Source organism: Pleurodeles waltl, chromosome 1_1 (genome assembly GCF_031143425.1).
Source record: "Pleurodeles waltl isolate 20211129_DDA chromosome 1_1, aPleWal1.hap1.20221129, whole genome shotgun sequence".
Taxonomy (NCBI): domain Eukaryota; kingdom Metazoa; phylum Chordata; class Amphibia; order Caudata; family Salamandridae; genus Pleurodeles; species Pleurodeles waltl.
Window position 1 is genome coordinate 94,679,739 of NC_090436.1, and position 144,179 is coordinate 94,823,917.

The window sequence follows — 144,179 nt, forward strand, 5'->3', positions numbered from 1 at the left end:
CAGACCTCCATAACTCAACCACTGCCTTGCCTTCCACTTGCCCACCACACAACTCCGTCCTGCTCACCTGGCTGCCATCCCACAGATCTGCAAGGCCACGGCTGGAGGAAGATCCTTCTCCTACCTCACAGCAAAGCCCTGCAACTCTCGTCCTCTGCGTCTCAGGCAATATGCCTCAGTTCAGAAGTACCTCAAGACCTGGCTCTTTGACCGAACTGGCCAACCAGCGCTTTGACTGAGCTGCAGAATCCCACCCACCCCAGCGACTTGAGACCGGAACAGGTGATAAGCTGCACTTTACAAGAAACTTGATTGATTGATTGAGGTCAATGAGAACATCAACATGTGTTGAGTATATCTATGTAAGCCAGTAGTGTACTCACCTTTTTTACAGGGGTTTACTCCAGTTGAATATGTTAAGCTTCCAAATTTGTGTATGGAGCCTAAACCTCTATGAAAAAAAAGATAACAGAAAGGTACTTCTGAGCTCCTACTTTGGGTTATAGGTTTAGGAACACTGGAGATGTTAGGAAAATTATGGACTAGCCAGAGAAGCTCTTGCAGAGCATAATAAGGTGACATTCCCTCTCTGACTCAAGGCAGAACATTCATTTATAACTATAAGAAATTGTTATTTTCCACATGGTAACCCTGGTTTTTCACCTTTTTCTGTTGTCTATAGTCTTGCTGGCTTTATAGATCAGTGCACTTGAATCCTGTTAAGCAGTGGTAAAGGTCTTGTGCTCCCCCATCAAACAATGAAAAGGGCCTGGGTTATGATACAAAGTAAACACTGGGCCTAGAAGTTTAATACCACTAAGTAGACCATAGGACCTCTTGAGCCTTCCACAACATTAGCAGTGCGCACATAGCCTAGTCTGATTTTAGATCACAATTCTGAAAATGTCACTTCTAGAAAGTTGGCATTTCTTGTCTCATCCATTTGATGCCTGGGATCTGTTTCCTGGGTCACATGAGTAGGTGTAACCAATGCTTGGTCTTTGCATATTGCTCACAGACAGTGAACAATGCAGCGTATGTGTTGGCAGGATGGGCCACCTCTTACTTGCTGGGGGGGAGGAGCTATCACCGAACACACTTGCAAACCACAAAGGTTCATCCTGAACATACTCACAAAGGGTTTGATACTAGTCTATTATGTCGCAGACAAGCTGGAGCTAGATCAAGGAGGCAGAAATTCCAAACAAATGTGGGGGAGGAAACCTCTAGAACCTTCTCCTACTTCAAAGTGGGCACCAAGTATAAATATTGGACCCTCAATTCCAAATCTTCAGTATACCTTTGGACCTGTGAAAGACTCAGAAGGACTACTCTGCTGCTCTGCCAGAAGGACTGCAGCTCTGTTGCCCTGCTGCACTGCTGCCTTGCTGCCTAAATGAGAAGGAGTGGACCTGTATCTTGATTCCAGGAACACAACAGTAACTCCAAGAGCTAGTAGACTGGCCTCTTGATCAAAGGCTCAGTTACAGAAAAGGCTCCAACCATCTTGAACCCAGCACTTGGACTCTACTTGCTGTGCATCTTGACTCCTAGGCATGTTCTAACAAATTGGGTAAAAGTCCCTGGGCTAACCCTACCCACTTTGTGAATTTTCCAGATCGCTGAAGTCTTCAGCCACACTAAACTTGGGCTCCGAGGGCTTGGTGTGTGTGTGTGTGTGAGGAGTGTATTTTGGTAATTCCATTGTGCTCCCATAGGACAAAGATGAGCTTTCAGCAACCAGACAAAGGATACACAGTGATTGTTCTGGTATTCTATTTCCCCTCTTTAAAGTGTGCCCCAAATGTCATATTAAAAACACCAGCAGATTTTTCAGCAGTATCTGACACTTTGATGTCAACAAGACGCCCATTGTAATGGAAACTGCTCTGGCTGGGGGGACAACAGAAGGATGCAGGCCTGAGTGTTAGCTTCATCTGCTTGTAACAGGGTCTCCCTCTTTGAAGTTAATCAAGTCTTTGTCCCCAGCCCACAGGCTATCCTTTCAAGGGCACAACAACACCTTCTCACACCCAATGCCTTTTGGCCCTGTTCTGGAAGACAGTTCACATGTCATTCACACTTACTGAAATGCTAATTACTGGTTGGTAACAGCCGGAGAGCAAAATGCAGATCTAGCTTCTAGGGGCTTCAGACAGGGCAAAGGTAACTTTCTAATAGTAACTTTCTGTTAGATATTTTGTCTCTAGTTGGCAGAGGTATGGGACCACATTTCTATTCATGGTAAGTCACAACACTACCTAAATTATCCTGTGCTCACCCTCAGGTAGCTTGGCACATAGCAGGCAGGATTTGTGCAATCACTCATACAGTGACACCATAAAAAGTACTCCACACCAGTTTAGAAAAAGAGATAATATTTATCTGAATAAAGTAATACCAAAATGGTAAAAATCCAACATTCACAAGAGAAGATATGAACTTTTAGATATTAATGGCCAGATGTAGCAAACAGTTTTGGGCCATTTGCAATTGCAAAAACTGCATTTTGGGATGTATCAAATCCAAATTGGATTTGCGACTACATACCAATTCGGTATTAGGAAAGGGCGTGTCAAGGGCGCCCCTTCCTAATACCGAATTGCAGAGGTATGTATGATTGTTTTGTGACCGTAAATGCGGTCGCAAAATAATTGCAGTTACCACCAATTTCAAATTGGTGGTAACCCATTCGCAAAGGAGAGTCCTTTTTGTTTTTTCAAACAGGAAGGAAGTGTGTCAGAGACTCCAAATTCCTGTCCAGCAGGCTCCTCCCAATGCTTTGCCCATCTCTTAGTCACTTTTTGCTTGGATTTCAAAGTGAAAGGATCACTCTCTTTGTCTCCTGGTTGTACCTTTGGATAAGGTCTTGTTGAATCACATAAGTATGTTCAAATCTATTGTATGAGGGTGTTGTGTTTGTCTGTTTGGGCATGCACCAGCATTTCCTTTTATGTTAATTTGATATTTGATTTAAACATGTTATAGTTTTAGGGTGGCTAGAGTTTAAGTACAGGTCTAGTTATTATTTATTTTCCATTTCAGTGATTTTGTACCTCTTGTAAAGGTAAATTGTTGCACAACTCAGTACCCTTTCTACATGTTTGCAAAATTTGTAATATTATTTTAGTATGTGGCCTAGATTTCTAAAAAGCCATTTAGCGAGTCCTGCAAGTAATAATAGTCATCAGTGCATGAAATAAATGTTTCAGTAGTACATGTTTTTAAAACTTCATTTAGGGCAGGAATGGCATTAGATTAAATTTAAAATGTTGGATATTGTTTTCATTTCATTGTTTTTGCAAAAAGTACATTTATTGTGGGGTAATAATATTTAATGGCATAGTGGGATGTTGTTGGACCATGCGACTGGCAGCAATTTTGTCCATCCAGCCAGTGTCCTATGCCATAGGTTTGCATGTGTTCTTTGTTTGCCATGCCTCCTTGTTCCTTGTTGTTTGACCATGTGGGTGGCTGGCAGCCATTTTGTGCATGCACCAGTGTCCATTTGCTATATGCTTGCATTTGTTCTTTGTTTGCCATGCCTCCTTGCTCCTTGTTGTTTCTGTTTGATCATTTAACTGTCAGCCATTTTGTGCATGCAGCCAGTTTCCCTCCCTTTACCATAGGCCTGCATGTGTTATTTGTTTGTCATGCCTCCTTGCTCCATATTGTTGTTGTTTGACCATGTGGCTGGCTGGCAACCATTTTGCCCATCCAACCAGTGTCCCTTACCATAGGCTTGCATGTATTCTTTGCTTGCCATACCTCCTTGATCCTTATTGTTGTTGTTTAACCATGTGCCTGGCTGGCAGTCATGTTGTCCACCCAGCTAGTGCCTCTTGCCATAGGCTTGCATGTGTTCTTTGTTCTCCATGCCTCCTCCTTGCTCCTTGCTGTTGTAACTTGTTATGTGACTATGTGGCTAGTTGGCAGTCATTGTGTGCATTCAGCCAGTGTGTCTTTGATATAGGCTTACATAGAAACATTGCAATTAATGATCATTTGTTTTTTAAGTATTTTATTTTTTTCTATTTTGTTTTTTTCTATTTTTATTTTAAATTTTAAATTTTTATTATATTTTTTATTTTATTTTTTAGTTTTATATTTTAGCTTTTTTTTATATTTTAAATTGTTTAATCTTTTTTATTTTTTTATTTTATTTTTTTATTTATTCTTTATTTTAATTGTACTATTTTTTTTAATTTATTTTATAATGTTTTATTTTAATTTTTATTTGATTCTCCATTTTGCCTTGCTCCATCCATCCACATCCATCCAATTAATTTCTCCATTCATCCATCCATCCACCACAGAGGTTTTCGTGTTGGGGAAACAGCCGACCAACATGGTCTATAGCCTGGTGGCCAGATATCTTAGGATCAGTCCCTACTCCTAAACCAGCTGTGAAGAACCTGGGTATGTGGTTCGATTCAAACCTCACGTTGGACAAACAAATCTCTGGTCTGGCCGGCTCTTTGCTTCAACATTCTGAAAACGCTCAGGAGGATCATTGGTTTCCTTCCCAAAGAGATGAGGAAAACAGTGGTTCGAGTCCTCATCCAATCTAGGATAGACTACAGATTAATTCTGTATCTAGGTGCCACCAGTGGCAGGCTGCAAAAACTTCAGAGGATATAGAGAATGTAACCGCCCACCTACTGCTCAACCTCCAAAGGTTCTCCTCTGTAGGTCGGACTTTAGCGAAGCTTCAATGGCTTCCAATGATGAAAAGAGTGGCTTTTAAAGCCCAGTATTTATGCTTTAAAATTTAACAGAGAAAAACTCCTCAATATCTTCTCTCGATGCTTCAGGAATATCGTCCAAAAAGAAATCTTAGATCAATTGATGAGGCCCTGATGACAGTGCCCAGAATTAAGAAGGCATGGCTAGGAGGTCGGTTGTTCAAATTCTTGGCCCCCAAATTATGGAAGTCCATGCCACTTACCTTGAGACACGAGGAACAGAAAGCCACATTTCGGAAGATGATAAAAACTTGGCGCTTCCATGCAAAGGATTTGTAGTGTCATGAGCCGATGGTCTTTGTTGAGGAGCCTCTTAGTGCGGGACACTCCGATTTGATGGAACAAGGTGCTTTACAAACTCGTAACATAACAGAACACCAAAGATGCAAAGCTGCACTACAGCAGTCAGGGGCTGATTTAAGAGGCCATAGCGCCTCCTTGCGCCATATTAGCATAACTTCTTTTTATGCTAATGTGGTCCAACAACGCCAAAATTGCCATGCCAAATTTACAGTGGCGCAATGCATGCATTGCACGATTTTGTACCCATTTGCACTACATTATGCCTGCACCAGGCATAATGTATGCAAAGGGGGTGTTCCCCCAAAATATCACAAAGAAATTTAAAAGATTTCTTTGCATTATTTATTTCGTCACTTTCAGCGCCTGCTCGGAGCAGGCGTTAACATGAGGTATGCCATTGTCTTCAATGGGCCTCAATGGGCTTTGCAGGATTAGTGTCAAACATTTTTGATGCTAGTTCCCCTAACTGCTGCCATTAGTAGCCACATGGTGGCATTAGATGGGTGCTAAGGGGTGCAAGAAAAAGGGTGCTCCCCTGGGTGCAGCGCCACTTTTCTTAAATCAGGGCCAGAACTTCTTAGGTGTTATTCCTTTTCCTCCAGGACACACTGGCTGTGGAGCACGGCAAACAAATCAACAGCATAATTAATTTTGTTAATGATTATTCCATTCCCCTGGACCACATTGCCGGCATTGGTTATTTAAAGGATTATTCCATTTACCCATGCACCTCTGTCTGACCAAGGTGTCACCTTAAATACAGATAAAGCAAAGACTTAATTCTGCCTGTTGTGCTGTCTGATGTAAAATGTAATTTTTATATTTGTGGTGGTGTAGTTTGTCTTCACAATGTTATCTGGGAATAAAAAGGTATATTACATAAGTGACCAACTGCACTAAGGTTGCATTTCTCTGTACTATTTTCAAACTGCAGCAATTCCATGTTTCACTAATAACATGTGGTTGTTTTTAGGTGCACAAGAGAAAAGAACCCACATCACCCTCAGTACTGTCCAAAAGAAGGCCTTACAGTTACCTCAGTCCACAGGCACCAAACTCTTTTGCTTGTGCATCTTAGTACCACTGCCATCCTAGAGATTATGATGGCTCCAAAGAAAGCTGCTTTCAAGAAAGTGGTGTGACAACTGCAACCTTTTTGGGGAGACATGTGCCTGACACACCAGCTTCCGGGGAAGAACATGGGAGCATCACTCCCAAATCAGCAGCACTACCCCAACCCAAGACCATTTCTGTCAGTGATGTTAAATTGGATTTGTCCCTTTTGCAAAGAAGTACCAGTCATTTCAGGAAACAGAGCAAAGTGGACAGCAGCCGCAGCCAAATCTTCCCAATTTTGAAGCAGAACTGGAGGTCAAGTTTTCTGCTGAGCAAGAACCTCTTTTTTAGAATCAATGGCTCCCAGATCTCCAGCAAGAATAAGGAAGGATACTACTCCACCATCTTTTTGAAGCTCTACTGCTGATGACGATGATAGGGGCATGGAGTGGAGCCCGGCAGAGTCTGGGAGATGCCAGGAAAGGCAAGGAAAAAGGAAAGTTCCAGAAAGCCTTAGAATCGTGGAAGAGGATGATGATGAGGAGAAGGTTGACGAGAAGCAAGTCATTGTGGAAGCTAGCTCAGAGGAGACAGATATTTCTATCCAACCTTCTCCGAGGGATGTGGCACAGGCCGCACCACCAGCTCCCATATTTGTAAAGCCCCAGCTGAGACCTCCACAAAGCCCTACCTCCGTAGAAGTATTGACTGCAGAGAGGCAATCGACACACCCACCTACATCCAGTTCTTCTACAGGCATTAACAACTGCCAAATAAGAAAGTTCTCCTACCCAGTTTGGGACTGTCGTACAATTAGCACAATTAGCACAAGTGTTTGTCGAGGTAAGCCTGGATCACATTATGGTACTGGAGGCCAGACGACCCATATGAGAAAACATCGCACCATATGGTGGGAGGAGCACCTTAAAAAAATGTCTCAATGTGGTCACGGTGGTGAAGGTGGGGAGAGCCAGGAAACATCAGCTACAACTGGTCAAATCACGGTGGAAGGTGAGGAAGAAGAGGGTGACTTCCTCAAGCAAAGCAGCCCTGTCCCCAGCAGTGCACCAGAATCACCAACCTCAGTGATTTCACAATGGCACAGTAAGACTCCCAATCAGATGGAGACACCACAGCATATGTGACTGCATCACCACAACTTCCATTGAGTCTACCACCACCTGCATCTCAAAAGTCACTGGTGTCAGTGGCTCCACAAAACAAGAAAATCCAGGCTACAATTAAGGCCATGTTTAGGCGGGAGGATCCCCACAACCACAATGACCCAATGGCGCGTTTGTACAATGGGAAGCTTGCAAAAATGTTAGTGCTGGACCACCTCCCTTTTTTTTTTGGGGAAGTAGTGGGATTCTTAGAGTTTGTGGCAGCCCTTTGCCTGAAATGTAAGGTTCCAAGCTGGACATATTTTGCCAGAATTGCTGCAATTGGTTGGACAAGCTTTGCAGCAAAGTGTTGTCCACACTGTCCACCTGACCACAGACATGTGACCATTTGTCAGGCGACTGATTACATGTGCATCCCTGCATCCTGGATCTCTTTTCTGGGGATGAAGCAAAAGCTATCTACAGGTCTTGGCCCTGAAGAAATATTTAAGAGAGTTCTGCGGCTTACAACAGTAGTCATGTTCACCATGGAGAAATCACACACAGCTGCAAACATCTAGGAGGAATTTAACAGCAAGGTGTCTGAATGTCTGCAACCCAGAGGTCTTTAAGTTAGATTTTTTGCACAGATAATGGCAGTAACATAGTCAAGGCTTTGGCAGACAGTGGCTATTTCAGTGTCCTGTGTTTGGTGCAGTGCATCAACCTGGTTGTGCAAGACCTTCCTAAAAAAGAAGACATAATCAGCAACATACTGGCTACCTGCAGATGCATCTGCATTCATTTCAGCCATTATTTTAAAGCAGATTATTCAGCATGATAACAGAGTACCAGTTAAAGTCCTGATACAGGTGGTACCAACACGTTGGAACTCAGCCTATTATATGTTGCAACATCTGTTCGAGCAGTACAAACAGATCATTGACTATGTCATTCAAAGAGGAGAGTTTGCAATTGGGAAAGCTGTGACCATGGATGCAGACAAATGGAGCCTAGCCAAATGCCTCACACAGATGCTGCTTCCTTTTGAGGTTTTCACGCAGGGTGTTAGCAAGGAGGACAGTACCATAGGCCAAGCTATCCATGTACAGAAGCAGCTAAAGAAGGTGTCTGAAAGGTTCACATTCGGGGTGCGAATGAAAACCCAGAAGCGCATACCTTGGCTAATAACCTAAGCTATTGCTTGACTTGTAACGCAAGACTGCAGAATGGCATTATCTTGTCCAAAGAGTACATCAGTGCCAGCCTACTTGATCCATGCTACAAAAAAACTTTCTGCTATCATTCCCTTTTCTGAAGGGGATGTTTCACAATACATGTGGTGGATTGTTGAGCAAGAAGGAGAACTGGAAGAAGAGCAGCTTGAACTTAGAGTCCCACTCTGCAGTTCTGGGGTGCCACCTTCAACTTCAAGAGAGGGCAGTCTTGTCTCATATCTGCCAACCCCACTAACAAGAAAACTGGTGACAACAGAAACAGAAGAACCAACCTCTGCATTGGCTTGGTTTAAAGTGGCAGGTCTTAAGTCCAGAGGTGAAGGAAAAAGCGGTAGCCAGTGGCAGCACCAATGACCGTACAGAGGATGTTCCAGGAGTATCTGGATGACCCAAAAGAGGTGTATGTGGAACAAATCCTATTGGTGTATTCGTGTGGGGAGATGTGCCAATGGCCAGAGCCCAGCAGGCTGGCAATCAGGTTTCTGGCTTGTCATGTATCAAGCGTGTCTGCTGAACGTGTGTTCAGTGCAGCTGTTGCAGCTGGTGAGAATGACCAGTATTCTGCCTCAAAACGTGGAGAGATTGGACATGATCAAAATGAACCAGCATTTTGTACCACCTGATTACACCATTCCCGAAGCACCAAAAGAGGAGGAAGAGGATGGTTGGTCAGATTCAAGCATGTAAGTTGACCAACTTCTGGGGACGAACCACCAGAGGTTGAGGACAAACTCTACTTCCCCAACTGAGTATGCCAGTGCTACCATAGAACTTTTAAATTATTTCTCGTCTGTCTTCTTTTTCGTTATAGTCACATATAAGCCCGAAATGGAGTTGGACTCATGCGGTGAAGAAACCTCCACATACCCTTCAGGACATTGCAGATGATTCCTGCCTCCCTCACATGACATTGCCTGGCCTTTTTTACATCACCTAGCAGGGCTGCCCTAATAGACTATTGATCAAAAGACTGCCAATGCCAATGCCCAATTCATTGTGTGGATACCATCAAAGAGGAGGTATTTTGTTCAACTACTGTGCTTGGATTGGAAGAGGTAATTAAGGAACTATTGTATCAATGAGTGGTGATGTATTGATTGATTGTGTTTGTGAATTTGTGAGTGATGACTGATGTATGTAGTGGCTGACAGTGAGAGAGGGAGTTCAACAAACTTGTAACTTGTAACTTGTTTACTTGTTTGTGGGCTGATGGGTGATAATGTTTTCCTGAAAGTGAATGGCCTTTCAAAAGTAGTGACATTTACCTGCAGGGTGTACTACTTTTTTCTGGCTCCTCATAACACACCAGCCACTTTAGCTATCAAACACAAATCTACACAAAAGAAACTTTGGTTCTGTTTCACTATTTGATCTTCAACAGCAGGGTACTTCATGGGTCTACCTTGCTCGATTTGGGACTGGGACGGAGTTAGTCTGACTCTGGAGGAGGAAGATGGAAGGACTCAGCGTGGGACTACCTCAGCAGCTAGAAAGGAGATATGTTTTCGACTTCAAAGAGAGCCTAGTACTCACTCAGCTCTGTGAACTGGAGAGAGGTGCTTTGATTTGGAAATGCTGCTGAATATGTGTTAACTACATTGCTAGCTCAATCGTAAAACTCCTTTTATGTTCTTGCTCTGAGTCTTCTTGGTACACTCCTGACTCCTCTTGAAGCTTACCTTGCTTTCTTTGGTCCTTTTCCTTTACTCTATAATACAGCTACTGTTTCTTTCAATACACATGTCTTCTCCTAGTCCTCCCCTGCATAAACAAAACTTGGAAAGCTCAAGACTCCAGCTTACCTACCGGACAGGTTGAGACAGGCACCAGAGTTATGGACATTCCAAGAATAATGGAGATGAATCACCCAATTTGGCAATATAGTATCATTTTCCTTTTAAAAATCAGAAGTTTTAGAACTGGGTGGGTTACATTCAATCTTCCGTATTTCAAAACTAGAAGACATGACATTAAGGATATACTATCTGACGCCTCTCTGGGGCAGAACAACTGTTTGCAATTAATTTAACTGAACTGTGTGATAGCTATCCCTTTGTTTCATTGTACAACAGATTGATGATGGTGTGCTGCTCAGCACCCCAATGAATATTGCTGCATTTTTTTGTGTGTGTAGTAGTTGTCTTTGTCAAATGATCCCCCAAATCCCCTTCCTCATCCATCCTCGAGCCCCTAACCTTCTTCCCCCAGGCTATGTGATTTACTGAGGTGTGACTTAATTTTACACCATAAATCAATCACACACTTGCTGGGGTGGATGTGGTCAAAGCGACACCAACTCACTGCATGACCTTCTTACCCTCTACTACTTGAGCAATATTCCACACCGGTCTAATCAAATCTTCATTCATGCCTTGTATGTGTGTTCCAAAAAACGCTTAACCCGGTCCAACAACTCGAGTCTGAGCCCACTTCTTCTGACTCCATGATTTAATTTCCTAAATTCAGTTTTATAGCTCCCCACCATTGCTAGGAAGAAATTGATATTGATAGATTTTATCATCATATCAAGTCTTCTTTGCTGTGTGTCAAATACTGCCATTGTGGTAGTGTGGTCTCAGTCTTTCTAGAGTTAAGATAATATGATGACCTACTAACCCTCTGTTTTGCTTTTCTTTTAATCAAGTTGACAGTGATGAATAACCTTTTGATTAATCCTGCGGTTGAAGTTTGCATAGGAGGGAGTAGCACCTTCTGTGATCTTCCCTGCTAGTGCACTAGCCTGCTACTACTACTACCTACCACCCCCTTAAGATGCCAGGAAAACCCTGCAGGAAGAAGAAGACTGCCTGGCTTTATCTATTCAGGTAAGAGAAGAATTATGGATTGAAGTTAACTTGTTTAGTTAGCAATTAACTCCTACTAAAAAGATGCTGTCTTTTCTGTGTATCTAGGTTTTTGTAGGGAAAATCATCTACTAGTGGTCAATAAAGTTCAGTTGCAGAGGGCAATAGAGGAAGGGTAACCGTACAAGTAAGTAACATACACTTTTTTAGCAGATTTAAAAAACAGGCTACACTAAAAGACAGCAGTGCAAACTAAAGCACCAAATTAAACATTTGAGGCATGAATCAATTAAAATAAATGACCCCCTTTTATTTTTACAAATAGAACACTTTCCACCCACAACAGGCCTACCCCTCTCCCCAAACATAACCCCATCCCCCAAAAGTCTAATGAAAAGTCCAATTAACTTTTAAACCCAATCCAAACTCCCTCCCCACTCTCTCCACCCACAACAAGTATCCCTCCCACCAAAACACAAAATTAAAAAATGAGTCCAAAGAGGTCATTTTGGTCACAGTCGGGTCCAGATATCATTGAGGGTTGCCTGAATATGTGCCACCCAGTTGTCCAATTGGGCAAGCTATTGCAGGATACTGCATTGAAATAAGTGGTCCTGGCATCATGCAGCAGTAGTGGAACTGTATGGGGTGATTCCAACTGCCGACTGCGATGGTGGTGCTACTGGTAGGCTGGGGGCACTAGCGGCTGGCTGGAGGAGCTAGGGCCGGCAGCCATGAGTGCTGCCACGGCCTCCTCCTTCTCCTCCAGGGGGATTGCCAGCCGCCGATATTCATTTCGGATCCCCTCCAACCTTTGCTGCCAGACCCGGGCGGATATCTCCTGGCAAGTTGAATGATATTCACGAGGAGAAGCTATAGTAGGAAATAAAAAGAAAAATCACACATTTTAAACCATGCTCTGTTCAAACAATTTTTCAAAAAAGTACATTGGCACAGTAGCAGTAAATTGCTGGTCCCTTAGGGCCATTGACATTTGATGTGGCAGATTACGATGAGTCACAGGCAATTTTCTACCCACACATGCCTCACTGTAGTTGACAAATGCAAAAGGGGTAAAATTTGAACTGCCATGAATCCATTATGAAAGCGATAAAACATTAAATTATAAAATTATACATAAATGTGGCACATGCCAAAAGGGATTTTAAAATGTTTTTGGTGACTGGGACAGAACTTTGGAAAGAATAAAGGACTGAGGTACTAGAAGGTGGCAGATTGGGCACTGGGGTGGAAGGCAAACATATTTTTTAAGTTTGCAATGCTTTGACAACTTTGCACATGCTGCATTAACTGAAGCAGCTGCACACATTGCACAGAAAACACTACTGTACACTGCCATTTTGCAGTTAAGTCATAGTAGCATTGGTGACTAATAGGGAGGGAAGTATAATGATGGGTGGGAGGATACATATCTGCCTTGCTTCAACTACAGGGAGTTAAGGGAGAAGATAGAAAAATATAATATCCCAACTTTGAACCAAAGCTTTGATGAGCATGCAAACTAGTGAATTAGAACAGCAGACACATCCCTATTCGCAACAGCTCCCTTATTTCTTCTTGATCAAAGCAATTATACATTCATTTTTTTCATTTATCTATTTCATTCACAAATTGATACCCACAATTTGAATTAAACTTACGCTCTCTCACCCAGTCTTTCACTATTCCATTCCAGCCATCCATATTTATCCACCCGTCCATCCATAGTCTCACCTATCCAGTAACCTCCCTTTCAAACACCCCACTTTCACCTATCCATCCATTTACCCATGTATCATTCATTAACATCCACCCATTCCTCACCTGAGCATCGGCTTTTATCCATCCACCCTTCACTCACAGGGGCATCCCTTCACCCCTTTCATCTATCTTTTCACCCACGCATGCATCTCCTATCACCCACCTATGCATATTTTCCTTTCATCCACACATCCTTTCACTCATATACCATTTCACACATTCTTTCTTTTAGTCGTCCGTCCTATGCTTTTCCATCAAACCTTCATTTGAAGAATCCTTTCAATAATTATGAGCTTTTGTCTGTTGATTTTCATAGAGAAGAGACCATTATTATTAAGAACCCAATCCCCACTGCAGCTGCTAAACCAGGGGCTTCACAAGTAATGCCCTTGCAGTGAGTATACTAGTAATTGTCAATGAGTAAGAGCAGTATGACTTACCAGCTGCCGCTGGTTCTCCCCCTCTGACTGCTAATGTGTCCGGTCCACTGGTGCTGCCACTGGCCCTGGCACTGGTGGTCAGTGCGGCCGGAAAAAATGTTACACAATTTAGTTCCATTAAAATAAATACAACCATAATAGATCATTACAGTTCTATCTCCTTCTATCATTCACTTTAGGAATTTTGTTAGTTGTTAGAAAAGCAAGGTACACAAATCAACCGCAAACATTTTGCAATGGAGGGGCAGAGCTCAGCTAAGTCACTGAAGTGTAATAAAGGGGTGGGATATTTTGGTCAATCCAGAAGAACCTATGGTGAGGTCTTGGGGCATGAACAAGACAAAGGAAACTTCCACAAAAGGTAAAAAGCTGACTTGGGCATGCAATCCTGTTGTAGAGTACCTGTCCTAAAAATCTGTCCTCTTAATATTAAGTACCAGTCCACAAGATATATGAGGGCTAGGGGGAAGCTAAGCTTACTAACAAAACAGAAGAAAGCTAGTACAGACAGGAGGAAGTCAGGAACAGAAGTAACATGCAAAATAGATAAATGTAGGGAGAACAAGAATTTAACAAAGCTTAAATAGAATGAAAATAAGTACAGGAAAAGGTAGACAGGCACAGTAAAATTAAAATAAATATTATTTGAAATGAGGAAAGGCAAAAAATAAAAACAAAAGTTGTTAAAAGAAGATAATATAACAGCAAGACTTACTGGGGCCAGCAGGTCCACCAGCATCTGCACTGGTGGCTTAATTATTGGCATCATCTCCTACTGGACCCACCAAAGATGTTGGCTTCTCCTAGCCCTTGGGTGCTGAGGTAAGAAATAAAGAAGAAGATTAAAAAAAAGATTAGTGGTGCAGTTAATCTCCCCCAAAACAACTTTGGACAAGCAGAGGCTAACACAGTAATGTTGTACTTTTCTTAATCAGATTGCCTAGTATGATGGACTCAACTCGAGTTGACCTATTAATTTTACTTTCCTAATTCCTACACCTAAGGCCTACTCCAAGTTTCCTAAAGGCCTGCTGCCAGCATGGAGGGGAGATGGCGCTGCCCAAAAAAACTAGTACTGCCACCTCCTCTTTGCCGAAGATGGGTCAAAGCTGTACCCCTTGGCGGCACCACTGCCTACAGGGTAGGTAGCTGCTGCTACCCTGTCCCTGATCTGCCATGGTGCTGCGTGGAGTGGGGGTGAAGAAGAGGAGAAAAAGAGAATGAAGAAGGAAGAAATAAGGGAAAAATAAACAAAAATAGAACAAGTCACCAAAAACAGCATTTGTCTAATGATAGTAAAAATAAAAGATTCAGTAGTGGCGAAGCTAATAACGTAAATAAAAATGAGGGGTACCTTAATTCTAAGGGTGGATGATTACAAGGACTACAGTGGATGGCAAAAACAGGCCTAGCACCATAAACAGAGTGAAAAACAAGATGTCCGGTCCCTTCAAAACCGGCTGGTGCTGTTTGCACTTGATTTTCAATGCAAGTATGTACTTTGAGTTACATTTGACATCAAACGCAATGTGAACAGGCGCCACAGAGATCTTCGCCTGCACGCATAACTTCGCCTAGTGTGGCAATGTTTTTTTACAATTTCACAGAGTTTCACTTAGTGCAACTTTGTGCACTCTGCCCACCCCAACTGGTGTGGCATTGGTTCCATATTGCTACACAAGAGGTGAGGCATTGATTTCTTACTGGAAGGAAGGTGAGTTGTAGGAGTTGATGCAACATTGGATGTGAGGCGTCAGTTCCTTACAACATAGCAAGGTTATTGGATCCAGCAGATCAAGACATGAGGTGCCACCTTTGCAGGGTCACAATTTCACCACTGGGCCACAGGTGCTGCAGCTGAGTTGGAATCAGGTGCCATGGATGTCAGTGGCACGGTGCTCTGGACTCACACTGTGGCGGGACTTTGGAGGTGCTACAGTGGTGTCGGGCCTGCAGTGGAGGGCACAGTCTGCGAGGAATAAGGCTCCGGTGCAGGTGCCAGCACAACATCAGAGTGCAGTGGTGCTCCTGAAGTCGTTCTGGGTATCGGTACACTGGTTTCTTCTTTGTTTTACCAGAACTCAGTCCCAAGGTCCCAGGGATTGAGTTTGGCACCGCTTGGCAAGCCAGGACTCTCAGCAAGAGAGTCCAGGTACTGACAGATGAAGTCTTTGGTGTCCCTGAGACTTTTCAACAGGAGACAAGTTTAGTCCAAGCCCTTGGAGATCACTTGTGGGGGAAGGAAAAGTCCTTCCAGCAGAGTCAAAGAGCAGCGAGCAGCAGAGCAACAAGCAGAAGAGCATTCCTTTCAGAAAAGCAGTCCAGTTGAGTCCTTAGGGAATCACTGCAGTCCTTCTGACAGAGTCCAGTTGCAGGTACAGAAGTGTCTGATTTTAGGAGGTCACAGACTGGGTATATATATATATACACACACCCAAATGTGTCTTTGAAGTGAGGGAAACTACAAAGAGTGGTTTTGAAGTGCACAAGGTCCCCTTTCATACCAGCTCTGTCTGCCAGGAACCCTGTAGGGGATTACCTGTCATTTATGTGGGGTCAGGCCACTGGCCTTTAAAGTATAAGTGAGAGCTCCTCCACCCTTTCTGCCCAGGAAGACCCATTCAGTATGCAGATGAATGCAGATGTGGCTGAGTGTCCTGTGTTAATGGCTGTCTAGGTGGAATGCACAAGGGAACCTGTCAACAGCACAGCCCAGACGTGGATTGGAGACAGGCTGTAAGGCACAGAAGGCAGTGAGTGCATAGAAATGACCACTTTCTAAAAGTGGCATTTCTAAAACAGTAATGTGAAATCCGACTTCAGCAGTGAGCAGGATTTCTTACTACCATTCCAACCATACCAAACATGGCAATGCCACTCATTTCAGATCAGAAATTACCACTTAAAACTACATAATGGAATTTTCAATGCTGCCCCTGAAAGGAGCAGGCCTCACAATAGTGTAGATCAACTTTGGGAGTTATTCACTACAAGGACATGTACAAATTATAAGTACATGTCCTGCCTTTTACTTCCATAGCACCTTGCCCTATGGGCTACCTAGGGCATACCTTAGGGGTGACTTATATGTGATAAAAAGGGGGTTTAAGGCTTGGCAAGTAGTTCTAAACGCCAAATCAAAGTGGCAGTGAAACTCCACACACTGGCCTTGCAATGGCAGGCCTGAGACATGGTTAAGGGGTTACAAATTTGGGTGGCACAATCAGTGCTGCAGGCCCACTAGCGGCATTTGTTTTACAGGCCCTGGGCACATATAGTGTACTTTATTAGGGCCTTATAGGTAAATTTAAAAATGCCAATTGGGTAGAAGCCAATGTTACCATGTTTAGGGGCGAGAGCACAAGCACTTTAGCACTGGTTAGCAGTGGTAAAGTGTGTAGAGTCCTAAAACCAGCAAGAATGAGTTCAGAAAAAAGTAGAGAGGTAGGCAAAAGTTGGGGGAAGACCACTGTAAGGCTGTCAGGTCTAACAGTTCCCATAATATCAAGAAAAAATCCCATGTCACCATTGATTTAAAATTCTAATAATTATTGAACTAGCGGTTTAATTATTTTTCTAGCTTACCCCTTTATTAAGATGCAGTAGTAGGATTTACTATTGGATCCCAGTGCTTTGCTTTTAAACAGTCAACCCTGCTACAGTGAAAATAGCTGTGAGGAGTCACTCAAAGAACATGTTTAACATAAACCTTTACATCTCCTACTTTTACATACTATGCACCATGCACCAGAAAGGTTTATTACGGAAAATATTTAAAAGGAGCATTTAATGCCTGTCAAATCGGGTCATTTTTACATGTTGAATTTGCAGTATATACCTGGACAGCCAGGCTACTGGTGGCAGGTCTGTAGTCATGTTTACATTGTCACGTCACTGCACTGGATGGGCCAATGAATGCTGTAGCCAACTGATGACATTTACATTACTAGCCATAGGTACATTTTGGGCACCATTTACTTGGGTGTTTAGGGTAAGTTAAACACGCTAGTGAGGAGTATGCCAATTTTACCATGTTGAACGAAGGAGCTCAATCACTGCACTACTGGTTATGAGAGTTCTTTAGCCAGCAAAAATGGGGTTAAGCGAAAAGGAAAACAATTTGGGGTGATCCTGCAGAAAAGGCATATTCCACCTGTGTACTTAATTGCATGTTTCCGTGTATAGCTTTCTGGACATGGTTAATGGTTGAGAGTGTTTTAGTGATGAGAGCTTAGTAAAGCAATCTACTAACTACGTATGAAATTGGTACATGTAAAGCGCAAACCTAGCTGGAAGGCAGCAGAATGCTGTTCATAGTCAGGGGGAAAGACCAAGTCAGCCTGTGACTGGAGTGGTAACTGCTGTCAAGGAGAGAAAGTGGAGGTTTACTGTCGTGGAGTAACTGTGAAAGTGTGTGAGAGAGGCATGTCCGTTGCAGATGTTTTCCCTAAAATTAGTATTCAAGTGAGTATGGCATGTGTCAGTGTGTGCCTTCACAGGTAAGGATGAAGGGTGATGTGTGCAGTGGTGTCAGAAAAGATATTGGAAGGTGTGCTTTTTTGTGTGTGTGTTTGTGTGCATGCATCTGGCAAAGTGTGTGGGTAAGTGATATGACCATCTGCAAAGAAAGAGGGGTTTAACAATGCAATGGTTGTGATGGTGTGCCTGAGAACTTTCTGAGGTGGTGTCTTTGGTTTGTGTGAGATGTGTATTGTGCTGTGTACATGCGTGTGATTTGGGTGTTTAGTCAAGACCTCTATATGTAACTTCTTGTGGGGTTTGAGTGAGTAAAAATGTGCAAGGGTTGTGTGTGTAGGGTGTGTCTGTGTTGGGGGGTAAAAAACAATCATTATGCCAGGTGGACCATTGTAGTTAAGAAAACATTCTCTTCTCTTCTTCCTTACTCTCACGCTCCCTCTCCCTCTCTGTGTTTAGAAAACACTCTGCCTGCCTGTCCCTACCACAAACAATTCAAGCCCCCTCCTTTTCCCTCATGCAATCTATTTCTTTCTTTTTTAGTAAATCTGTACCTTTCCAGCTAAGATCTGTACTTTGATATTGCTATGTTTTTGCTCTCACTACAAGTATTTGAGAACCAGACTCACAGGAATCGGTGTACAGCTGTCTCCCCAGTACTTGTGAGGCAGTACATACATATTCTGTTTGGCCGTTAAAGGTGTAAAAGAGTATTCCAATCATTTTACCCTGTCTGAATTATTTATTCATGTCTTTCTGTTTGTGGTATGAGAGGCACAAGAATCCCCAACTGTACCTTGTGAATCTTTCACTGAAATAGGAATCATTTGCTGCCAGCAGCAAATCTCTATGTCTGTCATCCAGGTGGAACATGTATATGTGGCTGAATACATCGTGCTAGAAAGTGAGCTGAACTTAAACCTATACTCTTAAGTCCTAGCATCAATTACACATATCTTGATTGCCCTGAAATTGAGATGCTGAAGTCGCTTAACTGTTGCAAAATAGCTTCTGTTGCTTTCATTGCAACAAAAGTGAACGGCTCTGTAAAAAACGAAGGGGCTCATTTACAAGCTCCTCGCGCCACTGTTGCTTAATTTTTGTGATGCCACAGTGGTGCAAAACAGTCCCCAACCCTGCGGCCTATTTACAAACTGGCGCAATATCACCATTGTGCCTGTGTTGAAACGGTTGCCCCACATTATTTCTGCATCAGGTATTATGTATGCAGAGAGGCCCATCACTGCACCATTCTAGCGTCATTTTTTTATGCCTGCCCAGGGCAGGCGTGAAACTGATGCTAGGCTCTTTTCAAGGGGCCTCCCTGACCTTTGCTGTACTAGCAATAACATTTTGGATGCTAGCCTAGCAAAGCGCCACACTTGAGTAAAAAAAGTTTTCAAGTAAAATTTGCCCTCTTTTTGCATAGTGATGATTTATGACAAAAACTACTGATACAGGGCAGCAGACCCTGCAAGGATGCTGCATCAGTGTAAAGTTTATTACAGTGAGCGGAAAGGAAGGGAGAGATTTCTGACCTCAGATATTGTAGCTGAGAAAACTCATTGCCATTTTTATATCTGACCTCGACGAGAAGGTGTCTCACACTGGAAGGATTTGTGGCTGACACTCAAGTGAAGCTGCCTGCGAATTCTGACAAATCCCATCTTGAGCTAAAGAGAGAAACAGATATTGATCCAAAGTGTACCTAATTCATCTCTGCTGTTGTAATCCCTTAGGAAAAGGCCTTCTTTGGCCAGAAGGTGTTCAATATTTTCCATCTCGTAGAGTAAACAGCAGTTATTTTGGTGTGTCTTCATGCGTCAGGTTCAAGGTGGCGCGTCTGCATGTGCAACACATATCCCAACATCACAGTGAGGTTATATCCACCAGACCATAGATGAGTAATTAAAAAACTCTCTTTGCAAGAGAACCTAGGGGCATATTTAAGAGCCCCTAGCACCATTCCAATGCCACATTAGCATCATTTTTTTTACACTAATGTGGAGTTAGAAGGCCAAAAACTTGCATATTTAGAAAAATGCGCCAGGCGTAATGTATGCAAAGGGGGTGTTCCACCGTTTTCATCACATTTAACGCCTGCTCAGAGCAGGTGTCAAGAGGAGGCTTCCATTGTTTACAATGAACCACCAGGTGCTTTGCAGAATTGGCATCAGAATTGTTTACACTAATCCTGCAAAGCGCTGAACTGGTGTCAAAAACTCAGACTCTTGTCCCCTAAATATTTGCATATGGTGGCGTTAGGGGGGTGCTGAGGGGCACAAGAAAAGTGGCGCTGCACTGTCTGCAGCACCACTTTTCTTAAATATGCCCCTTATTTTCTTCTGCTTTTAGAGTGTTATCTGTGAGAAGAGAATCATTAACAGAAATCTCACATCCAGATTATTTTCTTCTACGAGAACATCATTAAATGTGCAATAGGCATTGAATGACCTGGAATGAGAAATCTGACCCTTAAAAAAATCCTCTCTCAGCCCATATCAGGGGGAGGGTGGAAGTGGTTTAGAGGAGGTGGTAGTTCAGCTATGAAAACACTCTGCGGGTTTGACTAGAAGATATCAAGTCTTTTTTAACGCACCACTGAAGCACCTGGGCAGACACACTCACTCCCCCATCCTCTCTAGTGTTCTATGCTTCACTTAAATGCGTTTCTCTAGCTTTGCATTTCCTTTTGCTGACCTGTATTTGCTTCTTCTGAGAGTGCTGATCTTAATTAAAATGGCTGTACATTTATTTTCAGTTATATTTAATTGATCGCTAACCAGTGGAAAAACTGCTTTACAAGATTTAACGAATAAAGTACAAGTCGGAGCTCTCTTTTCTTCCTATCTCACTATTGATTTAGTTTGACTTTCTATGTTGGCTCATGGATCTCATGGAAAAGGTTGTGCCTCAGTAATCTCCCGGGACCTCTGGCTTTTTAAGCAGGCAAAAAAACCTGCAAAATGTTCTTTCGCTATTTTTAGTGGAACTTATGTGGAACAGAAATCCCAGTGTGAGCTGTGTGACTCGTGAACCGTATGAAAGGGAGATCTACAGACCATCCTCTCAGGTAGATGATGGAAACTGACGCTTATTTATCTGCAAAAGCAAGGACTATGTAGAGGCTTGCACTTTGATTCAGGAACCTTAGGGCCATATTTATACTCCGTTTGCGCCGAAATTGCGTCGTTTTTTTTGACGCAATTTCGACGCAAAACTAACGCCAACTAACGCCATATTTATACTATGGCGTTAGAGGCGAATAGCGCCAAAGTTCCCGGAATGTGCGTCATTTTTTAGCGTGAACCCCTTCCTTGCGTTAATGATATGCAAGGGAGGCGTTCCCGTCTAAAAAATGACTCCCAGGCCTTTACGTGGTATTTATACTCCCGGGCAAAAGCGACGCCCGGGAGTGGGCGTGGCTAAAAACGGCGCATTTGCGCCGCTTTTTAACGCCTGGGTCAGGCATGGCGTTAAGGGACAAGTGGGCTCAAAATGAGCCCAGAGTGCCCTCCCCTGCCCCCAGGGACCCCCCCTGCCACCCTTGCCCACCCCAGGAGGACACCCAAGGCTGGAGGGACCCACCCCAGGGACATTCAGGTAAGTTCAGGTAAGTTTTTTTTTTTTTTTTTTAATAATATTTTGTGGCATAGGGGGGCCTGATTTGTGCCCCCCTACATGCCACTATGCCCAATGACCATGCCCAGGGGACAGAAGTCCCCTGGGCATGGCCATTGGGCAAGGGGGCATGACTCCTATCTTTACAATGATAGGAGTCATGTTGATGGGGGATGGGCGTCGTTAAAAAATGGCGCAAGTCGGGTTAAGACGATTTTTTCGACGTAACCTGACTTGCCCCATTTTAAGACGCCCATGCGCCATTTTCCCCCTACGCCGGCGCTGTCTGGTCTACGTGGTTTTTTCCCACGCAAACCAGGCAGCGCCGGTCTGATTGCGCCGTCTAACGCCATTCCATAAATACGGCGCCCGCATGGCGCTTCAGAATGGCGTTAGACGGCGCAAAACTTTTTGACGCTAAACTGCGTTAGCGCAGTTTAGCGTCAAAAAGTATAAATATGGGCCTTAATATTTTTGGGAAATTGTGTCTGGAAAATGTAATGAAACATAGATCTACGCGTGTGGGTTAACACCTACATTAATGGGAGATAGCGGGGGCATATTTATCAACAAATCACGCAGGGCAGCAAGTCGCCTTGCTGCGCTGTATGATAGGGAAAGGGCAGGTATCCGCAGTACTGAAAAGTCTACAAAATGTGGCAGTGTCACTAATTTTTGACTCCACTAGTTGGACCTTCTCTACTATTTGTGGAAAGCCATAGATTGGTTGCATGCAATAGCCAGAGCTAACTAGGGTCTAGAGCATGGTTTATAAATGTGTTCAATGACCTGCCCACTTAACAAATCAATCTGAGCCAGGTAACCACAGGAGCGTCCTCTTTTATGGCTGTACTTTTATCTGCATAATAATCTTGCGTAACAGAGGCTTTCTAAGGCCAGACTGGCCATACCGGGCATCAGGCGTTACCCCAGGAGGCTGTAAGGGCTGGGGAGCACTTTTGTTACTAGGGAGGCTTGTTTTGTAGCAGTGCAGCAGTTTTAAAAACACTGCATGTTCCTCGTATATCCAAAAGCTTTCAGGCAACTATAAAAGTGCCCAGATAACTCTGGTGATTAATTTGTCTAGTGGCAGTTTTGATTCATCAAAGGTAGTACAGTGGGTTAATATGCCTGCTGCAAAGAACGTGTACTGTGCAGATGACAGAACAGTATTTTCTGTGCAATGCTCAATGGAATACTGCTTTTGTCACAGAGATCCTTTTGCTGCTGTGCAGTTCTTAAGCTAGAATCATAATCTAGCACAGTGAGCTATGAACTGCCATCAAAGAGCTACATACAAACTGCATGGTACAGGTTAGAAACATATGTTTCTTTCCCAGTCTTTGATTATCCTAATTTTGCGAAAAAGGACTTGTTTGGGTAGAAATAAATTGCAATTAGTAAAGTCAACCCTAAATACTGTGTTACGTTCTGACTCCCAAATGTATGCTTCCTGAGACCAACCACTCTTAAAAAATGCATACCAGTATGGATGACGTGAATCCTACACCTTGTAGTGACCTTTCTCTCATGTAACATTTTCTATACACTGATTTACAAATGTGTAATTCATTACCTCTGTATTTTTTTGTGTGGTCAAGTGCTAAAGCACCCTAAGCTGGTAAGAGAGGCACTATAAAACAAATGAAATACATGTGACAGAGGTGCTATGGAGTGATGCGAGGCACTGTTAAAGGGTGATGGTGAGGGAATCATTGAAGAGACCCAATAAAGATTTACCTATCCTGGTGCACTGCAAGTTCATCATTTACTATGCTTTAAGAAACAAATACAATTGAATATATTATGAAAAATGTGTGGTAGAATGCACCGTTTTGCCATTTTTCCCCCATTTTTTTGTCGAGACAATCCGGCAAGCCCCATTGTAGTGGTCATGTTAATTCGCTATGCATCCTATGGGGGCTGGTCGACAAAATCTGCCAGGGTTCCTTTGGGATCCCGGGCCGGCCAGAGGGTTTCTGTGACTTGACCATCACAATGGCCCGGGATCCCAGAGGAACTCTGGCAGATTTTGTCAGACCAGCCCCCATAGGGATCCCGGGTCGGCCAGAGGGTTTCTGTGACTGGACCATCACAAAGGCATAAACTCCCACCTCATGTTCACAGAGTGCAACATTTTGTAGCTTTTTGTAAAACTCTTTCCTTTAGTTTCTTCAAGATTGATATTTGCTCTCTTTGACTTCCTTAATGTACCAATATATCTACATATGTTTAGCATTCGATCAATGCACTCTATTAGTAAGTACATTCACACAATAAATCATGGCTTTTGTGACATATGCTACATTTAGGTACATAAAGGTTTTGTGAATAGGGCCTGCATTTGGAAGTGGGATATGACAAGTATACATGAAGAGATGAGGGCTATGTATGGAGGACCCCATAATGGGCTATTATTCACTATTAGTGTAATAAAAAATGCTGACCTTTGATACTAAAGGCAGAGACATCTGTGTAATGTCTAACACAGGTGACAGTGTGTCTGTGTGTGAACGAAAGAAACCAAGTGGTATGTACCTGTGGATGTGTGAACCTGTGTGAGCATGTGTGAGTGAAAGTGGGTGATATTAAGTGACAGATGGAGTGAAGGACAACGAGTTAGAGTGGATGAATACAATTGAGTTAGAGAGAATGTGAGGGGGTTAAGATGAATGACAACGTGTGAATGTGGGTATGAATGCGTACAAGTGACTGAATGAGTGAGAATAATTGTGAGGGTGAGTGAGTGATAGTGAATGACTGTGAGTGTAACAAGAGTGAGAGTGAATGTCAGTATGAGAATGAGTGATATTGTGTGAGAATCAGTGAGTGAGAGTGATAGTGAGTTCAAGTTAGTGTGAGTGCACCTGAATGAATAAGTGTAACTAAGAATGAGGGAGTGAGTGGGACTGAATGAGAGTGAATGAGAATGAGTGAAGGGAAAACAGCCTAAGAATGAATGACAATAAGTAAGAGTGAGTATTTGAGAGTGAGTGTGAGTTATTGTGTGAAAGTAAGTGAGCATGAGTGAGAGAGAATGTGCATGTGTGTGGAGTAAGTGCATGTGTGTGTGTTTTGCCTGTAAATCTACAGTTGGCCCTAAAGGAGGTAATTCTTGATTTACAGAGGCACCCGTGGCAAAATGCTGGCACTGGTATATTGAAGGTAATTCTCAGCAAATGAGGCACTTGTGGCAAAAAAAGGCTCTGGCATGCTATAAGTAATACTTGGGCACGTAGGGCTCTTATGGGACAATCCTGGAGCAGACATTCTAGAGATAATTATTGCCTCAGTCAGAATTCTGTCACATACTAGATATCAATCTTGCCATATGGAACACCTGTGAGAACATGTTGGCAGTGTCATATTATATATAGTACTTGGCATATGCAATGCCTATGTCATAATACTGGCACTGGTATACCAGAGGTAATATTGGCATTTGTGGCACCCATGACAGAAGCACTGACACGCTAGGACAGGTCAGCTAGCGCAATTGGAAAAAAGCAATGAAAAAAAGCTGACCCTGCTATAACAGAGATAGTTTTTGATAACAAGAGTCACAAATGGTACATAGATGGCTGCAATAACATAATTCTGAGATTGACATGTTGATGGTATTTCTTAGTCTTAAGGGCATCTTTGGCATGTAGGGCATCCACAAGACAGTTTGAAGAAAATGGAGTCAACAAAAAGAAGAGCAATAGATTTCCTTGGCTTATCACATCGGGCAGGTACAAAGATATTCAATGGTAATGGTGGCTGTAAGGAAATGCCTCCTTGGCATGGTTACCCCCTGACTTTTTGCCTTTGCTGATGCTATGTTTTGATTTGAAAGTGTGCTGAGGCCTGCTAACCAGGCCCCAGCACCAGTGTTCTTTCCCTAACCTGTACTTTTGTTTTCACAATTGGCACACCCTGGCATCCAGGTAAGTCCCTTGTAACTGGTACCCCTGGTACCAAGGGCCCTGATGCCAGGGAAGGTCTCTAAGGGCTGCAGCATATCTTATGCCACCCTGGGGACCCCTCACTCAGCACAGACACACTGCTTGCCAGCTTGTGTGTGCTGGTGAGGACAAAACAAGTAAGTCGACATGGCACTCCCCTCAGGGTGCCATGCCAACCTCACAATGCCTATGCAGTATAGATAAGTCACCCCTCTAGCAGGCCTTACAGCCCTAAGGCAGGGTGCACTATACCATAGGTGAGGGCACCAGTGCATGAGCACTGTGCCCCTACAGTGTCTAAGCAAAACCTTAGACATTGTAAGTGCAGGGTAGCCATAAGAGTATATGGTCTGGGAGTCTGTCAAACACGAACTCCACAGCACCATAATGGCTACACTGAAAACTGGGAAGTTTGGTATCAAACTTCTCAGCACAATAAATGCACACTGATGCCAGTGTACATTTTATTGTAAAATACACCCTAGAGGGCACCTTAGAGGTGCCCCCTGAAACCTTAAACAACTACCCGTGTAGGCTGACTGGTTCTAGCAGCCTGCCACACTCGAGACATGTTCCTGGCCACATGGGGAGAGTGCCTTTGTCACTCTGTGGCTAGTAACAAAGCCTGCACTGGGTGGAGATGCTTATCACCTCCCCCTTGCAGGAGCTGTAACACCTGGCCGTGAGCCTCAAAGGCTCACCCCCTTTGTTACAGCACCACAGGGCATTCCAGCTAGTGGAGTTGCCCGCCCCCTCCGGCCACGGCCCCACTTTTGGCGGCAAGGCCGGAGGAGATAATGAGAAAAACAAGGAGGAGTCACTGACCAGTCAGATCAGCCCCTAAGGCAACCTGAGCTGAAGTGACTCTGACTTTTAGGAATCCTCCATCTTGCAGATGGAGGATCCCCCCAATAGGGATAGGAATGTGACCCCCTCCCCTTGGGAGGAGGCACAAAGAGGGTGTAGCCACCCTCAGGGTTAGTAGCCATTGGCTACTGCCCTCCCTGACCTAAACACACCCCTAAATTCTGTATTTAGGGGCTCCCCTGAACCTAGGAACTCAGATTCCTGCAACCTAAGAAGAAGAGGACTGCTAAGCTGAAAAACCCTGCAGAGAAGACGGAGACACCAACTGCTTTGGCCCCAGCTCTACCGGCCTGTCTCCCCACTTCTAAAGACACTGCTCCAGCGACGCTCTCCCCAGGGACCAGCGACCTATGAATCCTCAGAGGACTGCCCTGCTCTAGAAGGACCAAGAAACTCCTGAGAACAGCGGCCCTGTTCACCCAAGACTACAACTTTGTTTCCAAAGGAGCAACTTTAAAACGACTGCGTTTCCCGCCAGAAGCGTGAGACTTGCTACTCTGCACCCGACGCCCCCGGCTCGACTTATGGAGAAACAACACTTCAGGGAGGACTCCCCGGCAACTACGAGACCGTGAATAGCCAGAGTTGCCCCCCCTGAGCCCCCACAGCGACGCCTGCAGAGGGAATCCCGAGGCTCCCCCTGACCGCGACTGCCTGACTCCCAGATCTCGACGCCTGGAAAAGACTCTGCACCCGCAGCCCCCAGGACCTGAAAGATCGGAACTCCAGTGCAGGAGTGACCCCCAGGAGGCCCTCTCCCTTTCCCAGGTGGTGGCTACCCCGAGGAGCCACCCCCTTGCCTGCCTGCATCGCTGAAGAGACCCCTTGGTCTCCCATTGATTCCTATTACAAACCTGACGCTTGTTTGCACACTGCACCCGGCCGCCCCCGCGCTGCTGAGGGTGTACTTTCTGTGTGGACTTGTGTCCCCCCCGGTGCCCTACAAAACCCCCCTGGCCTGCCCTCCGAAGACGCGGGTACTTACCTGCTGGCAGACTGGAACCGGGGCACCCCCTTCTCCATTGAAGCCTATGTGTTTTGGGCACCACTTTGAACTCTGCACCTGACCGGCCCTGAGCTGCTGGTGTGGTAATTTTGGGGTTGCTCTGAACCCCCAACGGTGGGCTACCTTGGACCCAAACTTGAACCCCGTAGGTGGTTTACTTACCTACAAAAACTAAAAAATACTTACCTCCCCCAGGAACTGTTGAAAATTGCACTGTGTCTAGTTTTAAAATAGCTATATGTGATTTATTCGAAAAGTATATATGCTATTGTGATTATTCAAAGTTCCTAAAGTACTTACCTGCAATACCTTTCATTTGAAGTATTACATGTAAAATTTGAAGCTGTGGTTCCTAAAATAAACTAAGAAAATATATTTTTCTATACAAAAACCTATTGGCCTGGAATTGTCTCTGAGTGTGTGTTCCTCATTTATTGCCTGTGTGTGTACAACAAATGCTTAACACTACTCCTTTGATAAGCCTACTGCTCGACCACACTACCACAAAATAGAGCATTAGTATTATCTCTTTTTGCCACTATCTTACCTCTAAGGGGAACCCTTGGACTCTGTGCATACTATTCCTTACTTTGAAATAGTGCATACCGAGCCAACTTCCTACAGTGGCCCTTTTAGAGTCTATGGCATTTTGGAAAATGTATGTGAAAATTATGCTTTAAAATGAACTATCAGTCACCATTGTTTTCAAACGTTTTCCTGAAAGATTACACTCTTCAGAGGAAGTCAGGTTTGCTCACTTCTCTTGCTCACTAGAATTGGGCACTGTTGGACCTGGCTTTTTGACAGGGTCATCCCCAAACTTTTTGCCTCCTTCCTCCTATTTTTTCTGACCTGTTCTTGTTGGCTTTTGAACTCTGGGCACTTTACCACTGATAACCAGTGCTAAAGTCCATATGCTCTCTGTGTAAATTGTACTGTTGATTGGTTTACCCATGATTGGCCATTTAATTTACTTGTAAGACCCTAGTAGAGTGCACTATATGTGCCTGGGGCCTGTAGATTAAATACTACTAGTGGGCCTGCAGCACTGGTTGTGCCACCCACTTCAGTAGCCCCTTAACCTTGTCTTAGGCCTGCCATTGCAAGTCCTGTGTGTGCAGTTTCACTGCCACTTCGACTTGGCATTCAAAAGTACTTGCCAAGCCTAAAACTCCCCTTTTTCTACATATAAGTCACCCCTAATGTGTGCCCTAGGTAACCCCTAGAGCAGGGTGCTGTGTGGGTAAAAGGCAGGACATGTACCTGTGTAGTTTATATGTCCTGGTAGTGGAAAACTCCTAAATTAGTTTTTACACTACTGTGAGGCCTGCTCCCTTCATAGGCTAACACTGGGGCTGCCCTCATACATTGTTGAAGTAGCAGCTGCTGATCTGAAAGGAGCAAGAAGGTCATATTTAGTATGGCCAGAAAGGTAATACAAAATCCTGCTGACTGGTGAAGTTGGATTTAATATTACTATTCTAGAAATGCCACTTTTAGAAAGTGAGCATTTCTCTGCACTTAAATCTTTCTGTGCCTTTCAATCCACGTCTGGCTAGGTTTAGTTGACAGCTCCTGGTGCATTCACTCAGACACACCCCAAACACAGGGTACTCAGCCTCGCTTGCATACATCTGCATTTTGAATGGGTCTTCCTGGGCTGGGAGGGTGGAGGGCCTGCCCTCACACAAAGGACTGCCACACCCCCTACTGGGACACTGGCAGACAGGATTGAACTGAAAGGGGACCTGGTGCATTTCTTAGCCACTCTTTGAAGTCACCCCCACTTCAAAGGCACAATTTAGTATAAAACAGGGCCTCTGCCCTACCTCATCAGACACTTGCTGGAGAAGAAACCTGAACCAGAAACTACATCCTGCCAAGAAGAACTGCCTGGCTGCTCAAAGGACTCACCTGTCTGCTTTCTACAAAGGACTGCTGCCTTGCTGTTGGCCTGCTGCCTTGCTGAACTCTTGTCTGGCTGTAAAAGTTCTCTCCAAGGGCTTAGATAGAGCTTGCCTCCTGTTCCCTGAAGTCTCAGGACCAAAAAGACTTCTCTTTTTCATTTGGACTCTTCGTGCGCCGGAAATTTCGATGCACAGCTTGCTCTGCGGTGAGAAAATTGCCGCACACCGACGCTGCTCGACGCGACGCCTTCGGGACGACCGGAACTTCGACGCACGGCCTTGCATGGACAACGGTGCCCGACTTCCAGAGGGGAAATCGACGCAACACCTGCTGTGAGAAAGAAAATTCCACGCACAGCCTCGCGGAACGACGCGCAGCCGGAAAACAAGCCGAAGAATCCACGCACAGACCCTGGGACATCTGGTAATCCCGCGATCCATAGAAGGAGACGGTCTGTGTGCCGGAAAACGACGCAGGTCTTCCACGAGTGAAAAATAACGATGCAAGTCCGTGTGTGAAGGCGCGCAGCCGACGCACACACCATTTTCCCTCCCATAGAACGACGCACGTCTCCCCGCGTGAAAAATAAAGACGCAAGTCAGTGTGTGAAGGGGCATAACCGACGCACACACCATTTTTCCACGCATCTCCTCTTGTGCGGCCCTCTGCGGAGATTTTCCACTTCAAACCAGGTACTTTGTGCTTGAAAGAGACTTTGTTTGCTTTTTAAAGACTTAAGACACTTTCTATCACTTTTCAGTGATACTTTTACAAATTCATATTGCATCTTTGATCGTTTTGATATGCAAATACCCAGATAAATATTATATATTTTTCTAAACACTGTGTGGTGTATTTTTGTGGTGCTATATTGTGTTATTGTATGATTTATTGCACAAATGCTTTACACATTGCCTTCTAAGTTAAGTCTGACTGCTCAGTGCCAAGCTACCCGAGGGTGGGCACAGGATAATTTGGATTGTGTGTGACTTACCCTGACTAGAGTGAGGGTTCTTGCTTGGACAGAGGGTAACCTGACTGCCAACCAAAAACCCCATTTCTAACGGGCACCGATTGAGACCCACCACTTTTAGAGGCCACCAGCCACCACTGAGCCATGGTGTTGGTATGGCATTTAAAACATGTGGCTTATGTCGATGTTCATCCTCAATGAACCTATTTGTTACTTCTAGGATAGACATGGCTAGTAACACAAAATATGGAACATCAATGCCATATGACAATGAACATGATTTACAATGAAAACAATGGAATTGCTGGTATGATACCTCATATCTCAGCGGATAAAAAACACTTACTGAAGAGACTTTGCAGAACTGAACCTGCCTGTTACTATCACTGCACTAAATACCAATGGCCATCTGTTAACCCATCCCTTAGATCTTTCATTTTCCTAACACTTGCTGAAACCCCAAGCCGAACTTGTGTCATCAAAAAAAAGTCAGGCACTCTAAAAGGCATTCATTTAGTAAGAAAACAGCAATTGTGGCAATCCTTGATATAGCTGAGTAGCTGCATTAGATAGCACTTGAAGCTAGCACTCCCTATCATCAACCCATAACTGTTAAGGATAATTGGTGGTAGGTCTGGTGCAACTGTTATGCATTAACAGGGTCAGGGCTCAGAGCACATTGCCATTGGCACATTTGACCATTTCAGCATTCAGAACTAGACCTAGCTCACCACCAATCATTTAGCCATTTATAAGTACTAAATCATTGTAATGACTGACTTATATCCCCATCTGCTTTGAAAAATCCATTTGTGCTCCATGTGTGTGTCCACTAAGCTCTTTGTAATCCTATGGCTGTATAGAGGGATCAGTAACTCTATGGCCCATATTTACACTTTTTTATCACTGCATTTGACGCAAAAATGGCACAAACTTACAAAATACAATGGTATTTTGTAAGTTTGCACCGTTTTTGCATCAAAAAGCGGTGCAAATGCGGCTCTAAAAAAGTATAAATATGGGCCTATGTCTTTCAGTCACTGAGGACCATATGTTGAACAATCAATACCCATGTAAGAAGTATTTACTTTTTACTGTAACTTGAATGATTAGTACACTTGCATGCCAGAGGCATTGTAAGGTATGGGTAAAGTGGGCTTTGGCCCAGGTCCCCAGTCGTTCAGGGGTCACATGGCAGAGCCAGCTATGTTCTGCAGAGAGTCTTTCCCCAATGACTTTGAATAATTCTTGAACAGATTGTTTTAAATACTATTTTCCTTTAATTTATTTTCAATGTGAGTGATGTGTGAGCGTCTATTACAGTCATTTCACAGAGAAACGTTGTGTTTACGTTTAATGCAAAATCCATAAAAAAGTTTGTTTTAGATCAAAACAGGACATCACATATGAGAAATGGGAGGTTATTTGCAACATTAGTGAGCTGCTGATGTATTACAATATTGAAAGCACACATAACTATTCCTGAATATTAGATACAAACACATTTAGAATTTGGACCTTTGTGTCCGAGCACTCTCACTGACCTTGCCAAAGAGGTGAAATTGGATTGTAAATTCAAAACTACGGCCCTCATTGCGACCTCAGCAGTCTTTTTTAAAGAGGTACCGCCGTGCTGAAGACCGCCAGTGCAGGCGGTTTTCCGCACAGCGTATTATGACTGTTGGCAGCAATACTGGCGATCGGCGGGGAAGTGGAGGCTGCTCCACCTCCACCGCCCGTCATCAGAACACCGCCCACCTAATCATGTCCCATGATTTGGTGTGGTGGTGTTCTGGTGACGGGGTGCTGGCGGCGGAGCAGCCCCCATGGATCCCGTCCCCTCCCGGAGGATCAACGGACAAGGTAAGTTGATCGTCCGTTAGGGGGGGGTGTTGTGTGTTGTGTGCGTGCATGGGTGTGTGCGTGTGAGTATGTAGAAGAGGTGTGTGAGTGCGTGTATGCATGTGGGGTGTGTTGAGTGTATGGGAAATGTGTGCGGGAGGGTCTGTGTGCATGTCTGTATGTGTGCGGGTATGTGTTGTTGTAGTGTATGTGTGCGTGTAGGGGTGTGTGTATGTGCATGTTGGAGGTGGAGAGGAGGGTCCTGCTGAGGAGGACTCAGGGGTGTGGGAGGGGGTTGGTTTGAGACCCCTATCAGTGCCAGGGAAGGAATTCCCTGGCACTGATAGTGCCTACCGCCATGGATTTCGTGGCGGTTCCAAACCACCCGAAATCCATGGCGGTATGCAGAGTCCTGATACCACCAGCGGCCTGGTGATGGCCGCCGGGCTGGAGACCGAAGTCTCAAGCCCAGCGGTTGTCACCGCCCTGGCGGTCGGAGTGGAGAAGTGGCGGATGACCATGGCGGTAACTGCCATGGTCATAATTCCATTTTGTTTTTCCACCCGGCCAGTTGGCGGTATTACCGCCACTTCTCCCTCATCCACCAGGGTCGTAATGAGGGCCCAACTGTTCCAAGGAGTGGCCCCTAAAACGTTTGGTCCCTGCTGCATGCTAATTTCAGAGATAACTAAATTTTGAATCCTCACTTCCATGAGACAATGCTCTAACAGGGCTCTGTATTGTGAGCGATTGGTGCCACTGTGCACTCTAATAACTGTGTAGTGGTTTTTGAATGAATAGACTTCCACTGTGTTCCACTGTGAAATCTTTAGTGCTACTTCCCAACATTGTTTTTAATGTGAACTGCATGTAAATGGTTAGAGCACTGACATTTTAAGACCTCCACTAGAGACAATGGAGTAGCTCAGGGCCAATAACGGCTGAAATAGGTCTTCTGCTCCAACATTTCAATGATTGTTTTGCTGGTGTTTTTCCCTCTTTAATTTAATACATTCCTCCCTCTGTTGGGTAAATGCACTAATAGCCTTATAGCACATTTATTCCAGACAATACCAGTTATTAAAAGCTCTCTTACTCAGATGCAGGGCCTTTAACAACCATTATAGCCATCAACAGAGCACTATAAGGCTATGTAGGTACCATTATTACAACCTTTGGCCCTTGTAATTTGTACAATATACATATCAATTCAACCCTTCCCATAGCCGACCAAAATTGTTTCCATCATCCACTGAGTCCCCATGCCAAAACTGACTTGCCTTCTTATCCACTTTCACTTTCTCTTCTAACTTTTTAAAAAATATTTTCAAAAATGTTTTTTACAGATTTTTTAGAATACAAAAAATACAGCCTCCACCCCCTTCATTACAAAACCATAAGATAATGAAATCACGTAGATAATTAATATAATTCATGGATTCATGCCTTTATAATGCCAGAAAGGGATAAACAAAAGAAAAGAGGTGCTCAATACAGTAAATTCATTCAATCAACACCAGCTTGAGGTCCCTCACAAGCAGAAGTCATCAATCCCAATAATATAACATCATTCTGACTGAACACTTCATAACCAGAGCCCTCCCCCTATACATGCTTTTGACCCTTAATCCACTCTGTAAGGGGGCCCAGATCATCAACCCCCCTTTCCTTGTTCTTTACCCCCTCCCGAAGGAATATAGCCCTTTCAAGATTGTATTTGTTAACAGCCGGACCAGCCACTAACTAAAAGTGGGAGGCATGGGGTCGATCCAGGCTGAAGCAACACACAGCCAAAATACAACTGTTGCGATAAACAAAAATGAATGTGCGTTCCTAGGAACTCCTACCGCCTGTATACTAAGTAGAATTAGCTGGGGGATGAGGAGATTTTCAACATAAGTTTTTTATTTCAAAAATCAGAAATTTCATCTATGATCACAACTAGAGCAGGGCACACAGAGAACATATGAGTTATATCTGCCCCATAAAGTTGACATCTTGGGCACCGAGTGCCCTTATCCCCACTCCACTTAGCAATCTGCCTGGGTGTGTAATACAAGTTGAAACACATTTTATAATATTGGTCTTTCAGATTTGCAGAAATAAAACCAGATTGGGCAAGGTGGAGAGACTCCGGGAGAGTAGGGTTCAGGGTAGCCAATTTTGCCTGCCAGTTCTTGGCATGTTTATCAAGGTCATCCTTCATGAGTAGATTCAGAGGGCCATATAATTCTCCTATTGGGCACAGCCTACCACTTAATAGAAGATCAACGAGGTCCAATCTAGATAACCCAGAAGGACCACCTTCCTCCTGGCAGAGGACGTCACAGATTTGAAAGTACTTGAAGAACTCTTTACAAACAATCTTATTTTCCCTTGAAAAGAGACAAAGCAGGAATAAGAGTAAAAATCCCCCCACCTATTAAGACCGAGCACCTTCCAGCAAAAAATACTGGGATCTTGGAATATATCTGGCAATAAATAATTATTATACAGGGGTGTATAGAAATTAATTCAGCCAATGCCTAGATGTTTGTGAACAACTGACGAGACCTGTAAAACACCCTACAGGAACATAAATCAGACTTTCTTGAAGTAACTAAGTTCAAGCTGCCACCACAAACAACCCCACGCCTCTTTACCCAGTAGTAACTCAAAAGGAGAGCGAATACGCTTCACTGCTCCCAATACTTCATCTTTGTCTTGAAGCAGAATTAAACTTTGTTTGTTAAAGTGTCATAGCCCAGTAACACAACTTATGATTTGGGGCTGCCCATTGCTCCCCTTTCCCATGGGAGTGTAAGAAACCTCAATGCTCTCCTACTCTTAGCGTAAGCCTTAAAAATCTATTCATTATGTCTTCAAGTTTTTTTAAATCATTGATTCTCTACTTCCAAATGGATGGCACAGAAAAAATATAGAACTTTTGGGAGGAATAACATTTTCACAATATTACATCTGACAACAAAGGAGAGATGTAGCTTGTTCATCCTACAAAAGTCCTTTCTAGCTTTCCCTATTAGAGAGTCAAAATTATTTCCCACAATCTTATCTACTTTGGAAGAAATATTGACCCCTAAATAGACCACGCTATCTACTACCTGGGTGTCTGTCAGCAGGGTACTACTATTAATAACGACTTCTGTTTTATCATTGTTCAACAAAAATCCAGAGAATCAACCCAAACCAATTGGCCTCCCATTCGATCTCTTTTGAAGTTACCATGGGTTCAGAAGTGGCCCGAGTCACATCATCAGCATATGCTAAAATCTTTGGATCCCATCCATTAAAATTAGTTTCAACCCTCCCTATAGAGGGAACAATATAAATGACAAAAAGTGGAGGAGAGTACAGGCAGCTCTGCCTTGTTCCCCTTTTATTTGTGACTGGACCTGACTGACCATCCATTATGGCAACCCTGGCCACATGGTCTTGGTATAACACATTGATTGCCTTGATAAATCCTGACCCAATACCAACTCTTCGCATAGCATCCTAGAGACACTATCAAACTATCAAACTTCTCCCTGACCTCCCTGCCACCTACAAAGTGCAATAAGGTCAAGAACCTGTAAGCCGGCTGCCACTTCCTACTCATAGCCAATAAAACCATTTCTAAACCATAGCATTTCATTTCATCTCATTGCTTCCCCTGAGACAGATATCTTAAGTCTCAGTCATGGCCCCAGTAGAGAGTTCTTTATATAGTCCTGAGGTTTTATTTCTAAGAGAAAAGTATGAGTCTTTCCCCTGAAAATAACCTTTAAATGAGCCAGGTTTGGTAGGAAAACTTCTCCTCCCAATTTTTGGGAAGGGTTCAAAAGCTTTCTAAGATGCAACCGCTGCTCCACTATGACATGGCAAAAATCCACTCAGACAAAGAAGGAATGCCCATCAAGCTTTCTTTTGCCATTAGGTCATGTTTTCCCGTAAGCTGCTTGCTGCAAGAGGAATTTTCCAAAATTCACAAATATAACTCTGGGTTTTTTAGGTTCTGCATCTCGACGTTTCTTTAACATGAGGGGGAAATCGATTAACCCGTTGAACCTCCGAGTCCCAATCCCACTGAGAGATCTCAGGGAATTCCCGTATCAGTAGAGACAACATAAAGGAACAAATATTATTACCGTCACCTCCTTCACCAATCCAGAGAAATCGCAAATTGTTCTTCAAGCTTCCACATGACATCCGTCATATGCTTATCTTGGGAATTTTGCTGGAGACTTGCAAGACCTACAAAAAAGCACCCTCTGCCTGACCACCCACTTGGAGGACTAAATGACCAACATGGAACACCTCCACTTCCAGGTACAGACCAGCCAGAACACCACCCTCTGTGGCACTCTCATCTACAGACCTCCCGGCCCTCGCATACCCTTCGCCGACACTATCATTGACTTCATCGCACCCCATGCTCTCACCTCCACCGACTACATCCTACTTGGCAACCTCAGTTTTCACATGGACAACCCCAGCGACCCAAACACTGCATCCATACTAGAGAACCTTGTCACTGACAGACTCAAACAACTGGGCACTTCTACAACTCACTCAGCATGACACACGCTCAACTCCGTTGTCAGGACAACATCACATTCAACCACACCTCTGAGCTTCTCTGAACAGACGACCACTGCATCCACTTCTTCACCAAATCCACCGTACACCACCATGCCCACCACCTCCCCAGTAGAAGCTGGAACAAGGTCACTGAAGAACAGTTCACCACGTCCCTCAGCAAGACCCCTCCATTGACATCCACGAATACCAACACCTCAGCAAGCATACTCCACTGATGAATCTCTGACTGCACGACGCATTGGCTTTCCTCAAGCAAGAGGGTTCACTTCCACCCTACAAGAATCTAGGTGCACCTGCAGATGGCTCAAGAAGCGTTGGAGGAACAGCAAGACCCCAGAAGCCCACGCAGCCTTCAAAACCGCCATCACCGCACACCACCTCCTCATCAAAACAATGAAGAAAATGGCCCTTCAAGAAAGGATGAACGCCAATGCACACATTAACAGAGAACTCTTGGCTGTGGTCAAAGAATTTGCCAAGCTCAACACAGAAACAACAGACATCCCACCCTCCCAAGACCTCTGCAATAGGTTGAGCACCTTCTTCCACTGCAAGATCAAACAGATCTACCACCGCTTTGACACCCAAGACCCCTCTTCCCCATCCACACACACCAGACCCAACGACACCAGACCACACTAGATCCTGCTCAGCTGTTCCCCCCTCACACGGACAACATCCTCAAGATCATGAATTGCATCCACTTCGAATCACTCTCAGGACCCTGCCCACCCACCCCACATCTTCCACATAGTCGCAACACCATCGCCCCGAGCTCCACCACACCATCATCTGCTCTATCGAGACTGCCACCTTCCCTGAAGGCTGGAAACACACCAAGATGAATCCCCTGCTAAAATAGCCCTCTGCTGTCCCAACAGACCTCAAGAACTTCAGAGCCATCTCCCGGCTCCCCTACCCAGTCAAAGTCATCGAGAAAGCCATCAACATCCAGCTCTTCCATTGCATCAAAGCCAACCAAACCCTGGTCCTCTCTCAATCCAGCTTCCGAAGTAACCACAGCACAGAGACCACCCTCCTCACCGCTACAGAAGACATCTACTAGCTCCTCGACCAAGATGAAAAAGCAGCCCTCATCCTCCAGGATCTCTCGGCCACCTTCAACACTGTCTCACATTGTACCCTATGCTCAAGACTCTATTACGCCGGCATTCGCAATACAGCCCAGGAATGGATCATCTCCTTCCTCACTGGCTGAAAACAGAGAGTCAGACTCCCACATTTCCTTTCAGAACCCACAGAAATCAGCTGCGAAGTACCCCAGGGCTCCTCACTGAGCCCCACCCTTTTCAACATCTTCATGGCCCTGCTCACAGCCATCGTCCGGAACCATGGACTCAACATCGTCTCCTACGCCGACAACACCCAGCTGACCCTCCCTCATCAACGAACCCACAGTTGCCATTAGCAACTTCCACAATGGAATGAAGGCCGTCGAAACATAGATGAATGACAGCTGCCCAAAGCTCAACTCAGACAAAACCAAATTTCTCATCCTGAACTCCACCCATCTGCTTGGATACCCCCCACACACCTACAACAATGCACAAAACTTCAGCATCATACTGGTGTCCTCGCTGACCATCATCCACCAGTTCAACACCGTCTCATCATCCTGCTTCCACATGCTGCGCCTGCTCAAAAAAATATTCAGGTGGATCCCCACAGAGTCCCGAAGACAGGTACCCATGCACTCATGAACACCCCACTCAATTATGGTAACACACTCTACGCTGGCCTCACCCAGAAACTTCTCAAGAAACTTCAGAACATCCAAAAGGCAGCTGCCAGACTTGCCCTAAATGTCCCCCGCCACAGCCATATCACTGCGCACCTGAGAGAACTCCACTGGTTTCCTTTCAACAAAAGAGCCACTTTCAAGCTCCTCACACATGCCTACAAAGCCCTCCACGACGTGGGACCTGCATACCTCAACCATTGCCTCTCATTCCACGCATGCACCAGACACCTTTGCTCTGTGCAGCTGGACCTGGCTATCATCGCAGGGATCTGTAAGACCAGGACTGGAAGAAAATCTTTTTCGTACCTTGCTTCTCCACCTCTGGCAATCTCCGTCACTACCGCAATTCAGGAAGGACCTCAAGACCTGGCTCTTCGACTGAACAACAGCTCCCAGTCAGACCAGCAGCACCTCCTGCCCCATCGCGTGCCTCGAGACCCTTAAAGGTGAGTAGTCGCGATATGCTAACCCCTGATTCATTGGTTGACCTTCATAGACCCAACCTCAGTCTCAAGAGCATCAGCAGGCTCCTCAACTGCGGAAATCTGATCACCAATTTCAGAACAAATTTTGTTGACTTTTCTGAATGCATCTTGAACTTTTTTAGAAGCAAGATGGGCACAACGGCCATCCCTCTGTACTTCTTCTTGTAAATGTTTTATTGCTTGAAGGATGAGTGAGACTGAGGGTTCCGTGGCAGTGGGGGAGCATGACAAAGTACGATCCTGAGATTGACCCCCCCACTGATGGATTTGACCCACTATTTCCTTCAGGATACATCCGCTGGGTGGCAGAATAGTCCTATTTTAATTTACAGGCAATATTTCCATCAGAATTCCTTCTGGGTCTGCGGTGTGCGCCCCACCTCTTATACTCTTTTTGCGATCATAATCATATGGTTGTTGTAGCAGGTTTGCCACCAGGAACTCTACTAATGCTATGATGTGAGGCACTATCCTCCACTGACAAAGTACTGCTAAATTAGATAAATCTGAATCGTCAGTCAGAGAGAAGAACTTTTCCCCAATATTGGGGGACCCAATGGGCGACCATAACATTTAATAACTGAATATCCAACCAGCGATTTTATGAACTTATTTTTTATTACATTTTATTTAATTTAAATACATTAAATACATTATTTTTTTAAAAGTTTAATTAAAAAATAAACTGGCACCAATATAAAAAAAAAGTTTTTAGCATGCATTAATAATACTTAGAAGTGGTGTATGAAATTAAATAAACGTAATTTAATTAAAGTTTTCCTATTTAATCTTAACTTGATTTTTAAAGTTAAAACAGTTGTGAAGATATGTTATGTCATAACTATGTTTTATATTTGTATATTTCCTTTACATTAAATTATATCCATTTATATTTTTAACGATCATAAATAGCTATATTTAGTCGAACTACATTTCCTATGGGGTTTTATTTTCAGGTTTTATTTTAAGTCCCCATCTACATTTATTTCTGTGAGAGGGTGTTGCAGTACCAGTAGTTGGCCATGTGTGGTGCTGGACTTACATCAGCTCTGACCTGGGGTCATTTACCACCACGTTATGCCCCTTTTTGACTGCAGTAAGTGCAGTGACTTTAGAAGTGCAGCTTGTGAAAAGCAATAGGTTTACTAACATATGTGGGTGGGTGACTGTCCATATCCTAACCTGTCCCTACTAATCCCTAATCTACACCTTTTCCAGCCGCCCACCTCTGTTTCTCTCACATTTAGTAATAAAACACATGCTTACATATGTGGAGAGTCTGCAGTCGGGGTCAAGATCTCTGCATAGAAAAAGATATGAGATGTGGAGCTGTAACCTCCTCAAGTAAGATTGTAAATAGCATTTTGTAGTGCATTTATTGTACTATTGTAGTATGCAAAATGTACTACAAAATTAAGTTTGTAAATTGACCCCTCAGTTTTTTTTTATCACCCAACATCTTTCCTAGGAGCTTGAAAAGCAGCACTGTTACCTTTTAGGAGACATGCCTTTTAAACTTCAGATGGAGGAAACAGCCTTGAGAGAGGAAACAGGAAAGGCTTTGTGAACACAATAAGGCCCCCAAATAAAAATATAAGATGAAATCATTGACATGCCAATGACGGATCATAAGGCTTATTCATATTTATAAGACATTTAGGCCCTCATTACAACCCTGACGGTCGGTGATAAAGCAGCGGTAATAGCGCCAACAGGCCGTTTAACATTTTTTAATTATGACCACGGCGGAAGCCGCCAACACATGCAGCCACTCTATCACACAGACCGCCACGGCGGTAGCAACAAGCACCGCGGCGGTAACCTCCGACAGCCAGGCTGAAGACAATCTACCGCCCACAGTATTACAAATGGCCTATCCGCCACCTTTTTCAGGGCGGTACCAACGACATCAAAAGCACGGAGCCAACAGTACACAGATGGGAAAAAACTCACCTCTGGACACTCAGGGAAGAACCACAACGCCATGGGGCCTGAACTGCAGACCTTTCCCATGCTGGTCCACCTCCTCCTACACCAGGAATACCAACGCCGGCGACGACGACCACGGGGAGTCCTGCCGCCTAGCACACAGGGGAGGGGGAGGAAAAAGAGATTGACACACACACGCAACACGGAACACTCCCACCCCACCCCCACCCCCCAACACCATACACACAAACAGATGCAAAAACATTACATATCCACCCTGTACCCCTCAGGAATAATGAAAGGACAAAAGGAAGTGATTTAAGTGAGTGTAATAGGATAAAATATGAGAAATACAGCCTAAAAAATTAAAACAGTATTTACAGATATACAAATGGAGGCCCCACTTGACTCCTGCCTTAACACGGAGAGAACACTGCTGGGGCATCAGGTCGAAAATACACATAAACCTCAGGGGGAAGGGGAATGGGGGGGGGCACCTCAGCCAGAAGATGGTACAATGCCACTGGTCCTGGAGGGGGCAACATGCCCTCTGAGATGTCCTGGGGAGTGCAAGGACACAGTCTCTCAAGTGGTTGGGTTGCCCACTGCTTGGTCCTGGGGAGTGCAAAGCCACAGTCTCTCAAGTGGGTGGTTTGCCCACTGCTTGGTCCTGGGGAGTGGAAGGCCACAGTGTCTCAAGTGGGTGGTTAGCCCACTGCTTGCTCCTGGGGAGTACAAGGCCACAGTCTCTCAAGTGGGTGGGTTGCCCACTGCTTGGTCCTGGGGGGTGCAAAGCCATAGTCTCTAGTAGATGCTTTCTTCCACTGGTTCTGGAGGGGGCCTTGTGCCCAGTGTGCTTCATCCTGGCAAGGAGGGGGTGAGTGGATGCCTTCTTCCACTGGTTCTGGAGGGGGCCTTGTGCCCAGTGTGCTTCATCCGGGCAAAGATGCGGTGAGTGGATGCCTTCTTCCACTGGTTCTGGAGGGGGAGTTGTGCCCAGTGTGCTTCATCCGGGCAATGATGCGGTGAGTGGATGCCTTCTTCCACTGGTTCTGGAGGGAGCCTTGTGCCCAGTGTGCTTCATCCTGGCAAGTATGCAGTGAGTGGATGACTTCTTCCACTGGTTCTGGAGGGGGCCTTGTCACCAGTGTGCTTCATCCTGGCAAGGAGGGGGTGAGTGGATGCCTTCTTCCACTAGTTTTTGACGGGGCATTGTGCCCTGTGATGCGGATCTTGGGGAGTGCAAGGTCACAGTCTCTCACCTGGGTGTCATTCCCACAAGGGTTACAGTGGGCAGGATGCATAACACTCCATGGAGGCAGGACTACAGTTCATCCACCGGCGGCAACTGCTGCACAGTGGTGGCAGTGCTGGTGCTCGTGTCGGTGCTGCCAGTGGTGGGGGGAGGCTCCTGCGCTTCTCCTGCAGCCTCGGACGGCTGCCTACTGGGGCTGCTGCCAGTAGTGCTGGTGACGGTGCAGGTGGCAGTGCAGATGGCAGTGCTGGTGGCGGTGCTGGTGTTGGTGCTGCCAGTGGTGGGGTCAGGCTCCTGACCTTCCCCTGCAGCCTTGGACGGCTGCCCACTGGGGCTGCTGCTGCTGCCAGTGGTGCTGGTGGTGTTGCTGGTGGGTGTGCTGGTGGCGGTGCTGATGTTGGTGCTGCCAGTGGTGGGGGGAGGTTCCTGCCCTTCCCCTGCAGCCTCAGACGGCTGCCCACTGGGGCTGCTGCTGCCAGTGGTGCTTGTGGTGGTGCAGGTGGTGGTGCAGGTGACGGTGCTGGTGTCAGTGCTGCCAGTGGTGGGGGGAGACTCCTGCCCTTCCCCTGCAGCCTCTGACGGCTGCACACTGGGACTGCTGCTGCTGCCAGTGGTGCTGGTGGTGGTGCCGGTGGTGGTGCTGTCAGTGGTGGGGGGAGGTCCCAGCCCTCCCCCTGCAGCCTCTGGCGGCTGAAGCGCCATGGTTGTCTTTCCCGCCTTTGCCCTTGCCCTTGCCAGCTGGTGGTGCCTCCTTGGCCTTTGCAGCTGGTGGTGCCTCCTTGCCGTGTGGTGGTGCCTACTTGCCCTTGCAGTGTGGTAGTGCCTCCTTGCCCTTCCCCTTGGCAGCTGGTGCAGGCACACTGCCAGTGCTGATGGGTGTTTCTTTGGAGCCTCTCACACCTGCAGTAGCTGCCGTGGACTGGGTGGCTGAGGTGCTGGCCTGGGTTCTGCCCACCCTGGCCCAAAGTGAAGGACGGGGGGTAGGAAAGAGGTCAAGGGTGGAGAGGAAAAGCTTCCTAGGGACACTGGGGAGGAAAGAGGTTGAAGGTTTGGGAGTGGAGGAAGAGAGAGTGGTTGTAGGAGGTGTCTGCCTGCTGTGTTTGGGTGCAGGTGTATGGGCTGGATGCTGTTGTGAGGTGGAGGGCTGTTGGGTGTCTGAGTGATTGCGTTTGGGTACTTTGGGAGCAGGGGGCACAGACACAGTGGGAGAGGACACAGGGGACGTGTGCATGAATGTGGGATTGGTGCATGCCAGTGAGGGGTGTGTAGTGATAGGCGTGATGGTGATGAAGGCAGTGGGTGTGGATGTAGTGCATGCGTGTGTGTGTGTAGACGCTACTGGGAGGGAGGTGGACGATGAGGAAGTGGGGGACACAGTGGAGGCAGTGGATGTTGGTGTGTCTGCTTCTGGATGGTGTTTGTGTGAGTGCCTGTGGGATGATGTGTGGTGCTTGTGTTTGCCTGAGCCACTCCTGTGTGTTGTCTTGGTGCATGCTGGTCTGAATGTGTGCTTGGGATAGGTTGGGGTTCAGGGGAATGGGACTGGGTAGAGGAAGTTGGTGGGGGAGGCTAGAGACAGGGACAATGGCTGCCATCAGGGCGGACGTCAGAGCCTGGAATGATCTATGTTGGGCCGCCACGCCAGAATGAATGCCCTCCAGGAATGCATTTGCATGTTGCAAATGCCCTGCCAGCCCTTGGATGGCATTCACAATGGTTGACTGTCCAACAGAGATGGATCGCAGGTCAATAACCTCCTCACCCAGGGCAGCAGGGCTAAATGGGGCAGGGCCTGAGGTGCCTGGGGTGAAGGAGATGCCCACCCTCCTGGGTGAGCGGGCATGGGAAACTCGCTGAGGGGCTACTGGGAGGACGGTGCTGGTACAGGGGGTGGCGGCTGTACCTGTAGTTGGGGTAGACACATATGTGTCCACCACCACCAGGGAGCTTCTATCGGAGGAGGTATCACTTTCAGAACTGTCCCCTCCGGTCTCTGCCGGGATGCTCCCCTTACCCTCCGTATCACTGGTGCCTTCACCATTGGTGGATTCAGCCTCCTGGGCCCTGTGAGATGCAGCTCCCTCCGTCACCGGTGCCTCTGCTCCTCCACCAGATGATTGTAATTGTAATTGTAATCGTATTTATATAGCGCTTACTACCCCTGACGAGGCGTCGAAGCGCTTTTCGATGAGTAGCACGCTACTCCGGTACCCAACAAGAATTAGTGATGGATTAGTATAATTTAATAAGGAGTACAGTTTTAGTATTATTATGAGTTAATTTGAGTTGCGGATATGAGAGTTTGTTAGTTAGATTGACTGGAGTAATGGAGGGGTGGAGGAGGAAAGAAATCCAGAAGTGTTAATTGGGAGTTTATCCTTCATTTGCTCAATCCAAAGGCTTGAGATGAATAAAAGGGGGGCGGAGGGGAAAGAGGATGTGGAAGGGTTAGGGAGAGCATAGTAGCAGGGTGAGATGAATGCAGGAGAATTTAGTAGGGTTGTGTGGGAGGTCACAGAGGTAGAGTGAGGTTTGGTGAGTTAGATGTGGGGGTGGAGGGATGAGCTTAGGCAGAGATATTTAGGAGATGGAAGTGGTCGAAGGGATTTGGGATGAGTCCGAGTGAGAATGGAGGATAGTTTGATAGAGACATGACATAAGAGCGATGAGTAGATAAGTGTGATAAAAAGAGAGCAGAAATTCATAGAAACATGCCAGGCACAGAAACAACATATACACATATATATATATATATATTTATACACACACACACACATGACTATACACACACATCTGCACATACAATACATAATTAGAAACATGGGTAAAAAATACTTAGTCGTCCATCCATCATCCTGGTAAAAAGGCGGGAACTCCCCCACCTACCTCGAGGGTGGACGGGGCGTGGCCCAGCAGGCGGAGCCCACAGGTGCTTCACAAAGGGAGAAACCCTCCACTCTGTGTCTCCAGCAGAGGAAGACAGAAACCGCGCGTCCCAGTCAGACACAGACCACGCTCCAGCACATCATCAGCTCACCTCCAGGAAGGATTCCAGATCCCCTCCGCCATGGGATCTCTGAGCGCACAGCCCCGCCCCATCCCTGCTTAGCCCAAGAGCCAGGGTGGGCCGTCCTTTCCAGAAGGTGAGCTTCAACCGCGGCATCTGCCGCGTCCACATTGTACACTAGGGTACGTGATGGGCCACGGGGGCAAAACGTCTTCAGCAACCTTGTGTGCCCCCGGCAATGTCATTGCCATTAGTGCGTCCCCGCGGAGATGTCCTCGCGCCCCTGCGCATCAACGACGCACCACGCGAGTCGGCGGCAAACGCAGTGGGGTCGCCTTGGAAAGCTGTCCATCATTCTGGCAAGAGGTGGGAATTCCCCTACCTATTTCGAGGGTTGACGGGGCGTGGCTCAGCGGGCGGAGCTTACAGGTGCTTCATAAAGGGGGAACCTTCTACTCTGTGTCTCCAGGAGAGGAAGATAGAAACCGCGCGTCACAGTCAGATACAGATTATGCTCCAGTACATCATCAGTTCACCTCCAGGAAGGATTCTGGATCTTCCTCTGCTATGGGATCTCTGAGCGCACAGCCTTGCTTTATCTTTGCCAAGCCCGCGAGTTAGGGTGGCTTGTCCTTTCCAGAAGCTGAGCTTCGACTGCGGCACCTGCTACGTTTATATTGGTAAGTGCTTCCTTTGAGGTTTAGTTTCTGTAAAATGAGCATCGTGGCCTATACAACCGGAGTATTTTCTACGAGTATGTCAGTAAGCGTTACCTGGCATGTTTTATATACCCTGTTTATATTGTACAATAGGGGTACGTGATGGGCCACGGGGTAAACGTCTCCAGCAACCTTGTGTGCCTTTGGCAATGTTATTGTTACTAGTGCGTCTTTGTGGAGATGTCCTCGTGCTTCTGCGCATCAACAACACACCACCGGAATCGGCGGTAAAACGCAGTGGGGTCGTTTTGGAAAGCTGTCCGTCATCCTGGCAAGAGGCGGGAATTCCCTACCTACTTCGAGGGTGGACGGGGCGTGGCTCAGCGGGCGGAGCTTACAGGTGCTTCATAAAGGGAGAACCTTCTACTCTGTGCCTCCAGGAGAGGAAGATAGAACCCGCGCATCACAGTCAGATACAGATTACGCTCTAGTACATCATCAGTTCACTTCCAGGAAGGATTCTGGATCTTTTTTTGCTATGGGATCTCTGAGCGCACAGCCTTGCTTTATCTTTGCCAAGCCCGAGAGTTAGGGTGGCTTGTCCTTTCCAGAAGCTGAGCTTCAACTGGGGCACCTGCTACGTTTATATTGGTAAGTGTTTCCTGTTGAGGTTTAGTTTCTGTAAAAATGAGCATCGTGACCGAACCATCCAGAGTATTTTCTACGAGTATGTCAGTAAGCGTTACCTAGCATGTTTTATACGCCCCGTTTATATTGTACACTAGGGGTGCCTGACGGGCCACGGGGTAAATGTCTCCAGCAACCTTGTGTGCCTTTGGCAATGTTATTGTTACTAGTGTGTCTCTGTGGAGATGTCCTCGTGCTTCTGTGCATCAACAACGCACCACCGGAATCGGCGGTAAACGCAGTGGGGTCGTTTTGGAAAGCTGTCCATCATCCTGGTAAAAAGGCGGGAATTCCTTTACCTACTTCGAGGGTGGACGGGGCGTGGCTCAGCGGGCGGAGCTTACAGGTGCTTCATAAAGGGAGAACCTTCTACTCTGTGCCTCCAGGAGAGGAAGATAGAACCCGCGCGTCACAGTCAGATACAGATTACGCTCTAGTACATCATCAGTTCACCTCCAGGAAGGATTCTGGATCTTTTTTGCTATGGGATCTCTGAGCGCACAGCCTTGCTTTATCTTTGCCAAGCCCGAGAGTTAGGGTGGCTTGTCCTTTCCAGAAGCGGAGCTTCAACTGGGGCACCTGCTACGTTTATATTGGTAAGTGTTTCCTGTTGAGGTTTAGTTTCTGTAAAAATGAGCATCGTGACCGAACCAACCGGAGTATTTTCTACGAGTATGTCAGTAAGCGTTACCTAGCATGTTTTATACGCCCCGTTTATATTGTACACTAGGGGTACCTGATGGGCCACGGGGTAAACGTCTCCAGCAACCTTGTGTGCCTTTGGCAATGTTATTGTTACTAGTGTGTCTCTGTGGAGATGTCCTCGTGCTTCTGTGCATCAACAACGCACCACCGGAATCGGCGGTAAACGCAGTGGGGTCGTTTTGGAAAGCTGTCCGTCATCCTGGTAAAAGGCGGGAATTCCTTTACCTACTTCGAGGGTGGACGGGGCGTGGCTCAGCGGGCGGAGCTTACAGGTGCTTCATAAAGGAGATGAACCTGCGCGTCACAGTCAGATACAGATTACGCTCTAGTACATCATCAGTTCACCTCCAGGAAGGATTCTAGATCTTTTTCTGCTATGGGATCTCTGGGCGCACAGCCTTGCTTTAGTTTCCAAAGAAACTATAAATCAATAGAAATATACATATAATCTGAAAAAAATAATTATCCCCATAGGCATATGCAGTTCATAGTTGTTTGAAAAAGGTGGTTATGAAGGAAAGAGCCAATTCTTGAGTAGTTTCCTGAAAACAAGAAAGTTATCTGTGGCTCTTATAGTTGGGGGTAATGAATTCCATAGTTTGGCTGCTTGGACGGAGAAGGATGTACCACCTACAGTCTTTTTCTTGTATGGTGGTGTTCTAAGTCGGGGTGCCAGTCTTGAGCGGAGGGTTCTTTGTTGGATGTATTTGGTAATTTTCTTTCTGATGAAAAGCGGTCCTGTTCCATGTATAGCTTTGTGGGTGATACAAAGCAGCTTGAAAGTGCATCTTCTGGCAACGGGTAGCCAGTGTAGTGCTCTCAAGGCAGGGGAGATGTGGGCTTGCGGCTTTATATGTAGTAGTAGCCTGGCTGCGGAATTCTGGATACGTTGTAGTTTTTTCATAACAGATAGAGATGATCCATGGTAGAGGCTATTGGCATAATCCAGTTTGGATAATACAAGTGAGATAGTAGCTTGCACCTTGTGTGGAAATCCGAGGTGAGGGAAAATGCGTCGTAAAGTCTTTAAGGTGATGAAGCTTGTGCGTGCTAATTTGTCTACTTGGGCATTCAAAGTTAGTTTGGAATCCATGGTGATTCCTAGGTTTTTCACTTCCTTGGATAATTGAGGAGGTGGTCCGAGATCGTCAGGCCAGCCGCACAGAGGGTCATAATGTTTCCAGTCACCACATGTGAGTATTTCAGTTTTGGAGGTATTTAGTTTGAGATGGCTCCAGGACATCCACTGATCAACGGCTCTGAGGCAACTGAAGATTTGAGAGTTTTCAATGTTTTTGGGGTCTTCTAATTGAAGTAGTATTTGTGTGTCATCTGCATAGTTGTAGCATGTGAGATGGAAATCATTGATCAGTTCTGGTAAAGATATCATGTAGATGTTAAAAAGCAAAGGTGAGATGATTGACCCTTGGGGGACCCCTGTTTTTGTGAGGTAGGGTTCGGATGAGAAGGGGGGTGAGTGGATGATATTTGTTCTTTTTTGGAGATAGGAAGTAATCCAGTCGAGCGCAATCCCTTGTATGCCGGCTTCGTGGAGTCTTTGAGTTAGGGTGTCATGGTCAACTGTATCAAAGGCAGCTGAGAGGTCCAAGAGAAGTAGTGCAGCAACTCCATTTCGGTCAACTGTGTTTTTAAGATCGTCCCAGATTGCCATGAGTGCCGATTCAGTGCTTCTTCCTGGGCGGAATCCAGTTTGGAAGTCTGAAAGTATAGAGTTGTCTTCAATGAATTGTGACATCTGGGCGAATGCTGCTCTTTCTATCAATTTGCCCAGGAAAGGTCCATTTGTGATAGGTCTGTAGTTGTTTGGGTCTTGCGGGTCTAGATTTGTTTTCTTTAATAATGGTCGTATGTATGCCTTTTTCAGGTCTGTAGGAAAAGTTCCTGAAGTTAAAGAGTTGTTGATGATTCTTCTTACAGGTGTGGCAGCGGAAGCAGATAGCAGGATGTTCTTGAAGATCTGTGGTGGGCAAGGGTCAGAAGGGCAACCAGAAGGTCTGCTTGCTTTGACCAAATCCATAAATTCATCCTGGGATATTTGTTTGAAGGACTGTAGAGGTTGGGATGGTTTATTCTTAAAGGGTATTTTAGTAAAGGGGTTGGTGCTGATGGTTTTCTTCTGTTTTAAATAGGAGTCCAGTGTGTCTGCCTTGGTTGTGTAGTGAGTTGCCAATTTGTTTGTGAAATCTTGAGTGGTGGGATGACTTCCTTCCATGCATGTGGGTTTTCGAAATTCATTGAGAATTTTGTAAAATTCCTTGGTTGTAGATTGAGCATTTAGAATTCTGTCTGAGTAGTATCTTTTTTTAGCTTTTTTGATTGATGATTTGTATATCCTGTTAAGTTTGTGTAGCTGCAGTTTGTCTTGACTGTTGTTTGTTTTGAGCCAGGTCCGCTGCAACTTTCTGATTTGTTTTTTAATCTTTTTGAGTTCTGTGTTTCTCCAAGGTGTTGGTTTTCTTTTGTCATGTTTAGTTTTTCTGAGTGGTATTAGGACATCAAAAGCTTCCTGTAGCCACTCATAAAGTTTAGGTACAGAATTGATTGTATCTAGATCTGTCTTTGCTGTTAGTTGTGTTTCTAAGTGATCCAAATTGAGTTTTCTCCATGGTCGATAGGTGTATGTATGTAGGTGGTTGTGGGGTGTGTTGATTTGTGGAGTTGTCTGTCCAGCGATGTGTGTGGGATTGTGTACAATCTGATGTAGATTCAATGTGTGAAATTAAATAAATGTAATTTAATTAAAGTTTTCCTATTTAATCTTAACTTGATTTTTAAAGTTAAAACAGTTGTGAAGATATGTTATGTCATAACTATGTTTTATATTTGTATATTTCCTTTACATTAAATTATATCCATTTATATTTTTAACGATCATAAATAGCTATATTTAGTCGAACTACATTTCCTATGGGGTTTTATTTTCAGGTTTTATTTTAAGTCCCCATCTACATTTATTTCTGTGAGAGGGTGTTGCAGTACCAGTAGTTGGCCATGTGTGGTGCTGGACTTACATCAGCTCTGACCTGGGGTCATTTACCACCACGTTATGCCCCTTTTTGACTGCAGTAAGTGCAGTGATTTTAGAAGTGCAGCTTGTGAAAAGCAATAGGTTTACTAACATATGTGGGTGGGTGACTGTCCATATCCTAACCTGTCCCTACTAATCCCTAATCTACACCTTTTCCAGCCGCCCACCTCTGTTTCTCTCACATTTAGTAATAAAACACATGCTTACATATGTGGAGAGTCTGCAGTCGGGGTCAAGATCTCTGCATAGAAAAAGATATGAGATGTGGAGCTGTAACCTCCTCAAGTAAGATTGTAAATAGCATTTTGTAGTGCATTTATTGTACTATTGTAGTATGCAAAATGTACTACAAAATTAAGTTTGTAAATTGACCCCTCAGTTTTTTTTTATCACCCAACATCTTTCCTAGGAGCTTGAAAAGCAGCACTGTTACCTTTTAGGAGACATGCCTTTTAAACTTCAGATGGAGGAAACAGCCTTGAGAGAGGAAACAGGAAAGGCTTTGTGAACACAATAAGGCCCCCAAATAAAAATATAAGATGAAATCATTGACATGCCAATGACGGATCATAAGGCTTATTCATATTTATAAGACATTTAGGCCCTCATTACAACCCTGACGGTCGGTGATAAAGCAGCGGTAATAGCGCCAACAGGCCGTTTAACATTTTTTAATTATGACCACGGCGGAAGCCGCCAACACATGCAGCCACTCTATCACACAGACCGCCACGGCGGTAGCAACAAGCACCGCGGCGGTAACCTCCGACAGCCAGGCTGAAGACAATCTACCGCCCACAGTATTACAAATGGCCTATCCGCCACCTTTTTCAGGGCGGTACCAACGACATCAAAAGCACGGAGCCAACAGTACACAGATGGGAAAAAACTCACCTCTGGACACTCAGGGAAGAACCACAACGCCATGGGGCCTGAACTGCAGACCTTTCCCATGCTGGTCCACCTCCTCCTACACCAGGAATACCAACGCCGGCGACGACGACCACGGGGAGTCCTGCCGCCTAGCACACAGGGGAGGGGGAGGAAAAAGAGATTGACACACACACGCAACACGGAACACTCCCACCCCACCCCCACCCCCCAACACCATACACACAAACAGATGCAAAAACATTACATATCCACCCTGTACCCCTCAGGAATAATGAAAGGACAAAAGGAAGTGATTTAAGTGAGTGTAATAGGATAAAATATGAGAAATACAGCCTAAAAAATTAAAACAGTATTTACAGATATACAAATGGAGGCCCCACTTGACTCCTGCCTTAACACGGAGAGAACACTGCTGGGGCATCAGGTCGAAAATACACATAAACCTCAGGGGGAAGGGGAATGGGGGGGGGCACCTCAGCCAGAAGATGGTACAATGCCACTGGTCCTGGAGGGGGCAACATGCCCTCTGAGATGTCCTGGGGAGTGCAAGGACACAGTCTCTCAAGTGGTTGGGTTGCCCACTGCTTGGTCCTGGGGAGTGCAAAGCCACAGTCTCTCAAGTGGGTGGTTTGCCCACTGCTTGGTCCTGGGGAGTGGAAGGCCACAGTGTCTCAAGTGGGTGGTTAGCCCACTGCTTGCTCCTGGGGAGTACAAGGCCACAGTCTCTCAAGTGGGTGGGTTGCCCACTGCTTGGTCCTGGGGGGTGCAAAGCCATAGTCTCTAGTAGATGCTTTCTTCCACTGGTTCTGGAGGGGGCCTTGTGCCCAGTGTGCTTCATCCTGGCAAGGAGGGGGTGAGTGGATGCCTTCTTCCACTGGTTCTGGAGGGGGCCTTGTGCCCAGTGTGCTTCATCCGGGCAAAGATGCGGTGAGTGGATGCCTTCTTCCACTGGTTCTGGAGGGGGAGTTGTGCCCAGTGTGCTTCATCCGGGCAATGATGCGGTGAGTGGATGCCTTCTTCCACTGGTTCTGGAGGGAGCCTTGTGCCCAGTGTGCTTCATCCTGGCAAGTATGCAGTGAGTGGATGACTTCTTCCACTGGTTCTGGAGGGGGCCTTGTCACCAGTGTGCTTCATCCTGGCAAGGAGGGGGTGAGTGGATGCCTTCTTCCACTAGTTTTTGACGGGGCATTGTGCCCTGTGATGCGGATCTTGGGGAGTGCAAGGTCACAGTCTCTCACCTGGGTGTCATTCCCACAAGGGTTACAGTGGGCAGGATGCATAACACTCCATGGAGGCAGGACTACAGTTCATCCACCGGCGGCAACTGCTGCACAGTGGTGGCAGTGCTGGTGCTCGTGTCGGTGCTGCCAGTGGTGGGGGGAGGCTCCTGCGCTTCTCCTGCAGCCTCGGACGGCTGCCTACTGGGGCTGCTGCCAGTAGTGCTGGTGACGGTGCAGGTGGCAGTGCAGATGGCAGTGCTGGTGGCGGTGCTGGTGTTGGTGCTGCCAGTGGTGGGGTCAGGCTCCTGACCTTCCCCTGCAGCCTTGGACGGCTGCCCACTGGGGCTGCTGCTGCTGCCAGTGGTGCTGGTGGTGTTGCTGGTGGGTGTGCTGGTGGCGGTGCTGATGTTGGTGCTGCCAGTGGTGGGGGGAGGTTCCTGCCCTTCCCCTGCAGCCTCAGACGGCTGCCCACTGGGGCTGCTGCTGCCAGTGGTGCTTGTGGTGGTGCAGGTGGTGGTGCAGGTGACGGTGCTGGTGTCAGTGCTGCCAGTGGTGGGGGGAGACTCCTGCCCTTCCCCTGCAGCCTCTGACGGCTGCACACTGGGACTGCTGCTGCTGCCAGTGGTGCTGGTGGTGGTGCCGGTGGTGGTGCTGTCAGTGGTGGGGGGAGGTCCCAGCCCTCCCCCTGCAGCCTCTGGCGGCTGAAGCGCCATGGTTGTCTTTCCCGCCTTTGCCCTTGCCCTTGCCAGCTGGTGGTGCCTCCTTGGCCTTTGCAGCTGGTGGTGCCTCCTTGCCGTGTGGTGGTGCCTACTTGCCCTTGCAGTGTGGTAGTGCCTCCTTGCCCTTCCCCTTGGCAGCTGGTGCAGGCACACTGCCAGTGCTGATGGGTGTTTCTTTGGAGCCTCTCACACCTGCAGTAGCTGCCGTGGACTGGGTGGCTGAGGTGCTGGCCTGGGTTCTGCCCACCCTGGCCCAAAGTGAAGGACGGGGGGTAGGAAAGAGGTCAAGGGTGGAGAGGAAAAGCTTCCTAGGGACACTGGGGAGGAAAGAGGTTGAAGGTTTGGGAGTGGAGGAAGAGAGAGTGGTTGTAGGAGGTGTCTGCCTGCTGTGTTTGGGTGCAGGTGTATGGGCTGGATGCTGTTGTGAGGTGGAGGGCTGTTGGGTGTCTGAGTGATTGCGTTTGGGTACTTTGGGAGCAGGGGGCACAGACACAGTGGGAGAGGACACAGGGGACGTGTGCATGAATGTGGGATTGGTGCATGCCAGTGAGGGGTGTGTAGTGATAGGCGTGATGGTGATGAAGGCAGTGGGTGTGGATGTAGTGCATGCGTGTGTGTGTGTAGACGCTACTGGGAGGGAGGTGGACGATGAGGAAGTGGGGGACACAGTGGAGGCAGTGGATGTTGGTGTGTCTGCTTCTGGATGGTGTTTGTGTGAGTGCCTGTGGGATGATGTGTGGTGCTTGTGTTTGCCTGAGCCACTCCTGTGTGTTGTCTTGGTGCATGCTGGTCTGAATGTGTGCTTGGGATAGGTTGGGGTTCAGGGGAATGGGACTGGGTAGAGGAAGTTGGTGGGGGAGGCTAGAGACAGGGACAATGGCTGCCATCAGGGCGGACGTCAGAGCCTGGAATGATCTATGTTGGGCCGCCACGCCAGAATGAATGCCCTCCAGGAATGCATTTGCATGTTGCAAATGCCCTGCCAGCCCTTGGATGGCATTCACAATGGTTGACTGTCCAACAGAGATGGATCGCAGGTCAATAACCTCCTCACCCAGGGCAGCAGGGCTAAATGGGGCAGGGCCTGAGGTGCCTGGGGTGAAGGAGATGCCCACCCTCCTGGGTGAGCGGGCATGGGAAACTCGCTGAGGGGCTACTGGGAGGACGGTGCTGGTACAGGGGGTGGCGGCTGTACCTGTAGTTGGGGTAGACACATATGTGTCCACCACCACCAGGGAGCTTCTATCGGAGGAGGTATCACTTTCAGAACTGTCCCCTCCGGTCTCTGCCGGGATGCTCCCCTTACCCTCCGTATCACTGGTGCCTTCACCATTGGTGGATTCAGCCTCCTGGGCCCTGTGAGATGCAGCTCCCTCCGTCACCGGTGCCTCTGCTCCTCCACCAGATGATTGTAATTGTAATTGTAATCGTATTTATATAGCGCTTACTACCCCTGACGAGGCGTCGAAGCGCTTTTCGATGAGTAGCACGCTACTCCGGTACCCAACAAGAATTAGTGATGGATTAGTATAATTTAATAAGGAGTACAGTTTTAGTATTATTATGAGTTAATTTGAGTTGCGGATATGAGAGTTTGTTAGTTAGATTGACTGGAGTAATGGAGGGGTGGAGGAGGAAAGAAATCCAGAAGTGTTAATTGGGAGTTTATCCTTCATTTGCTCAATCCAAAGGCTTGAGATGAATAAAAGGGGGGCGGAGGGGAAAGAGGATGTGGAAGGGTTAGGGAGAGCATAGTAGCAGGGTGAGATGAATGCAGGAGAATTTAGTAGGGTTGTGTGGGAGGTCACAGAGGTAGAGTGAGGTTTGGTGAGTTAGATGTGGGGGTGGAGGGATGAGCTTAGGCAGAGATATTTAGGAGATGGAAGTGGTCGAAGGGATTTGGGATGAGTCCGAGTGAGAATGGAGGATAGTTTGATAGAGACATGACATAAGAGCGATGAGTAGATAAGTGTGATAAAAAGAGAGCAGAAATTCATAGAAACATGCCAGGCACAGAAACAACATATACACATATATATATATATATATTTATACACACACACACACATGACTATACACACACATCTGCACATACAATACATAATTAGAAACATGGGTAAAAAATACTTAGTCGTCCATCCATCATCCTGGTAAAAAGGCGGGAACTCCCCCACCTACCTCGAGGGTGGACGGGGCGTGGCCCAGCAGGCGGAGCCCACAGGTGCTTCACAAAGGGAGAAACCCTCCACTCTGTGTCTCCAGCAGAGGAAGACAGAAACCGCGCGTCCCAGTCAGACACAGACCACGCTCCAGCACATCATCAGCTCACCTCCAGGAAGGATTCCAGATCCCCTCCGCCATGGGATCTCTGAGCGCACAGCCCCGCCCCGCCCCATCCCTGCTTAGCCCAAGAGCCAGGGTGGGCCGTCCTTTCCAGAAGGTGAGCTTCAACCGCGGCATCTGCCGCGTCCACATTGTACACTAGGGTACGTGATGGGCCACGGGGGCAAAACGTCTTCAGCAACCTTGTGTGCCCCCGGCAATGTCATTGCCATTAGTGCGTCCCCGCGGAGATGTCCTCGCGCCCCTGCGCATCAACGACGCACCACGCGAGTCGGCGGCAAACGCAGTGGGGTCGCCTTGGAAAGCTGTCCATCATTCTGGCAAGAGGTGGGAATTCCCCTACCTATTTCGAGGGTTGACGGGGCGTGGCTCAGCGGGCGGAGCTTACAGGTGCTTCATAAAGGGGGAACCTTCTACTCTGTGTCTCCAGGAGAGGAAGATAGAAACCGCGCGTCACAGTCAGATACAGATTATGCTCCAGTACATCATCAGTTCACCTCCAGGAAGGATTCTGGATCTTCCTCTGCTATGGGATCTCTGAGCGCACAGCCTTGCTTTATCTTTGCCAAGCCCGCGAGTTAGGGTGGCTTGTCCTTTCCAGAAGCTGAGCTTCGACTGCGGCACCTGCTACGTTTATATTGGTAAGTGCTTCCTTTGAGGTTTAGTTTCTGTAAAATGAGCATCGTGGCCTATACAACCGGAGTATTTTCTACGAGTATGTCAGTAAGCGTTACCTGGCATGTTTTATATACCCTGTTTATATTGTACAATAGGGGTACGTGATGGGCCACGGGGTAAACGTCTCCAGCAACCTTGTGTGCCTTTGGCAATGTTATTGTTACAAGTGCGTCTTTGTGGAGAAGTCCTCGTGCTACTGCGCATCAACAACACACCACCGGAATCGGCGGTAAAACGCAGTGGGGTCGTTTTGGAAAGCTGTCCGTCATCCTGGCAAGAGGCGGGAATTCCCTACCTACTTCGAGGGTGGACGGGGCGTGGCTCAGCGGGCGGAGCTTACAGGTGCTTCATAAAGGGAGAACCTTCTACTCTGTGCCTCCAGGAGAGGAAGATAGAACCCGCGCGTCACAGTCAGATACAGATTACGCTCTAGTACATCATCAGTTCACTTCCAGGAAGGATTCTGGATCTTTTTTTGCTATGGGATCTCTGAGCGCACAGCCTTGCTTTATCTTTGCCAAGCCCGAGAGTTAGGGTGGCTTGTCCTTTCCAGAAGCTGAGCTTCAACTGGGGCACCTGCTACGTTTATATTGGTAAGTGTTTCCTGTTGAGGTTTAGTTTCTGTAAAAATGAGCATCGTGACCGAACCATCCAGAGTATTTTCTACGAGTATGTCAGTAAGCGTTACCTAGCATGTTTTATACGCCCCGTTTATATTGTACACTAGGGGTGCCTGACGGGCCACGGGGTAAATGTCTCCAGCAACCTTGTGTGCCTTTGGCAATGTTATTGTTACTAGTGTGTCTCTGTGGAGATGTCCTCGTGCTTCTGTGCATCAACAACGCACCACCGGAATCGGCGGTAAACGCAGTGGGGTCGTTTTGGAAAGCTGTCCATCATCCTGGTAAAAAGGCGGGAATTCCTTTACCTACTTCGAGGGTGGACGGGGCGTGGCTCAGCGGGCGGAGCTTACAGGTGCTTCATAAAGGGAGAACCTTCTACTCTGTGCCTCCAGGAGAGGAAGATAGAACCCGCGCGTCACAGTCAGATACAGATTACGCTCTAGTACATCATCAGTTCACCTCCAGGAAGGATTCTGGATCTTTTTTGCTATGGGATCTCTGAGCGCACAGCCTTGCTTTATCTTTGCCAAGCCCGAGAGTTAGGGTGGCTTGTCCTTTCCAGAAGCGGAGCTTCAACTGGGGCACCTGCTACGTTTATATTGGTAAGTGTTTCCTGTTGAGGTTTAGTTTCTGTAAAAATGAGCATTGTGACCGAACCAACCGGAGTATTTTCTACGAGTATGTCAGTAAGCGTTACCTAGCATGTTTTATACGCCCCGTTTATATTGTACACTAGGGGTACCTGATGGGCCACGGGGTAAACGTCTCCAGCAACCTTGTGTGCCTTTGGCAATGTTATTGTTACTAGTGTGTCTCTGTGGAGATGTCCTCGTGCTTCTGTGCATCAACAACGCACCACCGGAATCGGCGGTAAACGCAGTGGGGTCGTTTTGGAAAGCTGTCCGTCATCCTGGTAAAAGGCGGGAATTCCTTTACCTACTTCGAGGGTGGACGGGGCGTGGCTCAGCGGGCGGAGCTTACAGGTGCTTCATAAAGGAGATGAACCTGCGCGTCACAGTCAGATACAGATTACGCTCTAGTACATCATCAGTTCACCTCCAGGAAGGATTCTAGATCTTTTTCTGCTATGGGATCTCTGGGCGCACAGCCTTGCTTTAGTTTCCAAAGAAACTATAAATCAATAGAAATATACATATAATCTGAAAAAAATAATTATCCCCATAGGCATATGCAGTTCATAGTTGTTTGAAAAAGGTGGTTATGAAGGAAAGAGCCAATTCTTGAGTAGTTTCCTGAAAACAAGAAAGTTATCTGTGGCTCTTATAGTTGGGGGTAATGAATTCCATAGTTTGGCTGCTTGGACGGAGAAGGATGTACCACCTACAGTCTTTTTCTTGTATGGTGGTGTTCTAAGTCGGGGTGCCAGTCTTGAGCGGAGGGTTCTTTGTTGGATGTATTTGGTAATTTTCTTTCTGATGAAAAGCGGTCCTGTTCCATGTATAGCTTTGTGGGTGATACAAAGCAGCTTGAAAGTGCATCTTCTGGCAACGGGTAGCCAGTGTAGTGCTCTCAAGGCAGGGGAGATGTGGGCTTGCGGCTTTATATGTAGTAGTAGCCTGGCTGCGGAATTCTGGATACGTTGTAGTTTTTTCATAACAGATAGAGATGATCCATGGTAGAGGCTATTGGCATAATCCAGTTTGGATAATACAAGTGAGATAGTAGCTTGCACCTTGTGTGGAAATCCGAGGTGAGGGAAAATGCGTCGTAAAGTCTTTAAGGTGATGAAGCTTGTGCGTGCTAATTTGTCTACTTGGGCATTCAAAGTTAGTTTGGAATCCATGGTGATTCCTAGGTTTTTCACTTCCTTGGATAATTGAGGAGGTGGTCCGAGATCGTCAGGCCAGCCGCACAGAGGGTCATAATGTTTCCAGTCACCACATGTGAGTATTTCAGTTTTGGAGGTATTTAGTTTGAGATGGCTCCAGGACATCCACTGATCAACGGCTCTGAGGCAACTGAAGATTTGAGAGTTTTCAATGTTTTTGGGGTCTTCTAATTGAAGTAGTATTTGTGTGTCATCTGCATAGTTGTAGCATGTGAGATGGAAATCATTGATCAGTTCTGGTAAAGATATCATGTAGATGTTAAAAAGCAAAGGTGAGATGATTGACCCTTGGGGGACCCCTGTTTTTGTGAGGTAGGGTTCGGATGAGAAGGGGGGTGAGTGGATGATATTTGTTCTTTTTTGGAGATAGGAAGTAATCCAGTCGAGCGCAATCCCTTGTATGCCGGCTTCGTGGAGTCTTTGAGTTAGGGTGTCATGGTCAACTGTATCAAAGGCAGCTGAGAGGTCCAAGAGAAGTAGTGCAGCAACTCCATTTCGGTCAACTGTGTTTTTAAGATCGTCCCAGATTGCCATGAGTGCCGATTCAGTGCTTCTTCCTGGGCGGAATCCAGTTTGGAAGTCTGAAAGTATAGAGTTGTCTTCAATGAATTGTGACATCTGGGCGAATGCTGCTCTTTCTATCAATTTGCCCAGGAAAGGTCCATTTGTGATAGGTCTGTAGTTGTTTGGGTCTTGCGGGTCTAGATTTGTTTTCTTTAATAATGGTCGTATGTATGCCTTTTTCAGGTCTGTAGGAAAAGTTCCTGAAGTTAAAGAGTTGTTGATGATTCTTCTTACAGGTGTGGCAGCGGAAGCAGATAGCAGGATGTTCTTGAAGATCTGTGGTGGGCAAGGGTCAGAAGGGCAACCAGAAGGTCTGCTTGCTTTGACCAAATCCATAAATTCATCCTGGGATATTTGTTTGAAGGACTGTAGAGGTTGGGATGGTTTATTCTTAAAGGGTATTTTAGTAAAGGGGTTGGTGCTGATGGTTTTCTTCTGTTTTAAATAGGAGTCCAGTGTGTCTGCCTTGGTTGTGTAGTGAGTTGCCAATTTGTTTGTGAAATCTTGAGTGGTGGGATGACTTCCTTCCATGCATGTGGGTTTTCGAAATTCATTGAGAATTTTGTAAAATTCCTTGGTTGTAGATTGAGCATTTAGAATTCTGTCTGAGTAGTATCTTTTTTTAGCTTTTTTGATTGATGATTTGTATATCCTGTTAAGTTTGTGTAGCTGCAGTTTGTCTTGACTGTTGTTTGTTTTGAGCCAGGTCCGCTGCAACTTTCTGATTTGTTTTTTAATCTTTTTGAGTTCTGTGTTTCTCCAAGGTGTTGGTTTTCTTTTGTCATGTTTAGTTTTTCTGAGTGGTATTAGGACATCAAAAGCTTCCTGTAGCCACTCATAAAGTTTAGGTACAGAATTGATTGTATCTAGATCTGTCTTTGCTGTTAGTTGTGTTTCTAAGTGATCCAAATTGAGTTTTCTCCATGGTCGATAGGTGTATGTATGTAGGTGGTTGTGGGGTGTGTTGATTTGTGGAGTTGTCTGTCGGAAAGTTATCAGATGGTGGTCTGACCAGGTGGTTGGTGTGATGCTATGAATAGTAACAAGTTCAGGCTTAGCAAAAATGACATCTAGGATGTGACCAGCGATGTGTGTGGGATTGTGTACAATCTGATGTAGATTCAATGTGAGTAGGCCAGTGGTGATAGCTTTTGGATGGGGCATATTGGGTTTGTCAAACCAAATGTTTAGATCCCCAAGAATACATAGATTGGAGTATAGTGTAATAAGGTTTGAGACTATGTCAAGAAAGGCATCTGGGAAAGTGGAGTTGTTAGGTGGAGGTCTGTAAAGGAGGAGAAAGTTACAGGTGGAAGTTGGAGTAGGGTGGCATCTGGTAAGGAGGGCTTCACAACCTTGTATGGAGATGTTGTCTGTTTTACTGAGGTTTATTGCCTGTTTGAATATAATAGCTAGTCCACCTCCTCTCTTGCCTATACGGTTTTGTGTGATGGTTTGATAGCCTGGAGGAAGGGCTTCGTGCAATACTGGTGCCATGTCATCTCCCAACCAGGTTTCCGTAATAATTAGTAAGTCAGGTTGTGTGTCTGTGAGCAGGTCGTAGATGTGGTGCTTGTTTTTTGAGAGTGATCGAGCATTTATGAGCTGGCAGTTTAGATAGGGTGTGTTAGTGGTAGTGTTGTTTTGTTTAGTAGAAGGGTAAGTAGTATAATGTGAGCTTGAAGCAGGAGTGTTGCTAGTTGTGTTGACTGTTTGAGGCTCACAATAGTCTTGCTTTTCAACATAGTGTTCCTCTTCCAGCAGGTTAAGGAGGCATTTTGTTGGGTCTGTGTGTGTGGGTGGTGAACTTGGTGGCTGAGAGAGCCATGAGGAGTGTAGTGTTTTTTGTAGGGTAGTTTTATTATGAAACAAACAAGGGGATGCGAGGTTGCTATGAGTGGCATGTTTTTTATTATGTTTGCGTTTGTTTAGTGTGGAAGGAGTATGGGTTAGGGGTGGGGGAGGAGCATGTGGATCATGATGTAAGGCTCTAAATTGTGCAATGGAGGAGAGGCGACTGAATGAAGGGTGCTGGGATGGGGTGCTTGTGGTAGGTGTTTGTGAAGAGTGGGGGGGTAGGGGTGGAGATAGGGTGGAATTTGTATCCTGTGTGTAGTCTTGGGGGTGAGAGTGGGTATGATGAAGAGTGTAATGTAAGTTTGTGTTGCTTTGATGTGCTGATGTTTGTGGTTGGTATTGTTTTTGTGGAATAATGAGAGGGGTTATTGGTGTAGTTGTTTTTGGTGAGGGACTTGTATGCGAGTTAGTGCTGTTAAGTGGAATTTGAGTGTTAGATGGGGTGTTGATGTGTTTTGGAGATGAATGTATGAGGTGTATATGAGGTGATGGATGTGTGTCAGGGAGATAAGTATTAGTTGAGATTACTGGAAGAGGTAATATGTGTGGTGGAGTGAAATGTGGGAATTGTATGGTTGTGTGTAATTGGTGAGCAGAGGGGAAGAGTGTGTGTAGATGATGTGTTTGAAGGCAGGGTTTTGGCATTGTTATGAGTTCAGGCGGTCTGTGTGAAGCGAACAGCGGATAGTGTTTTTGGTTAGTATGTGTAGAGAGTGTGTATCTGGGAGACTGAAACTGAGAGAGTTGTATGTTGTAGTTTTGTATTGTGTGGGCGGTGGCAGGTAGTGTTAGTGGGAGGGGATAGAGTAGTGTTTGCTGTGAGTATGAAGGTGTTTGACTGTAATAGTTATGGGGTGTATGTGTATATGTGTTGTATGTAGGGTATTGTGTTGGGTGGTGGGGCAATGCATTATGTCTGTAATCAGTTTGTGATGCATGAGTTGGATATCTTTGCAGATAATGTGTTTGCATGTTGAGGGATGTGTTGGGGCAGAAACCATTTCTGGTGGAATGAGAATGGGAATTGGGCAGCATTTCTGGCCCTAGTCCCTAGTCCCTACCTGTCCCGAACAGACCCAAACAGACAGCTGCCCTTGTCCTCTCCGCCCTTTGCCTCGACGCCCGGGCTCAGATGCCCTGAATCCTAGCCTTTTATAGCCCTACTGGCCAATAAGAAGCTGGTCCTAACCCTAGCCAATCCAATTTTTAAACCCTAATTTAGCCAATTAGTGGGAGACCCAGCCCTAATCACCAGTCACAGCCCTATTTCCTGACCCCCAATCACAGCCCCAGCCCTAGAACCAACAGCCAATCAGAATCCCAGCCCTATACACCAATCACAGCCCTAGAACCAACAGCCAATCAGAATCCCAGCCCTATCCACCAATCACAGCCCTAGAAACAAACAGCCAATCCGAAAACCCAGCCCTATCCACCAATCAGAGCCCTAGAACCAACAGCCAATCAGAATCCCAGCCCTATCCACCAATCACAGCCCTAGAACCAACAGCCAATCACAGCCAATCACAGCCAATCACCCTGTCCTTCTGTGCTAATGCACAGAAGGACAGGGTGACAAAACAAAAAGGGGGGAAGAGACAGAGGATACACTTGGTCAATGTCAGCAATAACACCACCGTTGGCGTACACAACACATAGGGGATAGCCCTACACACTAGGCGATGCACTACCAGTCACGGGGCAATCACAACCATACAGGGCAACACACCCATGCACAAGATGTCACACGCAGAAACAATAACACTGCATTTACATCCCCACAGGTCCCCCACACAACTTCACCGGAGAGCAGGTGACAGCAACATCCATGCCCCCCACAGAAGAGACCCACAGTGATGAAAGCAGCTCTGGTCGCCTGGATCTCGATGACCAACCTGGCCCATCAGGGATCTCCGGACAGTCAGTTGCCCAGACACAGTCCCATACCACCACAGAGCCTCTCCCATCAGGAAACACCAGCACAGTACCCACCCAGCGACAACATACCTCTGTCCTCAGGACACGTCAATCAGCAGTGTTCAGGGATCTCCGGACAGTCAGTTACCTAGACACAGTCCCATACCACCACAGAGCCTCTCCCCTCAGGAAACACCAGCACAGTACCCACCCAGCAAGCCCATACCTCTGTCCTCAGGACACGTCAATCAGCAGTGTGTCCACCACTACAGGGACCCTAGGCAACGCAAAGACAGGATGCTCAGGGACCTGGGGTCAGTTGCAGTGGGCACACGGTTCAGAGAACAGAGGCACAGGACAACAGGAAAGCTGGGAGGACTGCTGTGCTACAGGGGGAGGACAGGTGCAGGGAACCGACTCTCCACAAGGCACTCACCAACCTCCTGGGAGCATACCACCATTCCCAGGAGATGATGGGCCAGATACAGGACAAGTTGCAGGAGACCCAGCGGGTGCAGGAGGGACAGTATCTGGGGATCAGGGATGACCTTAGGGACATTCACACAACCCTGGTCACCATTGCAGGGGTGCTGGCAGACATGGCCAACACCATGAGGGAGGCAGTGGCACACCACCGGGCCCCTGACACTAGCAACACCGATGGAACAGCCCTCTACCTCCGCTGCTGCTAGCAGACAGGAGGCCCCACCACAGGAACAACAGGCCACCAGCACCCCTCCTCCTGCAGAAAGAGAACCACCCCACAAACGGTCCCTGCGATCCAGGCAGAAGCCAGAGAACATTGCCAAGACCCCCACCAGGAAATAAGACTCTCCTAACTGTCACCCTTGTGTCCCACTCTGTCACCCTGTCCACCTTGAACTGCCATTGCTCCCCTTCCTATGCCCCCTTGGACAATGCACCTGTGATACAAATAGACTGGACTCTATCCTGGACTTTGCTCCACCATCACCCCAGCCCATTGCACATACCCCTCTACTTATTAGCACTTAAATAAACACCCTTTGAAAAAATACAATTATGGAGTATGTCAAATTATTTAAGTATGTATTTGTTTAACAAGGTTTAAACACTGCAATACAACTGTACAGTAATGTATACATAGGAATGACCTGTAGTTGGCTGCAGTCAACACACCAGGTGCCAGAGTGGGGCACAGGTATCTGAAAATAGAGATGCCAAAGGGTACAGTAAGTGGCCATAGAATTGGGAGAATCTGCCTGCCATGTACAATGTCAAATACAAAACTGTCAATACAAAGTGAAGTTATAGGGGGGTCATTCTGACCTCGGCGGTAAAAGTTGCTTACCGCCGGTCAGAAGGCCGCCATAACACCGCCACGGCCGCAGTAAACCGCCACGGTCATTCTGACCCGCAACTGGCAAACCGCCAAAAACCCGACATCCTCAAAAATCCGCCACACCAAAGGTCAGCGAAAAAATGGCGCTGACCAAACCTGCACCGTCACGCCAACAGAAATACGCCCATACCATTCCGACCCACAAATCCACGCGGCGGTCTTTCAAACGCGGTATTCCATTGGCGGTGCACACCGCCGCGGTCAAAATACACACCCATAGAAAACTCAGCCACATTGGTCAGTTCGAAATACACACACCTGATACACATACTAACACCACTCCCACACACCCAACACAATATAAAACACATACCCACATTACCCACAAGCCCCTACGACCCAAAATCATTGACGAAGGCTAGAGACAGAGCACAGAATAGAGAATCCCACAACACAGAGGCACACAACACCATCACCCACACAGAATCCACGCACCAAACACCACACACCACCACACGCACCACACTCATCACCACAAACGCCACCCCACACCTCAACCACACCACCCCATGGCACCCCAAAGACACCCCAGGTTCAGTGACGCCGAACTCAGGGTCATGGTGGAGGAAATAGTCCGTGTAGAGCCCCAGCTTTTCGGGGCACAGGTGCAGCACACCACCATTGCCAGGAAGATGGAGCTATGGCAAAGGATAGTGGACAGGGTTAACGCGGTGGGACAGCATCCACGCAATCGGGAGGACATCAGGAAGAGATGGAACGACCTACGGGGGAAGGTGCGTTCCATGGTATCAAAGCCACAACATTGCGGTGCAGAAGACTGGCGGTGGACCCCCACCTACTCCCCCAGAATTTACCGCGTGGGAGGAGGAAGTCTTGCACATCCTGCATCCTGAGGGCCTCGCAGGAGTAGGCGGAGGAATGGACTCCGGTAAGGCAAATCTTTCACTACCTCATCCCCCACCCTACCTGCATGCTATCACATACCCCACTCTCACCCTCACCCCCATCACTCCAACTCCTCACATATGTCCCTCTATCCCAACCCACCCATCCCAACACCAAGCCCTGCATGCGACCCCAAAGCATGGACACCCATCACCAAAGCATGCCCACTGCACACACACATCACCCCCACAAGCCACCCTCACAAAAGCCCCCACAAGGAAATGCCTGCACATGGGTACACGGACACCCACCCATCACACGAAATGCCACACACAGAAGCACTAACCATACCTTTATACCCCTGCAGGACCCGAACGCCACCACACCACCACGGAGGGTCCAGAGATGTCCATTCCACCCCCAGAAGAGGCCCCCAGCGATGACAGCAGCTCTGTCTCCCTGGAGCCAGACGACCAGCCCGGCCCATCGGGGACCTCTGGACAGTCGGTTCCCCACAGACAGCCACAGGCTACACCAGACCCAACCCCCTCTGGGAACACCAACACAGCTCCCACCCAGCGGGCCCATGCCTCTGTCTCCAGGGCACTTAAATCAGCGGTGTGTCCACCACTACAGGGCACCCAGGTTGACCCACCACCCCAACAACAACAGGGACCTGGGGGCTGTGGTAGTGGGCACACCGTCCAGGGGACAGAGGCCCAGGAACACAGGGGAACTGGGAGGGCTGCTGTGCGACAGGGGGGGGACAGGCCCGGGGAACCGACTCTCCAAGATGCCCTCTCCTCCATCATGGGAGCATACCACCGCTCCCAGTAGACGATGGCGACGGTACTGGCCCGGTTCCAGGAGATCCAGGAACTGCAGGAGGAATGGTACATGGGGTTCAGGGAGGAACTGAGGAACATCGGTTCCGCAATGGGGACCATCGTCCTGGCCCTTACCCAGATCGTCACCACATTGCGGGACCATGTGGCACCCCAAAGGGCCCCTGTCACTAGCCCAGGCCAGGAACAGCCTACCACCTCCGCCGGCGCTAGTGGACAGGAGGCCCCCACACAACAACAGGCCACCAGAACCCCACCTCCTGCAGAAGAAGAACCACCCCGCAAGCGGAACCTGAGATCTCACAAGAAGACAGAGTAGGATTGCAAGACCCCCGCCAGCCTAAGATACCCCCTGATGTCATCCCACTGTCCCACATTGTCACCCTGTCCAACCTTGAACTGCCCCTGCTCCATCCTTCCACAGGCATATGGACAATGCACCTGTGCGACTGAGAACTGGACTCTGCCATGGACATTACTCCACCCCCACCCATCCCCGCTTCCCAATCATTTACCTATATGTAGCACTTAAAATAAATCACTTATTCCACTTAAATAAACAGGAGTCTGCTTGTATTCTTAACAAATGTATTACACATAACGGTTCAATAATGTCCAGTTACTTTGTGATGACAACATACCAATTTCAATAAGCTTTAGTCCATGGGCAAACAAAGCTGAAGTCAGGCAGTGGGTCATACAGCTCTGAAAAGGGAAGGGAAAGTCACGAATCAGTTAACAGGAACTGGGGGGAAACACAGACAGTGGAGACGCATGAGGCCTCAAGTATATGTAAATTGGGGTGGCTGTTTCTTACCTGTGTGCTACTGAAAGTATTGTTGTATGACTGTATCCCTGTTGTCCGTGTCGTCCCCGTCGTCTTCCTCCTCTTCACTCTCCACAGGCTCCACAGCTGCAACAACACCCCCATCTGGACCAGCCTCCTGCAGAAAAGGCACCTGGCGTCGCAATGCAAGATTGTGAAGCATACAGCAGGCCACGATGATCTGGCACACCTTCTTTGGTGAGTACATGAGGGATCCCCCTGTCATATGCAGGCACCTAAACCTGGCCTTCAGGACCCCGAAGGTCCTTTCTATGATCCTCCTAGATCGCCCATGGGCCTCATTGTACCGTTCCTCTGCCCTGGTCCGGGGATTCCTCACTGGGGTCAGTAGCCACGACAGGTTGGGGTAACCAGAGTCACCAATTAGTCACACACAGTGTCTCTGTAGCTGTTCCATCACATAAGGGATGCTGCTATTTCGCATGACATACGCGTCATGCACTGACCCAGGGAACTTGGCATTTACATGGGAGATGTACTGGTCAGCCAAACAGACCACCTGGACATTCATCGAATGATAACTTTTTCTGTTTCTGTACACCTGCTCACTTTCTTTGGGGGGAACCAAAGCCACATGGGTCCCATCAATGGCACCAATGATGTTGGGGATATGTCCAAGGGCATAGAAATCACCCTTCACTGTAGCAAATTCGGCCACCTCAGGGAAAATAATGTAGCTCCGCATGTATTTCATCAGGGCAGACAACACTCTGGACAAAACCTTAGAAAACATAGGCTGAGACATCCCAGATGATATGGCCACTGTTGTCTGGAAAGACCCACTTGCCAAAAGATGGAGTACTGACAGAACCTGCACCAGAGGGGGAATCCCTGTGGGTTGGCGGATGGGGGACATCAGGTCTGGCTCCAGCTGGGCACATAGTTCATGTATAGTTGCTCTGTCAAGCCGGTATGTAAGTATGATATGTCGTTCTTCCATTGTCGACAGGTCCACCAGCGGTCGGTACACGGGAGGATTCATCCTTCTCCTCGCAAGTCCCAGCGGACGGTGCCTAGGAAGGACAACATGGAGCACAGAGTCAAGCAACCCACAGGTTAGTTCACACAGTTTGCACAGTACACGAATCGCTATGCATGGAACGGCTTGTATGAGTGGCAATGCAAGGCCTAGGCCTGTGTGACGCAGTAGAAATCATGCCATGTGGGCCCTTGAAATGGCGGCTGCCTGACCTGTGAAGTGTGACAGTGGGATGTGAGGTCACTGCGCTGGCGTGGCACACCGTGGCGGTAGGCGGTCGAAGACCGCGGCACAAAGCAGCATTGGTTAACATTGAACCCTATGGGTCTCAGGAGCCAATGACGATGTGCGCCGGCGGTCGCGGTACGCACCGCCGCGGTACGCACTGCCGCGGGCGTGGCCGCCATTTTCTATCTGATTAATCACTCGAGACCTGATCATCCACAGGAGAGGACCTATACTGCAAGTGCTGCTGTGACCTCGGTCTGGGAGATACAATGGCTGCTGCGACTGGGGAAAGGGCCCCTGCCTTCACTGCCGAAGAATTGGAGAAACTTGTTGATGGGGTCCTCCCCCAGTATGCGCTACTCTACGGTCCTCCAGACCAACAGGTTAGTACACAGGGTGCACGTTGAATGGGCTATGCCTGTGTTGAGTGGGGTGTATGTAAGATGGTGGGGAGGGGAGGGGAGCGAATGAGGAGTGCAACGCACGAAAGATGAGAGCATGTGCCACATGGCAAGGTTGGGGAGGGGGGGGGCCACTCACATTGACCAGGCAGAAAACTGATGCGATTTCCTTTGCCACCCTGTACATGTCACATAGGTCAGCGCCCATCAGAAGATCGACATTTGGCGTACCATCGCCAAGGACGTCCGGGCCCTGGGGGTCCACAACAGACGGGGCACCCACTGCCGAAAGAGGTGGGAGGACATCAGCCGCGGGACCAGAAAGACCGCCGAGTCTCTGCTGGGGATGGCCTCCCAACGTAGGAGGGGTGCCAGCCGGCAATTGACCCCCCTGATGTCCCGGATCCTGGCGGTGGCCTACCCCAATTTGGATGGGCGCGTGAGGACATCACAGCAGACACAAGGGGGTGAGTATCAGCACATTCTGCTATCTTTGCGCGCAGTGAAGGTGTCTGGGTGGGGGAGGAGGGCTGTGGCTATCTCTAGGCCAGGGCGCATTCTGTAGGCTAGGCCCCTCCGTTAGACACGGCCCTGTGCCCCCGCCCCCACCTCTGTAGGGGGCCAAGTACAGCTAGCCATGGTCCGGCCCCACCCATGTGTGCATTTGTCGTCCATAGACCCGTAGGCCTAGTCACAATAACTGAGTAGTGTACCCCCATTGCGCGGCCTAGTTCAGGGGGCTTCTGTGTCTGTCCTCTCCGCCAACGGTGTTGCCAATGCATGCACTCAACCTGTCTTCATTTCTCCCCCCCCATTTTCTTTGTCTTCCTGTTCATGTGTGCATTAGCATCATCAGGCGGCGGAGCAGTGGCATCGGCGCACGAGGGAGCTGCATCTCACATGGCCCCGGAGGGCCATACAACAGACTCCGAGTACACCAGTGAGACGGAGGGCGAGTGGAGCTCCACAACGGGGACCCGTGGAGACGTCAGCGACACCGACACGTCCTCGGAAGGGAGCTCCCTAGCGGTGGCGGCAACATCCGTGCCCACCGCCACAACAGGTACAGCCGCCACCCAGCGCACCAGCCCCGCCCTCCCAGCAGCCCCTCAGCCTTCGCTCCGTGCCCGCTCGCCCAGGAAGGCGGGCATCTCCTTCGTCCCAGGCACCTCAGGCCCTGCCCCAGTTACCCCTGCTGCCCTCAGTGAGGAGGTCATTGACCTCCTCAGGACACTCATAGTTGGGCAGTCTACCCTTTTGAATGCCATCCAGGGTGTAGAAAGGGAGGTGCATCGGAGCAATGCATACCTGGAGGGCATTCATTCGGGTCAGGCTGCCCATCAGCGATCGTTCAACGCTCTGGCCTCAGCACTGACGGCAGCCATTGCCCCTGTCTCCAGCCTCCCTCTTCTTACTCCCTCCACCCAGTCCCAATCTCCTGTTCCTCTGCCTATCCCATCCACACCATCAGACCAGCCTGCACACACCTCTACACCCAAGGGCAGCTCATCCAGACATAAGCACCACAGATCCCACAAGCATTCCCCCAAGCAACATCCAGATGCAGACATGCCAACAGTCACTACCACCTCTGTGTCCCCACCTCCTCATCTCCCTCCTCCCTCCCTGTGACGTCTCCACTCACACCTGCATGCACACCACCATCAGCCAGTACTTCCATCACCAGCACACCCTCCATTACAGTCCGCACACGTGCAGTCACCACCCCCACTGCCATTTACACGTCCCCTGTGTCCTCTCCCAGTGTGTCTGTCACCCCCTCTTCCAAAGCACACAAACGCAGGCAGCCACCCACCCAACAGCCATCCACCTCACGACAGCCTCCGTCACAAGCACCTGCACCCAAAGACAGCACACTTGACTCTCCTAAAACCACATCCTCTTCCTCCACTCCCATACCCACTACAGCTACCCGTCCCTGTCCTTCCCAAGTCGTTTCCTTTCCAACCTTGAACTCCTTCCAATCCCTGACCCACCCCCTCCATCTGGTAAGAGTAAAAAAAGCACCTCAGCCACCACCAGCCCTGCATCTACTGTGACCATAGTGCAGGGCTATTGGAGTCCACCAGATCCTAGGGCAGGAACATCGGCCAGCAGCAAGGGGCCAGCTAGCCCCCCCCCCCCCTGGGAAGAGGACAAAAAAGAAGAAGGCCTGGCGCGACAAGCCTGAGACGGCTGCCACCAAGGACAGTAGCATTGCCCCGTCACCTGCCACATCATCCAAGGGAGGCAAGGGCCACAGAGCTCCAGCGAAGGAGGGCAAGGGCAGCAGGGCGGAGAAGTCAGGCAGCAGGCGAGCTGCCCAGGAGGGCCCCACCAGCCCCATTCCGGGTGTGACGGACGACACCCACGGGCCCAGGACTCCATCACAGGAGGGCGCCGCAACCGCAAGTTCGGATGGTGTATGAGCGGGAAGTCTTGCCCAGGTCTGGCTCCCTAGACACACAGGACAAGCACCGCTGAACAGGGCCCTGCCGGGAGGAGCACCGCTGAACAGGGCCCCGCCGGGAGGAGCACCGCTGAACAGGGCCCCGCCGGGATGAGAACCGCTGAACAGGGCCCCGCCGGGAGGAGCACCGCTGAACAGGGCCCTGCCGGGACAAGAACCGCTGAACGGGCCCCGCCGGGAGGAGCACCGCTGAACAGGGCCCCGCCGGGAGGAGCACCGCTGAACAGGGCCCCGTCGGGAGGAGCACCGCTGAACAGGGCCCCACCGGGACAAGAACCGCTGAACAGGGCGCCGGCGGGACAAGAACCGCTGAACGGGCCCCGCCGGGAGGAGCACCGCTGAACAGGGCCCCGCCGGGAGGAGCACCGCTGAACGGGGCCCCGTCGGGAGGAGCACCGCTGAACAGGGCCCCACCGGGACAAGAACCGCTGAACAGGGCGCCGGCGGGACAAGAACCGCACCGCTGGGCCCTTCCTGTCAAGCACCGCACCGCTGGGCCCTTCCTGTCAAGCACCGCTCCGCTGGGCCCCGCCGTCTCAAGCACTGCTCCGCTGGGCCCTTCATCTAAAGCACCGCTCCACTGGGCCCTTCATCTCAAGCACCGCACCGCTGGGCCCCGCCGTCTCAAGCACCACTCGGCCCCGCCGTCTCAAGCACCACTCCGCTGGGCCCCGCCGTCTCAAGCACCTCTCCGCTGGGCCCTTCATCTCAAGCACCGCTCCGCTGGGCCCTTCATCTAAAGCACCGCTCCGCTGGGCCCTTCATCTCAAGCACCGCACCGCTGAGCCCCGCCGTCTCAATCACCGCTCCGCTGGGCCCTTCATCTCAAGCACCGCTCCGCTGGGTCCGCCGTCTCAAGCACCGCTCCGCTGGGTCCGCCGTCTCAAGCACCGCTCCGCTGGGCCCCGCCGTCTCAAGCACCGCTCTGCTGGGCCCCGCCGTCTCAAGCACCGCTCCGCTGGGCCCTTCATCTCAAGCACCGCTCCGCTGGGCCCCTCATCTCAAGCACTGCTCCGCTGGGCCCCGTCGTCTCAAGCACCGCTCCGCTGGGCCCTTCATCTCAAGCACCGCTCCGCTGGGCCCCGCCGTCTCAAGCACCGCTCCGCTGGGCCCTTCATCTCAAGCACCGCTCCGCTGGGCCCTTCCTGTCAAGCCCAGCTCTGCTGGGCCCTTCATCTCAAGCACCGCTCCGCTGGGCCCCGCCGTCTCAAGCACCGTTCCGCTGGGCCCCGCCGTCTCAAGCACCGCTCCGCTGGGCCCTTCATCTCAAGCACCGCTCCGCTGGGCCCCGCCATCTCAAGCACCGCTCCTCTGGGCCCCGCCATCTCAAGCACCGCTCCGCTGGGCCCTTCCTGTCAAGCACCGCTCCGCTGGGCCCTTCATCTCAAGCACCGCACCGCTGGGCCCTTCATCTCAAGCACCGCTGGCCCATTGACAGTGCCGGTTCTGTGTCGAGCAGGGCTTCAGGAAGCACTCTGGGCACCATGCCTCCTCCAATAACAGTGGAGTCGGTAATCCATCTGATGGACTGTGGCTTTGCACTCCCCAGGATGGTCCAGTGGGCAAGCCTCCCACTGTAGACACTTGAGACTGTGGCTTTGCACTCCCCAGGATGGTCCAGTGGGCAAGCCTCCCACTGTAGGGACTTGTGAGACTGTGGCTTTGCACTCCCCAGGATGGGACAGTGGGCAAGCCTCCCACTGTAGGGACTTGTGAGACTGTGGCTTTGCACTCCCCAGGATGGGACAGTGGGCATGGAGGCCCCTCGTGGATCTGGCGTCGTGTACTCATGTGGCTGAGGTGCCCCCTCTTCCCTTCCCCCTGAGGTGCCTGTAGTTTTATCATCTGATGCCCCTGCAGTGTTCTCTCCAATGGTATCTGGTCTCCTGTGTGGGCTTTGCCCATGTGTTTGTGCACATTGGCCCACGGACTATGGAACTTTGACGGAATGTGCTGGACTTTTTGACCAAGGATATATTGTTGCCTATGTTCATTCCTTATTTTTGTATCTTTTATATGGCATATTTGCCATTCCTTCAATGGAGCTATTTATACATATATTTTATAGATCATTTAAATTGTGTCTTTGCATTATTCCGGGGGGTTTGTGTGGTGTCACTCTGACTTGTTGCTCGGCATTGGGGTGTAGGTATTTGTGGTGGAGGGTTGGGTGTATGGCGCATGTGTGTGCCCGTAAGCTTTCCTCCTCCCCCCTCGCCTGTGTCGTAGGTGCAGTACTCACCGTTGTCGTCTGCGCCGGCGTTCGTACTCCTGGTAGATGAGCAGGTAGACAATAGCTGGTAGGATGTGTAATTCGGGCTCCATGCTGTTCTCCTTCCTCGTGGAGTGTGTATAGGTGAGCGTTTTCCCATTCGTAGTCTGTTTCCGCCGTGTTTTTATCGGCGGGGCTCCCGCCCCGGAAAAGGTGGCGGATTGGTGAGTTGTGATAGGGTGGGCGGTACATTGTCTGCCGCCTGCCTGTTGGCGGTGACAGCCGCGCTGTTTGTCGGTCCCGCCGTGGTGGTCGGAGTGTTAAAGTGGCGGCCTGTGTTGGCGGTTCCCGCCAGGGTTAGAATTCCATTTTTTTGACCGCCGGCCTGTTTGCCGGTTGGCTGCTGCTTTTTCACCGACCGCCAGGGTCAGAATGACCCCCATAGTGTCTTACCTGTGTGTCACTTGAAGTGCTGTCATATAATAGCTGTTCTGTTGTCCTCATCCTCTGCCTCCTCATCTTCACTGTCCACAGGGTCCTCAATGCACACACCCATCTCCAGCCTAATCCTCCTGCAGAAAAGGCACCTGGTGTCTCAAGGTAAGGTTATGCAACATGCAGCATGCCACGATTATCTGCCAGACCTTCTTGGGTGAGTAGTACAGGGATCCACATGTTAGATGGAGACAACAAAACCTGGCCTTCAGGAGGCCGAATGTCCTCTCTATTATTCTTCTTGTTTGCCCATGTGCCTCATTGTAACGTTTCTCTGCCCATGTCCAAGGATTCCTCACAGGGATCAGTAGCCATGAGAGGTTGGAGTAACCAGAGTCACCTGCAAATATTGAGGGAGAACTGTTAGACACACACTAACCCTTAGGGCCCACACCATACCCATACACCAACATCCACTGGGTGGGAACCAGGGCTCACCTATTAGCCACACCCAGTGCCTCTGGAGTTGAGCCATCACATATGGGATGCTGCTATTCCTCAGGATATAGGCATCATGCACAGACCCAGGATACTTTGCATTCACATGGTAGAAGTACTGGTCCACCAGGCACACTATCTGCACGTTCATCGAGTGAAAGCTCTTTCGATTTCTGAACACCTGTTCATTTCTCCAGGGGGGGAAAAATGCAATGTGTGTACCATCAATAGCCCCAATAATGTTGGGGATATGTCCCATTGCATAGAAGTCAGCTTTCACTCTACCTGGGGAAAACGATGTAGCTGCGCATGTGTTTAATCAGGACAGACAACACTCTGGTCAGCACTATTGAGAACATTGGCTGTGACATTCCTGCTGCCAAGCCCACTGTCACTTGGAAGGAGCCAGTTGGCAAGAAATGGAGCACAGATAGGACTTGCACAAGAGGGGGGATCCCAGTGGGCTGACCGATAGCAGATATCAGGTCAGGCTCCAATTGGGCACACAGCTCTGTGATTGTGGCCCTGTCCAGTCTATAGGTGAGGATAATGGCCCTCATTACAACCCTGGCGGTCAAAGACCGCCAGGCCTGTTTTGGAGTTTGTACCGCCAACAGGCTGGCGGTGCAAACTCGGGCATTACGACCGCGGCCGAAGCGTCACGGTCTCACCGCCGGGGCGGTGGTTTCCCGCCACTTTTGTCCCGGCGGTTGTAATCCCCCAGGGGATTACGAGTCCCCCTCCCGCCAGCCTTTTCATTGCGGTATGAACCACCATGAAAAGGCTGGCGGAAAGGGGAGTCGCGGGGCCTGCTGCCACGGCCCCATGGAGCTTTTCACTGCATAGCAGACAGTGAAAAGCACTACGGTGCAACTGCACCCGTCGCACCGCCGCAACACCGCCAGCTCCATTTGGAGCCGGATCCCATGTTGTGGCCGAGATCCCCGCTGGATTTCAACTTGTTGAAATGAGGGCCAATGTGCCTGTCCTCCATTGTTGCCAGGTCCACCAGGGGTCTGTACACGGGGGATGTCTCCATCTCCTAGTCATCCGCAGTGGTTGTAATCTAGGGGGCAAAACGGTGAGCAGCTGGTCAGTATTCCACATTTCCAAACACTACTCTGCATTGCATGTTGTGACTGTAACACTATGTAGTTGGATAGGACCAAATGGTACCTATGTGTACTGTGACGCAGTTAGGTACCATGGCCTGCCCCCCCCTTGAAATGGTGTCCCCCTGTCTTGTGTGGATGGAAATGTGGAAATGAGGTAATGCCGTTGAGTACCGCCGTGCAACTCCTCATTGGTTGTCATTGGGCCCTGGGGGTTACAGTGGCTAATGGTGATGTATGCCAGCGGTGACGGTATGCACCGCCGCAGACGTGACTGCCATTTTCTATCTGTTCACTGACTTGCTACCTGACCTTCAACAGGATAGGACCTACACTGCAAGTCCTGCTGTGACCTGTGTCTGAAACCTACCGTGGCTCGTGTCACTGGGGAAAAGGCTCCTGCCTTCACCGCTGCAGAGTTGGAGACTGGTGGATGGGGTCCTACCCCAGTACCGAATGCTGTATGAGCCTCCTGACCAACCGGTGAGTACACTTTGAGCACGATGCAAGGGGCATGGATGCATGGAGTGCTGTGTGTGAGGGCCATATGTGGGGGGGTTGGAGGAAGGGTTCTGGGCAGCATGATTCATGTATAGTGGGCAATGTCTGTGCATAAGTGGATGTGAGGGCTATGGTGGGCCATGAGTGTAACAGGCCAGATGGTATGACTGATACCTTTTTCTATGTGTATTTTTCTGCAGGTCAGCGCCCATCAGAAAAAGGGTATATGGCATGCCATCGCCAAGGACGTGCGGACCCTGGGGGTATACAGCAGCCGGATCACCCACTGTCGCAAACGGCGGGAGGACCTGAGACGCTGGGCAAGGAAGACGGTGGAGGCCCAGCTGGGGATGGCCTGCCAATGAGTAAGGGGTGCCTGTCGATCCCTGACCCCCATGAAGGCCCACATACAGGCAGTAGCCTATCTGGAGCTAGATGGGCGCTTGAGGGCATCACAGCAGCCCTAGGGGGTGAGTACAGTCTCCCAATATATTACTTGCATGTGGTGGGGTGGTCTCCGGGTGGGGGATGTGGGCCTGTGGGTGCCCCTAGGCCACGCCGGCCATTGCAGGGTAGGTCCCATGTTGGGCAGGGGCTGATGAACACCACCTCCTACCAAGCTAGTAGGCATCCACTTCTGGGCAGGGGTCTGTGGGTGTCAGGTTTGCTGCTATTGGCGTTAGGTATTCCTGTCCATGGGCTGGTGACTAGCATTGTGACGGGCAGTGCTTTGCCTAGGGCGCAGGGCTCTTCCATGTGTGTGTGTGTGTGTTGTGTACACCAACGGTGGTGTTGTTGCTGCCATTGATCAAGTGTAACCTTTGTCTCTTTCCTCCCCTTTTTGTTTCGTCACCTTGTCCTTACATGCACTAGCATCATCTGGCGGAGGAGCAGAGGCACCAGCGTCAGAGGGAGCTGCATCCCACAGGGCCCAGGAGGCAGAATCCTTCGACGGTGAGGGTACCAGTGGGGAGGAGGGCGAGAGGAGCAACACGCCGGAGACAGGAGGGGACAGTTCGGACAGTGATACCTCTTCTGATGGAAGCTCCCTGCTGGTGGTGGACACCTCTGTGCCCACCCCAACTACAGGTACAGCTGCCACCCCCGTACCAGCACCGCCCAAACACAGCAGACAGACACCTCCTACAACCACTCCCTCTTCCTCCACTCCCAAACCTTCACCCTCTTCCCGCACCAGTATCCCTAAGAAGCTTTTTCTCTCTGCCGTTGACTCTCTTCCCTAACCCGCCCCGTCCTTCACGTCAGAACCCAGGAGAGCACCTCAGCCACCCAGGCCATGGCCACACTAGTGTTGGCAGCTACTGCAGATGGGAGAGGCTCCAGGGAACCAGCCATCAGCACTGACAGTGTGCCTCCACCAGCTGCCAAAGGGAAGGGCAAGGAGGCACCACCAGCTGCCAAGGGGAAGGGCAAGGATGCACCACCAGTTGCCAATGGGAAGGGCAAGGAGGCACCACCAGCTGCCAAGGGGAAGGGCAAGGATGCACCACCAGCTGCCAAGGGGAAGGGCAAGGAGGCACCACCAGCTGACAAGGGGAAGGGCAAGGGGCCTGCACCTGCAGGCAGGAAGGACAGGAGGCCTGGTGCTGGGACTGATTCTGAGCCCCAACCATGGCGGTTCAGCCGTCCGAGGCTGCAGGGGAAGGGCCAGAGCCTCCCCCACCACTGGCATCCCTGCCACCAGCACCGCCACCAGCACCACTGCCAGCAGCAGCAGCCCCACTGGGCAGCTGTCTGAGGCTGTAGGAGAAGGGCTGGAGCCTCCCCCCACCACTGCCTGCACCGCCACCAGCACCACTGCCAGGAGCAGCAGTGCCAGTGGGCAGCTGTCCGAGGCTGCAGGGGACGGGCTGGAGCCTCCCCCCACCACTGCCTGCACTGCCACCAGCACCACTGCCAACAACAGCAACCCCAGTGGCCAGCCATCAGAGGCTGCAGGGGACGGGCTGGAGCCTCCCTCCACCACTGGCATCTTCTACACCAGCACCGCCACTACTGAGAAGCCGTCACTGCCGGTGGGCAGTGTGTAGTCCTGCCTCCATGAGCTGTAGTGCGTCCTGGACCCTGTAAATCCTGTAGGTGTGACACTCAGGTGAGAGACTGTGACCTTGCACTCTCCAAGTGCTGCATCACAGGGCATAAGGCCCCCTCCAGAACCAGTGGTGGAAGAATCCATCCACTCATCCCCTCCTTGCCAGGATGAAGCACACTGGGCACAAGGGCCCCTCCGGAACCAGTGGAAGAAGCCATCCACTCACTGCATCCGTGCCAGGATGAAGCACACTGGCCACAAGGCCCCCTCCAGAACCAGTGGAAGAAGCCATCCACTCACCGCATCCTTGCCAGGATGAACCACACTGGGCACAAGGCCCCCCCCAGAACCAGTAGAAGAAGCCATTCACTCACCTCCTCCTTGCAAGGATGAAGGATACTGGGCACAAGGCCCCCTCCAGAACCAGTGGGCAAACCACCCACTAGAGAGACTGTGGCCTTGCACTCCCCAGGAGCAAGCAGTGGGCAAACCACCCACTAGAGAGACTGTGGCTTTGCACTCCCCAGGATCAAGCAGTGGGCAAAGCACCCACTTAAGAGACTGTGGCCTTGCACTCCCCAGGACCAAGCAGTGGGCAAACCACCCACTTGAGAGACTGTGGCTTTGCACTCCCCAGGACCAAGCAGTGGGCAAACCACCCACTAGAGAGACTATGGCTTTGCACTCCCTAGGAGCAAGCAGTGGGCAAACCACCCACTTGAGAGCATGTGGCTTTGCACTCCTCAGGACCAAGCATAGGGCATGTAGCCCCCTCCAGGACCAGTGGTGTTGTACCATCTTCCAACTGAGGTGCCCCCCGTTCCCCATCCCCCCGAGGTGCCTGTGTATTTTCGACCTGATGCTCCTGCAGTGTTCTCTCCATGTTGTTGCAGAAGTCAAGTGGGGCCTTGGCCTATGTGGTGTGGCCCTGTGGCCCACGGACATTGAGGACTGGGCAGTGTCCCTACATTGGTATATATGTATATACTGCTTTGATTTTGATGCACAAATTTCTCCTATTTTATCTTATTACACTCACTTTAAACAATTCCTTTTGTCCTTGCAGTATTCTAGATGGGTACAGGGTAGATATGTGATGTTTTTTCATCTGTTTGTGTGTATGGCGTTGGGGGTGTTGTGTGTTGCGTGTGTGTGTCACTCTCTTTTTCCTCCCCCCTCCCTTGTGTGCTAGGCGGCATTGCTCACCGTGGTCGTCTTCGACGGCATTGCTGTTCGTAATGCATGAAGAGGTATACAAGCATGGGGAAGATGTGCAACTCGGCCTCCATGGCGTCGTGGTTCTTCCTTGAGTCTCCAGAGGTGAGTCCTTTGCCTTCAGTGTACTGTTTCCATTGTGCTTTTGATGTCTTTGGTACCGCCCCGGAAAAGGTGGCAGATTGGCCTGTTGTAATGCTGTGGGCGGTACATTGTCTTCCACCTGGCTATTGGCGGTTACTGCCACTGTGCTTGTTGCTACCGCCGTGGTGGTCAATGTGTTAAAGTGGCTGTCAGTGTGGGCGGTTTCCGCTGTGGTCATAATTCCATTTATTTTACCGCCAACCTGTTGGCGGAATTACCGCCTCTTTATCACCAACCGCCGGGGTTGTAATGAGGGCCTAAGTGCTTATTACACCGTTAGATAGAAAATAGAATAAAACACATAAATTGTTAACAGTGGATAAAACATGATAAAAAAAGAAGAGGGCGAGATGGACCTTTAGATGAAATACTGCTAGTGTCCCAGGCTACTGACCTCGACCCGTAGGTGTTATAAAGCGTCACTTCTGCACAAGTTGTGTAAGGGACCTTAGTCAGGACCTTGTAGTTTCAGTAGGTTGAGAACTTTTGGTGGACTAGTAATTTTCCGGTTGAGCCTGATCAAATATCTTATAAGCCTGCAGCTAAGCTGCCTGTGTGTTGAGTTGCAGCAGGCCGGTATTGTGGGCCTGCACCAACATAGCCCCACTGATTTGAGACTGTTCTTAGAATAGATCTTCAATCATGTATGCTAGCTGTGCAATTTCAGATATGTGGACTAGAGTCTTACATGATTTTCCACAAAGCTGGCAGAGCTCTGTCGTGCTAGTATGTTTCATGGGGGTAAATGTGGAAGTGAGGGCAGACCTCCCATTCAGAACCACATGAATGGTACTTTAAGCTTGGCTTTGATGGCTATGCCCATATATGGTTGGGGGGGTTAGCTTGGTGTAAGATGCCAATGTGAACCAGGCATGCTGTGCAAATGCTGCTTTGCCCATAAGCAGTGAATGGGATTTAAAGTGCTTGTTGACCACAGTCTTGGTATAGGAGTAGGTTGCAAAGGTCTCCCATTGTTCTATTAAGTCTAATGACACCAGGGAGTTAGTGATTGTTAGAAATGGGGTCTTTGGTTTGCAGTCAGATTACCCCCTGTCCAAGCAAGGACGATCACTCTAGTCAGAGTAAAGGAGAATCACCCTCAGTGAACCCCAGCTCACCCCCTTGGTAGCTTGGCACGAGAAGGCAGGCTTAACTTCCGAGACCAGGTGGAAAGTATTTGTATCAACACACACAGTAATATAGTAAAAACACCACAAATGACTCAACACATGTTTAGAAAAAAAGCCAATATTTAGCTAAACAAAACAAAACCAAAACAACAAAAACCTGATATACACAAGCCAAGTTATGAGTTTTTTAAAGATTAAACTGAAAAATAGCGCTTAGAAACACAAAGAGGTAGAGAAAGTCTTTGATGGCCCTGAGACTTCAGAACAGAGTGCAAACTCAGTTTAAGCCTTGGAAATTCTTCTCAAGCAGGAATATACCACAAAGTCCAGTTTTTGTTCCCTTTCACAGGCAGAAGCAGGACTGCAGGATAGCCCAACAAAGCATAGTCACATGCAGGGACAGCTCTTCAGCTCTTCTCCTTGGCAGAGGTTCCTCTTGATTCCAGAAGTGATCTAATCTTCAGGGGTTTTGAGAGCTCTTTTTATACCCCTTTCTGCCTTTGATGTAAACCTACTTCAAAGGAAAGTCACTCTTGTTTGTGAGATTCTGCCTTGCCCAGGCCAGGCCCAGACACACACCAGGGGGTTAGAGACTGCATTGTGTGAGGGCAGGCACAGCCATTTTAGGTGTGAGTGACCACTCCTCCACTCCCTCGAAGCACAGATGGCACATAAGGATATGCAGGCTACAGCCCAGCTTCCTTTGTGTCACTGTCTGGAGAGAGGTGCAAACAGCCCAACTGTCAGTCTGACCCAGACAGGGAATCCACAAACAGGCAGAGTCGCAGAATGGTTTAAACAAGAAAATGCCTACTTTCTAAAAGTGGCATTTTCAAACACCTAATCTCAAAACCAACTTCACTAAAAGATGTATTTTTAAATTGTGAGCTCAGAGACCCCAAACTCCCCATGTCTATCTGCTCCCAAAGGGAATCTATGCTTTAATAATGTTTAAAGGCCTTGCAACAGTGAGAAACGAATATGACAGTACTTCACCTTTCAGGACATATAAAACACATTGGTATATGTCCCACCTGAAACATACACTGCGCCCTGCCCATGGGGCTACCTAGGGCCTACCACAGGGTTTCTTACATGTAAGAAAAGGGAAGGTTTAGGCCTGGTAAGTGGCTAAACTTGCCAAGTTGAATTGGCAGTTTAAAACTGCACACACAGACACTGCAGTGGCAGGTCTGAGCCAGGTTAACAGGGCTACTAATGTGGGTGGCACAACCAGTGCTGCAAGCCCACTAGTAGCATTTGATATACAGGCCCTGGGCACCTCTAGTGCACTGTACTAGGGATTTACCAGTAAATCAAATATGCCAGTCATTGAAAGCTAATTACACATACATTTGACATAGAAGCACTGGATAGCAGTGGTAAAGTGCCCAAAGTAACAAAAACAGCACAACCTGGGAAACAGAGGCAAGAAGTTAGGGGAGATCACGCCAAGGATGCCAAGGCTAACACTGGTAACCCAGTATTTCATTTCCAAATTGGCATATTGGTCACCCCTTATAAGTCCCTTGTATATGGTACCTAGGTACCCAGGGCATTGGGGTTCCAGGGGATCCCTATGGGCTGCAGCATTTCTTTTGCCACCCATAGGGAGCCCATGCAAAGGCTTTTACAGTACTGCCATTGCAGCCTGTGTGAAATGGTGCATGCACCCTTTCACTGCCATTTACACTGTGCAAGTCTTTTGCAAGCATTGGTTGTATGATTCTATGTACTTTGGGAGTCCTTAGAGGACCCCCAGTACTGTCTTTACAGTCTTCTGAGGTTTTCTGAACAGCCCCAGCTGCTGCCACCTCACAGACAGGTTTCTGCCCTCCTGTTGCTCATTCAGCTCGAGCCCAGGAAGGCAGAACAAAGCATTTCCTTTGGGAGAGGGGTGTTACACCTTTTTCCTTTGGAAATAGGTGTTACAGGCATGGGAGGGGTAGCCTCCCAGAGCCTCTGGAAATGTTTTGAAGGGCACAGATGGTGTCCTCCTTGCATAATACAGTCTACACCAGTTCAGGGACCCCCAGCCCCTGCTCTGGCATTAACTGTCCATAACTACTCCGGGTGTGGTGCCCAGAGTTTCTCCAGAGTGTCCCTGGTTTCTGCCATCTTGGATTGTAAGGTGGTAGGGCACTCTGGAAGCATCTGAATGGCCACTGCCAGCAGGTGACATCAGATCCCCCCCCTGATAGGTGCTTACCCGTGTAGCCGACCAATCCCCCTTTCAGGGCTGTTTAGGGTCTCTCTCCTGGGTGGTTCTTCAGAATTGGATTGCAAGAATCCAGCAGGAATCCTCTGCATCCTTTACTTCACCTTCTTACCGAAGAAACTGCATCTGGACCCTCCAGGAACTCTACAACTGCAACAAAGAAGCAAAGTTGACTTCTGCAACATTGTAACTTCAGCTCCTGCCAGCAACTGCAACTGTTTCCCGGTTGTGCATCCTCAGAGGACAGCCAGTATTCAGCCTGCATCAGAAGAACAAAGGAATCTCCCTTGAAGTCCCTTCAGCAGGCACCCCTGTGCAGCAACGACCGGTGGCTTGGGTCCCCTCTCCTGACAAAGTGCGTGGATCCAGCATCACAGGTGGTGGACTGAAGTGGTCCTGATGGTCATGAGGTCTAACTGTCCTAATTTGGTGGAGGTAAGAGCTTGCCTTCCCTCGCAAGACAGTACCCCAGTGCATTGTGTGTTTTACAGTTGCCAAGGCTTATTGGCATCTTTCCACAGACTTCTTCATGCACCGTGCAGCTCCTGCACCCAGTACTCCTTCCTGCAACGCACAGCCACCTACGTCGTTCTCTGGCGGCGTGGAATCCCTTTGTGTACTGCTGCATGAGCCTCCTGTTGCACCTTCTTTGTCTCCGTGCTGTGGGACTCCTGTGTGTGCTGCCTCTGTCTTCTTAGGTGCAGTACTGACTGTTGTTTTTCACCAGTGGGAGTTCTTTTGCACCTTCATCCAGGTTAGCAGGGGCTCCTGTTCTCCCTGGACTTTTCAGTACTTCTTGGACTTGGCCCCCTTCTTCCACAGGTCTTCAGGTCCAGGAATCCATTGTTGGTGTCTTGCAGTCTCTTCTGGTTCTTGCATAATCTTCTTGCTTGTGTTCTTGTGTGTTCTAGGTAAGTTACTGTGATTAACTCCTGCTTTCCTGGAATCTGGGGTGGCCCCAGAGTGCCCCTCCACACACTACACTTGCCTAGGTGGGAAACCGCCTTTCGCATTCCACTTTCTTAGTATATGGTTTGTGTTCTCCCTAGGCCCATTCTTCACTATTGTGATTTTCACTAATTGCACTGTTTTCTAACTGTTTTTACAGCTATGTCTGCATGCTAGTGTATATAATTTGTGTATTAGTTACCTCCTAAGGGAGTATAGTTTTATGGTATTTTTGGCATTTGTGTCACCAAAATAAAGAACTTTTATTTTTGTAACACTGAGGGGCATATTTATACTCCGTTTGCGCCGGAATTGCGTGTTTTTTTTTTACGCAATTTCGACGCAAAACTAACTCCATATTTATACTTTGGCGTTAGACGCGTCTAGCGCCAAAGTCCATGGAGTTTGCGTCATTTTTTAGCGTGGACACCTACTTTGCGTTAATGAGATGCAAGGTAGGCGTTCACGTCTAAAAAATCGACTCCGAGGCATGTGCGTCGGATTTATACTCCCGGGCAAAATTCACGCCCAGAAGTGGGCGGGTCAAAAAAAATGACGTACGGCCGCTTTTGCACCGTTTTTTAGCGCCTGCAAAAGGCAGGCGTTAAGGGACCTGTGGGCTCTGAAGGAGCCCAGAGGTGCCCTCCCATGCCCCCAGGGACACCCCCTGTCACCCTTGCCCACCCCAGGAGGACACCCAAGGCTGGAGGGACCCATCCCAGGGACATTAAGGTAAGTTCAGGTAAGTGTTTTTTAAAAAAAAATTTGTGGCATAGGGGGGCCTGATTTGTGCCCCCCTACATGCCACTATGCCCAATGACCATGCCCAGGGGACAGAAGTCCCCTGGGCATGGCCATTGGGCAAGGGGGCATGACTCCTGTCTTTGCTAAGACAGGAGTAATTTCTATGGGTGTTGGGAGTTGAAAAAAATGGCGCAAATCGGGTTGAGGCGAAAAAATTGCCTCAACCTGACTTGCCCCATTTCTTGACGCCCAAGCCCCATATCTTCCTACGCCGGCGCTGCCTGGTGTACGTCGTTTTTTTACACGCACACCAGGCAGCACCGACGGCTAACGCCGGCTAACGTCATTGATTAAATACGGCGCCCGCATGGCGCTTCAGAATGGCGTTAGCCGGCGCTAATTTTTTTGACGCAAAACTGCGTTAGCGCAGTTTTGCGTTAAAAAGTATAAATATGGCCCTGAGTATTTTCTTTCATGTGTGTGAGTACTGTGTGCCTACAGTGGTATTGCATGAGCTTTGCATGTCTCCTATTTAGGCCTTGGCTGCTCATTTACATTAGCCCTAGAAAGCCTGGCTTCTAGACACTGACTACATTTCACTAATAAGGGCAAACTGGACCTGGTATAAGGAGTAAGTACCTCAGGTACCGACTACAAACCAGGCCAGCCTCCTACACTTAGCTAGGACAAAACCTGTCCTGGGTTGCTTGTATTCCAGTTCAGGGAAGACCTGGCTTGGAAGATCAGATTGGACTGTTCTGATTAGAGCAGGGTCAAGACTGATTAGAGCTGGGTCCAAACTGAGGTGATCTGGTGTGCAAATTAACAATAGATTGGGATGCAGCCTGTGTAATTATCAGTGGATGAGATTAATTCAATTATTCCAACCATCACTGTTTTGTATACTTTAGTGTGTCACCTATGTCGGTTGGGTATGCCCAGACGTGTGCCACTGGAACCAAGATGTACCTGGCTGATGAGCCATAACTAGGGTAGAACTTGTCATTTGCTGCTTGTGTTCAGGTTCAGGGAGGACCGGGCTTGGTAGTTCAGGTAGAACTGTTCCGATTGGAGCAGGGTCAAGACAGATTTATATATATCAGGGTCCAAACAGAGGCATCATGGTCTGCAAAATAAATATGGATTGGGATGCAGCTGGAGTAATTACCAGTGGTTGTGATTAATTTAAGCATTCCATCCATCAGTGTTTTGTATACTTTAGTGTGTCGCCCTAAGTGTGAGGGGTATGCCCAGATGTGCGTCCAATGCACACTGAGTCAGTGGAACCAAGCTGTATCTGGCTGATGAGCCCATAGCTAGAGCAAAACCTGTTCTGGGTTGCTTGTGTTTTGGTCCAGGGAGGACCTGGCTTAGCAGTTTGGGCTGGACTGTTCCAACTGGAGCAGATTCAAGATGATTTGCATATAGTTGGGTCCAAACTGAGGCAACATGATGTGTAAAATACCAATGGACTGGGATGCGGCCTGGGTATTAACCAGTGGCTGAGATTAATTCAAGCATTCTATCCATCACTGTTTTGTATACTTTAGTATTAAATGTTGGGGGCAGCCAAGGGAGTACACCCCTCACTGTCCCACCGGCTCCCTGCATGGGCAGCACTTCGACTTTTTGCAGCAGGAGATGACATTCTCTTTTCCTGACCTCTAATGTGGGCAAAACACTTCTGGTGGTTGCCTGCTCTGCCCCAGATAAAGGCCTGGGGAGAGGGACAGGCTCACCACCGATGGGGTAGTGCAGCAGCACTCCCCTGTCATGAGCATTCTCTCTCAGGGCTCCGAGTTGGGACACTTGATCCCACCACCATCTCATTCTCCACACTTTCGGGTGTTGGGGATGGGCTCATGGCTCCCTATTTGCTCATATACTGCCTGGGAGATTTGGTTCCTGAGCAAATGCAGAGTTTGGGAATGGGGCATAATACATACCCCCTCTGGAAAAACTAAGATGAGCCTTCTTGGACTACTCCTTGGTCCTGGTCCACCCTCAGGTTAATTTTAAAAAAGGGAACGGAACCCCCAACTATCCTCTTGGCGAAAAAGGGGTCAAAGGTCTTTAGAATGCCAATACCTAGGTCCTGTTGGGTTGATCTAGATGATTCTGGGTTCATTTTAAACCTGTTGGTGAACGCTGGCCACCAGAAGCAGTTTCAGAAGACCTCTTCACCCCCAAAGTGGGGTAATCCACAGGGAGCTGGTCCTCCTGTGTCATCCTGCCTCCCGGTCTTTGTCTTTTGGCACTGGATTTCTCAGGGCTTTACATCAACCTCAGAGGCCCTTGGGGAGAACCACTGGTCCTTCATCCAAAGTGGGGCATAGTCCTTAGTCCATTTTGGGCATCAGGAGTTTATTAATTCCACTTGCCCATGGCAGCCCAAGGGTCAGCAACACAAAGCAGAAAGACCAATTAAGAGATAGTCTCTCCTTTTAGTAAGAGATAGTCTCCCCCTTTTGGAAGTGTGTTGAAGTAGAGTGGAGAGTTCTAGAAGCCAGACAACCATGGCCAATCCTATGGTGCCTTGTCACCTCTCAACTCTTGTCCCAACCCTTCTGCAAAGCATGCTGGGACAGTTCAAAATTACATCATCCAGGAGTCACGAGTCACATCTCATTTGGGGCCCTCAACTCTGCTCCTCATTGACATCACTGCAGGGCCTTTCAGACCAGATCTTCAAAGGGAAGCCCCCTCCTGTGTTGGGTCTAGAGGTCTAGAATCCCTCATTTGTTTAGTGGGCTTGGGCTGACCCATCCTTGTTACAGTGTGATAGGTAATTGATTGATGGTTGACCCATATGTAGTGAGACCCACAAAGGATGTCCAAAACTGGGTGATCAAAAAAGCACAAAAAAAAGAAATAAAAATTGGGGCATACAGAAAGGGCATGACCTAAATGCAATATCATTCAAATCTGTACTTGTTATGTATTCTGTCAGACATACCATTATAATCTATTACTTTTATTTTTTTCCTTTTAAGGGCCTGTCGAATCCTCCATCAGCCACAACAGCAACTTCTACCTCTATCAGGGCAATACCACCTGGAGTGGCACCACATAGAAGATGGATGGTGCACACGGGTACGTTAAATCTCGACTCTTTGGCCCCAGGATCTAATATCTTTAGTGTGATTGACAGGGTAGCCGTGTGTCTTCTGTTACACATCCCTGTGGGCATCATGCTCAATATGGTATCCTATTCCTTTATGTGTTATTATTGTAAGACAAAATGGCCCTGATATTAGACAGTGTAAGGGAAGTGCTGTAAGCTATGTTAAGTATTGCAGACTATTATTTTTTGTGGATCTCAAAATGTGTACTGAAACCTTGCACCTACCATCTTCTTGTTTGATTTAAAATGACTTTTAATCCCCTAAGTAGGTTTGTCACTGTCTCTCGTCTATCAGCTTCAGTCATACTGCAGCCCCTGTCATCAGCCTTATCAGAAACTTTTCTAATGAGGAACTAAGGGGCATATTTATGGTTATTGCCGCAAAACTGCACCAACACAGTTTTGCAGTAAAATCGTTAGCGCCGGCTAGCACCATTCCATACCGGCAACAGTGCGCCATAGCTATGGAATGGTCATGCCGGCGCTAAGGATAGGCTAGCATCTAAAAAAAAAGACTCTAGCCGGGGAGATGGCGGTAGGGTAAAAGGTGCTAGTGGGTCAGAAATTACGCTAGGCTGGTTAGCGGCTATAAATATGCAGCTAAACCAGTCTAGCATCATTTTCTGGTGCACTAGCACCAAAAAATGACTCCTGTTTTAGCAAAGACAGGATTCATACCCACCACCCCAATGGCCAGCACAGGGGACCAGTGTACCATGGACAAGGCCATAAGACCCAGTGCCAGGCAAGGGGTCCCATGTAAGGGCCCAGGATGGCACATTACAAAAGAATTCTTACCTGTACTTACCTAGGATGGGGTCCTCCATCCTATGGTGTCCCTCTGGTGTGGGTGGGGGAGTTGCTGGGGCTTGGGAAGGGCAGCTGTGGCCCAATACATGGTGTTTTGCCGTGGAAATGGGTCCACAGGTATCCTAATGCCTGGTCTGACCCAGGCATTAAATAATGGGGCTAAACAGGCCTAGTGCCATTATTTGGGTCTGCCTACTCTGCGCATCATTTCTTCGCCGGAGTGTACATAAGGCGGTTAGCGTCATATTGCATCTAGTACAAGGTCGGTTGCTGCATCCAAAACATGATGCTAACTCTAATATTTTGACGCTAGACACATCTAGGCAACACATGTTACTGTCTATTTAGTTACCTTTGATTTGTTTGAATTAGAAACCATAGTTTGTTAAAATCAGCAATTTACGCAGCAGATGATGGATTATGTAGCAAATGTTGCTAGTCCATAATTATGTGAAAAACAATGCAGACAAAGAATTGCATAATGCCAGTGACCATGCGAGTACCTAGCCGCTAACTACCAACCACAAATCACAATTATCTCAGTATAAATCCTAAACATTCCTCCCACAAAAGTTCAATCATCTGAGGGAGAGCACACCCTTGTTGTGGAGCAGATATTCCCTAGTTATGCAACCCCATCTCTGGGCTGGCCAGCCTGATGGCCATGTCAGATGGCCATGCCTCTGGGCAGGGTTGACATGGGCTAATGTCACTCACTGGGAGCATCAGCTTTAACAATGACGGACTAATGTGCAAGATACTCATGCAAGGGAGGCTACTCTCCATGCGATTGCTGACCACTTTAAAGGACTCCATCAGATGTTTGACAGGCAGTCCCATGCCTTAGATAATGTTGCAAAATGTTACCAAGAAATGACAAAGATGTACCAAAAGCAATAAAATACTGTTAGGGAAGCTAGTGAAAGATACCATGCCTTGAATAGTTTTGTAACAGAAAATATATAGTTTGTCGAAATAAAAACTGTCCTTGGCAAGGGGCCAAAATGAACGACAGTGTAGTGTTCACAAAGAAGGCAATGCTTACAAGGAGGGCACTGGGCAAATAATAAATACACCTCAGGAAATAGCAAGAGAACCAGTCTAATACAACGGGAGTAGCAAACATGTCTAGAGTCCATAAAGGGCCCAAACACTGTACAAAAGTATTATAAAGTAAGACCACCAAGCTAGAGGATGCATCTGACTCAGGCTTCTTGTTGACAAAAGTCATTGTCCATCTTCGCTCTTGGTTTCTAACCACAGTGTGCAAAACCCTCCTCTGACATGGATGTCAAATGGCTGGCTGTGTTGGGACCAGACCTCCTGTTAAACAGAGGGTTAATAGGGGAAAAAGTGATCACAGATAGAAATATTGTTAAAATATTTAATTATAAAATAATAAATATGTTTTATTTTTTATATATTTTAACTATTTATATTTAATTTAATTTAACATTATTTCCTATTTAAGTTCCTACCCCTATTATTTTCTGTGGGAGTTTGGTGAAGTGCCAGTGCTTGGTCATGTGTGGTGCTGGACCTCAGTTCTGAGATGGAGTCATTTACCACAGTTAGGGGCTCCTTTTTTACTGTAGTAACTGCCGAAGTGCAGTTTGTGAATATCAATTGACTTACGCTTTTGTGAGTGAATGTCCCTCCTTAAACCATTTTCTAGCCCTCCCTACACCCCTCTTTACGCCTATATAATCCCTTCTATTTTCCAGTATGTATTACCCATTTTTCAGCCACTCCCCTCTGTCCATCCAACACTTAACAACTAAAACATATACTAATAATGTATTTGTGGGCTCTGCAGTAGGGGCAAATGTTTCTGCACAGAAAAATATAGGAGAGGCTGAGGTGGAAAACACACTGTAAAGTGGAGTTTAGGAGTAGGCCCCGTAGTTTGTAGCTTGGCAACTGGTTTACATCTCTGTAGTGAGATGGAACAACTGAACTGTGCTCCTTTTCATTGCATCTGCAACTAATCCGAAAAATTCATGGCACAGCTTTACCACAGTGTCCGTTGAGAAATAGGCCTGGTTTGAACCTTGCACTGTGGACAAAGTGTGCTCATACATTCCAGAAATCAGTTTTTTACTAACAAAGAGAAGGGAAGGGTCAAATGGCAACAATTTAGCCAGCTTTACTTGTATAAAAGGACCAAATTAATGGTTCTGCATTATGGTGCATCATTGCTGAACATTTCCATGATATTGCTTGTTTTTATATGCCACAGCTGCTGCTGATGATGATACAACCTCAAGTGACTTCTGTGGAGATACGCTACTTGGACCTCAGAAACCTCGGTTAATTTGTAGCCTTTAGTATTCAATATTTCCAGGATGTTTGCAGCTGAATGTGCCTATGTCATGGGGTACATTGCATTTGTTGAATGAGGGCAAATATTTTGAAAAGCATCAGAAAGAGATCCAGCATGCAGTGACATACATGTAGCCTGAAAGAATGTCCACATGTCTGTGGCACCATGTAGCACTATCCTTTATTGCAATATCAACAACTCCCAGCACGTCATTGTGCAACTGTAGCACAGTGACAGTTGTGGAACACATCCGGCTTGGAATTTTCCAATTTAAAAAAACACCCTCCTTTAATCAATAAATAGAAGAGGAGGTCAAGTCCCAACATTTTAATGAGTTTACCGTTTTACCTTTGGACTTGATTATGGATTCTATGGTGCAATGCATCCCTGATGAAAATAGCTGTTTTAGTAGTTTATGTTATGATGATCTCACCTCAGGTTACGTCAATGCAGGTATGCTATCGAATGCACACTATGAGCGACAGGGCCACTTGTTCTGATGGTGTCATCTTCGTCCTCGTCATTACCATCATCTTGCTGTTTGTCTTTTATTTTGGCTCTTGGGGCCCTTGTACCATGCATTCCACCTAGCTTTCCATAGTGTGCTGGTTTGCAGGACATTGTGCAGTTTTAATTGCTTTCCTCATTCAGCCTATCAGTGAAAAAGTCCAAAACTGAAGATGAGAGTTATTATGAAATTAGAATAACTTGTGATGGAGCTGGTTTGGTTTGCATTTGCTTAGGATGTACTAGGTCTACACTGTGAGTTGCTGCTGCGGTTTTTTGGGAAATTTGAGAAGAAGGACAGAAGTGGTGGTTTACAGAAGAAGGAAGATTAGACGTGATTTGAATTTACTCAATGCAGTACAATCACTGATTCATGATTCTCACTGCTCCCTTGACTTTCTGTCCTTACTCCCTTTCTGCCCTGTTACCAATGGCGAGGCTTGGGGGTGTCTGCACCATGTCAACTTCATCTGAAGGTGGGTTTGAAAATAATGGGGGAGTTTGTTTCACTTTTCTTGGAAAAAGAGAGGGTGAAGATGATGTTTATGATCGATAAGCAAGCATAGCCTCTTGTAGTTCAGCAGGTCCAACTTCCGGCTCTTCTCCTACCACAGAAGGTTCAGGAATGACAGTTCATTCTGGGTTTTCTGAGTGTTTGCTGTGACAATTTCTGCCACTTTGTTCTTAGCCTTACAAGCAGTGACAGCAGCACTGACTGATATTTGCTACGATTTTGGTGGTGCTGGTGGCACCAATGATGCAGCAAATTCTAATATCTTTCTACCCAGATGAGGTTGAAAGGTTTGCAGCACCATGTGTACTTTGATGGAAAAAGAAAGAGGGTAAGATGACAGTGCTTTCTCTAGTGGTGACAGACTTCTTGCTCTCGGTATCCACTTTCCTGGCCTGAACCAGCTAGTTTGGTGCCACCATGCAGACTCCTTTTTGGTGAGCACTTAGCAGAGAATTCTTTGGAATCTGCTTGATCCACAGACCTGCAGGCAATAGAAAACAAGAAGGAACACTGGCAAACCTGACCTTTCTACTGAAAGCAATACAAGTCATGATATCATAAAAATCTAACTAAATTGTTAGAGTGGTGTTGGAAATGGCCCCTCAGCAAGGTCACCCCAAACTTTTTGCCTTCCTCCTCCTCTTTTTCTGACCTCATTTTTGCAGTGTTTAGGACTCTGCGCACTTTACCACTGCTAACCAGTGCTAAAGTGCATATGCTCGCTCCCTTAAAACATGGTAACATTGGCTCATACCCAATTGGCATATTTAATTTACCTGTAAGTCCCTAGTAAAGTGCACAACATGTGCCTAGGGCCTGTAAAATAAATGTTACTAGTGGGCCTGCAGCACTGGTTGTACTACCCACCTAAGTAGCACCATAACCATTTCTGAGGCCTGCCCATGCAAGGCCTGTGTGTGCAGTTTCACTGCCACTTCAACTTGGCATTTACATGTACTTGCCAAGCCTTAAACTCCCCTCTTTCTACATATAGGTCACCCCTAAGGTAGGCCCTAGGTAACCCACAGGGCAGGGTGCTATGTAGGTAAAAGACAGGACATGTTCATGTGTGTTTTATATGTCCTGGTAGTGGAAAACTCCTCAATTCGTTTTACACTGCTGTGAAGCCTACTCCTTTCATAGGCTAGCATTAGGACTACCTTCATATACTGTTTGAGTGGTAGATTCTGATCTTAAAGGGGTAACCAGGACATATTTAGTGTGGCCAGAATGGTAATACAAAATCCTGCTGACTGGTGAGGTTCAATTTAATATTACTATTTTAGAAATGCAACTTTTAGAAAATGAACATTTCTCTGCACTTAAAATCCTTCTGTGCCTGTCTCCAATCCACTTCTGGGCTGGGCTGGCTGACAGCTCCCTTGGGCATTTCACACAGAAAACCACAAACACAGGATGCTCATTCACACCTGCACACATCTGCATACTGAATGGGTCTTTTTGGACTAGAAGAGTGGAGGGCCTGACACTTACAGTTCAAAGCACAGTGGCCTGCCCTCACACATTGGACTGCCAAACCCCCTACTGGGACCCTGGCAGACAATAGTGTACTGAAAGGGAACCTTGTGCACTTCAAAACCACTCTTTGAAGTCTCCCCCACTTCAAAGGCACTTTTGGGTATGTAAACTGGGTCTCTGACCCTACCAACTTAGATACTTCTGGACCTGAACCTTCAAGATGTCAAGAGGAACTGCCTGCCCAAAGGACTCATCTGGACTGCTTTGCTGTGAAGAACTGCTGCCCTGTTGCCCTGCTGCCCTCTGACTTTGCTAAGAAGTGCTCTCGAAGGGCTTGGATTGAGCTTGCCTCCTGTTTTCTGAAGTCTCAGGTCCAAAATCGATGCACAGCCTGCTGGAAACGACACATAGCCTTGCCTGCGACGAGAAAATTGCTGCACAGCCAAACCGGAACAGGACAGCCCGATTTCCGAGTGAAGTAACGATGCAGCGCCTGCCTTGCGGCCGGAGCTTTGACACCCAGTCCTATCGGATTGAGACACAGCCGAATCGGAACGCCGCAGCCCAACTTCCCGAGTGAAGGATCGATGCAGCACCTGCCGTGAAACAGAAAATTTGATGCAAAGCCTACCGGATCAACACAACGCCTGTGACTTCGTGAGGAATCAAGCCTTCGCACCGGAAATAGATGCAAGCCCCTTGTAGCGTGGAAAGAAACAATGCATCATCTGTGTTGCACCGGCAAATCCGATGCACACCTTATTCTTCCACCCATCTCATCCTCTGAGGTCTTGGTGCGTGTAATTTTTGACACAAACCACATACTTTGTGCTAACAAGAGACCATTGTTGATTTCTAAGACTTAAGACTCTTTTCAATCTTGCAAAAGTGATATTTCGAATTGTGCTTATTAAATCTTTATTGTTTTGACATTTATTTAACCATATAAATATCTTATATTTTCCTAAACACTGTGTAGTGTTTTTTTGTGGTGTTTTCACTGTGTTACTGTACGATTTATTGCACGAACACTTTACACATTGCCTTCTAAGTTAAGCCTGACTGCTCAGCGCCAAGCCTGACTGCTCAGCGCCAAGCTACCAGAAGGTGGGCACTGGATAATTTGGATTGTGTATGACTTACCCCGACTAGGATTGTCGTCCCTATTTGGACAATGTATACCTCTGCCAACTAGAGACCCCATTTCTAACAAGTGGGTACTAACTGAGACACAAATCATTGAAAGCTGATAGTACAGAAGTACTATAAAAGCTTTTTTAAGGTATTAAAAAACATCTTGATAGTTTATGATTTGGTATAATGAGCCTGCCACTCTAATCCACAACAACACTCACAACAGGATATGATAAAAAGAAAGAGATATTGAAACTGAGTGCCCTCTAGGATCCATAGAAACCATTAAAAGCATGAGGGCTGGTGAAAATTGATTGAATGAATTGAAAATTAATAACCATGCCAGTAAATGTTGAAAATATCTTGTCTCTATCAAAAGTCCAAATTAACCCTATGAGAGCATTGGCAATGCTGTCACAAATCACTTAATAGATTTATAAGCTTTTATAAGCTTGATCTATAAATTAGAACCACCTTATAAGCACAATACCAGCTATTAAAAAGATGAACAAAGATGTCTCTGGGCTCATAAGGGCCATAACAATAAGAGAACATAAGAAGGTTTTAAAAAGTGGCAGAAAGTCACCCCAAAATGTATCTCAAATGGTTCTCCTCCACGTTAATCTTGTACAGAAATGCACCCTGCCAAACTTACAATTAGCAGAATAATGACCTTAATTAACTAGTACCACTCAATAATTGAGTTCTAGATCAGAAGAAAGATTAGAGAGTTTCATTGCAAATTCTCAAAATAAGCAGTAAAGGTGCAGAATAATACAGAATGATCAAAATAAAAAACTAATCTAAGTCCCAAAAGAGCAACAAATGATAAATAAAATTGGCGGCATCCCTGAGAAAAAACCCTAAAAATCTTTCTGTGTGAATTCTAAGAATTTGTACAGCATCTGTAGAGGAATATGAAAGTCTTCTTGTGCTGGCAAATCAAGGAGCTCTTATAGATTAGAGCAGTGGTTCCCAACCCTTTGACTTCTGTGGACCCCCATTTTATCAATACTGGAGCCCGGGGGCCCCCACTGAATAATTATTGGAACACGGGGACCCCCAAGGAGTCATTACTGATAGCTGGGACTAATATTATTAAATTTTTGAGGCAGCCGCGGACCCCCTGATGAGGCTTCGCGTACCCCCAGGGGTCCCCGACCCACAGGTTGGGAACCACTGGATTAGAGAGTAATGGCACATATGTAATATTTGATTCTCAACACGCTAGTGATATAGTTTCAACCATAGCATCTTAATATGATAGACATTCCATAGGTTACACAACACAGTTGTATTTATTTGAAATTAATTTAATCATTTCACAAATGAATATTCCTCTGAAATTCCACAGAGATATTACATATTCTTCCTCTTACGTCTTGTTCAGTTCATAAACTTATGTTATTATCCAATTAACACAAATTATATCTATGCTCTCTAAGTTTTGTTATCCGTATTCACAATCCCATGGCTAATCCGGTTGTCACAAATATATATCCTTAATTTCCAACTTGCTTGTCCGTCTGTCCGTCAACACGTGTTTCATCCGGGGGAGTGCCCCTGGCATTTCCTCAGGACTTTCTTGTTATTAGGGTTTCATCATAATTTCCTAAAAACCATATTTCTATATATCATAACTCAATTCCAGCATTTCATTTCCATATCTGACTTAATTGTTAAGTCGTGTGCCAAACGAATGACTTAGTGAGAACCATGCAAATTGCCTCCTTTTCCCTTTATCAGTGATTTCTCCTATTGTGAACCTTAGTGAATAGGTGTTATTTTAACCCCATTATAGTATAAGCTATATAAAAGTGGATATAGAAAGATTTAGTACAACCACCCATAGATTAGATTTATATAAATTAGATTGAAATGGAATATTATTAATGACAGTGTGTGCCTTATGTGTATCGTGCTCCACATTATTTAAGAAGGACCCCCCCATATATTTACTGCTATGTATCCCCCCACTGCTTGATGTGTATTCCTCTAATCCACTTAATTTACCTTGATAACTTCATTGTAGTTCACTCCTTCACCATCTCATAGCATTCATTAATTTTCAAGGAGTATGGTCTGTTTGTGTGTGTAACAAGAGATGACATATTTATAATTGTTTCATAAATTATGCTCATTATTACTGCTAATTTGAGTGTTAATTCCAATTTTTAGAACGCTCACCTTTTCTTGTTAACTTGTCTCACTGTATTATCACTTCTGTATCCACATCTCTTTCTTCAGTAATATCTGTTATAAAATAGCCTCCCATCAGTTATCTCCCCATATAGGGTCCATCCGATCTGTTCAAATACTACTACTAGCTTTTGTATCTTACCTATTGTAATATTCTGTTGCCAGCGAGTACGCTCTCATCCGTTTAACCCCTTCGCTGCCAGGCCTTTTCCCCCTCCTGTGCCGGGCCTTTTTTTGCCTATTTGGGGCAGTTCGCGCTTAGGCCCTCATAACTTTTTGTCCACATAAGCTAACCAAGCCAAATTTGCGTCCTTTTTTTCCAACATCCTAGGGATTCTAGAGGTACCCAGACTTTGTGGGTTCCCTTGAAGGAGGCCAAGAAATTGGCCAAAATACAGTGAAAATTTCGTTTTTTTCAAAAAAATTTGAAAAAGTGGCTGCAGAAGAAGGCTTGTGGTTTTTCCCCTGAAAATGGCATCAACAAAGGGTTTGCGGTGCTAAACTCAGCAGCTTCCCAGCTTTCAGGAACAGGCAGACTTGAATCAGAAAACCCAATTTTTCAACACAATTTTGGCATTTTACTGGGGCATACCCCATTTGTGCAATTTTTTGTGCTTTCAGCCTCCTTCCAGTCAGTGACAGGAATGGTCATGAAACCAATGCTGGATCCCAGAAACCTAAACATTTCTGAAAAGTAGACAAAATTCTGAATTCAGCAAGGGGTCATTTGTGTAGATCCTACAAGGGTTTCCTACAGAAAATAACAGCTGAAAAAGAAAAATATTGAAATGGAGGTGAAAAAAACAACCATATTGTTTTACTCTGTAACTTTTCCCTGCAATGTCAGATTATCGAAAGCAATATACCGTTACGTCTGCTGGACTCCTCTGGTTGCGGGGATATATAGGGCTTGTAGGTTCATCAAGAACCCGAGGAACCCAGAGCCAATAAATGAGCTGCACCCTGCAGTGCGTTTTCATTCTATACCGGGTATACAGCAATTCATTTGCTGAAATATAAGGAGTAAAAAATTGCTATCAAGAAAACCTTTGCATTTCCAAAAAGGGCACAAGATAAGGTGTTGAGGAGCAGTGGTTATTTGCACATCTCTGAATTCCGGGGTGACCATAGTAGCACGTGAATTACAGGGAATTTCTCAAATAGATGTCTTTTTTACACACACTCCTATATTTGGAAGGAAAAAATGTAGAGAAAGACAAGGGGCAATAGTACTTGTTTTGCTAATCTATGTTCCCCCAAGTCTCCCGATAAAAATGGTACCTCACTTGTGTGGGTAGGCCTACCACCCGCGACAGGATATGCCCCAAAACACAACATGGACACATCACAGAAAACAGAGCTGTTTTTAGCAAAGTGACTACCTGTAGATTTTGGCCTCTAGCTCAGCCGCCACCTAGGGAAACCTACCAAACCTGTGCATTTCTGAAAACTAGAGACCTAGGGGAATCCAAGGAGGGGTGACTTGTGTGGCTCGGACCAGGTTCTGTTACCCAGAATCCTTTGCAAACCTCAAAATTTGGCTAAAAAACACATGTTCCTCACATTTCTGTGGCAGAAAGTTCTGGAATCTGAGAGGAGCCACAAATTTCCTTCCACCCAGCGTTCCCCCACGTCTCCCGATAATAATGATACCTCACTTGTGTGGGTAGGCCTAGCGCCCGCGACAGGATATGCCCCAAAACACAACGTGGACATATCACAGAAAACAGAGCTGTTTTTAGCAAAGTGACTACCTGTAGATTTTGGCCTCTAGCTCAGCCGCCACCTAGGGAAACCTACCAAACCTGTGCATTTCTGAAAACTGACATTGGCGCCAAAAAACAAATCCCCTGTGCCTAGTGGTTTCTGCCCCCTTGGGGGCAGATTGACCTAAAATTGGCCAATCTGCCCCCAGGGGGGCAGAAATGGTCTAAATACAATTTGCCCACCCAGGGGAGCGACCCTTGCCTGATGGGTCGCTCCCCATCTCTAAAAAAAGAAACAACAAAAAAAAAAAACACAAAAAAAAAATTGCCCTGGCGCCTAGAGTGTTCTGCCCCCCCCCGGGGGCAGTTCGGCCTAATAATAGGCCGATCTGTCCCCCGGGGAGGCAGAAATGGCCTAAAATAAATTTGCCCCCCCAACCCCCACACCCCCCCCCGGGAGCGACCCTTGCCTACGGGGTCGCTCCCCCTGCGTGACATTGGCGCCAAAAAACAAATCCCCGGTGCCTTGTGGTTTCTGCCCCCTTGGGGGCAGATTGACCCAAAATTGGCCAATCTGCCCCCAGGGGGGCAGAAATGGTCTAAATACAATTTGCCCCCCCAGGGGAGCGACCCTTGCCTGATGGGTCGCTCCCCATCTCTAAAAAAAGAAACAACAAAAAAAAAAAACACAAAAAAAAAAATTGCCCTGGCGCCTAGAGTGTTCTGCCCCCCCCCCGGGGGCAGTTCGGCCTAATAATAGGCCGATCTGTCCCCCGGGGGGGCAGAAATGGCCTAAAATAAATTTGCCCCCCCAACCCCCACACCCCCCCCCCGGGAGCGACCCTTGCCTACGGGGTCGCTCCCCCTGCGTGACATTGGCGCCAAAAAACAAATCCCCGGTGCCTAGTGGTTTCTGCCCCCTAGGGGGCAGATTGACCTAAAATTGGCCAATCTGCCCCCAGGGGGGCAGAAATGGTCTAAATACAATTTGCCCCCCCAGGGGAGCGACCCTTGCCTGATGGGTCGCTCCCCATCTCTAAAAAAAGAAACAACAAAAAAAAAAAACACAAAAAAAAAATTGCCCTGGCGCCTAGAGTGTTCTGCCCCCCCCCGGGGGCAGTTCGGCCTAATAATAGGCCGATCTGTCCCCCGGGGGGGCAGAAATGGCCTAAAATAAATTTGCCCCCCCACCCCCCCCCCCTGGGAGCGACCCTTGCCTACGGGGTCGCTCCCCCTGCGTGACATTGGCGCCAAAAAACAAATCCCCGGTGCCTAGTGGTTTCTGCCCCCTTGGGGGCAGATTGACCTAAAATCGGCCAATCTGCCCCCAGGGGGGCAGAATTGGTCTAAATACAATTTGCTCCCCAGGGGAGCGACCCTTGCCTGATGGGTCGCTCCCCATCTCTAAAAAAAAAAAAAAGAACAAAAAAAAAAAACACAAAAAAAAAAATTGCCCTGGCGCCTAGAGGTTTCTTCCCCCCCTGGGGGCAGATCGGCCTAATAATAGGCCGATCTGCCCCCAGGGGGGGCAGAAAAGGCCTTCCCAAAAAATTGCCCCCCCTGGGAGCGACCCTTGCCAAAGGGGTCGCTTTGTTGCGTGACATTCGCGCGCAAAAACAAACTCCCTGGTGTCTAATGGTTTCTGCCCCCCTTGGGGGCAGATTGGCCTTATCAAAATAGGCCAATCTGCCCCCAAGGGGGGCAGAAATGGCCTAAATATATATTGCCCCGTAGGGGAGCGACCCTTGCCTAAGGGATCGCTCCCCACCTAAAAAAAAAGAATTCATCACCAAAAAAAAAAAAAAAAAAAATGGTCCCTGGTGCCTAGAGGTTTCTGCCCCCCCTGGGGGCAGATCGGCCTAATAATAGGCCAATCTGCCCCCAGGGGGGGCAGAAAAGGCCTTCCTAAAAAAATGCCCCCCTGGGAGCGACCCTTGCCCAAGGGGTCGCTCCCTTTTGCCAATTTCAAGAAAAAAAAAAAAATCCCTGGTGTCTAGTGGGGTTTCAAAAACCGGATTGCAAGCAATCCAGCTTTTGAAACCTGTGAGAGACTTCAAAGGGAAGGAAATACATTTCCTTCCCTTTGAAGCCTCTCGGGGCCTCCCCCATGGGATTGAAAAAGAAATGCAAAAGCATTTCTTTTTCAATCGTGCTGGAAGCTCTGCTTCCAGCGCGATGGGGGAGACCCTGTGACTAATCAGCGCGCGCTCGCGCGCTGACGTCACAGGGGGGGTCGGGGGGGGTCGGGGATGGGAGGGGAAGGGCTTCCCCTTCCATCCCTGACTTGGGGGGGTGGGGGGGAACCCCACAGAGGGAGCGAGAGCGCTCCCTCTGGGCTGTGTGCCGAGGACGTAGTGGTTACGTCCTCGGCACAGCAGCACTGTGCCGCAGGACGTAACCACTACGTCCGCGGCACAGAAGGGGTTAAACCGAGTTTCTCATGTGCGTCCAATTTAAACGCCTCGATTTAGTAACTGAAATAGAAGACGGACTACAGAAATTTCGGCCGTCCTTGTGAAGACATTAACGATGCACTCCATTGTGAGATGTCCTCTTCCTGGGATTATTCAAGAGTACTAGAAATAGAAATCTGACTACATTTCCTTCATGTACGTCCGTGAGAAACCATCCGAAAGATCAGTTATTACATTCTTATTGGGGCCTAAATCGTGCCCGGCGTGCTCTATCTCCCCAAAAAATTTAATTCTTATCATTCTTTCCAATATATTTGTCTAATTATACTCTGAAAAAAAATTAATAATTTTTTTTTACAATAAAGAATATACAAAAATATACACTAAAAAAATATACAATAAAAAAAACCTTGAGATTGATCCACTATACAAATCCTAAAAACTATCAGTCCAGTGACCTGATGTTAATAATCAGAATCAAATTAAACATAGATCGTAAATAAAATATTCCCTGATGATAGGTGTTTTCTATCTTCTGAATTCTATTGGTTTCAATATGACTTATTTCATTTATTTATTCCCTTCCTATATCGTTAATATTTTTTCCTCACCCAGAAAATATTCTAACTCATGGTCCGAGTTTAATCCTTGTTCCACAGCACCTAATCTCATAATCCATAATGATTCCCTTCTTCTTAGGGTCAATTCTCTGTTGCCTCCCCGTGGGTTTTTTACACATTGTTCAAAGCCATAGAATGTAAAGTTTAAAGAGTCTAATCTAATGTTAGATAACCTATAGGGTATATCGTGGAGGCAGTACTAGAGGGTGGATACCTGAGTTTTGTGCACTGTGTCTATATACTTATATGTAGTTAGGAATTTTGGAATAAGAGCGCCAATCACTCACTACCTCGCCCTCTTTTAAATTTACAAGGAGCTCTTATACATAATTCTTGCCTAACAAATGAGAAAGTACACAGAAGCAGCATGGCAAGGTCAGTAGTAACAACGTTTTTTGGCAATTAAGAAATTTCTACATCACTTTCTAAGTACATAGGAACTATCACATTTTAAGAAAGGATCGAGCATCTTCTGTGCCATCTCCGTTTGGAGTTGTTTAAACTAATATTAAACTAGTATGAAGCGTTCAAGCAATAACATTTTTCACAAATGAATAGAAACAGGCTCAGCAACAGAACTGGAAGGATGGAATGGAAGGACATTTAAAATTACATCAGTTGGGAACACTAGAAGTTCATTCACAGCACAGCAGGAAAAATCTATTACATCAACATGTATTTACTTTTTCAGAGCTCTTGTAAGGAAAGGATGTGCACAGAAACAGGATGGAAGGGGTAAATTCAGAGGTAAATAACAAACAGTATCCATGTTAACTAAAATGTAGTTTTCAGCAAAATGTGGCCTGACTAAAATATGCTAATAAACACACTTCTATGCCTCATATTAAACTTGTTTCAGCTCTAATCATTTTAATTCAACTTTTGCCCATTGGATGCAATCTTTATTTATCATCATGATTTATTTGTAAAAATATAAGCAGACACACACCCAGTTCACAAAATGGTCAACAAACAAGTAACAAACAAGGCGAGGTGTGGAGAACAAAGAGAAAATGGGTGCCTTGCACAAACACACCGGTTTCACAAAAAGGTGAATGTACACAATCCCCTGAATTGATGAAGCGGTGTCCTTGTGGTAGCCTAGTGATAGACGGACCATTCGGCTGAATCTGTTGCCTATTGAAAGTACCTAAAATATTGCAGATTAAAATAGTGCTGTTTCTTTCTACATTTATGCATTATCAGATTACATGCTCTCTCAAAACACCTTCTCCTCTGTATTCCTAAAAACATGATGAGAAATTGATATTGATTTAAAGGTCCGATTGTTCCCTTTCATTTCTTCAGTTTGGTGACCCTCTCCTTACCTTCCATCCTCTGCATGTCTCTTTTCTTCGAGCACAGCGTACTCTCAATCCTGTGCGTCTCTGCCTTATTCTCTGTTATTGTACTTCTAATTGCCTGCACCTCATTGCAAAGATCATATCATCCCCTTTGAAAACCTTAACCCTGCAACCTAACAATACCTCATCTCCTTTTGCCTTTTGTTAATTCTGCCAATCATTTTCATGTGCTCACATTTATCGTGTATGAATTGAGGTACTAGGCTGAAGGTACAGGAATATAAGTAGGAGCAGATAACAGAAGTAACTGAAAGGCATAGTTGATGGAGAAGAAGCAGTTGGGTTATATGGAGGGTGGTGGCAGGAGCTAGTAATCTATATTAGCCTTGAAATAAACAGATTTCTTTATCAGTGTTTATTCTCCGGGAAAAGATACAACCCTCATATCTAAGCCCTCCCAATGCCCTGCCCTTTTGCTAGGTATCTAGTTTAGAGGGCTGGCTCCTAGATTCCATAACTCCTTCTCCACTGCCAATGACGTGCTATACCTTCACCTGTAAGTAATATGTGAATAATATAGATGTCGTATAAACCAAATTCTGCATAATTATTTCAATCAATTTATCTACCTCGCGGATCTCTGTAAAGCGCCCTGAGGCCTTGCCTGGTTTGCTCTAAAAGCTACAAAAAAATGAAAAAAACTTCATGGGCACCATGAGATCTCTAAGCCTTTTAGGGTAAAATTGTATTCATTTATGGCCTTGCAGAATGGTGGATTGGAGTTTTTTTTTATTGGGATCTGGGATAACAGTGTCTTAAATAAACGTATCTAAATGATGTGCCTGTATGTCAGCCTCCTGTCTTGCTGTACAGTGATTAAAGCTTGCCCAAATGAATTTTCCAATAACCTGAGGAGGGAAAGAATTACTTTGAGGTGACAGGCGATAGAAACCTCCATGGAGGGTCTCCCCTTGATCTCGGCTTCAAAGAGGTTATTGACTATGGCCCACGTCAGGCGCCAGGTAATGGGCTTCTCGTAAACACCGCAACGCCCACAGGGACCGTTTGATGACCATCACATCAATTTTATTTAAGACCATTGTCTTCACAGTCAATACGGAGAGTGTTTTACAGCATCGTTAAGCGGGCCTTTAACAATTTAGAATTTAGTAGCAATAAACCTATAAAAGAATAACATTGCACCCCTCGTGACCTCTTGAAATGAGAGGACCTTTAAGGGTGCGACCAGCACCGGCATCCACACACGACTTAAGAACAAAGAAAACATTTGCGCGTTTTGCTTTTTTTACCGCCCATTTTCTACATCTCAGTTCACAATAAACGTACGCGATGTGATGCAGCTCGTTGTAATCCTTTGCATAATAATGTTGTGTGTTTGCAGGTGAGTGGACATAAATGTCAATAAAAAAACAGAGCATAAAATGTGCTTTAAAAGGTTCGTTGCATCGGCCTGAATAAAATATAAAATGATATTGATAGTATTATCTAGCACATGCTTACACAGTCGTGTGTAGCTGACGCTGCAAATAGGGTAACAATTTTCTCTGGGTTACTAATTAGTCAACCCTAAAACTGAAGATCTCTTCTGCCTGTTTGTGAAGTGTCAGTAAAGTCAGCAGGACCTCGGTTTTTGTAGGGTTCAGACTTAGAAATGTAGCTGACGTGTGCCATCTGACGATGGCCAGTCAGTTGGAAAGATGTGCAGTAACCGCTCATTGAGAAAAAATATTGTATCAAAAACAATTGATAACCGAGAAATGACAATATTACAATGTAAGCATAAGCATGTACATATAGGATTCTCAACTCCACAAATAGGTACCTTGGTGCAATATTCATTGGTGTCGAGGGATGTCTTGACATGCGAGGGGTGTAACTTGCACCACTATGATGCGCTGCTTAATACCTCACTTATTACATCACAGATGACATCTAAAATGCCTGTCAGTGCAAGTTATACATATCACTGGTCAATTTCAGTGTTCTTTTTTAAACTAGGTTCTTTTTTATTATTAGGAGACCTACATGTAAACCTTTGTTTTTTCACCTGAGCAGAAGCAAATACAGGTGCAGGCTCCTGAAGCACCCAGTATGGTGCTGGCTGGGGAGCGGACAGGGGTCACAGGAGCCTTGGGGCTCACCTTGCAGCCCCCAATGTGGCCTGCATTGTGGGTGCCCCGGGGAGCACTGGGGTGCCCACATAACATTTAAAAATTGACGTCTCCTGCCAGGGGAGCTGCCGAGGGTAGTAGGCTTCCCCGAAAGACCCCAGCAAAAACTGATTTGTGGTTGGGCAGCAGAGTACCCACTTAATAAACAGTGCCACCTCCCATGATGTGTGTCAGTTAAGGAGCTGGCTGGGGTTGCTGGGGTCCTGGAACTGCTTATGACCTAGCATATTACATCATTCTTGACATGTTCTATGAAGTAATTGATAACGTCACTGTAACATCTGAAATTACATCATTTATGACAACACTGTGCATGGCCAGTTATTGTTACTTCAGTTCACGAGTTATAGTTACTTGAACTATAGCCAGTGAATTTCAGTAGCTTTGTTAATTTAAGATGGTATGTTTTAACTGACTTTTTCACCTCACTATACCTTGCTGCTTGTCTGATAGATATGTTGTTCATATTTTAGAAATGCAATGTGTAAATGAACAAATCAGATGCAGTAAGAGCATTAGACATTTCTTCTGTTAATTAATATGGTTTTGAATTAATTTGCATTATTACGAATTTCTTATTTTTCTGAAATTGGAAGTTGGTATTCACAGGGATACACATACAACAGGAGCAGCTAATAAAATGGTTTCTTATGGTGAAGTACCTTATCCATGTAATGTCTCCGATGATACACGTGGGCAAAGTGACCCACAGCGAATATGAGTTCTTTGGTGGTTGAAATGAATTGTGATTTTTGAAAAACAAAAAAATATACAAGAATCCATTTCATTCATATTTGATCGATTGTGAAATAGATAACATCGTATGATTTTAAAAGACCTGCTCGCTGTGAGTAACCTGCTTAGTCTTTCTTTGCGTTTGGGTTTTTTGGTTCTTCAAATGTTTCCAGTGGAATTAGGCACTTTGGTTTGACAAGTCAGGTTTTACCGAAATGCGTCACTGTATGGAGTGATAAACCACTTGACTTGAAACTCCTCTAAGGTGATGGCGTTCTTTTCAAAGGCGATAGAAACTATAGGTAAGTGGTGTCTAGCACGTGTTGCAGAGCAAGTGAGGGAGCGCCACTGCTGGATTCTGGGAAACATAGATATATACCGATAATGAAGTATAGATATACTGTCTCCGTAGGAAAAAGGAGAAGTGTACACACAGGGGTTCTGGTGTAGTGATTGTTTATTAAACAAATGAGCCACAATGCATTTCGGCGCAGGAATCGGCCTTGACCATGTTCAAGCATGAACCGTTTACCTGGTACCCAATAGATAGCTTACCCATCAGTTTTCAGAAAGGAAGTAGAAGATGAGGCAGGCACGGGTAGGATGTGAGGGAAGCTTCAAAGTGTCAACTGATGCAGTGGATGATAAAAAACGATGTGCTGCCCCATGTACTGTATCATAAATCCATTATTTACACAATAAATAAGCTTTGACAGTTCTTTATGGATTATATGATAAAGTATGACCAAAAACCTTCCTGGTTTGCCTTTTTCAAGGATATCTAGCTGAGGGTAGAGGCACAGGACCAATGTTCAACAGACCCTTATAAGTAAAGTCCGTGTGTGTATTACATGCAATGTCCCAGAGCCACAACATCGATGTGCATCTACTTTCAATGTCCCTTGGGCACCTTGGTGTCAGAAAATGGCTGCAGTGCTTCAGCAACCTCTTCTGTAAAACAGATTGTGCAAAGAAGCATGTGCGCCATCATGATCTCCCAGAGGTTTACATTATTTGCATGCTAGTGTGGTCCCATCCAAATGAGGGAACATTTTGCTTCTGCACCCATACCATATGGTAGCGGTGAGGGCAGAGGCAAAGGAGCTGTCAGGTTGCACAGTGACTGTGCTCCCCCAAAGGATGATCCTTGGAAAGGAGTCAAGGGGGTACAGTGGACCGCCCAAACATTTTTATGCAGATGGGTGAAATTACCTATTGCAACCAACTGCATGTGGATCTGTCTCTCCTTTGAAACGTTCCCTGCATTGCCACTGGCAAAGTGAAAGGCGTACTAACTACATTTTACAGCTGCTTTGCCTTTCATTAATGCACTGTTACCAGGGCAAGCACAAGTTTGTTTCTGTCATGGGGTAGTACGTAATCTGTAATCAGGGGCACTGATCAGGTATAAACCAGAAGAATCTTGTTATAGGTGCTCCATGAAGTAGATCAGGTAAATGCTCCTTTTACATAATGTGGCCCCGTAGTCTAGTTACCAAATTACTATGGGCTCTCATTTAGGAAAAGAAGTAAGGCATCTGCTACAAAACAACAGATGTTCTGTCCATCCTCCTCACAGTTCACTTAGTTAATTTATAGGATGGGAATCAACATCCTTTCTGATGGCAGAGTCTGAGCTGATTGTGCTGTTAAAAACTCTTGTCAATGAGGCTATAGGCTGTAATTGGGATGGGATAGGACTAGACCTACTGTGAGAAAATAACTCATTTTGTATGGTCATCCCCTTTTGTAAACTGAATTGTATTTCTACTTGTTAGACTCTTGACACCAAATGTGCCTGGGCAATGTGACTGGCTTATTTAACTTTCTTAAAAGGCCAAAGTATAGAGTGAGGAGAATATACATATGGCATAGAAAGTTGATGTCACCTGTGGACTGCAGTACGTATTATGCCATCTGCTAGTGTGGCAGGTAAAAGATGGTTCCAAGGTTACCATTGTAGTCTGACAACTGCATTTAAACCTGCAGCCTGACCTGTCAAATAACCCTTTTGACTGGAAAAAAGCCTTCATTTTGAAATACAAATAAGCCACCTCTTTGTAATCTTTGTAGCCCGCAAGGTATGGTGCTTAATATTCAACAATGTGATATGTAGAAACGTAGTGTTACCACGTCTGTGCAGGGAGGACCCCCCTAAAGAACTTTTCACTGTGGAAGGCCCTTGCAGTACTATGAGAAATCTAGATTGCTGATTAAAACATTAAGGCCCTGATTTATACTTTTTGACGCAAACCTGCGTTAGTGCAGGTTTGTGTCAAAAAGTATACCGCGGGCTAGTGCCATTCCTGGATGCCAGCTGGGCGTCATATTTAAGGAATGACGCTAGCCGGCTGTAAAGCCCAATTAGCGTCAAAATAAATGACACTAACTTGGTGGGGGGGGGGGGGCGTAGCGGAAAACTAACTAACGTAATTTTTGTGATGCACAACTCCCCTGGACATGAATCCTGTCTTAGTAAAGACAGGGGTCATGCTCCCTAGCCCCCATGGCCATGCCCATGCCTACATTGGGCGCAGTGCCATGTGGGGGGGGGCAAGTTAGGCCCCCCATGGCACTGTGAAAGAAAAAGAAAAAATACCTACCTGGGATGGGTCCCCCCATCCTTAGGTGTCCTCCAGCTGTGGGTGTGGGTGGGTGACGGTGTCCCTGGGGGCCGGGAAGGGCATCTGTCGTCTGCTTCCCTGGTCTCTGACCATGGAAATGAGCCCACAGATCCCCTAATGCCTGCCCTGACCCAGGCGTTAAATTATGGCGCTAAGCAAGCTTAGCGCCATTATTCAAGGCCCTCCTCCTCCCGTGCGTGGTTTGTGCACGGGAGGATAAATAAGGCGCTAGTGCCTTTTAGTCATTTTTTGCCCGGGAACACCTACCTTGAATCTCATTGATGCAAGGTAGGTTTTCACGGTAAAAAAATTACACTAACTCCATAACTTTGGCGCTAGACGGGTCTAGCGCCACAGTATAATTATGGAGTTAGGTTTGCGTCTAATTCAACACAAACAGAGAATAAATATGCCCCTAATTACACTAGTCAAGTTTGGGACCTGCAAGAAAACTAACTCAACATCTCTTTTTAATATTTATTAAAAGTCCAATTGAATGGTGGCAGTAGAATATGAATAAATACTTAGGAATGGTTACTTTTAGAAAGCCACCTTTTTACGCATGAAGCTCTTTGAGGGAAACCAACATGAGCTCTCCATCAGCTTCCAGTCAAGTGCTTGATACTATTGAGTGGTACACAGTAGACAACAGATTGACCTGAATGTGCAGGGATTACCCCTCTGTGCTTAGCTGGACCTTCAGGGTGGGGCTCCTGCCACTCCTTTTGGCATGTCAGTAATAAATCCTTCCTGGCAGGCCTGTCTGAGGCACATTTAAAATACTTGTGCGCTTTAAAAGGATCATGCAAGATCAGATTATCCACAATTCTTATGTAGCCCCAGTCTGGTTGGTGCAGGACCCTACTTTTTATGCCAGGCTTCTGTCTCCTGTTTTGTTGTAGGTCCAGAGCCTGTCAAACTGTGTAAGATTATGGGAGGGGACTATTAAGTTCCATAGCACCCTCCCATATACCTCCCAGCTCTCAGAACCATGTTTGGAGTTGCTGACGACTTCAGCCATCTTGGCATTGCTCTACTACATGGCATGATAGGCCTGTTCACAGTAAGACAAACAGGAGCTTCTGAAAAATTGGGTAGAGTTGTCCCTACAAACTTTTATCTCATTGATTAGAAACAATCTACAAGTCACCCCCACTCACTAGCTGGTGCCAGGCATAAATGTGTAAATGTAGTGTCCCAAGGCACCCTGCTTAGAACACTCTCTCGACCTAGAAGAAAAGAAAGACTACAGATAATGATTGAGACCTGTGACGTAACCTGAAGGGCTGCACCCGCTCACACTTGTTCACAGGAGAAACTAGAGGACTTTGAGAGTCAGTTGACTGACCTCATTTGTGGCTATAAGGACACAACAAGTAGCAAATTACCTTTTTCCTTAATTGCCCAGTTGATCAGTAGCAACCAAACTTTGAGTGGACCCTGCTGTTGGCCTCTGTCAGACTGAAAGTCTTTAAGTGCCTTCACTGAGGTCATTAGGGGTCTTAGAAATGTTCTCCTGTAGTTGTTTAGGCACCACAAGAAAAGTTTGAAACGTTTGAATACTTGTATCTGGAACTCCAGAGCACTGGAGAGAACCACTGAATAAATGAAACAGACCAGTAGTTCCACTGCATATGATTGAATTTCAGCTTTGTCTGCTAAAAGATCCAGGCACTTCAGAAAAAAGAAAACAATTAAGAGCCATTCTGCATTGAGACATAGAAACTTGTCAGCAAGAAACCTCCCAAGCTCAAGAACTTCAGCAGGATCACACTGCTTCTGGTATGCAGCCTTTGGATCCACAGCAGAGGCAGCAACCCACGTAATGTGTATGTTGCTTTTCAAATGGTGACAGAGTCTTTTTCCACATGGGCACTTAGAAGAAATGTTTTGCATTTTTCTTCCAGAAAGTGACAAAGTCCTTTTCAGAAATGGGATTTAATGTTGGACCTTTTGACTTCCAGACTTTTACCTTGGCCAGTCCACTTGCTGTTTCTGACTCAGGCTCCATAGTGGTCTGACTGAAATTACACTTTGGTCCTGGTCTTCCATAACTATTGACTTAAATTGATTGTTTTATTTTTCTTAAGTCTCTTTCCACTCGAATATTTCAAAACAGTATCTCTTGTTTCCGTTACTGGATTTTTGTTGTTCTTAACTGTTTTGATTCTTTTACATGTTCTGTACTACTGGGCGTTGAGCTCAGGTTTAAATGTTGAATCGTTTGACTGGTTAATGAATTTATTAGCTCCATCCTGATTAATAATTAATTTGCTTCACCTAAGCTGACATAAAAATGAAGCTTAAGTAGTTAACATACTAGAATTAAGATTGACTCGAGACCACTCAATGTCAAGAACTGGTGATAGGTGAATTGCAGAGCACCAACTTTATGTTTTGTTCTGGTTTTGTCTTGCAAATTAAAATTGAAGCCTACAGCTGATTTCCAACTAATATCCTACCTGGTCCATGCACCAGTATTCAATGAATGACGGAAGTGCAACTGCTTGCAGATACCAAGTAATTATGACCGCTATCTTTCTAAAGATACGCTTACTTTTCCAACACTGTCAAGACCCCACTACTAAAAACATTGCACAGATAATTTTTAACCAAAAAGCCAAACCTTTAATTTAGGAACTAGCACAGAATATTACTGATATCTGTAAAGTGTCTCTCATTATTGTATAGCGCATCTGAACTTAACCATTGTAGGTATACGATGTCAAGTGGCTGAAATCACCATTTTAGTTCTATTAAGGCTAACACTACAAAAAAATAAATATTCGCAAAAATATTTTGTATTTGATGTCTCGATCAACGCTCTAAATCACCCATAGGCTCCTGTCCACGGTTTTGTGACAATCGTTCACAATTTCGACGCAGCACTCTGAGAGATAGTTTGCTTTTTCGTTGAAATGGCTTGCCAGTTTTGTGTTGTGTCCCATTAAGTAATATTTGCAGGGACCTCTCAGAATTCTAAGAAGCATATTACTGCTCAGAAAAGCAATACTCATATTTGAAATGAAAGTGTGGGTCAATAGTACAGAGTGGGCACACCACTGAATACGCTTTCGAAATTGCTTTTATTTCACTGCTGCTTTAAAGGCCCTATAAAAATGAAAGTTCTGAACATTACTGTTTTGTAAAGTAAATATGCTTTTAAAATGCTGTCAGCTGCATGAAGGAAACATGAATAGTTTTTTTCCATTTCATGGTACTATTTTTTATAACTTCTAGATGGTGTGCCTCTTCTCTTTGCAGTTGTCTGCAGGCTTCAATTGATGCACTGGAGATTTTAGTCATATTTGCTGTAGCTAACACCAGAACTGCTGTGGGGAAAAATGAACCTTAAAGCTCATTAGCGCGATAAATGTTGTCAATAAAAAATAAAAGACTCTAAAGTGCTCTTTTTATATTATGTAGGATCACACCATCAGTATCTTCGCACCAATAGTTAGTAATACTTCAGGGATTTCTAATTCGAGGATGCAGACTTTTTGCACTATTATGGCTTGTCCTCAATGGAATAGGCAATCACCACAAATTCACTGTTCCTGTACCACTTTGTGCAGGATATTCTTGAATTCAATGCTGTTTTTTTTACCTAGAGCTTGGAAAACGCCTATGCATAATTACCACCCATCTAAGAATCCCGATTCGCTCAGTCACTTCCATTACCAGTTTCAAGTACCAGGAAAATACATCAAATGTCCTTATCTCAAATCTTGCCCGGGAGTGGCTCGGAGAGCATAACCAATGTCACAGTTACTGGAGATCAGTAATATGTTACCTCATGCCAGGCTATAGTCAGATATTTCCATTGAGAAAACCAGAATCTTGCACTCCAACTGAACTCCTCCACTTTTTGACCCTTTCCTTTCCTGCACATTTGATTCTTCCCATACGTCTGCTGTCGCTATACATCTCGAGTATAGTATTTTCAACTTTACAAACCCCTTTTGGAAACGTACTCTCAATAGTTGCTTTACCCCTGTGTATAATACTGTGCTAAATGTATCTTACATTACATGTTTGAAATAATACTACCAATATACAAATGTGGGAGTTTCTAAAGTGTAGGGCAGTGGTTCCCAAACTTTTGATTCCTGAAGACCCCCACTTAATCACTCCTGGAAGCCAGGGATCCCCAAGCAATTTGTACGACTTAAATTTAAAACATTAAAACAGCAATTCACAAAAATACACAAACAAGTACACACAAAACACATAGATATAATTATTTTATATTTAGAAAATATGCAAAAATCGAAATATCTTAATTGGGAAGGGTAGCGCTTCATCTCTGTTAGACCTGGCATCCTTGGTGTAGTCTCCCCTGTCTTTTTGCCTCTGCTTTCTATGTTGTGACTGTATGCTGGACTTTGTTTGTGATGGTTTTTGGTACTATGGGCACTTTACCACTGCTGATCAGTGCTAAAGTGAAAGTACTCTCTGTGTAAACTGTATGTGTAATTGGCTTTTTCATGATTGGTATATATGATTTACTAGTAAGTACCTAGTAAAGTGCACTAGAGGTGCCCATGGCCTGTAAATCAAATGCTACTAGTGGGCCTGCAGCACTGATTGTGCCACCCATATGAGTAGCCCTGTAAACATAGCTCAGACCTTCCACTGCAGTGTCTGTGTGTGCAGTTTTAAACTGCCACTTCGACTTGGAAAGTGTACCCTCTTGCCAGCCCCAAACCTTTCCTTTTCATACATGTAAAGGTAGGCCCTAGGTAGCCCCATGAATAGGGTGTAGTGAATGTTAAAGGTACGACATGTACTGATGTGGTCTTAAGGTCCGGACAGTGAAATACTGCCAAATTCAGTTTTCACTGTTGCAAAGCCTATCTCTCTCATAGGTTAACATGGGGACCGCCTTTAAATATTTTTTAAGTGCAGTTTCCCGTTGGGAGCAGATATAGATTTAGAGTTTGGGGTCTCCAAACTCACAATTCAAAAAATACATCTTTTGGTAAAGTTGTTTTTTAGATTGTCAGTTTGAAAATGCCACATTTAGAAAGTGGGTATTTTCTTTCTTAACCATTCTGTGCCTCTGCCTGCTTGTGTATTCCATGTATGGGTCAGACTGACGGTTGGGCTATTGCGAATTCCCTCTGAACAGTGACACAAAGGGAGCAGGGGTGTAGCCTCATATCCTGATGAGTCTCCTGAGCTAGAGGGGGGAGGGAGAAGCTGACACTTGCATGTGAACGGACTGTGCATGTCCTCACACAATGCAGTCTCCAATCCCCCATATATAAGTGTCTGGGGCCAGGCCATGGCAAGGCAGGATCTTGTCAACAACAGAGACTTTCCTTTGAAGTCTGCCTACGTCAAAGGCAGAAAGGGGTATAGGTAGTGGACCCAAAACCACAGACTTTTATATTACTTCTGGACTCAAGAGGCTTCTCTGCCAAGGAGAAGAGATGAAGAGCTGCCCCTTTGCAGGTAATGCTTATGTCTGAAAAGTGGACAAAGACTGGACTTTGTAGTATATTCCTACTTGTGAAGTGTCTCTAAGGGCTTGGACTCACCACCTGTATCGCAGCTGAGAAATGGATGCACAATCTGCATCGCGATTGGAGAAACTACGCAACACCGGCTTGCGGCTGCTGAAATCGTCACACCCCCACGCAGAGCGGCTTCTCATCACATTGCAGACAGATTTCGTATGCATCATCCCTGGGTGTCAAAATCAACATGAACCTGCCCGGACCGAAGGTGCCCATCCAGAAATCGATGCATCGGTCTCTTACGTGGAGAGAAAAACAAAGCATTGCCTAGCCAACCAGACAAGAAACGACTCACAGCCTCACTTGTGAGTAAAAAATCAATGCATTGTTGACTTTTCAGATGCACGCTCGCCCGTGCAGCTTTATTTTTGAAGCAAACCAGGTACTTTGCGTAATATCAATGGATCCATTGTTTTCTATGGAGTAAAACTCTTCTTAATTAATAAAATCATAACTTTAGTTGTGTATGGTGGATTTTTGTTATTTTGGTCTTGTTTGATTTATATAAATATTGGCTATTCTTTAAACCTGTGTTGTGTCTATTCTGTAGTGTTTTCATTGTATTACTGTGTGTGTTGGTACAATACTTTACACATTGCCTTTGAGATAAGCCTGAATGCTTGTGTCTAGCTGTCAAGGGGGTGAGTAAGGGTTAACTTAAGTGTGTATGCCCCGTGCCCTGACTAAAGTGAGGGTCCCCGTTTGGATAGAGTGCAAACTGACTGCCAGCCAGAGACCCCATTTCTAACAATCTCAATGAATAACTTTTCAATGTTTGGTTTTATTTAGGATAGCTGAATCCTCAGGTCAGATTCTACATTTCCCAAGCAATTTCTGTTTTCATTTGTTAAATACATAAGATCTGTAAAAGCTTTTTCACACATATGTTATGAGGGAAGGAAGTAAACCCGTAAGGGCCTCTCTTCTCCCCATAATCTCTCTGTCACATGTAATTAATTTGTTTTGCAGCACCTCTCACATCAGTGTAGGGTGTCAGAGCACTCTACAGGGGACTACAAGGTGTAGGATTCACATGTCATCCATACTGGTAGGCATTTTCCAAGAGTGCTTGGTCTGGAGAAGAAAAAACTCAGGATTTAGAACACAGAGCCAGATTTACTGCACCCACTGCAGTGCCACTTTTCTTGTGCCCCTCTATTGTCACCATGTGTGCGACGTATCTAAGATACAGTGCACTAGGGCAGTAGTTAACATTTTTTATGCTAGTTCGAAGTTTTGCAGGATTAGTGTCAAATATTTTGACCCTAATCCTGCAAAGTCCTCCTTTTAATGCCTGCTCTGAGTAAAAGTGCTGAAAAAAGTAATTCAAAGAAATCTCTTAGATTTCTTTATGCAGTCTTTTCAGCCCCCCTAATGGGGGAATGGCACCTTTGCATACATTATGCCTGGTGCAGGCATAATGTAGCGCAAAGGGTTACAAAGTAGCACAATACATGCATTGCGCCACTTTGTAAATTTGGGGCAGCGATTTTGGCCTTGTTGGGCCACATTAGCTTAAAAAATGGCACTAATGCGGTGCAATGAGGCACTAGGGGCTCTTAAATCTGCCCACAGTGTTTAGAGATGACTTTAGTAATAAGAATGTATTTCTACGCAAGGAAACCTTTTAGCAGCATAAGGATAATGAAAGACATGGAAAAACATCATTTTCTAATTTGTACCATGCAGCCTGCATGCAGCTCTTTGATGGGAGTTCTTAGGTCACTGTTCTACATTATGATTTCAACTTATGAACGGCACAATGACAAAATAATTTCTATCACAAAAAGAGTGAACCACTGTGCTATGCACATAAAATACTGTTCTTTGCATGATACACATTCTTTGCAGCAAGCATATTAACCACCTGTGCTACGTTAGATGAATCAAAACTGCCACTAGACAAGACTTCCATCTGTCTCCAGCAGGAGCATTAATCACCAGAGCTATATTGACACTTTCCTTTTTGCTCAAAAACTGCTGGATGCACAAGGAAATTCACAGTGCTTTTAAAACTGCTGCACAAATGAATAAAATAATATAAAAACACACATGTGTTTCTGAGAGGCCCCAGGTGGGTAAGTGCCATCCTGCCATCCCAGACCTGCAGACCACCTGGAAATGTGTCACAGATGCCTAGGGGTCTACAGGTTGGGAACTGCTGGTGTAGGACACCAAAATATATTCATATGTATTGTATTTGATGTTTTTGTAAAGCACTACTAATCGCTCGAAAAGTCCCAGAGTGATTTTAGGTAAAAGTACATGAAAAGGGGGTAGTGGGGTAGCATAAAATTATGAACCCCGTCCGTAGAATGTAATGTGGGGCCCCTAAATCTTCTTATTTCACAGGCATTTATTGGCCTTGACCTGAATTGTGGCCTCTAAAGGGATTAGGCCCTCATGAAGGGTTGGGTTACCCCCACACTGCAGGGGCTGCAAGAACCTTCGTTACATCCCTGAGAGTGGGAAGTGAGTTACAATACAATTTGAAAATACCTAGTAATGGAGAACTAGTTAATAATTTATTATGCTACTGTGGTGAAAAGATTAAGTCAGTATTAGATGTCTGACTGCATCAGGGTGGTTCCTGATATTGTTGTAAAACTTTGACAGATGTCTCTGTCCAACATGACAGCTGGCTCTACATTTTTAAAAATGTTTTACATTTTCAAAAACTAACTCCCAAAGTGGGACTTTGTTCTGCAAAATGTCAAATTAATGGCCACCATACTATCAGAGTTTTCTCCCATGGTTTAGAGATCATATTTTTATTTGGTGATGGACAACAAACCCCCTTGCCACCCACATAATGTCATCCAATCTAAATAGGGTTGAAAATGTTATGTGTTAATCTCTGGAGGTTTGTACTCCATTATGCTGTCTGTGCATTATGTTGAATGTCGGAGTAGCCTCCATCATCAACATATTTGAGTCAGGCCACCTTTAAAAAGGCGTATCTTGAGTTTTTCAGAGGGTGCACTATTGCTGGTACCCTGTAGCCGTTGTGACACAGTACCCTCCCCACCAAACTCTAAATCATCCCTTTAGATACATTTCAACAACATCAACATTACTGTATATTAAATAAGAAGATGCATAGGACCACAGAAAGACAGCAGAACTTAGTTGCAAACGAGTACATGATTATTTTTTTGAGTTCAGCCATATATGTTGTGGAGTGTTGTTTCGACTATCTGGGAACAAAGACGAGAAGGGATGGTTAAGAGATGTTGTTATTGCACACAAGAACAGGGAGACCACAAAAAGGGGGAGGGAAGACAGGAGATAGACATGTTCAGTGCATGCAACACTACTACTGTTGGCGGACACAACAGACACAGCAGCCCTCTGCACTACGCCATGCACTTTTAGTTTCTAGATTAATCACATGCCCATGGGGTACAAGGCATAAGCCCGTTTGCTGCACACCTGGAAGTCACAGGAGCCTGACTAGGTGTAGATGGCACTAACCACTAGTGGGGTTGGGGTGCCACATAGCCTGCCTCACAAGGGACCTTGCCTACAAACTTTGCCCTGGCCTAGGGGAACCCACTGCCCACCTCCCCCACCCAGACACCTTGTTGTGCCTGCAGAGTCAGCTGAATGAGGGTGTAATCACCCCCTTGTGGCTGCTGTGATGCCATCAAGCACCCATACAACTCAGGATACCCCACAGTCAGGATCTGGAACATCAGGGGGGTCATGGTGTGATAGGTACCCCTCCCACGTTGGGAGGCCATACCCAGCTGGGCCTCCGCCGTCTTCTTGCTCCAGCAGCACAGGTCCTCCCATCTCTTACCGCAGTGGGTGCTCCGTCTGTGGGGGACCCCCAGGGTCTGGACGTCCTTGGCGATGGAACGCTAAATAGCCTTCTTCTGGTGGGCGCTGACCTAGAGGAATAGTAAGGGGGAAAGGAAAATCATTACCCGTTTGGACCCTCATACTTATTGGCCCACGTTTCCACCCTTGCCCTGACGTACATACACTCACCATCGGCACATGCAGGCCTCAGCCCCCCCATTTATCTTCCATCCACACCACTCCAAACAGGTATTGCCCATGCAGCATGCTCACAGTGTACTCACCTGTTTGTCTGGAGGACCGTACACTTGTGTGTATTGGGGGAGGACCCCATCCACTAGTTTCTCCAACTCCTCCGAAGTGAAGGCAGGGGCCCTTTCCCCAGACACATGAGCCATCGTCGCTTCCAGACACAGGTCACAGCAGCACTTGCAGTGTAGGTCCTCTCCTGTTGAAGGTCAGGTATCAAGTGAGTGAACAGACAGAAAATGGCGGTCACGTCTGCGGCGGTGCATACCGTCACCGCCGGCGTACATCGTCATTGGCTCCTCGGACCCATAGGGTCCAATGTTAACCAATGCTGTATTGCGCCGCGGTCTTCGTCCGCCCACCGCGACGGTGTACAACGCCAGCGCAGTTACCTCATATCTCCTTGTCCCACCTTACAGGTCAGGCAGCCGCCATTTCAGGAGCCCACATGGCATTAATATTAACTGCGTCACACCAGTGTAGGCCTTGAATACACACAGTTACAGGCACATTGCGGATTAATACATTTGTGCAAATGACATTTTGTGATACCTCAGTGTTGGCTCTCTGCTCGCTGTTCTCGTCCACAGGGCACGTCTGCTGGAGCAGGTGATGAGATGGCGGCATCCTCCGGTGTACAGACCACTGGTGGACCTGTCGACAATGGAAGAGAGACACACAATAGTCACCAACAGACTTGATTGTGCAACAATCCATGAACTGTGTGCCCAGTTGGAGCCAGATCTGATGCCAGCAAACAGGCATCCCACAGGAATCCCCCCTCTAATGCAGGTCCTGTCAGCACTCCATTTCCTGGCCAGTGGTTCCTTTCAAACAACAGTGGCCATTGCAACAGGGATGAACAGGTGTACAGAAACCGGAAGAGCTACCATTCGATGAATGTGCAGATGTTGTGTTTGGCAGACCAGTACATCTCCCATGTGAATGCCAAGTATCCAGGCTCTGTGTATGATGCTTACATTTTGAGGAATAGGAGCATCTCTTATGTGATGGAGAAACTCCAGAGGCACCGTGTGTGGCTAATAGGTGAGGACAAGGACACTATACAGTGTGAATAGGTGTCTGAGTATGGGGTTAGTGTGTGTTTAACAGTAGTCCCTCCATATTTGCAGGTGACTCCGGTTACCCCAACCTGTCATGTCTACTGACCCCAGTGAGAAATCCCAGGACAAGGGCAGAGGAATGCTACAATGAGGCACATGGGTGAACAGGGGGGGTGATTGAACGCACCTTCGGCCTCCTGAAGGCCAGATTCCAGTGCTTCCATATTACAGGTGGTTCTCTCTACTACTCACCAAAGAAGATGTGCCAGATCATCGTGGCCTGCTGTATGCTGCACAACCTGGCTTTGCGATGCCAGGTGCCTTTTCTGCAGGAGGATGGGCCAGCTGGTGGTCTTGTGGCAGCTGTGGAGCCTGTGGACAGTGAAGAAGAGGAGGAAGAAGAAGAGGATATCGACAACAGAAACAACATAATCATGCAATACTTTCAGTGAGACACAGGTAAGAAGATGTCACTGCCTCCCATATCTCATACTATTATTGGAGCTAGCATAAGTCTGTCATTTTCACTCAGTGTATGGACCCTGACTTGTCACTTTGCCTTTCCATTTCACAGATGTGAGTCCCACTTTGTGCCCTCTGCTATATTTCCTCCAGCCCTACAGCTGTGTTACATCGGTATGTGCACAAGTAAATTGACATTCTATATTCCATGGTTATTGCAATTACACGTTTGTGAAAGCACAGACTGATTCCAGATTGTTTTGTGATTGAAGTGTGTTTATTTCTGTGCAAATAAGTGGAGGGGGTTGTAAAATGGGCAGGAGGGATGGTGGAGGAATGTTCATGGCAGAGTCCAGTCTATTTGTTTCATAGGTGCATTATCCAAAGGGGCATAGGAAGTGGAGCAATGGCAGTTTAAGGATGGACAGGGTGACAAAGTGGGACAGAAGGGTGACATTCAGGGGGGTCTCATTTCCTGATGGGGGTCTTGGCAATGTTCTCTGTCTTGTTCCTGGATCTCAGGGACTGGTGGTTCTCCATCTGCAGGGGTGGGGTACTGGTGCCGTGTTCCTGTGGCGGTGCCTCCTGTCCACTAGCACCAGCAGAGTTGGATGGCGGTTTATCGTCCAGGCTAGTGTCAGGGGTCCCTTGTTGTGCCACAGTGTCCCTCCTGTCTTGCAGCACTCCTGCAATGGTGACCAGGGTGTTGTTTATGGGCTTCAGGTCCTCCCTGATCCCCAGATAGTGTTCTTCCTGCAGCCGCTGGGTCTCCTGAAACTTGGCCAGTACTATTGCCATTGTCTCCTGGGAATGATGGTAAGCTCCTATGATGTTGGAGAGGGCCTCGTGGAGAGAGGGTTCCCTGGGCCTGTTCTCCCCCTGTCGCACAGCAGTCTTCCCAGCTTCCCTGTTTTCCTGCGCCTCTGTCCCCTGAACCATGTGCCCACTGCCCCCAGGTCCCTGATTTTCTCGGGTTGGTGGGTTTGCCTGGGTTCCCTGTAGTGGTGGACACACTGCTGATTGACGTGTCCTGGGGACAGAGGGATGGGCCCGCTGGGTGGGTGCTGTGCTGGTGTTTCCTGAGGGGGAGGGGCTGTTTTGGGTTGTGCCAGTGTCAGGGAAACCGATTGTCCCGAGGTCCCTGATGGACCGGGCTGGTCATCTTGATCCAGTTGTGCAGAGCTGCTGTCATCACTGTGGGTCTCTTCTGTGGGGGGACTGGATATGTCTGATACCTCCTATCCGGTGATGTTGGGTTGGGGTCCTGCAGGGGTGTAAAGGCATGATTATTGCAACTGTGTGTGCCATTGTATGCAATGGGTGAGTGACACTCTACTCCAGTGCTTGCATTCTTGTCTTGGTCCTTGTGTGATATTTGGTTTGGGGTCTGTGTGGGTATCTGTAGTGGACATGCTTTGGTGATGGGTGTTCATGCTTTGGTGTTGCATGCAGGGCTTGGTATTGGGATGGGTGGGTTGTGATAGTGAGGCATATGTGAGGTGTTGGAGTGATGGGGGTGAGGGTGAGGGTGGGAGTATGTGATGGCATGCAGGTAGGGTAGGGGGCCCTCAGGATGCAGTATTGCCAAGACCTGCTCCTCCCATGTTGTTAGTTGTGAGGGAGGAGGTGTTGGTCCACCGCCAGTCCTCTGTACAGCAATATGGTGTCTGGAGACCACGGAACACACCTTCCCCCGTAGGTCGTTCCACCTCTTCCTGATGTCATCCCGTGTTCTTGGATGCTGTCCCACTGCGTTGACCCTGTCGAAAATTCTGCACCATAGCTCCAGCTTCCTTGCAATGGAGGTGTGCTGCACCTGTGATCCAAATAGCTGTAGTTCTACCCTGACGATTTCCTCCACCATGACCCTGAGCTCCTCCTCAGAGAACCTGGAGTGTCGTTGAGGTGCCACGATGTGGTGTGGGTGATGTGTGAGGTAGTGTCTGTTGTGATGTGTGAGGGGATGTGTTGTTGTGTGTTGTTTGAGTTGTGATGTGTGAGGGGATGTCGTGTAAGTGATGGTGTTGTGTGTCTGTGGATGCCGGTGTTGTTTATGGTGGTATCTCTCTCTGGCGTGGTTTCAGAATTCTGATAGTAAGGGTTTGTGGGTGATGTGGGTGTGTGCTTTATATTGGATTGGGTGTGTGGGTGTGGTGTGTGTGTGTGTATATGTGTCAGGTGTGTGTATTTTGAATTGTCCAATGTGGGTGTATTTTGAGCGCAGCGTGGATTCGTGTTGTGACGGTGTCAGGTTTGTTATCGCCAGTTTATCACTGACCTTTGGTGTGGCGGACTTGTGTGGGTGTCTGGATTATGGCGGATTCCGAGCTGTGGGTCGTAATAGCTGTAGCGGAAGTCCGCGGCTGCAGAGGTATGTTGGTGGTCTTCTGCACGGCGGTAAGCGGCATTTACCGCCAGGGTTGTAATGAGGGTCATAATTTTCTTTAAAGCAATTATTTGTTGACTTAGGCATGCTATTCTGATTTAGGACAGAGTACGGAACATAGCAAGCAACCAGAGGTGACTAAGAATGTAAATAATAAACTAGAATGCTGCTTATTTCCAAGATGGAATTTGAGAATTGCTTTGAAAAAAGCTTATCCAATGATTTGTGGTAACAAAATAATAGGTTTTGCCTGTTGTTGGATGCTGGTAGGCATAAGTATGCAGTTACAACTAACAATAATGTTCCTACACAGTGTTAGGTCAAGGTCTCAAAACATCACTGCCTGGCTCAACCCCAATTAGCTTGGCAACAAGCAGGCAGGCTTAACGTAGGAGGCAGGCATGTAAAGCATTTAAATACACCAATGCAATAAATAACTAACATACAAAACACAATAAAAATCCCACAGCAATTTAAAAAATTGGATTTTTTTTTTTTTTTTTTTAAATGACAAATATCCAATACGGGGAATCGTAGGAATGAATTTTAAAATATTAAATTTAAAAATAGCTTTCTAGTGCATGAAAGCCAATAATGCCACCTGGGGGCATCTGGTCTTGCTAGACTGGGAACAAGTCACAATTTGAGGCTGACCGCAATGGAGTCCTGCTTGGATACACTGGGGGTAGAGGCCTCAGTCAAACTTTTACCTTCAGACTTAGTCATTTTTCTGTAGCTTTTCTCTCATCATCGGGTGAGGCTGCTTGTCAGGCAAGGGATCTGATGCAATGTCATTGGCTTGCTTTTCCTCAGGGCCCTGGTGAAATCCTGGAAGTCTTGTTAAGGGGGAAAAGCTCTGGTGCTTTAGCAGGATGAACCTGAAATTCAGCATGGGTCAAGGTTCGCTGGCAGCGGCTTGACTCTCACCAAAGGTTCAGTCACCTGATGGAGCTTTTTCCAAAAGTTGCTTCACACTTCTGAAACTTCTTCCTGAAGTTCCTCTTGAGTGTTCAAAGTGTCCATAACACAAATCCAAGTGCCTAGAAGCTCTAAGATGGTCCTTGGAAGTTTGGATTACAGTTCCCACAATACACCTGGCTTTATCCTTTTCCACTGGACACACTTGAAGTCAGGGACTTCTTGATTGGGATGTGCAGAGAAGCCCTGTTAACCTGTTGCTTTCAGAGAGTCCACTCCTTAATCCTTATAGAAGCAAGGCAAAGTCCTCAGGGTTGTAGTTCCCAGTGTGAAACAAGAGCAGTCCTTTCAGAGAGAAGTCCTTTGGGTGCAGACCAGGGTTCCAGCAGGGCAGTCCGTCTTCTCCTTGTAGTTACATGGCAGCAGATCCGAATTAAAATGCAGCTTAAACACATTTATTCAATCATCTTGGGGAGCAAGCAAGGGAAGACCCCTATCTAATGAGATGCAGAGTGCCACCCAAAAGCATGACAGCTTTCTTCACAAAGCACTGCACTTTAAAATCCAAGATGGATGATTTCTCTCCAGCAACGTAAGACCTGGCTAAACCAACCTATTGGTCTGGCTCCTTTCCATTAACACTCCCCTGCAGATCCTCCGCAAATTCCTTTCCTGGGTCTGCCATCTTTCTGAGATGTACAGGAAGAGGGGGTAGGCCTGGCTGGCACTCCAAGCTGTCCTGCTCTCTTTGAAGCCCGGTTAGGTTTACCCACCCTCCTTCCTGGCATGAGCCCTGAAGCTGCAGAGCTCCCTCCCCCAGATAACCTCTGCTCTATGCTGGCCAATTATCACCTCATCAATGCAGCATGGCTAATCCTTTTAAGGCTGACCAATCAGGGGAATCCACTAACAGGCTGGATTGTGACCTACAGAAAAGAAAGCCTTCTAACGTCTTGTCTGTATTATTTATGATAAATTCATATGGCAAGTTGTTGGATTTATAATTACCAATCTTTTGAGTCCTTGGCTGACACATTTAGCTCCTTCCTAGCAATATTTATGCTTTTATGAAATATTCCAAAGTTAGCCTATGGAGCGAAGAATCTACAATTGGGGAAAAATGTAATGGGTAGTTTGTCCCTCACTGGCGCATATAAAACACATTTTATAATGTCCTACTTATAGTTATAGTGCTATAGTACCATATAGATAGTACATTACTATAGTTATAGTGCCCTGGGGCACCTAGGGGAGGCATGGGGGTGGTGTATATGTAAACATAATGTAAAATATCACTTTGGTAGTTCCTTACATGCCACAGTCAAATTTGCACACATTTTACTCTTTAAAGACAGTCTGTAAGGCAGGGCTGCCTTTATAAATGGCGGGAAGTAACACAGCAGCTCACACTCGAGTGCAGGGAATTAACTGGGCTTCTAAACCTCCCTGCCCGTATCATATACTAGAGACTTATGGATAGTTTGATTCCCCCTTGACCTTTTATCTACTAGAGACTTGCAGGATCTGTCATTGCCAATTGTAATTGTAACATTTTACCATATACCTCCTATTCAGTGCACTGGCCCTGGGCCTGTTTAGCAGAGCCCAGGGTACAGTCAGGGTAAGTTACCACCAGTATCAATCTGAAACATTGGGGTAAACATGCTAAAAGGATGACTTTCTCACATCTGTGAACACCCTTAATAAAAGAAAACAGCTATACAAATTATTGGAGTTTAAAAGTTTTATTGAAAATGGAATGGGTGTCGTTGTAATTGGAAGATCATTTTAAATTTAACTCTTGCTTCCATAGAGAGCATGTACAGTTCTCTTAGTGTGGGGGAAATGCCAGTTGATTGGCTGGCTTTGGAGAGAGACCTAGCCCTTGCAAGTAGGATTACTCTGAGGGGTGAGTTGACCAATTTATGGAGGTTGTATGCACTGCATTACTACCATCCAGAGTACTAATGCTTGCACATCAGCAATGAAGTACGATGGTGGAATAAAAAGTTTCAATTTCTTCATTAGCTAAATTTTATATGAGGCTATTTTAGTGGCTTTGTTAATGTGTTCTGACAGGTTTCGTTTTTAGGAAATTATAAATCTGAAAGATGTGACGTAAGATACTGGTGAGGATCCCTAGTGGTTAGTTTTTTTGTCCATTCTTGATTTGGAGACTCGTTGAAGTGGATAGGCAAAATCATCTGGAAATTTTCAGGTTGGTTGTGCTGCCCACGTTAAATAGATATAACTTTGCATCTTCAGGTCCAAAATCATGAGGGATTCTACATCTAAACAGAATAAATAAGGTGACATGATTGAACCTTGCAGCATTCCCTATTTTGGAAGCAGTTGTTTGGATATGAAGGAGTCCAGTTGTAAAATATTTCACATAGAAAGATGATTGGAACCATTGTAGGATTGTTCAGTATTTGTTCTTGTTTGAAGAATGTGTAGTAATGATATGTGGTTATTTGGGTCAAACATTGCAGTGAAAATACGTTAAATCAGAATGAAGCATCACTTTTATCCAGAATCTTGAGTGCCATCTAGAATTTGCAGGTCACATGTTTTTGAGGTGTGTTTTGGGTGAAATCTTGGGTTGTGCTTATTAGAAATTGGCCATGTGGTTCAACACTTCTATTGCAAAGATCTTGTTTAGGAATGGAAACTTGGAATTCCATCTTTAAAAGTGGTATGATTTTAGCCGCTTTGAGTGGAGTGGGGAATAAAAATCCTCCTAGTGATGGGTTTCTCATTTTCAGGATTAAATATAAAGGGGGTCATTACAATATTGGCGGTAAATGCCGCTTACTGCCGTGCAGAAGACCGCCAACACACTGCTGCGGCCACGGAATTCCGCCACAGCTATTATGACCCACAGCTCGGAATCTGCCAAAATTTAAACACCCACACAAGTCCGCCACACCAAAGGTCAGTGATAAACTGGCGATACCAAAACCTCCATCGTCACGCCAACAGGAATACGGCCACACAATCACGACCCACGAATCCACGCGGCGGTCTTTCAACCGCGGTATTCCATTGGCGGTACACACAGCTGCGCTCAAAATAGACACGCTCTTACAAAAAACATCCACATTGGCCAAATCGAAATACACACACCTGATACACATACACACACCACTCCCACACACTCAATACAATATAAAACACCCACCCACATCACCCACAAACCCCTACGACAGAAATAGCGACAGAAGGCCAGAGAGAGACACCACCAGAAACAACACTAGCATCCACAGGCACTCAACACCATCACTCACACAACATCCACACACCTCAAACAACACACCCCTAAATATCACCCCACACATCACAACACACACCACCCCACACATCACCCACACCACCCCATGGCATCGCAAAGACACCCCAGGTTTTCTGAGGAGGAGGTCAGGGTCATGGTGGAGGAAATCATCCGGGTAGAGCCACAGCTATTCGGATCACAGGTGCAGCACACCACCATAGCTAGGAAGATGGAGCTATGGTGCAGAATCGTGGACAGGGTCAACACACTGGGACAGCACCCAAGAACATGGGATGACATCAGGAAGAGGTGGAACGACCTATGGGGGAAGATGCGTTCCGTGGTCTCAAGACACCAGATTGCAGTTCAGAGGACTGGCGGTGGACCCCCACCTCCTCCCCCAGAACTAACAACATGGGAGGAGCAAGTCTTGGCTATACTGCATCCTGAGGGCCTCGCAGGAGTAGCTGGAGAAATGGACTCTGGTAAGTCAAATCTTAACTACTTCATCCCCCCCCACCTGCTTGCTATCACATACCCCCACCCTCACCCTCACCCCCATCACTCCAACTCCTCACACATGTCCCACTATCACAAACCACACATCCAAAACCCCAAGCCCTGCATGCAACACCAAAGCATGGACACCCATCACCAAGGCATGGCCACTGCACATACCCATACACCCCCTAAACCATTATCACACAAGGTCCCACACAAGAATACAAGCACTGGGGTACAGGGTCACCCACACAGTGCACACCAGGGCAAATACAGATGCAATAATCATGCCTTTACACCCCTGCAGGACTCCTACCCAACGTCACCGGACAGGAGGGTCCAAACATGCCCACTCCACCCACAGAAGAGGCCCACAGTGATGACAGCAGCTCTGTCCTACTGGATCTAGATGACCAGCCTGGCCCATCTGGGACCTCGGGACAGTCGGTTCCCCTCACACTGGCGCAGGCGACTACAGAGCTTCCCCCCTCTGGAAACACCAGCACAGCACCCACCCAGCGGACCCATCCCTCTATCCCCAGGACACGGCAAGCAGCAGTGTGTCCACCACTACAGGGAACCCAGGCTAACCCACCACCCCAACAACACCAGGGACCTGGGGGCAGTGGTAGTGGGCACACGGTTCAGGGGACAGAGGCCCAGGAACACAGGGGAACTGGAGGGCTGCTGTGCGACAGGGGGAGGACAGGCCCAGGGAACCCACTCTCCACGAGGCCCTCTCCAATATCATGGGAGCCTACCACCATTCCCAGGAGACGATGGCAGTGGTACTGGCCAAGTTTCAGGAGACCCAGCGGCTATAGGAGGAACAGTATTTGGGGTTCAGGGAGGAACTCAAATCCATCAACACCACCCTGGGCACCATTGTAGGAGTGCTGAAGGAATTCGTCAACACCAGGAGGGACACTGACACTAGCCTGGACGATGAACTGCCCACCACCTCCGCCGGCGCTAGTGGACAGTAGGCACTGCCACAGGACCACGACACCAGCAACCCACCCCATGCAGATGGGGAACCACCCCGCAAGCGGCCCCTGAGATCCAGGACAAAGACAGAGAACAATGCCAAGACCCCGCCAAGAAATTAAACCACCCGGAATGTCATCCTTCTGTCCCACTTTGACACCCTGTCCATACTCAAACTACCCTAGCTCCACTTCCTATGCCCCTTTGGACAATGCACCTGTGAGACTAATAGACTGGACTCTGCCATGGACATTCCTCCACCATCATCCCTGACCAATTTACAACCCCCTCCACTATTTTGCACTTAAATAAACACCCTTAAATCACAAAACAATCTGGAGTCAGTCTGTGCCTTCACACATGTGTACTTGCAATAACTTTGGAAAAATGCCATATACAATGTATTGTCAACATACCTATGTCACACAGCTCTAGTCCATGCGGAAACAAAGCAGATGTCACACAGTGGGACCCACATCTGTGAAATTGAAAGGGAAAGTGACAACTCAGGGTCCATACACTGGGTGAAAGTGACAGACAGATGACAGGTAGAAGAATTAAATCAGATGTAGCAGGCAGTGTTGTCTTCTTACCTGTGTCTCACTGCCACACATGCTGCCTCTGGAGTTGCTCCATCACAAAAGGGATGCTGCTATTCCGCAGAATGTAAGCGTCATGCACTGAGCCAGGAAACATGGCGTTCACATGGGAGATTTACTAGTCAGCCAAACACACCATCTGCATATTCATAGAATGGTAACTCTTCCGGTTTCTGTACACCTGTTCACTCCTGCGGGGGGGACCAATGCCACATGTGTCCCATCAATGGCACCTATGATGTTGGGGATATGTCCCATGGCATAGAAGTCACCTTTCACTGTAGACAAATCCTCCACCTGAGGGAACACGATGTAGCATCGCATGTGTTTCAGCAGGGCAGGCTACACTCTGGACAACACGTTGGAGAACATAGGCTGGGATATCCCTGATGCAATGGCCACTGTTGTTTGAAAAGACCCACTTGCCAGGAAATGGAGTACTGACAGGACCTGCACTAGAGGGGGGATTCCTGTGGGATGGCAGATAGCTGACATCAGGTCTGGCTCCAACTGGGCACACAGTTCCAGGATTGTGGTATGATTAAGTCTGTATGTGACAATTACATGTCACTCCTCCATTGTCGACAGGTCCACCAGCGGTCTGTACACCGGAGGATGGCGCCATCTCCTCACCTGCCCCAGCGGACGTGCTCTATGGAGGAGAACAGCGAGCAGAGAGTCAACCAACACTGTGGTACGTAAACACAACTTTATTCAATAATTTTTGTAAATTGATATATGCCTGTATTAGTGTTTATGCAAGGCCTAGATATGTGTGACGAAGTCAAAATTAATGCCATGTGGCCGGCTGAAATGGCCGCTGCCTGACATGTCAAGGGGATATGATGTAACTGCGCTGGCTTTGTACAACGTCGCGGTAGGCGGTCGAAGACCGCGGCGCAATCCTGCATTGGTTAACATTGGACCCTATGGGTTCCAGGAGCCAATGACGATGTACTCCGGCGGTGACGGTATGCACTGCTGCGGGCATTTTCTGTCTGTTCACTCACTTGATACCTGATCTTCGACAGGAGAGCACCTACACTCCAAGTGCTGCTGTGACATCAGTCTGGAAGAGACAATGGCTCATGTGTCTGGGGAAAGGGCCCCTTCTGTCAGCACGGAGGAGTTGGAGAAACTCGTGGATGGGGTCCTCCGCCAGTACACGCTACTTTACGGTCCTCTAGACAAACAAGTGAGTACACTGTGAGCATGCCGAATGGGCAATGCCTGTGTGGAGTGGTGTGGATGAAAGATAGGGGGGGGAGAATGAGGCGTGCATGAAACGACGGTGAGAGCATGTGCGTCATGGCAAGGGTAGGGATGCGGGCCAATGACTGTGACTGTGCGGACGGTTATATCTTCTCCTTTTCCCCTGTACTATTCCTTTAGGTCAGTGCCCACCAGAAGAAGGATATTTGGTGTGCCATCGCCAAGGAAGTCTGGACCCTAGGGGTCCACCACAGACGGAGCACCCACTGCAGTAAAAGATGGGAGGACATTTGCCGCTGGAGCAAGAAGATGGCGGAGGCCCAGCTGGGGATGGCCTCCCAACGTGGGAGGGGTCCCCGTTGCACCATGACCCCCCTGATGTTCCGGATCCTGGCGGTGGCATGTCCGGAGTTGGATTGGCGCTTGACGTCATCACAGCAGCCACAAGGGGGTGAGGACACTCTCATTATGCTAATTCATCGTGCATTGTAGGTGTCTGGGTGGGGGAGGTGGGCTGTGGGTTCCCCTAGGCCAGGGGGAGTTTAGTAGGCAAGGTCCCTTCTTAAGGCAGGCCATGTGGCACCCCACCCCACCAGTGTTCAGAGGCAACTACACCTAGTCAGGCTCCTGTGACTTCCAGGTGTGCAGCAATCGGACATAGGCCTTGTACCCCATGTCCCTGTGATTAATGAGGGAACTCAAAGTGCACGGCGTAGTGCAGGGGGCTTCTGTGTCTGTAGTGTCCACCAACGCTAGCGGTATTGCAAGCAATGAACATGTCTATCTTCTGTCTCCCCTCCCTTTTTGTGGTGTCCCTGTTCTTGTGTGCATTAGCATCATCAGGCGGAGGAGCAGTGGCACCGGAGCATGAGGGAGCTGCATCCCACATGGCCCTGGAGGGCGACACAATGGAGTCAGAAGCCACCAGTTGGACAGAGGGCGAGGGGAGCTCCACGGCCGTGACAGGAGCTGAAACCAGTGACATGGACTCCTCCTCTGATGGGAGCTCCCTTGCGGTTGCGGGCCCCTCTGTGCCCCCCGCATCCACAGGTACAGCAGCCACCCCCACTACCAGCACCACACTCCCAGCAGCCCCGCAGCGTGTGCCCTGTGGTCGCTCACCCAGGAGGGTGGGCATCTCCTTTGCCCCAGGCACCTCAGCCCCTGCCCCAGTCAGCCCTGCTGCCCTCAGTGAGGAGGCCATTGACCTCCTCAGGTCCCTCACTGTTGGCCGGTCTACCATTTTGAATGCCATCCAGTGTGTAGAGAGGCAGTTGCAACAGACAAATGCATACCAGGAGGGCATTAATTCTGGTCAGGCAGCCCAACAGCGAGCTTTTCAGATTCTGGCCTCAGCACTGATGGCAGCCATTGTCCCTGTGTCCAGCCTCTTCCCTCCAACTTCCTCCACGCAGACCCAAACACCTGACCTCAGCCTATCCCAAGCACACCATCAGACCAGCATGCACACACCTCAACACACAAGGGAAGCTCAGGCAAATATAAGCACCACACATCCCACAGGCACTCACGCAAGCATCATACACATGCAGACATACCAACATCCACTGCCTCCACTGTGTCCCCCTCCTCCTCACCTCCCTCCTCCCTCCCAGTCTCGTCTTCACTCACACCTGCATGCACTACATCTTCAGCTACTACCTCCATCACCAGCACACCCACCACCACACCACGCTCACTTGCACTCACCACCCCCACTACCATTCACACATCCCCTGTGTCCTCTCCCAGAGTGTCTGTGAGCCCACCTCCCAAGGTACACAAACGCAGCCACACACCCACCCAACAGCCATCCACCTCACGACAGCCTCCAGCCCATGCACCTTCACCCAAAGTCAGCAAACGTACACCTCCTACAACCACTACTTCTTCCTCCACTCCCAAACCCCCTCCATCTACTTGTCCCAGTGTGTCCCAAAAACTTTTCCTGTCCAACCTTGACCTCTTCCCCTCACCTCCCCCACCCCTTCAGTCCCCTAGGGCCGGCCTTTCCCGGTCCCAACCCAGCTGCTCAGCCACAACATCTGCGGGAACAGTGGTGCCAGTAGTAACTGGCTTCTGGAGTGCGCCAGGCAGCAGGGCAGCCAGTGTGCCAAGGAGCCAGACAACAGACATTCTCCCACCTCAAAAGCACAAAAAGTTGGCCACTGCCCGGCGGGAGAGAGGCAAAACATCTACCACCAAAGCCTCTCCCAGGAGTACAGTTGGGAGTGAGAAGACAACTGCGCCACCATCCAAGGTGGGGAAGGGGCACAGAAAAACAGGCAAGTCGCCGAAAACCTGCACGGCGGACAAGACCACCACCAGCACCGCCGAACAGGACACCGCCGCCACCAGCACCGCTGAACAGGACACCGCCGCCACCAGCACCACTGCCAAGGACACCGCCGCCACCACCACTGAACAGGACGCTGCAGCCACCAGCACCGCTGCCAAGGACACCGCCGCCACCAGCACCGCAGCCAAGGACACCGCCGCCACAAGCACCGCTGCCAAGGACACCGCCGCCACCAGCACTGCTGAACAGGACACCGCCGCAACTAACACCGCAGGCCAATGAGCGCCAAAAGCTCCGACACTGCTGAGGCCGCCACAAGCAGGATGAAGCACTCTGGGCACCAAGCCCCCTCCAGAACCAGTGGAGAAAGGCATCCACTACCTTAGTCCTTGGCAGGATGAAACACTCTGGGCACCAAGCCCCCTCCAGAACCAGTGGAGAAAGACATCCACTACTTCAGTCCTTGGCAGGATGAAGCACTCTGGGCACCAAGCCCCCTCCAGAACCAGTGGAGATTCACATCCACTACCTCAGTCCTTGGCAGGATGAAGCACTCTGGGCACCAAGCCCCCTCCAGAACCAGTGGAGAAAGGCATCCACTACCTCAGTCCTTGGCAGGATGAAGCACTCTGGGTACCAAGCCCCCTCCAGAAACAGCAGAGAAAGGCATCCACTACCTCAGTCCTTGGCAGGATGAAGTACTCTGGGCACCAAGCCCCCTCCAGAACCAGTGGAGATTCACATCCACTACCTCAGTCTTTTGCCAGATGAAGCACTCTGGGTACCAAGCCCCCTCCAGAACCAGTGGGGATTCACATCCACTACCTCAGTCCTTGGCAGGATGAAGCCCTCTGGGCACCAAGCCCCCTCCAGAACCAGTGGAGAAAGGCATCCACTACCACAGTCCTTGGCAGGATGAAGCACTCTGGGCACCAAGCCCCCTCCAGAACCATTGGAGACTGTTATCCACTTGTGAGACTGTGGCTTTGCACTCCCCAAGATGCAGCAGGGGGCAAACCACCCACTGTAAAGACTTGTGAGACTGTGGCTTTGCACTCCCCAGGATGCAGCAGTGGGTAAACCACCCACTGTAAAGACTTGTGAGACTGTGGCTTTGCACTCCCCAGGATACATCAATGGGCATGGAGCCCCCTCGTGGATCTGGCGTCGTGCACTCATCCGGCTGAGGTGCCCCCCCTTCCCTTCCCCCTGAGGTGCCTGTTGTATTTCTATCTGTTGTCCCTGCGGTGTTCTCTCCGTTTTGATCGGGTATCTTGAGTGGGCCTTGCCCATGCATTTTGGACCCAGTGGTCCACGGACTTTAATGGTGGAATACCTTGGACTTGTATTCTTGGTGTATATATTTTTTTATAGTGTAAATATATATATATATATTTTTGATTACTGTATTTTAATAGATTACAAACGTTCAACTCATTTCCTTTTGTCCTTGCATTCTTCCAGGGGGGGTTGGAGGTTGTAAATGTGATGTATCAACATGTACTTGTGTGTGTGTTGTAGTGGGTGAGGGTGGGTGTGGGAGTGTTGCGTGTTGCATGTGTGTGTTACTCTTTTTTCCCTCCCCCCTCCCCTGTGTCGTAGGTGCAGTACTCACTGTGGTCTTCGCTTCCGTCTTTGATGTTCCTGGTAGAGGAGCAGTAAGACAAAGGCAGGGAGTATCTGGAGCTCGGGTTCCATGGCGTCCTGGTTCCTCGTGTGGTGTGTAGAGGTGAGCGTTTTCCCTTCCAAGTCCTGTTTCCGCCATGTTTTTGTTCGCGGTGAATCCACCCCGGAAAAGGTGGCAGATTGGACTGTTGTAATACATGGGCAGAACCTTGTCTTCCACCTGTCTGTTGGCGGTTACCGCCGCTGTGTTTGTTTCTACCGCCATGGAGGTCATAATGTTAAATTGGCTGTCTATGTTGGCGGTTTCCACCACGGTCGTAATTCCATTTTTTTTACCGCCGGCCTGTTGGCGGTTTTACCGCTGCTTTAACACCGACCGCCAGGGTTGTAATGACCACCAAATTCTCTTGTGTGCAGGCCTTCATCGTTTTTACTGAAATCTGGTCACTGGACTAAAGTGATGGGTGTGTGTATTTTTTGTGTTTCTTGGACATAACGTATGTTGAAGCTTGATCACTTTAGAAATTGCTTTTCCTTACCCTCTTTTCTTTGAAAAGGAATTTAGCTATGATTGTGAAATGGCATGAGAGAAGGGTCTTTTTGTATGAGAGGTAGTGCTGGCACAAGGATCTTTTGTCTTTAGGAGAGTTGTTGGTCTGTCGGATATTCCATAATTATGTTAAATTTTGTGGTGTTGGTAACAACGTTATGGAGTGGCCTTTATCCTCTCAGAGCTTCAAGTAAGTCAGTTACTTTTGATTTTCTCCATTACATTTCTGGATTCCTTGAATTTATCTTGTTGAAACTCAGTTCTTCTTTCATATTTTTCTGGTGGAGGATTGTAAGTTTGTCCATGATAATTTGATGAAAGCCAATGTACGGGTTGCTCAGGAAACCTGTGGGTTTTGTGATTTTTCCTGTGAAAGAGTCTTAAAGAGATTTTCCCAGATTTTTGTGTGTTTAGTTTCGCCTTTTTTATAAAGATTCATTTGAACATGTGCAAAAGCGAAAAGCAAGATGACCCAACCAGTTTAATCCATGCGTGCGTCTGGTGTGATGGTGTTAAAAGAGCAATTATTAGATCAAATAGATCAAGCATGTTCACTTTTTTGAGCCGATTAGGAATTTTTGTATAAAATTGTTGTGTGTGTATGTTTATTTTATTAATAAAGCGAGTGATTAATTGAGATGTTCTGATGATACATATTAAAATCTCCAAGAAATATGTTGGTGGAGTAGTGGATTTTCAAGTTCCTCAAATCGTTTGGAAAAGGAAGTGTAAAATGTATTAGGTACTAAGCATTGATATACAATTGGTGATGTCTGTGTGAATTAGGTTGCCAATATGAATTGAAACTCTAATTCTTAAGAAGTGTGTAGGTCAATGATTTCTTTGTTAAGAGCTTGTGTCGAACAAGTTTTGATAAGGGAGAACTTTATATTCATTGTAAACCTGTGTGCAGTTTGTTTCATTGTCTCACATGCAGAGTATTCCCACAACTCTGCATGTGAGACACTGTTGGGGGAGCACATTGTCACACATCAGTGAAAGTTGTTGTAACCGAAGGGGCTCCTCCTCATTTGTAGCTATGTCAGACAGCCAGAAATACGTTGCAACATGATTTATCTAGAACACTTTACTCCTCTGATGAATGAAACATATACAATATTAGACTTGTCACGTAGGCTCTCATTATTCTAATGAGACTTCTGGATTTTGAGCGGCAGAGTCGCCTGCGGTATGGGAGACTGAGTCTGACCAATTACGGGTGACATCTATCGCCCCAATCAGGGGTTTCCTCCGGCTAACTAGCAGTGCCTCATCTCTACCCAAGGGCAGGGATGTTTGGGCAGCCGTGCGCATGACATAAATGATTTCTCAGGGAAACCGTGGTCACTCAGGTCTCACATACACAATGACAAAAAGAGGGTGTATATGTTTCAATAAGATTTTAATGAAGCGACTGCATTTTAGATAGCAAAGCATGTGCTGCAATAACCAGGACAGTACAGCATGACAAGATTAAAATTGTGACAAGGAGAGTAAAGCATAGAAATAACGCTACCATATTGTCACTAGAGTCAATAGACTAACTCCTACCTAGGCTAAAATAAAGCACAGCATGTTAAGCTCTAATTCTGTCCATCAGGTTCCCCCGGGAAGACATCATCCCTCATACCTGAGCAAAGGCCTGAAGTCTGCAAAAGCTGGCTGGAATCTCCCTCTAACGTGTAAGGGACAGAGAAGTGTTTTTATAATAAAACAGCTGGTGTTCTGAGAAAATGTCCCTGCGTAAGGATGTGTGTTTTTCTATGAATGTCAGAGACAGAACTTGTACCACATTCACCGGCAATCTATCTTACTACAGCCTTGAAAAAAGCACACAGTGAGCAAGAATGTCTTGTTTGAGAACGCAGTGCTGGCCCAAGCAAAAACAATGATAGAGAGAAATAAAAAAAAGACTGCAAAAGTGGCTATTGTAAGAATAATAAAATGAAGCTGAATAAAATATATCTAGGTTAAAGTGCACAACGGCAGGCCTAGTATGCTAAAATAACGTGCATGAAGCTATAACTAAAATGTCTATACAACATCCTCCCATTGTCGGTTGAAGATTGTTCAAAGCCTAATTGTACACAAAAGCTACTAAACCCAACCTAAGATATATATGGAAAAAATGTCAATTAGGCCCTATCAGTGACAGGGAATTCCTTCACTGATAGGAGGTCCCCACCCTCCAACCTCTACAAACACCCTCCACTCATCCCCTACCTCTCCAAACACTTCCCCACCCCCTTACATCCACCCCCCATTCAGACACATGTAGACACACACTCATTCACACATACATACACGCATGCATTCATCCATTCACACACACATCTGCACACACTTCAAATCATACACACAGACACGCATTCCGATTTCCATACATACACGCACTCACACTTCCATACATTCACCATGCAATCAACATTAAACACACACTTGCAATCACGCACACACACACACACATACATGCATACACCCCCCCACATACACAACCTCCCAACAACCTCCCCTGTCAGAGAACCAACTTACCTGGATCCAGTGGGTCTTCCGGCGGGAGACTAGAAGGGCGCTGCTACTGCTAGCAGCGCCCGCCAGCAGAACACCGCCAGGCCGTATTATTTTTCATAATACGGCTAGTGGAGGTCTACTGGCATGGAGTTGCTGGTGGTAGCAACACCACCTTACCACCATCCGCCAGAATGGCCACAGCCTGATTTCTGCCCTTCTTGTGGTAGAAATCCGGCTGTGGTCATAATATGGCGGACGGCTGGTTGCCGCAGCGACGGTCTTTTGGCAGATGTTGCTGCGGCTGTAGGCGTTTTTTACCGCTAATGTTATAATGAGGGACAATATCTTATATTTACCTCTACCCTACTTCAAATCCTATAACCACTGTGCTTTCCTTCATTTCTACCCACTCATGAACCACAAAAATGCATTATCTACCTTTACCTCTATACGCCCCTGAACCCTGAAAAGCCATTGCCTACCTTTACCTGTACCCACCCCAAATCACTCTTATCTCACTTTAACTCTAGTTACCCAAGAACACAGAAAACCCCTTACCTTGTATACCTGAACTCTGAAAAAACCTTGCCTCCCTTTACCTCTACCATCCTCTAAACCCTAAAGCACCTTTACCTACCTTTACTCCTACTTTCTCCTACCCTTCCCCTTTCCCATCCCGCAAACACTTACCCTTCCCTTAATCCCTAAATCCCCCTTTTTGTAAATGACACAATAATTATGTTATTAAATATACTCACTTGTGAGGGAAAGGGCTTCGAAGTAAAGTAACAAAGAGGGGCCTGCGTAGTACATATCAACGAGCAATTTACCTATGTGCTAAATCCGGATGGGGTGAAGACCGTGGGGTAAAGAATGCATAATGTTTTTTTTAATCTGTCGCACTAGCACTGCTGTAATAACCACACCAATGGTGGTGAGTGAGTTGCAGAGGTAAAATGTATTTATTTGATATTTCCCTGTGTACTGACCATGTCACTTCAATGTCAATGTGTTATTCTGGTAGCAACACAAGATTTATGAAAAATGGTACACAGTTCATATGTATTTTACACTCATACATTTACATAAACAAATATTGTTATTAGGGACCTATCAAAAGTAATGGTTATTACAACATAATTGTTACATCAAAGATTTTGTCCAAATGCATTCAATTGTGTCGCTCTCTTTATAACCATGCCACGTAGATATGTATATTTTGGTTAAATCTTTGATAGTGATGAAATAGTTAAAAGGGGTGCATCTCTATAATTTATATGATTATAAACAGCATCCAAACAAGACACAAGGGGCCCAATGTACTAAACTGTAATTTAGCATTTTCTATATAGTGACTTCATAGAAATCGCTATTTAGGAAATGCAAAATGTTGTGTACCAAGATACTGATTTCCTAATAGAGATTCCTACAAAGTAGGAATCTCTATTAGGAAATCGCAAATAGGAAATCCCATGCTATTTGTGACAATGATCCGGTTTTACATTTCCGAAATAACGATTTCCAATTAGGAAATTGCTATTTAGGAAATGCAAAACGAAGGATGGCTATGGGTAAAAGGAACCCGAAAATGCCCCCCAAAAATAGTGCTGCACATGTAGAGCACAGATATCCCAAGGGGCATGTGTTTGCTCTACAGAACTTTAAAAAATATATTTTTTTAAATTGGACATGGTTGCCATCGACTTGAAGTCAATGGTAATTGCATTTCCTAAACGCCAATATCACATTTAGGAAATGCTTTGTACATCTGAATAGCAATTGCAAATAGGTAATCGCTATTTGTGATTTCCTATTCAGAGGAATTGCGATTTTTACACAAAAGAAATCACAATTTGTGATTCTATAAAGGAATTTGTACATCAGAAAAGCCCATTTAGCATTTCTTAACGGCCCAAAATAGCGATTAAGAAGATTAAGAAATACAAACTGGCTTTGTACATCTGGCCCTAGATTTTCAAACAGAGAACAGTATGTGAGTTAGTGCAGCAATAACATAATATCAGGAAGAAGTATGTTATTAAATTCATTGGATTTCTGGCATTCCTCTCTTAAATGTGATGCATGAATTGCCTTTCCTCACTCCTGGAAGAATATTTCTCAGGTCTTGGGTTATGTCCCAGAAGAGGATTTTGCTATCCGAATTTCAGTATTTAAAGTCCTAACTTTGTTTCTGGATTTTTTTTTTTTCCTTATTGATGTGCAGTTTTTGTGCTAGGTTGCTAGTGGTAGTATGATGTACTCAATTGGCCTGTGCGAAATTACAAATTTAATTCCATGAAATTTCATAAAATGTTGTGGTATCTTGATAGGAAATTGATTGAAAGGAATACCTTCAAGTTAAAAACGTCTAATACAAGACACTTTCGGCTTACGCAAAAAAATCCAAACTATTTTGCAGCTGTGAAATTTCACTAATTTCAAGCAATGTAAAATTCACATATTTTGCAGAGGTAGTAATCTCATAAGTGCCTCAATTATAGAATATGAAGGCCACCTTGAGTATGCAGCATTACTGTATGGGGATCCAGTTTAGAGATTTAGGGCCAGATGTACGAAACATTTTTCTGGAAAAATGCTTTTTTTAATGTACAAAAGACCGAATGCGATTCGGTAACTTGTTGCCAAATCGCATTTTCCAAATTGGTATTTGAAAGGGATGTGTTTAGGGCGATCTTTCCAAATACCGAATCGGTATGGTATGCATTTCTGTTTTGCGACTAAATTCTGGTCCCAAAACAGTACTTTACCACCAGTTTTTTACTGGTGTTAACCCATTCACAAAGGGTAAGGAGTCCCCATGGGACCCCTTCACCTTTGAGAATGTAGATATTATTTTTTAAGTGTAGGTATTGGTCCCATGGACCACTGCTTACCCATATAAAATGAAACTGCAATGTTTCATTTTTTCTTTTTAAATGTATCCTATCTATCCCTGTTGTGGCTGTGATTCCTAATGGGTCAGAAATTGTGGCCTACCACAATAATAGGCATGAGGTAGGTCTATTTGCGACCAACCAGGAATCACTAACAAATCTCTAAGTTTCATACATTAGAAATACCAATTTCCTAATTGGGATTTGGATAGAATCGCAATTAGGAAATTGGTATTATGGATGTTAGCAGATCTAGCCCTGAGCTCTCTGTTTTTTGTGTTTGCTTGATTTTGGAAGGCTAATGAGTACACTATTCCACAGCCAGTCTTTCTGGTCTGTCAATTTCTGGCAGCAGTCGGGAGAGCAACAGACAATGGAGGCGGTGATGGCAGTAGCACCGCCATCCATATTATGACCTACCTTTTAGCCAACCTTTTCATGGTGTGGACACTACCAGGAAAAGGTGAGCAGAAAGGCAGGCAAGGGGCCCAAGGGTTCCCTAAGACGGAAACTGCCCATGTCATTGGTGGTACACTGCCCCCCCCCTCCAGTCGGTGTGCGCACTGTCTGCCATGTACAACATGGTGCATGGCAACAGTGTGCCTCAGTTGCTGGTGATGCAGTCAGTGCAGCCAGCATTGGCTTTGGGTCTCCCTTGGAGCTGAAGCCAATGCCACCGCACCTACTGCACTGTCAGCCTTGCAGGAACACTGTAAACGGTGCCATGGGGGTCTGACTGGCAGGGTCATAATCAAGCCCATAGAAATTTTCTGAATGGTGTCACCATGACTTTATAGTAGGAGGTGGTTGTCAAATATGAAACCTAAGGTTTGTCTGATGCCTTTGGGTGTGAGTCCGTCATCCTGTCATAGACAGAAGCTATGCTGCTGTTTGGGAAACCAGAAGAAATTCAGTTTTCAGTAGCAGAGGGCTTTCTGGACATTTTGGAAAGCTGAGTAAATTATTTCTAGAGCTTTCTTTATGTTAGGAGTGTTTGATTTAGTGCTGTAACACAGAGGCATATTGATGGATGTTTAGCTATTTGATTGTTGATTATGGTTAAGTGTACAGACAATATGGAGCCTTATATTACATCATGAGGGGATAGCAATTGAAAGCAAAGTAGGCACTTGTATGAAATTGTGTTACTTGTTGATGAGGGTGAAACCCTGCCCAAGCAGCAACTAGAATTATTGTCTTGTTAAATCACAAGCAAAACCCTAATTAATCTGTGGTTAACCCTCGGGTGGAGCAAAAGGTTTACAAAGGACTGGGGCATCTATAAACCGCAGCTGTCACTGTAGGAAAGTGAATAATTGCAGATGCACAGGAAAAAGACGTCAGAACTTTTCCCCTCCTAATTTCAGGCGTCAGCCCAAACACAAAATTAATAAAAAAGCCCAAACCTCAATATCATCAAGTAATTGATTAATTTCAAAGTTTCACATTTCATCCTTTCATGGAAAAAGCTTCCAGACTTCAATATATGTTCAAATGAGCTCCGAATGGAGATATATAAAACCACGTTTTAAAACTAAAGCCATTAAAAATGACAACGTATTGTCTATCAACAAAGAAACATTGTAAAAAAAACATAATAAAAGAGGGAAAACACAGTATCAAACAAGTCAAATGACTCTAATCAAACGTGGTTAAGGCAGAGAAAAAGGGAGTTGTTGTTCTGGAGTCGTTGTTCTGGACATTTCCATTTTGAGGTGCTCAGCACTACTGGCGGGGTGGTAACACAGAAACCACGGGTAGGGTAGTATACTGGAGCGGTACAATATTAAGAAATTCTTTATTACCCAGTTACATCTGCAATGATCAGAGTACGAACGTTTCCACTTGGTTGCCAAGTAAACTAATGCTTTTCACGTTTGTGTCCTTTACAATGTGTGTGAATTTGGGAAAAATAAAATCACTACATTTTGCTACAGCACTCTGTCAGAATAGAAAGTGACAAAGGGCCAGATGTAGGTACGTTGCAAATTGCGACTTGCAATTTGCGAGTCAGAGCGACTCGCAAATTGAAACTCGCAATTTGCTATGCAGAAAGGTGTCTCAGACACCTTCTGCGACTCGCAATGGGGTCGCAAAGACCCACCTCATTAATATTAATGAGGTTTGTCGCAGTTTGCGACCCCATTGCAAGTCTGGGCACTCACGGGGATGGTGGCCTGCTGGAGACAGCAGACCACCATGTCCGTGACTGCTTTTCAATAAAGCAGTTTTTTCTTTTCCATCTGCAGCCCGTTTTCCTTAAAGGAAAACGAGCTGCACTTGGAAAAAAATACCGAAACCTTTTGTTTCGTTTTTTTTTCAGAGCAGGCAGTGGTCCATAGGACCTCTACCTGCTCTGCAAAAATATTTTTGTGATCATTCACAAAGGGGAAGGGGTCCCATGAGGACCCCTTCCCGTTTGCGAATGAGTTACCATCCACTTCAAGTGGATGGTAACTGCGAGTTGATTTGCGACCGCTTTTGCGGTCGCAAATCAACTTACATCGCGTTGCGAGTCGCAAATAGGAAGGGAACACCCCTTCCTATTTGCGAGTCGGAAACGCAGGTTGCGAGTCGGTTTCGACTCGCAAAATGCATTTCTGCATCGCGTGTGGGCTTTTGCGCCTCGCAAACGGCGTTTTTTGCCGTTTGCGAGGCGCAAAAGCCTTGCTACATCTGGCCCTAAGTTTATTAATTGAAAAACAACATACACTGTGTGCATTTTAGATGTGCTTGTGGCAGAATATATGTGGGCATCAGCATCTGCTACGTAAGATCAGAATACAGACGCATATAAAAGCCATTAAACAAGGTATCAGGTTGCGATACATATACATCAAGCACATCGGGAGGATGCTAGAATTTGGTTCCATGCAATACAGCATATAGAGGTCAATAGGAGGGGTGGGACTAATAGACAACTGCCACTACATAAGGCAGAGACAGAGTGGATCTGTCGCTTAGTTGGATCTTGATGGGCCTAATTACAAATTATGAATTCCATCACTTTTTGTAAAGTAGTGGTTTAGAATCAGTTATATTAGGGGCCTCCCGAAAAAGGGGACATATTTGTGACAACATTGAGAGATTGGATAAGTTGTGTGGGATTGTTTCACACAAAGGGAATTAATCAATTACTTGATGATATTGGTGGTTGGGTTCTTGTCTATTTTAACCCTCTGATAGCTTGGCACATAAGCAGTAAGGCCTAATTAACTTAAAGGCAATGAATAAAGTATTTATGCAGCACTTCAAACTGTCACAAAGTAAAACACAACACTAGAAAAAATTCAAACTAATTTTAAAAAATCGAGCCAATTTCAATATTATTTGACACCAAAATGATAAAAATTCTATCAGAAAAACTAGAGCTAGTCAATTTTTGGAAATGTAAGTATAGCTCTTGAAAGCACAAGTTGCCACTTGCGGCTATCTGGTCATACGAACTTGGACGAAAGTCACAGATTCAGGCCAACCGGAATGGAGTGCAAGCTGGATACAAGCACCAGGTTAGCCCTTCTGAAAATTTTACTTTCAAAGTCTTGTGCGAAGAGTTCAGTTCGTGGTGGAGGAGACCGCTATGGGCAAGGAGAGCATCATAGATGGTCGCCACTATGGTGCGAGGAGCAGGCTGGGTGTTGTGGATGGTTGTTGTGGACATTCGTCGCAGATGGTCATTGCAGATGGCCATTGCTGTAACGTGAAGATCCTGTAGAGTGTTATGAATGATTGTTGCTGGATATTTGCATTGGCGGTCACTGTGGGCTGTCAATTTATACTATGAAGTGCAGACCTTGCATTGTCGGTCATCGAAGGCGGTCGCTGTAGCAAGAAGAGCCAGGTTCACCGGAATTTTGGGTTGGCGGTCAGCATGGGCAGCAAGATCTCGGTGCCAACAGGCCTTTTTGTGATCGCAAAGAGCCCAAAACTTCAGGATTTCTGTTTTTTTTTAAGGAGGAGCTCCACTGATGCCACACCATGGGTCCAGGAGCAGAGGGGCACCTCTTGGGGATCAGGAACTCATTCCACCAGAGGCCAGCTGGACTCAGGCAGGTCCAGTTGCAGGTTCAAGCAGCAGGTCTGCTAGGTAGGTGCAGGGAGCCTCCGGAGCTTGTTATGCCCCTATAGCTCATAACAGGAGATGTCAGCTGACCCTTGTAGTCATTTCAGCCAGTGATAAAGGCTGCAGGTCCAGTCTTCCTTCACAGCAAGTGGGGCAGCAGGGCTGCATGGTAGAATGGCAGCAGGGTAGCTGTCTTTTTGGCAGCAAAGCAGCAGAGCAGTCCTTCCTCTGCAGTATCCACAGGTCTAGAGGTGTACTGAACAGTTGGGTCTGAGGGTCAACTATTTATACCTGTTGCCCACTTTAAAGTATGAGAAGGTTCTGGAGGTTCCTCCGAGAGGTGTTTGTAATTTCCTACCTACCTGCTGTGGCCCCAGCTTGTCTGGGGACATAAAAAACTAGTTCAAACCCTTTGTGAATGTGCTCAAGCAAAGGCTTTGTGATACGTATGTGTGGTAGATGACAGCGCCACCCCATATCAAGTCAGAGATAGCCTATCCTGCCAACACCTATTCCTTTTTACCTCACTGTCTGGGAGCAATAAACACAGACCAACTGCCAGCTACACCTAGTCATGTGCCCCGGATACAGACTGCAGGCCCCAAATGGTTTGGCCAAGAAAATGGCAACTTTCTAAAAGTGGCATTATCAGAATAGTGACTTAAAATTTGACTTTGCATGAGCCACCTGAGGAACTTGAAGTGAGTCCCAAACAAATATGGTCTAAGATTCTTCTATGCCCAACCACAGAAAATGCCTCCCTCTCAACAGCACTCCACCTTTGTTGCTGTGGAAATACCCTCCTGGTCACCTCAGTTAGGGGGGCAAAAATGGTGCCATATGCCTCAACAAACCTCCTGTAATATACTGTGAGGCCTAGGAAGGCTCTCAATTCAGTCTGAGTTTTGGGGGTTTGCCAGAATAGCCTCAATCTTAGCGTGAAGGGGATGCACCTTGCCAGGATGTGACCCAGATTCCCAAAGTACCAAGCTCTATCAGGCACATACCGGCTTGATAGTCAGGCTCACCTGCTGCAGGGCCTGAAGGGCCTCCTGGAGGTGGTACAGTTGTTCCTTATGTCATCTAGGTAGGCAACATAGAATGCCTCCTTCCCAGCCACATTCCTGTTCACCAACCTCTGAAAGGTTGCAGGGGCATTCTTTAACTCAAAGAGCATCATCCTGAACAGGAAGTGGCCCTTTAAATTCAAGAATGTGGACCTCTTTTTGTCTCAATTAGAGAAATCTGCCAGGACCTCAATGTGAGATCAAATATACTGAGGAATTTAGCAGTGCCCACCCTGTCAGCTCTGGGGATGGACTGAGTGTAATTCTTGGTGACTTAAGTAGTGTGATGGGGCTCGGTGGGGCAGTCTTGGGTACCAGCACAACTGGGATGGACCAGGGACTATTATTGCTTTCTATCACCAAGAGCATGATGACTTTAGACCTCCTAAAATTTAGTTTGAGACGGTTTATGTGCTGCACCCTCAAGAG

General features: G+C 46.9%; 1 long non-coding RNA gene across 1 annotated transcript; it reads right to left on the minus strand.

Annotated features, from left to right (window-relative positions):
• Nucleotides 1-13,452: 13,452 nt before the first annotated feature.
• On the minus strand, nt 13,453-96,361 carry LOC138289728 (uncharacterized). The gene is made up of 4 exons (XR_011202557.1): nt 96,313-96,361; nt 96,159-96,224; nt 14,166-14,267; nt 13,453-13,521 (listed from the first exon to the last, which is right to left on the minus strand). It is a non-coding gene; the product is annotated as an uncharacterized lncRNA (long non-coding RNA).
• Between the last annotated feature and the right edge of the window lie 47,818 nt (nt 96,362-144,179).